The following is a 144,179-nucleotide window of genomic DNA, read 5'->3' on the forward strand; positions in this document are numbered from 1 at the left end:
GACGCTATAGCATCTAAAGTTTAGCGTGTGCCGGGGTGTCTAGTTTAGAAGCCCTGTACGTTAGCGGTGTGCCGGGGTGTCCAGTTTACATGCCCCCGTTGTCAGCGGTGTACAGGACAGTCTATTTCACTGTGGAACTACAAGTACCACACTGACCTGTCAGCGCTGGGCAGCGAGCGCTGCTGCTGCCCAGCGCTACGCTGATAACATAGATTACATATGTAAAGCAGCCACGCACTGCGCTGAGAACAGCTAGAGCGGCACGCGCACAGTTAAACACAGAGTCTGGCAAGCTGCCAAGTTTCAAACACATACTGTGCGCGCGGTGGCGCCGTGAAACTACCCCTCATCCTACACTGTGTGCCCCCCTCACACCTCTCTGTGCCCCCTCGTGCCCAGCTCACCCCTCCCTGTGACAACCATCACCCTATGAAACATCCTCATCCAACCCTGTGCCCACCTCACTCCTCTTTGTGCCTCCCTTACCCTACCCTGTGCTCAGCTCACCTCACCCACAACTCACCCCCCTGTGCCCAGCTCACCCCTCCCTCAACTTACCTTGCCCCATGGGAACCGACAACTCTGTTGGATCCTGATACAAGGAAGGGTATTACAAATGGGGGAGGTTTGGCCAGACATCCTCTTGGTGTTTTTATTTATGGGGAGGGGGGTTTGGCAGGTGGTGCCATAATGTGCAATGGGCATAATGGTGTGTGCCATAATATGTAATGGGCATAACAGTGTGTGCCATACTGTGCATTGGGCATGACTGTTTGTGCCTTACTGTGCAATGGACATGATGGTGTGTACCATATTGTGCAATGGGTATGATGGTGTGTGCCACAATGGGCATAACTATGTGTGCCATAATGTGGAATGGGCATAATGGTGTGTGCCATGAGGTGGAATGGGCATAATGGTGTGTGCCATATTGTGCTATGGACATGACGGTGTGTGCCATAATGTGGAATGGGCATAACGGTGTGTGCCATAATTTATTTATTTATTTGTAGTTTCTTATATAGCGCAGCATAATGGGGAATGGCATAACGGTGTGTGCCATATTGTGGAATGGGCATAATGGTGTGTGCCATAATGTGGAATGGGCATGATGGTGTGTGCTATAATGTGTATTGGGCATAATAGTGTGTGCCATAATGTGTAATGTGGCATAATCCCGGTACAGTGTGCAATTATTTTATATATATGTGTATATATTTTTTTCTAACGTAAATTTCTAATGTAAAACGTGCCTCCCAATTGAAAAATGTGCCCTACTCGATGGTCAGCACCCTGCCCTAAAAATATCCTAGAGTGAACACTGTGTGTGTGTGTACAGTATATGTATGTATGTATGTGTGTATATACATACATACATACATACATACATACATATTGATCGATGGTCAGCACCCTGCCCTAGAAAAAATCCTAGAGTGAACACTGTGTGTGTGTGTATGTATGTATGTGTGTGTGTGTGTGTGTGTGTGTGTGTGTGTGTGTGTGTGTGTGTGTGTGTGTATATATATATATATACATGCATGCATTCATTCAGATAAAAGCTGCTGGGGTTGCCGCGGCACAACAGAAATGAAATATTCAAAATAACATATTTAATGTAAACAATACACAAATCTCATGGTCCAACGTTTCAGGGTCCCATGCGCCCCGATTTCAAGGTGAGAGACGGGGTGCATGGGACCCCGAAACGTCGAACCTGTATAAAAAATTGCTGCCCTGGCGTCCCTGCAGTGCTGGGGCGGTCAGGGGTGTCCGTGCCATAGGGGTACCTGCGGCGCTGTCATGTGTATAAAGCTGGCTGAGGCCGGCGGGGTCCCTGTAGTGAATCGCAAATAACTAGCGCTTTCGGCGCCGCCCTGCGCATAGCGCTAGTTATTTGCTATTCGCTACAGGGACCCCGCCGGCCGCAGCCAGCTTTATACACATGATGGTGCCGCAGGTACCCCTACGGCACGGACACCCCTGACCGCCCCAGCACTGCAGGGACGCAGGGGCAGCAATTTTTTTACACAGTTCGCTGGGGGTGAGGGGCGAACTGCCGCCCTCCAGGTGCCCTGCACGCACTACAATTTTTGTGTATTATACAGTGCAGCATCAAGCAGGGATGAAAAGGGGGGGGGGAGACATTAAATATATTACATAAAGACATTACATGCATTACATTTCTAGCTACGACTATGGTGGTCAGGTCGCCAAGTAGGGACACTTTGGGCCTTATTCTGGTCGATGCGGTCCGTTCCGAATTCTTTCGGAGTGAGCTTTTTAGCCGTCTGCGCATGCGTAGGCAACGCTATGCGCATGTGCCACGCATGGTCTCCGTACTCGTTCTCACTAATACCGTACAGAAATGTCCACCGAATTGAATCGGGAAATATGGGCATTTTTGGGCATCAATCGGACTTACACAAGGGCGTGGTTTCAAAGTGGGAAAAACTGGGCGTAAATATGGGCGTACACGAGGGAGTGCACTAACTGTGGTAGGCGTGCATTCGGACAGCACACCGACTGCAAACGAACCAACACGCATGAAATATGCGGTCTTCATAAGCAAGTTTCACTTTGCGGAGACCACTTGTTCTTGTGCTAGGCATTCGGTTCGCCCAATTAGTACGCCCGCACCTGAAACACTGTCAGCTGAACACAATGCAATCCACTCCTTTACTCATTAATTACACTCTTTTCATTGCTTCAATTGGAAGCATTGCTGCCTAAATGGAGCATTACTAAATACTCAAAGATAACCTAAAACACCACTGCATGTTTGCTATTTTACCCACATTTACACTGCAAGCAATGGTCAGAAATTGCTACCAATAATATAATTTTACATGTCACTTTTACATTCAGCAATAATCACACATTTGGGGGTAAAAATAACATTTATTAAATTGGTGGAAAACATATGAATTTTCGTGCATGTTATTTGGCACATGCCAAAAAAGAAAGGTAACATACAAATAATTAGCAAACAAAAACAAAATGTATAAAATTTTTGCCATTTCATACAATCTTTAGGAACACATCAGGTGGCTTCACAACAAAAGAATATGACCAACACTTCAAGAACAGAAGACAGTAATGGTAGCCGAAAGAGGGCAACAGGGGAACCAACCAAAACATTCCAACCGAAGGAACCACAAATTAGTGTACCCTTTGCACGGGATTGGGTTGCACACATTAGGTTGACACACATAGCAAAATGAAAGATTTGGGACAATTACAAACAATCCATTTTTTATGAGGTTGCCTAATTGCATAAGTGTGTCATGTGTCAGATGTATGACTTTAGATAACAGTCGTGAGTTTTGCGGACATACCCCGCATCGGTGCGTACGGCCAGCTTCTCGTCCGTTCTGACGCTCGTGCAACTCTTTCTGTGGCCACCGCACATGCACGGTTTGGATGTAGTCCGAAAACACACCCTCTTCTTAGAGAGTGAGTCCCTCCGAATGCGGAGGACCTGTGGGCATTTGTTCTTACAATGTCCGCACAGCGTGGCGTTCGGTCAGCTCCGAAAGAATTCGGAACAGACCGCACCAACCAGAATAACCTCCTTTGTTTGGTTGTTGATATTGGGATGCATTCGCTTTGATTGGATGGTTCAGATGATGGACAGCTAATGGAAAGAAGCTTTTTGCTGATCTGGACGTTTTGACGGGGATGGACCTGAAGCGTCTTCCGGATGGTAGGATGTCGAACAGGTTGTGACCGGGATGCAGCTTGTCCTTCGCGATCTTCTCAGCACGTTTCCTTACCCTGGATGAGAACAGATCCCTTATCGGGGGGAGGTCAGTCCCTATGATCCTTTCCGCAGTCTTCACTACCCTCTGCAGTTTTTGTTTGTCGTTCTCGCTTGCGCCACCGTACCAGATTGTGATCGAGAAACATAAGACAGACTCCATGATGGGGTGTATAATACGCACAGCAGCTCCTTTGGGATGTTGAATTTCCTGAGTTGCCTCAGAAGGAACAGGTGCTGTTGGGCCTTTTTGATGTTTGTGGTTATGTTTAATCCCCATCGAAGGTCGCTGGACATGGTTGTTCCTAAGAATTTGAAGGATTCAACCCACGACACCACTGCATTGGCTATTGTTAGTGGGACTAGTGCATTTGTTTTTTTCCTGTAGTCTACTACCATCTCAACTGTTTTGGTGGGGTTTAGATCGAGGTTGTTGCTGCTGCACAGCTGTGTCAGCTTCTCCACTGCACCCCTGTATGAGGTCTTGTCACCATCCTTGATTAGGCCAATGATAGTGGTGTCATCTGCAAATTTGATGATTTTCACTGACTGCTCAGCTGAGGTGCAGTCATTTGTGTAGAGAGAGAAGAGCAGAGGGGAGAGAACGCATACTTGGGGGGTGTAGAAGATGACTAAACTTCTATGTGAACAAAGGCAATGTCCCCTCTTCTGCCTTGCAAAGCAGAATAGATGCTGTTAAACAGATACTTTCACACAGATCTTTTATCTCCTAAATATACTATGACAAGGAAGACAGAGCAGAATCCACTCTGGTGGAAAAGCTTAGACAAAAAAATAGCTGTCATCCTGCTATAGAAGCACTCAGCCCTGGAGGGGTGAAGCCTGGGGGGACCCCTTTATTGAGGGGGTCTCCACTCCCCCAGGTACCCCTTTCAAGGCTGACCAGTCACAGGGCCAGATGCACTAAGCTTCAAAAGTGATAAAATGGAGAGTGATAAACAGCCAGCCAATAAGCTCTTACCTGCCATGTCACAGACTGTGTTTGAAAAATGTCAGGCAGGAGCTGATTGGTTGGTTGTTTATCATTCTCCATTTTATCACTTTTGAAGCTTAGTGCATCTGACCCACAGTGAGCATGGTACAGCCTGGGGACCTTACAGAAAAATTGTCCCCCGGCTGTGGCATTACTCCACGGGCTCTGGGAGCACAGTGCTGGTTCCAAAATATGGGGGAACCACAGTTCCCCACCCCCCATATGATCCTGGCGCTGTTTATGCTCAGCAGGGCGGACTCCATGCCATTTAGAGGACAGCGAGGATTCCCCCAAACAGCGAGGCTTGCAGCTAATACAGGGAGGCTGCTACATTTAGCCATGAGCCTTGCTGTTTTAGAGGCCGCAAATGCCGTTTCCCCATCACTGCGAAAAACCTAGCGAGGTGGAAAAAGCATGTGCTGGAGGGTCAGTTGAATACTGACCCTGCTCGCTGTCACAGTTCACAAAAAGCATTGAATATACCCAATGTCTTCTCTCAGTCCCTTCATGCCATGTCTGAGGCTTGACCAGAGAGTCGCAACCTGTGGCATTACAGCTGATAGTAAAAGACCACTTACCCATAATACTCTGTGCTTCTGAGAAAGCATAGCCAAACCAACAGTGCCTGATACCCCTTTCACATCACGAATGCACCCGGGATTTGGACACAGTTCTGTCCAGGGAGCAACCCCATATTTGCAAGGTGAAGCTACAACAGCAATCTGGCAATAAGTCAAATTGCTGATGACATCGGGAAAGCAGGGCAGAGTGGTGGGGCGGGGCATTCACATTGCTGGACCTGGGATTTCTCAAAGCGCCTTTTCACACCGCACAGATAACCTGGGTCAGTGTGGTATGAAAGGGGTATGAATTGGATCTAAATACTATCTTGATTATTATCATAATAACCACTTTTGATCACATTCTTCCATACTCTTTCAATCCTCTTTCCTTCTGATGTCACAAATCTATGGGCCTTATTCTAGTTCACTCTTTCTGACAAAATCCTTCTTAGATGGACTAAACCATGTGCACAGCAGGTGGGGCAGATGTAACTTGTGCAGAGAGAATTAGATTTGGGTGCAGGGCAAGTTGGGGTGGGGGCGCCCCAGTGCCGGGGGTTACCTGTTGCGCCATCTGGGGAGCGGGCAGGGGGGGTCCATGCTGGCGTCTGACAAGAGCCTGCAGTGGTATCCTTGCCACGCGGGTACCTGCGGCACTGTGTATAAAGCTGGCGGCGGCAGGGGGGTCCCTGCAGTGAATAAGAAATAACTAGTGCTATGCGGCGGCGTGGGAAGCACTTCTGTTTTGAAAACACTGGCCGCCGGCGTGCGGCCAGAGTTTTCAAACCCGGCAACCTTTCCCGTGCCGCCGCATAGCCCGGCGGATAGCGCTAGTTATTTCTGACCCCCCACCACCGCCAGCTTTATACAAAGCGCCGCAGGTACCCGCGCGGCGAAGCCGGCACGGACCCCCCTGCCCACTCCCCAGACGGCGCAGCAGGTACCCTCTTTGCACGGGGGGCGAGGGGCGAACTGCCGCCCTCCAGTGGCCGGCCCTGTTTGGGTGGGGGTTTACTTTAAGTGAGATCTATATTGCAGTGTAAAAATAAAGCAGCCAGTAATTACCCTGCACAGAAACTAAATAACTCACCCAAATCTAATTCTCTCTGCACATTTTACATCTGCCCCCCTGCAGTGCACATGGGGCCTTATTTTGGTTCATTCTTTCTGACAAAATCCTTCTTAGATGGGCAAAACCATGTGCACTGCAGGTGGGGCAGATGTAACATGTGTAGAGAGAATTAGATTTGGGTGGGGTTTTACTTCAAAGTGAGATCTATATTGCAGTGTAAAATAAAGCAGTCAGTATTTTCCCTGCACAGAAACAAAATAACTCACCCAAATCTAATTCTCTCTGCACATGTTACATCTGCCCCCCCTGCAGTGCACATGGTTTTGTCCATCTAAGAAGGATTTTGTCAGAAAGAATGAACCAAAATAAGGCCCATGGTTTTGTCCATCTAAGAAGGATTTTGTTAGAAAGAGTGAACTAGGATACGGCCCTATGTTTGATCATGTCTAGATATTTGGTTCATCTTAATTAGCAGCATATGTTACTAATATGAAATGTTGGTGGCAGTCCCATGCCATTGCCATCTGACACAGTCTGTACACAGATCAGAGCACTGAACATCTCATTATAAAACCTATCTCTCAATTTAACTAAAGTTTTAACTAATACTGTTTCTAAATGCCACCTACTTTTCACTGTCAATCTCTGCAGACTGGTAACAGCTTACTTCACATCACAATAATGAGATCATTTCAGATGCAAAGCTAACCTTTTGTTGTGATAGCACATAACAGTGTGATGATAAATAGTCTTCTGTAGCTTATCAGGGACAGAACAAGTCTGCATCATGAACGTAGACATGTTATTTGAAACATTCCACTGAACTCATATTCACATAAATTATTTCCAGTATATTCCATTTTTGTTGTTATCATCATCATCATCCTTTTTGTATATAGGGCCCTATTCTGGTTGACATGCAAAGCTCTGAAATTCACAGCTCTGTGTGTCATTTCAACTCCACCCGCACAAATCTCCCCGCACGCATGCAAATTGATGTTTTGCATAATCCTCCATTCACAGCTTGCGTGCAGGAAGGAATGATTTCCACAGCGCACGCAGATATAAGACACCTCTTTGGTGTCTTACATCTGCGGGCGCCCTCTGCAGGAAGCACATAGGTAGCTGCATCAGCTGCCCGACCACTGCACCCGTGTCATTGGGGAAAGTACCATGGGAATGCCCAGCGTTTTCATGAGCATGCACATAAAACGCTAGCTGTTCCCATGGGCACAGCCCGTTGCCGCCACCCCTTGGTAACTGGTAGGTGATTTGGCACCTAACAAAAATTAACCCTAGAATGAATGAGTGTGCATGTACATGTGGTAGGGAATATAGATTGTAAGCTCCACTGGGGCAGGGACTGATGTGAATGTTCAAATATTCTCTGTAAAGTACTGCAAATATGGAGGTTATTCAGGTTGATTCGCAAGGCTGCACATTTGCAGCCTTGCGAGTCCACCAAACCTCACCTTGCGACTGGTGGCTGGGTGCCACCCATTCACAAGGCAAATGTGCACGTAGGGCATGCAAATGGATATTACACAGTAACATTCATTTGCAGCCTTCTGGGTCCGCCCCCATCATTCAATGGTCGCCGACCATTGCCTCAGAGCAACCTTACAGATGCGTGTCTGCTTGGGGGCAATGCTCCCCGCCTGTGCCCAATGCCTCATTACCATGGCTGAGTCTACACATTGCGTTTTAGCAGGATACAGTTGAACAGGAGCTGTTTAGTAGAATGCTTACTCAAGAGGATATATATACAAGCCTGCTGTATCCTGCTAAACAGGATGTGTGTATATACAAGAAGCTTGTCATGACCACCATCTCAGCTACCCTGCGATTCGATCGGAATTGAATAGAAAATACAGGTACAACCCCGATTTTCCTGAATCTGTTGGTCCAGAAACTTCTTGGTACTTATGTATTATCTGGGCTCCCATGTTAAATGCACCCCATTTTTTCATACCCCTACTATCCAACTACGCATGGAGTTGATTTTATATAGTGTGGCGAGCGCAGCGAGCCACCGTGCCCGAAGTGTGGCGAGGGGACGTGGTCTCATAAGAAAAACGGGAGCCCAGATATTACATAAGTACCAACTTCTTTAATCCGGACACATCGGGTGCCTGCCGGAAGTAAGTATTGTTTGCCTTTTAGACACACTGGGTACTGTGGGAGGGCTTAGAAGTAGTTGCGAGGGCAGTGGGAGGGTTTAGAGAGGGAGTGGGAGGGTATTGGGATGCAGGGGGGATCAAGTTGCAGGTGGGGGGTTGTGCTGCGAGGACCGATAAACTCTGCGGGAGGTGGAATGCCCTGTGAGCTGGACAGAAGCTGAGGGAGGTGAGAGCTGGGCTGTGAAGGTCACACTGCAGGGGTCACGGTGCTTTAAAATAGTATCACTGATAATCCGGTAAATTCTGTAATCCGGCTCAATCGTTTCGATTATGGCGGATAATCGGTGTTCAACCTGTAAATCATTTCGTTCTTGAGCCTTGTGCTGGTTTTAGAAATTGCGGGGATCCCCCATCTTTTTTAGACCCTGAGGGTGACATTTAATGGGATGCGATTTTGGTAAGGTTCTGAAATCGCACATTATCGCATTTTCCGAAATCGCTATATTTAGTAAAAAATCGACTAACGTAAATATACCGTTATAATGCCCAGTTTGGGGTATGATAGTTACCCTAACGGTAATTCAAGTCCTTCTGAAATGGTCCCTGTGTTAGCAAATGGCACTTTGCAAGGCAAACCAATTGCAGGGTTCTCATCCTCCGTAGTGTTCGCGCTGGTCCCGAACAAGGTGAAAGAGGCGCAGAAAAGCTCAGTGCGTTTTGGTGTCATGGGCTAACACCTTCCTCAGGAGCAATGTTACATATAAGAACTGCCTACTACTTCATTTTTATATAAGCAGCTGGGGTATTAAAAACACTTGATGAAAAACATTTGTCACCCATTCTGTGCTTTAGGCAACCACTAATCCTTGGCGACTTAGGCGATGCCTAGCTGCACCTAGCTGTAGATTATTCAGATGACGATGGTCAAGCTGAGTTATCCAATGGTGCATCTTTAGATGCAACAGTGGATCACGGAAACTTCAGTACATAGTGAATTGCTCGCAATCGCCTGTAGCTCCCTGGAAACGTGTCCCAAAAACGGTTGGTTGCGCAGACCTGCAAAAATCATGATCTGCAAAAATGCTGCGTTGAGTGTGATTTTGGCTATTGATTTTGACTATATAGTTCTAATCGCATTGCAAGTTAGTCAAAATCGCAGTGTTCAGCCACATCCAATACCGATGCGCGGCCCGTGGCATCCTTCTTGCATGGCTAAATAGACTGTTCAGGCAAGTCTATCTTAACTATGCCTCCTGTAGAAATGTATGTGTCCTAGGGTGAAATAGCAAGATAGTGTATATCTAAATTAGATCTTATTGCAGTTAACCAAATTTGAATAGCCGATATCGGATTGTCAAAATTGGTCATTAGCCTGAATCACACCATGTGTACACGCCATAATGGTGTGTGCATGCACATGGTACAATTCAGGCTAATGGCCAATTTTAACTACTGTACAGTATATGATTTTGGCTTTCCGACTAGCCCCACTCCATTAAGAAAACGATCCAATATACTGTCAATTCAGAGTGCATCAGCATAGGAAAATGGTAGGGATCTGAATATGTATCTGTTCTTTCATTCTGTATATGGAGCATTGTTTGTAAACAAAACACTTCAATTAAGCAATATAACTGTGTTTTACCTTTATATACACAGTATAATTTGCCAGCATCATCATAAAAAAAAAATGGTTCTGTATGGGGAACTGAATAAGTAAAATGTTAGCAAAGGCAGTAATTACAGAATGCAGATTTACTAGCTTCATAATAATATAAAACACCTTTAAAAGTATAAATGTTAGGCTAATTGTATCAAAGACACTGACTATTCCACGTCAATACTGACACAAGACCCGTTGTCTTTTTTCTTCTTTCATAGAACAAATATAAATTTCATTCACATAGCTTCCTCTAAGCCAGTCACTCTGGGTGCGTACTTCAAACTATGACGGTAGACAACAGGTTGTCCTGGCAACCCTCATTCATGGCAGAAGAGGAGACTCTAATTGCTATTACGCCATTTATCTGTCCAGAGACAGAATTATCACAAAATCATATGTTGCCATTGCCGTAAATTTTGTTTATGTACATGATAAGATTATATTAAATCTTAAGTGTATTTATATATGGTAATCCTAGGGAATAACTTGTATAATTCATTTTTGCACGTTACAAATGGCTTCTACTAAACAGATTTAACTGATTTATATTTTGATCACCTAAACCTTGTGAGGTTTCAGACATGTGGCAAATATTCTTTATGTGATAATTTGAGGTCTGGTCCCCACGGTGGAAAAAAAAATTATATCCGTTTTGATGATGTTTTCCTGTATTATTGTTTCTTCTTTTTATTCTGTTCCCATGTGAATGAATACCTACTTTACAGGACTGCATAATAAGGGTTGGTACTACCTTAATAATAATTCATTATTATTATTATTAATAATAATAATAATAATAGTAGTAGAATAGAATAGATCTAACTTTATTGGCCATGTATGCTTGCGCACACTAGGAATTTTTTGTGGATATACAGTGCAGCATCAAGAAGGGATGAAGGGGGGGAGGAAGGGAGGCATTACATACATTACATTGAGACATTACATGCGGGGAACACATGCCTGCCCAGCAGCACAGCGCCTAGGTAGCCATCAGTGGCGCCACTGGTCGCTGCAGCAGCCAGGTAGGTAACAGTATAAGCAGGGAGAGTACAGTTATCACAAAGGGAACATATACTCACCAAGCTGCACAACGCCTAGGCAGCCGTCAGCGGCGCCACTGGTCGCTGCAGCAGCCAGGTAGGTGGCAATATAAGCAGGGACAGTATACTGGCACACAGAGAACACATACCCGCCAAGCTGCACAGCGCCTAGGCAGCCATCAGCGGCACCACTGGTCATTGCAGCAGCCAGGTAGGTAACAATATGAGCAAAGACATCGCAGTTATAGCAGAGATAGCAGAGACAGTACAGTTATCACACATGGGACACGAGGTTAAATATGGCTGAGTGCACAGATCCTAGGCAGCCATTTGCGGTGGTGGTGGTGGAGGGAGGGGGCGGGGGGGAGCCACTGAGGCCTGGGGAGAGTCAGTGAGGCTTGGGGCTGGAGTTGGGCCCTCCCTGGGCTGAGTTCCACGCTGCTGCTCCCGATAGTCTTATCATACCTCCTCCCTGGGGGGTGGGGGGGCGCCGCCACAGAATAGAGGGCTCCCGCATCTTCTGGTGCTGGGGGTCAGTGGCTGGGGCCTGCAGCCTGATCACTTCCAATGTGTCCTGGGGCCTTTGTTGGGGGCTGCAACTGAGCAGTAGGCCAGAGTGTGAGACAGGGGGGCCAATGCTGGGCCTGCAGGGAAGGGGATGCCGGTGTCTCGCAGGAGCAGAAGTCTCCTCTCCTACCGTCCTGCGAGGGAGTGGGCCAGGGATCCTCCTCACCTCACCGATGGTCGCCAGGATCCTGGACCTGAGCCTGGATGCCTTCAGATGTTGGCGTGGGGCCTCTGCTAGGCCAGACTGCCGCTGCCTGGGGGGATCCCGACCTTCTCTCCTCCCTTGCCGCTGACGTCTCTCTGGCCGCTGCTGCTCCACCGCTGCTGGGCACACTCTCAGGGCTGCCAGTGGGACCTCCAGACTGACCTGCAGCAGCCGATGCTCCTCAACGCCAGGCCGATGGTGTCTCCGCATCTGGGGGGGCACGGCTGTGGCGCCAGGGACTCTTCATCTCCCCCTGCATCCTCCCCTGACCTCCCACCATCCACGCCATGCTGAGCTCCCCTTCTCCGGGGGCCGGGGCATGGGAGCTCCGAGGATGGAGGACGGAGCTCTCCTGCATGCGACCATCCCCGGCCCAGTAGTAGTAGTATTTAAATTCCTTTCATGCATGTAATTTGGGTTTTAAATATTCCCACAAACATCTGCTTTCCCAATGGTGCCACTTAATCTTATTTATTTTATGTATTCCTAGTTATAGTAATTCCATATATATAGAAACATAGAATTTTATAACAGATAAGAACCACGTGGCCCATCTAGTCTGCCCCTTTATTTATCCTATTGGCAGAACCAAGGATAAGGGAGCATGCCCAATAGACTTGTATCATTAAGTATACCAGTAATTGCATCATATAATTGCCTACTTTTTTGTATCATTAAGCCTCCCCCCCAACCAACACACACACACACATAGACTGCGCTGTGATTACCGTGATTATCTCTCCATCCTCCACGCTTCATTAGAAAGCAGGTAGAATGCGGGAGACCTAGATTTAAACAAGAAAGAAAAGGGAACCAGTTTGGTAGGGTGCACTTGAGGAAGTAAGATTGTACCGAACCACATTGGTTCCCTTTTCTTTTGTTTGAATCTTGACATACCTGTATATTTGAACAAGTGATTACCACCAAATACAATTTATGTGATACTATACTAATACCCCTTTCATATCGCAAAGTCAGGTCACCCATTATACAGAGGATGACCCAGGTTTAACCCTTCTTATAACCTGGGTCAAACTGGCAGGTTGTTCCATACGTCACCAACCCGGCAATAACCCAGGTTTGAGATGCAATGTGAAAGGGCTTTAATACAGATACAGTATTATATTCCTCAGAGTACATGAAAAGTATTTCGTTATCCTGGTGCAGGAATCACCTATTTATGATACGGAATGTGGGATACCTGCCTACCCTTGCAGGGAAATAACCCCCCAAAAAGTGTTAGTCTCCTACAATGTCTGGGAGAGTAGGTAAAGGTCCATACACACTAGGCGACTATGCCCAGCGTGTATAGACAGCGATAATCACTATCAGCGCTGCGAGGAAAGCAGCTCAGTGCATACACACTGAGCGGCTTTCCCCCTGCCTGGCGTCGACGGAGGGGGGGAGGACGGCGTTGCATAGCGGAGCACTATGCAAAGCCGTCCTGAAAGCCGCTCATCTGCTGGTATAACCAGCAGATGAACGGCTTTCCCAGCGATGTTGCGGGAGTGCGCAGCAGCGCTCACCGGTCATCGCTGGGGTATACACACTGGGCGGCTTTGAGCTGAAAGCTGCTCAAACCTCCTGTTTTGAGCGACTTTCAGCTCAAAGTCGCCCAGTGTGTATGGGCCTTAAGTGTTTATAATTGGTGAATTGCATTATCAGTTTATCCACAATAGGAGAATCCTACAAGGTACAAGTTATGACCAAACATACAAATGATTAAATGATTATGTAAGCAGTGCTGGATGCACTTAACATGGGAGCCACTGTTGTCTAAAATTCAGAGAATAGTGTTATTAATGAGACATACTTACTAATGGTTAGAGCCAGTCAAATAATATAAAACAAAACTAATAATATAATAACTAAAAAAGAAATAATTACATTATAAATACATTAAAATCAACTTTAACAGCTTCAGCTTACCAACAACTTGAAGGGTAACTGGCACAGTAGTGTAGCCAGGTGCCACAGTGCCCGGAGCAAGGGCACTGTGGCACCTGGCTACGATTTGTAGTAGACGGGGCTCTTGGGCGGTCTCACATTATACCACACACCGTAATGCCCAATGCACATTTTAGCAAACTTTGTAATACCCATTACACATAAAGCCACATGCTGTAATACCAATTACACATAAGGCCACACATGATGCCCAGTACATACTATATAACAAACCGTAATGCCCATGACACATCTGACACATAAGTGCTACTTACGTACATGCTCATTGCTAGGAACTTCATGCTCGATGCCAGGGGCTTCATGATCAATGCCAAGGGGCTTCATGCTCAATGCCAAGGGGGACAGAAATAGCTTGTTGTCAAGGGGCACTGAAAGAGCTTGTTGCCAAGGGGCACTGAAAGTGCTCGTTGTCAAGGGGGACTAATATTGCTCGTTGCCAAGGGGGACTAATATTGCTCGTTGCCAAGGGGGACTAATCTTGCTCATTGCCAAGGGGGACTGATCTTGCTTGTTGCCAAGTATAAAAGAGAATGTTTTTATACCTGCGCACTGAATCTATCTTTGTGTGTTTCTTATGACTAGCAGTTGCACTTAAACAGATGACTGGGTCCGTTTATTGTTGCAAGATAAAGAAGTGGGTTGTTGTGCCGCGCTCTGTCACTGAAATTCTACAAGTGGTTTGACAAAATATGGTGTTGTTTATTTATTAACACATGTAGCTATACACACAAGATGATTGGCCTTTTCAATATACTGTCTAGTCATTGGTGGCTCGAATAGTAGATTCCTTCAAGGTCAATAATCACTTAAAATATGAATGACATACAAATTAATGAATGAAAGATGTCCCTTCTTCACCCTAGAAGAAGGCATAAGAGCCGAAACGCGTAGGAGGGTCCAGACCATTATCACCCACATTTCCAGCTAACCAGAGAACCAACACCTGTGAAAAATCCTACGAAAAGGCGAGCGGCGGGTGCACACACCACTACGTAACAGAAGCCGGAGAGAGACTGACACGGAGCAAGTGTAACGGCAGTGGTGAGTATCAACAGGAGGGGGAGCAGGGTGAGCCAGCAGGGTCCTGTAAACGAGGCAAGTGGTCACCGCAAAGGACAACAAGGCATCCTGAAACGGTGAGCCGCGACATCTCATACAGACAGGGAGCAGCGTCTCTGACCACTGGAGCCCGGTCAGCCATGCTCTGCACGGAGCTGCCGTTGCTGAACAGGACACAGACGTAGCACCCCTAGTCCGGGACCCGGGGTTCCCCAGCCACCTTAAGCAGAGAAAACCACTCCCGAACACGAAGCACTGCACGCACAGATACCATCATTCTTTTGCAGGACCAATCACCCATAAAGTATTACAAATAGCGGGACGCCGCTTCACCATTGCACACCGCAAGAATTCAGGATTTCTTTTAGAAACCCAGACGTTATTGTGTACACGACATCCAATCTGAGTGTACACACCACACAATTTATTGGATTTACAATTTATGCTCTACTATTTTTGCATCATTTTTCCTATTTTTCTCTTGTATTTTTTTTTTTTTGTTTCATATATAACTGTTTACAGTATGTATTTCAGGCACATCTTTCATTCGTTAAGTTGTATGTCATTCATACTGTATTTTAAGTGATTATTGACCTTGAAGGAATCTACTATTCTAGCCACCAATGACTAGACAGTATATTGAAAAGGCCAATCATCTTGTGTGTATAGCTACATGTGTTAATAAATAAACAACACCATATTTTGTCAAATCACTTGTAGAATTTCAGTGACAGAGCGCGGCACAACAACCCACTTCTTTATCTTGCTCGTTGCCAAGGGGGGCTATCATTGCTCATTGCCAAGGGGGACTAATCTTGCTCATTGCCAAGGGGGACTAATCTTGCTCGTTGCCAAGGGGGACAATTATTGATCATTGCTAAGGGGACTATTATTGCTCGTTGCCAAGGGGGACTAATCTTTCTCGTTGCTAAGGATGAATGGTACTTGTGGAGTATCACGGCTCCCGCGATGGCCATCGCACGGGAAAAAATCACATCGCATCGCATGTGATCGCATCGCATGCGATTTTTAACAGAAAAGCATCCAAATGCATTGAAATTAGTATGAAACATGTTCAATGGCCCCCAAATGTCATTTTTGAGGCTGTACCACCCCCACTATCAACGCAAACCCGAAGCGTGGTGAACGCAGCAAGCCCACGAGGGGCGGCGGTACGCGTCCTACGACCTTTTCATACCCCCACTATCCACGTCGGCGTGGAGTTGAGAATAGAAAGTGTGTCAAGCGCAGCGAGCCACCGAGCCCGAAGCGTGGCGAGGGGACACGGATACCTTCACAGGTATACACGTCCCCTCTCGGGCTTCACAGGTGTCCGCGTCCCCTCGCCACGCTTCGGGCTCGGTGGCTCGCTGCGCTCGCAACACTTTCTATTCTTAACTCTATTTGCGTTGATAGTGGGGGTGGTACAGCCTCAAAAATGACATTTGGGGGCCATTGAACATGTTTCATACTAATTTCAATGCATTTAGATGCTTTTCTGTTAAAATACGCATGCGATTTTGTAAAAAACGGTAAAAACGGCAAAAATCGCATCCAATCGCATGCCACTATATATGGCATGCGATGGGAGCCGTGATAATCCACAAGTACCGGATGAATATTATTGCTTGTTGCTAAGGAGAAATATTATTGCTTGTTGCCAAGGGGGACTATTATTGCTCATTGCCAAGGGGGACTATTATTGCTTGTTGCCAAGGGGGACACCCGCCCACTCCCTGCTCTGCCTGGCTGAGCTGCCCGCCCTGTCCACAGCTATTTTCACTTAAGTCTGTCGCTGGACCGCTAGCCAATAGGTGCTTGCAGTCCAGCAGCCATCAATGCTGCTTCTCATTGTCTGCTGGATCGCAAGCGCCTATTGGCTAGTGGTCCAGCGGCAGAGTTAATAGCGGAGGACAGGGTTCAGCAAAGCCGGGCAGAGCTGGGAGTGGGTGGGGGAGGGAGCGGGCTGCACGGCTCTGGCGCCCTTTGATGTCTCGGCGCCCGGAGCTCATGCTCCGCTGACTCTGCCCTGCCTACACATCTGAACTGGCACTGGGTGGCTACTCTTTGCAGCTTTTAAGGTTCAGCAACCTTCAAAAGGATAGACTGCTATACTTCATTTAGTAGAAAAAAAATCAGCCCCAACACCAGCATTTATCCCTGAATGTCCTTCCAAAATTGCCCCACATGCCACTCTTGACTAGTTACAACAGGGTAGATGGATGATAATGCGGTGATAATGGTGCAGTACACAAGTGATAAACACTAGTACTGGTCCAGTGGACAATACAAACTGTCCTGAGAGTATCTAGTACTATCTTTGGATATTGAGGGAAAAATCTATCAAAAACATTTGTAGCTTGTTCCCGGAAAACACACATTTTTGGAGGTTAGCCACAAATATAGAGTATCTGTCAGACCACACTTTTGCAATAGTACTGATTCATCACTCAACCCATTGCAAGGATGGGCATCTTTTGGCGCCCTTGTCCCTGTGGGTGCTCTATAATACACTGGCAAAACGAAAAGACTGATCTCCAAAAAGCTTTCACCATAAAGCTTGAGAATACAACAGAATATAGAAACATGGTACACCCACTGGCAAAATGTAGTAATTTACACACCAAACAAGCTAAGCAGGTCCAAAAAGTCAGAATGATAATCTGAAACAATATTGACAAAAAACAAGACCATGGTACAGTATTGTAGGCCACTCCAAGCTTTTTTAATTAATACAGTACACAGTGGCGTAACTAAGTTTTGGGCGCCCCCCCACCGCCGCCAAGCTCCCCCAATCCCCCGCCGCCCATGCAAACCCCCCCCCCCCCAATCCCCTGCAGCCTTACCTATCTCGCTGGTCCCGGCGGCTCCGTTCTTCTTCTGCTGAGGACCACCACAAAATGGCCACCCCATACAGCAGACAGTTTCAGAGAACTGTGTGCTATATGGGGGCGGCCATTTTGTGGTGGTCCTCAGCAGAAGAACGAAGCCGCCGGGACCAGCGAGATAGGTAAGTCTGCGGGGGATTGGGGGGGGTTGTAACTATAGCACCGCAGCCCCCGGCGCCCCCACATGCACAGCGCCCCCCGCGGTGGCGGGGGCTGCGGTGCTATAGTTACGCCGCTGACAGTACACTCACATAGAGCGATAAGGAATGCGCATATCACAGGTCCTTTACAATCTTCCTCCACTTTTGTTTGAACCTGTAGGGCTTGTAAAAGAACTTGATAGTGCAATATTGTTTGGTATAAAGATGAACAAAGTTTTATTGATACACTCACAATTTGTAAAAGAATAAAAACAGATCACCCATTTCAGGGTAGAAGTCCCGGAAACCGGCTGGTCCAACTCACGGAAGGGAAATGGAATCTCCTGTCTGGTCCCCACTGCGGTAAACCTGGTCCGGTCCATTCGGTGATGACAAAAAGCTTAAGCGCGCTTTCGGGCCAATGAAGCCCTTCCTCAGAAGCGTAGTGTCACCATCGGACGGGGCGGCTCTTAAATTCCCCATTCCTAATCAACAATAATGCAGGACAGCCGTTGTTTCTGGCCGCTTGATCCGGATATGACGTATCGCCATGTCTTGGAGCCGGAAGCTGTCATATCCAGTCCGGCACTGTTTAACGTCCCGTATGTATTTCCTCCATTTGCGTTCCACTGATTATTTCTCTTCCTTTTGTTTGGAACGCATGACCATATTTGCGGAAATGTCCATATTCTATTGTCCATATACCCAAAATACAATATAAAAAGGAACGCATTAGATAAAAAGAATACTATACTTTGTTTTTCCTTATCAAGGTTTAAGAAAATTATTTTTAAAAAACAATTATTTCTAAAAAAAAACATTTTTAAAAGACAAATATTTTTAAAAGACAAATATTCAAGTAGAAAAGTGAAAAAATATTAAAAATATATAAAAGATCAATGAAAGGGGGCGTGGCCTAGCTGTGTAAGCGACAGGACGCCATTACAGTGAGCTCCTGCAATTATATCCTGAAAAGTGCTCTTTACTGCCCAGCAGACCAGTATACTTTACCACCTGCAGCCCAGAGATACCCCAGGTGACCTCCGTTAGACACCAAGAGGAGCTGCGGAACCGGGGGGGGAGAAATCTCTCCCTGCGGGTTGCGGCCCTCATCTGCACTGAGGCCGCGGCCTCAGGTGGGACTTAGAGCCTGGAGGAGAAGCTCCGCAATCCCAGCGACGCAACTACCGGGCTCCCGGGGCTACCTGTCGAGCGGTCTCTCCTGGGGGCGGTGAGCGGTGGGAGTCCCCGCCGCCTCCTAGCTGCTGTGCCGACAGGGGAGCTCCGTGGACGAGAGGTGCGGGGGCGCCCTTCCTCATCACAAGCAGCGGCGGCCATCTTGGATTTGGCCGTTCGCGCCGATACGGCTCTCCCTCCTTCTGGGGCTCCCCGCCGCCTCTGGGGGCTTCCCCTGGCCACCCCCGTGCCCTCCGGAACGTGGAGAAGAGCGCTGGGGAATCGGGCGCTGCCCGGCGGAGGTCCGGAGGCGGAGGCCTACATCAGAGCTGAAGCCGGGGCCTAGATTAATACCTGCAGCCGCCGCGTGAGCTCCATCATCCCAGGGAGGCTGGGAAGAGATCCCAAGCCTTCATATAACTCCCCAGGCCCAGCGGACACCTGCCCAGACCTATGGAAACCCCTGGCACATACCTAACTTCCAGGGGAAACACACAAGACCTCACCCTAACAGGAGCCCTGCAAGCATCCAGGTACCTCTAATTCAGGTTGCTCTTACAGCCCCCCCAGGTCCCTCCATTAATCTCTGCAGTATCCCAGTGACTTATGCTGGCTCATTTCACCTAGATTTTATCTGGACTCAGTGAGGTACTTGCCTCTAACCAGGTCAGTGTTCCTCACCCCCATTGAATATTCTCTTGTTCAGCAAACCTCCATACTGCCTGCATTGTTACTATTACTATATCACTGACCCAGAGATCCCTTGGGCTGGGGCGCCACCTAGAGGTGCTGGTCATGTCTGCGGCCTATAAACTGAATGCCTTTCTAGAAGCAATGCCCTAGGCGGATACCTATACACCTGGATATGCCCTTTATGTGATCCAACACCTGTCATTTCCATTCTAACCGCCTCTATCTACTAGATCCTGATCTCCCCACAATCCAGCTGGGGAAGCGCTGCCGGCCTCAAGAATGCCTAGCAAACGCTGCAAGACACCCAAACCGGTGCCACAAGTGGCCTTCTTTAAGTCCCCCTCCCTGGGCTCTAAGAAAGAAAGTGAAATGAGGTCACATTCACCTAAACCTCATTCTTCCTCCTCTGCGCAGCCCTCCTCATCATCGATTGACCATTCTCCTTCAGATGCTAATGCCTTGGATGACAACCAAGCCCCCCTTACAGTGGGCACCATGAAGCTTCTTTTATCTCAATTTAAGAAAGACGTATCGGAGGAATTTAAGATCACTCTACAAGAATGCCAGAAATCGATTGATGACTTGGGGGACCGTACAGATCATATGGAATCCAAAATGGGTGAATTTGCCTCTTCACACAACGTTCTGATCTCTTCCCACGAAGCATTGCAGGCCGAGGTCGCTTCCCTGCGAGACAAGCTCTCAGATCTGGAGGACAGGTCTCGTCGAAACAACATCAAACTCCGAGGGGTCCCGGAATCAATTTCCAACAGCAGCCTGAGCGATTTCGCCACAGATATTTTCTGGAAACTCCTTCCAAACACCTCATCCTCAGATCTACTGATTGATCGGATCCATAGACTGCCCAAAAACAAAGGCGCCCCGTCTGAAGCCCCTCGCGACGTCCTCATGAGGATCCATTTCTTTCACATAAAGGAAGCAATTCTCAAGGCAGCACGACCTTCGGAGGAATCGGCCAAAGCCCTAGGTTCCCTACAAATCTTCGGGGATCTCTCCCGAGACACGCTGGCCAAAAGACGTTCCTTTTATCCTATCACTGCTGCTCTCAGAAAAGAAAACATCCTCTACAGATGGGGCTACCCTACCAAACTGCTGATTAATAGAGGCGGCTCCACAGTAGTTCTCTCAACTATTGAAGAAGGGAAGCACTTTCTTTCAACCCTGAACCCTGCTGGATCGTCGCCAGGCCGTCCGTCTGGGAGTGGACTTCAGCTGGACTGGTCTGCCCCGGCTACGGATCACTAGAAATGGTATCTTATACTATGTTTCTTCCTAAGGTCCCCATGGGCTTGTTACCGCTAGATATAGAACTTGAATTTACCTAGTAAAGTTAGTCTTATTAGTTTATTTACATAAAATTGTCGATGGGGCCTCCCTATAGGTCAAGATGTTGCCGCCAGACATACGGTCTGTCGATACCTCGCAGTATTTAGTACTGAAACCTGGGTGGCCCAGAGACTCATTATTCACCATATATCTTCAATGTTGAAAGTATCTTTATTTCAGACAGGTTATTGTTCTTCCATGTCCCCTCTCTCTTCCTTTCCACCCAGCCTCTGGACCCTGATCAAATGTCCAGGTGTGGTGGTTCCCCGCCTGCTCACCCACTACCCCCTCACTAATGTTCCGAGTTGCCATGGTTTGGCACCCTATCATCCCCCCTTCAGGGGGTTTCTATCCCACCCAACCCCTCTACTTTCTCTCCCCCTCACCTCGCTCCCCTGTCATTCTCATCACATACCAGCTACCTTCGCCTTTATATCTGACTATGGTATCCTATATTATGTACCCATATTTTGATTATGGTTAACTGTCTCTCTATTAATGCTAAGGGCCTCAATTCACCAAATAAGAGGAGACTAGCACTGGATTACTTCCACAAACATAGGGCCAATGTTGTGGCAGTACAAGAAACTCATTTTATGGCCTCTGCCCCTCCGAGGTTCTATGATAGACACTTTCCTTACTGTTATACAGCCAATGGCCCAGCCAAGAAGGCAGGGGTTGCAATTTTGATCTCCCAACAGTGTCCTTTCTCCCTCACTTCCCAGTTCTCTGACCCTGAAGGCAGATTTTTTATTTTAACGGGCCTTTTAGAGAATAGGGAAGTGACTTTAGTATCTTGTTATGCCCCCAACACTAAGCAAATTGCATTCTGCAGAAAACTCTTCACCAAGATCCAACAATTAGCTAAAGGAGCCCTACTACTGCTAGGAGACTTTAATTTAGTACCAGACCCATCAATAGATAGTTCACGAACTCATTTCACGCCCCGGAGCCATTCCCTCCCCCCCTCGAAGAGTATCAAGCAGCTACTCATAGAATACGACCTATTCGATTTATGGCGGGTTAAAAATCCAACAGTGAGGGACTACACCTTCTTTTCACACCCCCACAGTACATATTCGAGAATCGACCTTGCTCTCTCGGATAAATGGTCTATTAACTCTTTTCATCAGGTCAAAATACTCCCCAGATCGTGGTCGGACCACTCTCCGCTGTATCTGAAGTGGGACATAGCCAATAGGAAAATCGCCCCAGGCCCTTGGAGGTTGGGTTCTCAAAGCCTCAACCAGCCAGAATCCCACAAAGTAATTCAGGATTCTGTAGAGCATTATCTCTCAGAAAACTCTCCCGGGGACACCTCCATATTTACCCACTGGTGTGCCCTTAAGGCGGTGGTAAGGGGATCCGCGATTCAGATAGCGGCCAAGCTTAAAAAAGCCTATAGAAAGTCCTTAGAACAAGAGGAAGCTACCCTTGCCTCCTTGGAAGCAGCCCATAAGGCCGACCCGACTGACAAATCCCTATATAAGCGGCTAAACGAAACCAGAGACAAGGTTAATGGTCACTATCTAGCCACTGTGCACCGCAATATCGCTAGGCTGAACCAAAAATACTATCTCCTCGGCGACAGAGCGGGTAGGATGTTGGCTAGAAAGTTGAGGGGCAAGAGAGCCAAAGAAAAGATCCACCTGATTTATTCAGAACACGGAATGAAAGTATACGATCCGAACGAGATAGCCAATGTCTTCTCGACATACTACTCTAAACTTTACAATTTGCGGGGGGATCCCTCGACCCCTCAGCCTGATGCTGGGGGAATGGGGGATTTCTTCGACAAAATCACCCTCCCTACTTTGTCCCCGGAGGCTCGTTTATCCCTTAATGCCCCTTGGACTTCGGAGGAGGTCCAGGGCGCCATTGACTCCCTTCCGAATGACAAGGCCCCGGGACCAGACGGCTTCCCATCCCATTTTTATAAGACATTTAAATCCCAACTATCCCCTATACTTGTCAAAGTTTTCAACGAGGCCTCTGAAGCGAAATGTTTCCCCCCAGAAATGCTTGAATCCCGCATAGTCACTATACCTAAACCAGGTAAACCTCCTACATCTGTCCAAAACTATAGACCCATTGCACTTCTCAATTCGGACCTGAAGCTCTATGCTAAACTTGTCGCAAATCGAATAAGCCCTCTCCTCCCTTCCCTCATTAAAAATGACCAGGTGGGATTCGTCTTAAATAGACAGGCCCCAGATAACACGCGCAGAGTAATAGACGTTATTGAACATTGCTCGGCAGGAAAGATCCCCCTATTAGTCCTATCGTTGGACGCCGAGAAGGCATTCGATAGGCTCCACTGGGGCTTTATGCAATCAGCCTTGGAGAGGTTTGGCTTTCAGGGACGTATATTAGATTCCATTTTGGCCCTTTACTCTCAACCCTCCGCTAAAGTATTCACCAATGGCTGCACATCACAAAGCTTCCAAATCACCAATGGCACTCGCCAAGGATGCCCTCTATCCCCCCTAATATTTGCTCTTGCAATTGAGCCACTAGCTGAACGCATTAGATGCGATGACTCCATTCTAGGTCCGATAATTGGCAATCTGTCCCATAAGATCAGTTTATTCGCCGACGATGTTCTATTATGTATCCTAGATCCCATAAATTCCCTTCCCGCTCTACATAAAGTATTGCGAGAATACTCCGAAGTTTCATACTATAAACTCAATACTAGTAAGACGGAGGCCCTCCCGTTAGGCCTCCCGCCTGACCTGGTCATCAAGTTGAAAGAAAAATACAACTACTCTTGGCAGCCTTGCTCTTTAAAATACTTAGGAATTCAATTGGCTCCCGGAAAACATATCATTGATTGTAATTACAACCCCTATTAAGGGTATTCTCGGATTTAACTAGAGACTGGATGATGCACGACGTTTCGTGGCTAGGGAGAATTGCGGCTGCCAAAATGGTTCTTCTACCAAAATTAATGTACCTTTTTAGGTCTATCCCAAGACCTCCCTCTAAGTCCGTTCTTCAAAGATTTAACCAACTTGTAACTAAATATGTCTGGAAGGGGGCTAGACCGAAGATAGCAAAGAAAACTCTAATAAAACCCAAAACAAACGGCGGTGTGGCCTTCCCTGATCTAGAGCGCTACCTTGCCTCATGTACCCTAAATCAAATTAGGGACTGGACATCACCTCTCGACCAAAAACCCTGGGTAGTCCTGGAAAGCTCCTATTCCCACCCGATTCCATTGGTAGACTTGTTGTGGCTTCCCCCTGCGATATCACGTAAACTTGCAGCACAGTGTAAATCTATCCAAGTAACACTTGAAGCTTGGCATAAAGTGGTAGAATCTACAGATAAGGCAACCCTACCAGCCCCTTCTTTGTCACTCAAGACCCTTAAGTCTTTAATCCCTATACCTCAGCTGAATAGATGGATTGTTCAGGGCATATCCTCAGTGGGCGATCTCTACATAGGAGGACACCTCAGGTCGTTCACCGAATTACAGAATAACTTTAATATCCCAAAGCAGGACTTCTTTATATATTTACAGTTAAGAAGCTGGCTCCAAACACACCTACCAGCATCAAGCCAATCCCCCTTCCTCCCTACATATATTAAAAATTTAACGAGTGTCCCTTCCCACAAGGGAGGAATCTCTAAATGGTATACCCAGCTCACCCCAGCCTCAGATGGGCATAAATCACCTCCCCAAACACAGTGGGAAAGGGACCTAAAAGTGTCCCTCTCTGAGGAGGACTGGGACGATATTTTCAAGTCGTGTTTTAAGATCTCGCGGTGCTTGCACCACTCTGAAATGTTTTTTAAACTCATCCACAGAGCCTACTTCACCCCGGAGAGGTTGCACAGGATCTGGCCATCCACCTCGAACCTCTGTTGGAGGGGATGTGGTTTGGTTGGAGACCTGATCCACGTCTTCTGGGAGTGCCCGGCTTTGCGGCCTCTCTGGGCTGAGGTATTTCTCCTGATAAGCATTGTACTTACCCGCCCCATTGCCCCAGACCCAGCATTTGCACTGCTTCACATTTTTCCACCCTATTTCTCTGCTGCGGACAGATATTTAGTTGGACATGTGTTGATAGCCACCAAAGCCTTGATTGCTAAACTATGGAAATCAGATGTCATCCCGACAGTAGACTCCATCCGTAAAAAAATCCACAAACATTATACTTTTGAAACTACTGGAGCAAAATACTCCTCTGCATCAAATTCAATCCTGATGAAATGGTTTGGATGGTCCCTCTACTGTGACAAAGTGGGCGCCACAAACTTGTTAAGCGATGCCTCTGAGGCCTCAACTCTAATTTCAACTTCTGATGGCCCTTAGCCCTAGATCTATATTATATAGTGTTACCTTATATACCTCTAGAGTCAGACTGTACACCAACTGATTTAAACACTGGTATGCTTCCATTTTTCTATATCAGAGATATCCATTTGTGCAATTTTGATTGTTATTAGATAAGCAGTTCGATGCAACTGCTCTCTGTATCGCTCTTTTGTACATGTACCCTTCCCTCCCTTTTTTCTTTCTGTACCCCCCCCCCCCCCCCACATAAAAAATGTCTTTCAGACGAAATTTCTTGCAATAAAAATTTAATGTTCAAAAAAAAAAAGATCAATGAAACCATTTTAATTCGAAGTCACCATTCAGGCCTGTTGGTACCAAAGTTTTTAGTTTATAAATCCATTGCATTTCTGTTTTTGCAAGGCATACTTCTATGTCATTACAGCGCCAGTTCGAATTGACCTGTTGGATCCCCCAAAACGATTTTATTTGACATGGGTCTGAATGGTGACTTTTCTTAAAATGTGCAGATAATATGTGGCTGTCGAGTCCTTTTTTTATATTTTACACATGTTCGGACAGTCGAGTCTTTAGGCTTCTTGTGGTTTTGCCCACATATACCAGACCACATTTACACTCTACGGCATATACTACATTTCGTGTGTTGCACGTAATAAAATCCAGTACTTATGTAATATCTGGGCTCCCGTTTTTCTTATGAGACCGCGTCTGCTCGCCACGCTTCGGGCACGGTGGCTCGCTGCGCTCGCCACACTATATAGAATCAACTCCATGCGTAGTTGGATAGTAGGGGTATGAAAAATGGGGTGCATTTAACATGGGAGCCCAGATAATACATAAGTTCCTAGAATCCTTTATTGGATAATTAGTTCCCTTGACCTGAAACTCTTTAATTTTACTAGGGCCTTTCATCGATCTGCACATCTGGCAGAGGCCACAGCGATGAAAACCCTGTCTACGGATGCTACTTCTTTTAGGAACATCCATAGCGCTCCTAACTATAGCATCTTTGATGGTCTTGGAACGTCTATATATGAAGCGGGGACCAGGGGGAAGTTGTGGACCTATAACTGAGTCCTTTAACAGGATCTTCCAGTTTTTCCTAAAAATATTTTCTACCTCCCTATGCTGGCAATGGTACTGACTAATAAAGGACCATTGTGCTCCTTCTTCATTTTCTTTTACTTTTTTGTCTTGATAAATCAGGGATTCTCTAGTGGTTTTTTTCAACTCTATCTTTTGCCTTGTCTATAACAGTTTGTGGGTATCCTTTTTCTAGGAATCGCACTGCCATTTCTTCCGATTATATTTCCTATACTTCTGGCTCCGTGCAATTCCTTTTGACCCTAAGCAGTTGCCCGTAAGGTATTCCATCGAGCCAATTTGCATGATGTTGGCTTGTTTTTTCAATAAAGCTATTTGAGTCTGTGGTCTTACGGTATTCCTTGGTATTAAGAATACCCCCTTTTTATATAAAGACATAAATCGAGAAAATGCAATTCTTCCTCGCTTTTAGAAAAGTTAATTTTATATTTCGATAATTTATATTTAATGAATTGCAGAAAACTTCCAGCTCTTCAAGGCCTCTGTTCCAAATGAACAGGACGTCGTCGATATAGCGACGCCATAGCACCAGGCCTGCCCCCAGCTCCCCTCCATGCCAAATGGATTGTGACTCCCAATATGACATGAAGAGATTGGCATAGCTGGGGGCAAACCTGGTGCCCATGGCTGTACCGACCTGTTGGACATAGTAATGGCCATTAAAGAAGAAATAATTGTTGCGAAGAATCAACTTGATACCCTCAACAATTAAATTCTTCAGGTCTGCCGAATAATCTGAGGTTTCCAAATAGAATTTTACAGCCTCAATACCTTTATTCTCCTGTATAATGGTGTACAGTGTTGAGACATCTGCACTGGCCATTATATAGCCCTCTCTCCACTGTACATCATTGAGTATTTTTAGAACTTCATTTGAATCTTTTAGGTATGCTCTAGTTTGTTTCACCAGGGGCTGTAAATAATGGTCCAACATGGCGGACAGATTGGCAGTGATGCTATTAGTCCCAGAGACTATAGGTCTTCCGGGGGGTGAAGGGGGTCCTTATGAATTTTCGGGAGGACATATATTGTGGGCGTGGAAGGATGTTTTAGGTTAAGATATTCAAATTCAGACTTTGTTATTACACCCTTTTCCAAAGTCTGATTGGTGAAATCTAAAAGTATTTTTGATATTTTGGGTAATGGATCAGTTTTTAGTTTGACATAAGTATTACCCTCATGTAGTTGTGTATCGATTTCTTTTACATAGTCCTCCCCGTCCATAAGAACAACCCCCCCCCCCCCCTTATCTGCCGGTTTTATTAATACATCTTTCTGTTTTTTTCAAAGACTGTAATGCATTCCACTCTCTTTTTGTTAAATTACATTTTCTGTGTTTTTTCTTTAACACTTCCTCCACTTCTTCTAAGACTACTTTATTAAAGCAGTCAATAAATGCACCTCTTTGGTGAGTCGGATAAAAGGTAAATTTTGGACGAAACTGAGGCCCTGATGGACCTCTGGTTTCCTCAGCTTCTACAGTATTTCCTCTTTATTTAAACAGAATTTTTTAACCGTGAGTTTTCTGATATATCTTTGTAAATCAACAAAAAAATCAAAATCCTCCACCTTACTTGTGGGACAATACTTCAAACCCCGCAATATTTCAGACACTACGCTTCTGAGGAAGGGCTTCATTGGCCCGAAAGCGCACTTAAGCTTTTTGTCATCACCGAACGGACCGGACCAGGTTTACCGCAGTGGGGACCAGACAGGAGATTCCATTTCCCTTCCGTGAGTTGGACCAGCCGGTTTCCGGGACTTCTACCCTGAAATGGGTGATATGTTTTTATTCTTTTATAAATTGTGAGTGTATCAATAAAACTTTGTTCATCTTTATACCAAACAATATTGCACTATCAAGTTCTTTTACAAGCCCTACAGGTTCAAACAAAAGTGGAGGAAGATTGTAAAGGACCTGTGATATGCGCATTCCTTATCGCTCTATGTGAGTGTACTGTATTAATTAAAACAGCTTGGAGTGGCCTACAATACTGTACCATGGTCTTGTTTTTTGTCCATATTGTTTCAGATTATCATTCTGACTTTTTGGACCTGCTTAGCTTGTTTGGTGTGTAAGTTACTACATTTCGCCAGTGGGTGTACCATCTTTCTATAGGGAACTCCATAAACAGGAATCTAGACTTATCTTTCTCATGGGAAGCATGTCCCCTAAAGGCCTCAATGAGGAGAACAATTACACTGTTTTCCTCTGACCCAACATCTTTCACTCAAACACTTTGATAAATTCTTCTCCTTCTCTTTTTCTCGTTTAAAATTAAAATTCTTCATTAAACGGAATATATTCAATTTGTTCTCATTATTCGCAGCAGGATGTTCCATGTGACTCAGCTAAAAGAGACATCCCCTGACTCAATTCTATCCTGGACACCACTATTATTTATTTATTTATTATTTATATGTTATTTCATTTATTTATTTATTTTTCTCACATTTATCAATAAATTTCTTATGTAACATTTTAATTCTTATTAGATTACTTTGCACACCCCATCACCCCTTAGGTCACCTACCTTCTATTTCGAATTAGAAGGATGTCACAATTATTGACCAAATATTGACAAACACCAAGAATATCACTTTTATTTATTTATTACCTCCATTCAGATTCACCATCACATATCCCCTATATTTATCTACCCCAGATTACCATTTTTTTACAAATCTCCACAGCTACTACCATACGTCACAGTTCCTTCACCTTTTTGTATTTTATATATTTTTTGTCACGTTTGCAGTTATGTTTATCACCCTCACTAACACACACCATATGGGTCCTCCACCTTCTTAATCGATTATTTATGGAAGTAATATACCCTTCACCGAGTGGGGTGTCCAGTCTACTAAACAAGAGACATTGAATCTTCCCACCAACAATCATATGTAAGAAGGGTTAAATATCTACCGCATACCTTCCCAATCTCTCTTTTCTCTTCCAACCCTCATGATATACCCCGTTTTCCCAGATCAAGATCGGGGTCACGAACTGGCAGACTCCCTCTGCATCTCCCGACAACAATGTGACACATGGCATAAACCCAGTAACACCATTTCACTTACCCGACCTGTCGGTGTGTGAGTCGCGCTTTAGATCCTTGTGTCGCCCCATTAATAAACATAATGCCTTTGAAATCAATGATATTCCTAAAAGCCATATCTTTGGAGTGATCATGCCTTACTTATTATAAATCAAATACGATAAGTGCTGACAAACAAGCACTCGTAGATAGAGATACCTTTCAGCAGAATGAACCCAATCAATGTATGCCACCCCACCGGACCCGACAGCACCATGAAACCAGCCGGCAGAAGAGCCCACATAACAATAAAGCCTGAGCACCTTGTGCCAACTATTCTCAAGCCGACCCTGATGTGTCATTTAATATAACAGCAATAGGAGCGGAATCAATTGACTGATGTAAACACACTTACCTGTCTTGACGGCCGGGGGGCTTGCGCTCCAGATGCTTATCCACCCTATAATAAACAAACATTATGACTCCTCCAGCATACCAACTAGTATGAGTATTAATCGTCATTCTGAACTCAAAAATGTCACGGTATTAAGAAAACCGAAAGTACTGACAAACAGACATCCGTAGGTAGTGAGATCGTTCAGCAGAATGAACCAAATTAATGCGTGCCACCTCACTGGATCCGACAGCACTACATAACCAACCGACATGAGAGCCCTCACAATAATAAAGCCTGAGCACTATGTGCCAACTTCTTTGAAGCCGATCCTGACATGTCAGTTAACACCACAGCAATAGGAGCAGAATCAATTTACTAATGTAAACACACTTACCTGTCTTGACGGCTAGGGGACTCCATGCTCACCCTATAATAAACCATTTTTATGACCCCACTAGCATACCCACTAGCATGAGAAAAATGAATCAACTCACCGTGTCCCACCAGATTGGACCTGTGTCAGCACGATATTAACACCAATTAAGGTTGGACAGGATACGCTCAATCTATGACACTATCCAACATTATTCCAGAATATGTAGGTGTAATACATACATGTGAAACATGTATCAATCTGATGGAATGTTCAACTTAATGTTCAACTTAATTAATTAATTAATTATCATTATTTTTTCAATGTATTTTTAAGATGACTGCCACATGGTATCATACCTCTGGCTACCTTCTCAAAACTCAGGAAACCACGCACAGTGCATCTAAAGCGTAGAGAGATGATCTCTAAAGTGACACTGTCAAATAGAATAAAACTCTGCGCTCTTAACAAATTTGCACTATACCCTGATAAAAGATTGTACAGGTGAATGCACACACACATGGCAATCTGATCACCAACTCAGACAACTAATAAGCATGCTGATCGTATCAGACGATCTGCCAAAACTATAATATGAACGCCAATAAAAACTGGATAGGACATGCGAAATTACCGCTAAGCCCTTACAAGTAATCATAACGTATGACATGATCAGACATCAATTACAACTGATGGATGTGTTTTAAAACATGTAGGCACTGACAAATAAGCAATCGGCAATCCAAAATACATATGACACATGTATCAATTTGATGGAATGTCTAATAATAAAAATGTCATCACTTTTTCAAGGTACTTTTATCATGATTACCATACAGTACCAAACATCTGGCTGCCTTCTAAAAATTTAGGGAATTAGTCGCAGCATATTAAAATGTGCAGAGAGATGATCGCTACGGCGACACTGCCAAACTAAATAAAACTCAGCGCTCACAACAGGTCTCTAATATACCTTGATGAATTATCGCATAGGCAAATGCGTACACATATGGAAACCTGACCACCAACTCAGGCAATCGATAACACAAAGGAGTTGGTTAATCCACTCCCACCCTAATTTGCATATCATGAATATGCATGGAGGAACCGGTACTTAAGGAGCTTCCGGCTGCTTGCCCAGTGGTCCTGAGGAAGCTTTTTTTGCGAAAGCGTACGCTCGACTAACTACACACCTAGTGTGTCTAATACCCCACTTTCCCCTCCCCACTTACAAACTGTATATATATTTGTTGTTGGCTACATTGGGGTTTCCGTTGGACACGGTCCCCAACCAGTACACTGACACGGTCTCTGGCGCCAGAGCCGTGTGTGTCCCTGCCTGTTCTAGATCCGCATGAGCGAGGGAGTGCACACAGGCACACCTCAGACTTAGCCCTGCGGTTGGAACGCAGGTCGTGGAACTACTGGCTCCAGCAAGCCTAACAGCAGCACTGAAACGGCATCACATCCGTTTTCAAGCGCGTGCTGGTGGCTGCACTAAGTGAGCCTCAGGACTATTGTGATACATTGTATATAATAAAGTTACAAACCTGACTTATCCACATTACATGACTTTGGTAATATAAACAAGTCTTCTGTGCCACACTATATCTATTATAAATAATAGCGGGGATAACGGATAGTGGGGTCCCGCTAGGTGAGGATTCTTATCCTTTTTAAAATCACTATGTGTTGTCCTATATGTTGTCCAGTCCTTTTTATATTTTCGCAACTATTTTAAATGAACTCAATAAAAGTGATGTTTTACTAAGTATTATTTCTCTAGGTGCACCAAGAAAAGGCACTCTTTTCTGTCCTCCTTAAAATGTACCATCTTTCTATATTCTGTTCTATAATACACTGGACCGGAACCCTACAACAGATATTACTTATATCTCCAGCATTCTGGTTCTCTTATTAGATTTGGGTGATATATCAAGTTTTGTGAAACACTGTTTACTGGACCCGATTCAGAGTTGATCAATATTTTGCGAATTTGCAATCCTATTGATTATTGAACAACGTGACAAAATAGTGACCAAAATATCTAATAGTACTCTCCTTGCAATTTGACAGACAGGAAGTTGGCATTTGTGGGTGGTAACCTGTTGTTTACTTGAAGTGTCCAGAAAAATGCAGGTGTGCTCAAGTGATTTCAGGGAGGGTATATGACATCAGTACCAGCCTGGATCAACCTGTCTCTGTCACAGTTGTAGAAGGGTCAGGGTTATGCATACACTGGAAACTTCATTGTATGGTGATTGAATTGTGTATAAATGTGTGACAGGATAGCGAATAGCGACATTTTTGCAATTCACTTGCAGATATGCACAGGGAGGGTTTTCAATCTGGGCCCAATCCAGACCTTATTGCACGTCGTGAATTCGCAGCGGCCAGCTTCCAGTTAAGCCACTGCACCGCTAGAGTGAAATTATTTATTTATTTATTTATTTACAGGTTCTTATATAGCGCAGCAGATTCCGTTGCGCTTTACAATAGTAGACAGTGATAAAACAAACTGGGTAACAACATACAGACTTGGAGGTAGGAGGGCCCTGCTGCAAGCTTACAATCTATAGAAATCGCACCTTGCGAATGAATGTAATCACTGTGCAAATGGATGTTTACGACTACACATCCCCAAAGCAGCTGTGTCCAAAACTCATTGTAACAGGCCTTCCATATAATGATTTTACACTGGCCACAACTCATCGCAGGCGCCGCTTAGCCCTGGACTTACTCGGCGGTGCTATGGTAAAAGGCATATCTGGGCTGGAGCTGATATCGCACACCTCCTCTAAAATGATCAGGCACCCTAGCATTTTCCTGGACACTCCGAGTGTTTTTCTAGCTCAATATCTGAGGAAGCCGCTGAGTCCCTAAGGAGGCGGAGAAACGAGTCATTGTTTATTTCATCATTGAGCAATGGAGTACCGTCCCTCTGTCACCTGCCGAACTCTACAGTTCATAAAGGAACAGTAACTCTGCTGTAAATCAGGAGCCCGGGCTTCCAGAGCTGGACTACTGCTGAATACAGCCACAAACCTACTTAACCCGACGTATCAGTGCAGGTACAGGGAGGTACCTCCCTTTCTTTTTAAATCTCTATTTTTTGTGTCTGGCCAGCCAAGCAAACAGAGAGCCCATGCCTCTGTCTTCTTTATAGTGGACATATCATCATTTATCCACTCCCCAGGGGGACACCATAGAGCTGGGAACAGCAACAGTTCTTGTGGCAAATACCATCTATCCCCGCTGGGGCGCTTAGAATTCACTTGCTGTGTCAGATTATCTGTCTTTATAAACAAATGTTTTTTATATTGTTAATCTAATTTCATTTAATTTTTAATTGTGTATCAGATCACTGGCCAGTGAATATTAGTGTAATAAATATATTTCCTTTTTTATATACAATGTTTCCAGCACGTTTTATGTGATTTTTTTCTTTGTTTTCTGCATCCTTGGAAATAGGCATTTCCATATATAAACGCTGCAGGAACCTGTTGCATACTTGTACATATATTCCATTAGTATTTGTGTGCAGCAGTGTATAGGGTCTATACCTAATAATTGTACGCCAATAAGAACGTAGTGTGGTAGTTGGGTTTAGCGCCAATATTTTTTCTTTTTTTGTTTCTCTAGGCACGCCTGCATTTTATTAGCACTCCCACTAAACAGCTGATTTTCACCCCCCCCTGCCACCTACTTCCTGCCAATCACCTTGCAAACGACATGCATATAGAAATAGTTTCTGAAGTTCATCTCAGGATGGCCTCGCGCATGCATAATCACAGGCTGCACCATACTTACTTACCTGACTCTCCATGAGGGAGAAAATGCTCTGTTCCTGGACTTCCCTGGTAATATGTGATTGCCATCACCTGTGGTGAGCTAGGTAATGGACAAGAAAGGTGTTTCACCACAGGTGATGGTAATCATACATTACCAGGGAGGTCCAGGAACAGAGCATTTTTTCCATGAAGGAGAGGGTCAGGTAGGCAAGTATGGGCTGTACACATGCGCTGCCTGGCAAATTCGCATCTGTGCAATCAGGACTGAATCGAACCCTCTGTCTGGGTGGTGCAGTCATTTGCAAACTGCGATCAGGTCTGAATCCGTTCCACTTGCAAAGCTTAAAATGTAAAAGTAGACAGGCTGCATACTGTAGCTGGCAAACATGGCAGCTACCTCCCCTTACCCATGTCACTGGGTAGGTGGTATATGCAGCAGCACAGGTCGGTGACAGTAGAGATATATCACGCCTCACTTTGCCTACACAGTCGCACGGCGCAATACTGACTACTATACAGCAGCGCTGTGCACCCGTGACTCCGGGTGTATGCAGCAGCGGGCGCCCCCTTCTGTCCACGCTGAGTTTATTACTCCCCGCCCGGTTACCATGGAGACGCGTCCCTGAGCACGTGCGGCCGGCGATGTGCAGCTGCTGTACAGTACATGGGGCGTATGGGAGTTCAAGCAGACAGGTCGCTGTCCGGAAAATGAGTGTGCCGCTTCTATATACATAAGTGCATTTTCCATGGGTTCAAGAGAGTTTTCGGTGACCCCCGTGGCCCTGACTGCTGCTGAGTTACTGGCTAGGTAAAATACTATGGCTGATGCTGGGGGCCATGGCCAGGCTAAAGCGAAGCTGCTGGGGGCTAATGGCAGACAGGGTGCCAAAGCCTCAGTCCAGTCTGCAGAGAGGACCTTAAAGAAGACCAAGAAGAAGGAGAAAAGTGTCCATAAGGCCAGCAACATCAATAACAAGAGGAAGGGGCACAGCTCCAGCACCTCCTCTGCTTCTGATGAGACTGGTAAGATTTGTAGCCTATAAAATAAGCCTTGCTCTGTAATACATCTGTTCTAATAAAAAAAATGGGGAAGACATGTCGGAAGAATAGGGGTAGACACTGAGACACTACAATGTAGCTTACTGTAGGCACAGTGTGGTACAATGCGATGTAGAAAATTCTGGCATGAACAGTTTTAATGCTGCTGGCGAGCTGTGACAGTGAGCAGCGCTGTATGCTTGCTGTCACAGCTCGCAGGGTCAGTATTCAACTGACCCCCTGCATATGCTGATTCCCCCTCACTTCATTTTTGGAGCAAGGGGGAATCGGCATATGCGGCCGCTAAACATCGAGACTCGCAGCAAAATTCCCTGCATTAGCCTCGAGCCTCTCTGTTTGGGGGAATCCTTGCTGTCCTCTGACAGCGAGGATTCCCCCAGAACATTGAATAGGGTGAGCGGCCGGCATGGAGGTTAAACAGTAAGGGCTGTTTCACACAGTACGGTTCCTGCCGCACGGTGAAATCCCGTACGGTCAGGGAGCCGCGCCGCACTCAGAATTTTATAATGGCAGGGATGGCCACAGCCCGGCAGCCGTCCCTTCCAGTGGGGGGATCCGGCTGCAGCCGTGCGGCCGGGCTGTGGCCGTCCCGTGTGAATGGACACAATAGTGTCCATTCACAACTGCTGAGTGCGGCACGGCTCCCTGGCCGTGCGGGATTTCACCGTCCGGCAGGAGCCGGAGTGTGTGAAACCGGCCTAAGGCTGGTTTCACACACTCTGGCTCCTGCCGGACGGTGAAATCCCGCACGGCCAGGGAGCCGTGCCGCACACATTAGTTGTGAATGGACACTATTGTGTCCATTCACACGGGACGGCCACGACCCGGCCGCACGGTTGCAGCCGGATCCCGCCACTGGAAGGGACGGCTGCCGGGCTGTGGCCATCCCTTCCATGATAAACTAGTGTGTGCGGCACGGCTCCCTGGCCGTGCGGGATTTCATCGTCCGGCAGGAGCCGGAGTGTGTGAAACCAGCCTAAGGGCTGTTTCACACAGTACGGTTCCTGCCGCACGGTGAAATCCCGTACGGTCAGGGAGCCGCGCCGCACTCAGAATTTTATAATGGCAGGGATGGCCACAGCCCGGCAGCCGTCCCTTCCAGTGGGGGGATCCGGCTGCAGCCGTGCGGCCGGGCCGTGGCCGTCCCGTGTGAATGGACACAATAGTGTCCATTCACAACTGCTGAGTGCGGCACGGCTCCCTGGCCGTACGGGATTTCACCGTGCGGCAGGAACCGTACTGTGTGAAACAGCCCTAAGGATCACTTGTTTTCTGCGATCCTCGCCGTTTAACCCCCTTGCCAGTCGCAATGATGTCATAAAAGAACAGCCGCAGAGAGAGGTGTCTCTAGAACAGGGATTTGTCTCTAGCATCAGACAAAAATGATTACGGGACACCAGCAATTTACCGCAGAACAGTTGCAAAACTCGTGGACTTAAACCGCACATGTATGGCAGAATTGTGGAGGCACAAAATAATGCAAGCATCTGACTGAGAGATCAGAGAAGTGGGGCTGCTTTAAAATCTAGAAGTGTGGCCCTCAAAGTTCTGGTTGTACACTATTACATTTACCCTCTTAGGGTTTTATTTACTAACATGGGAGTTCTATTAAAGATAGGATGTTGCTATGGACAACCAGACAGATTATATTATCTTCTTGGAGGTGCTAAATAAATAAGTAGAGTCTGATTGGTTACCCATAGCAACATCCCATCTTCAATAGAATTCACATCTTAGTAAATAAACCCCTTAGAATTGGAGCATACCTCTTTGTATTCTCTTAGTTAAATTCCTCCCCCTTTCTGAGTAAACTAACCATACACTAGTTTTACTGCTGTACTGTGTGCCACAATTGTCAGTTTGTCAACTACAGAATGTGAAGGTAGAAAAGAACCTACCAGGAATTTTACTGACCCAATGTCAACAAGGAAACCTTCTTACCTAAGTTTCCATACGGTCTTCCTCCTCTAATTGTAAACTGTGTCCCCTTGATGTACAAATACTTTTTATTTTATTTATTTTTAAATACTGCCTTCCAGAATATTACCTATAATTGGATGTTTCTGTCATGTTAGAACTGTCCTTTCCCTCTTATAAGCCGTACATGTTCCGCACTGCTATGTTGTGTTCTACTATGTACAAATCCCCTGTAGAAAAAAGTGATGGCATTCTAAACCACAAGGTGGCCATACACTACCGCGAGAAGCCCCCTTAAGCCGCCTGAGACCTTCCCGGGCGGCAGGATCACATGTGGTCCTTCTGCATGTGACTTATCTCATGCGATCCTGGTCCCTGCTCCAGGGAAGGGGGCAGAGTCTGAGGTCAGATGTGCAGCAGGTGCATGGGACCACGCATCAGATTTGATCGGAGGTCAAACACATCTGATTTGGCCACTTTACACCCGATTTCTTAGCCCGAACCACCGGAACCAGGTGACAAGTGGCCAAATTGGACTAGTGTATTGGGGCCTTTAATACTGATCCTCCTCTAAAATAGTGGGAAATTTCCTTTTATGTAAATGCCTAGGGGTGGCACTTGTTGGAGGCAGCACTTGAATGCAAGATATTTCCACAGTATAGTACTGTACTGCACTCCATCTTGAATGGAGTGTAAACGGGAAGGACATAAATATACTGCCACTGTTATAGTGTGTACACACGGCAGACATGCCGTGCTATGCGAGTCCCTATACGATCAGATGGTGTCGGGACTCGCATAGCACGGCATGCTGCAGAGGAACAATTTAGACTATATAGTGCAGATCTGCACTATATAGTCTTGCCTGCCCTCACTATATCGCTGCCGATTTGCGCTCACTTGGGAGCGTGCATCGGCAGCGCATCGGGCTCGTTAGCCCTAAAAAGCTGACAATTGATATGCAATATGGCTTCCGATGTTCACTATATCGGGAACATCGGAAGCCATATCGCCCCCGTGTGTACACACCATTAGCTTCCCTGCTTAGTAAATATGTATTCATAATTCAAAATAAAAAAAGGCATAATTACTGGATCTTTTATTATTATATTAAATTGGCTATCCTCAAATGAGGGCTTATAAAAAAAGAATCAATGAAAATAATACATTTCGGTGAGGGGTGGCCATAACTGCTGTGCCTAGGGGCGCCCTTATCCATAAATTTGACCCTGCTCGTAGATACTATATGTTGGCATATAGATGAATAATGCTACATCCCTTTAATCTGAAGGACATTCTTTTCGGATATAGTATTGCCAAATGTCGGTTTTATAATTTAATTGATATCTGTCAACGAGGATCAACATGAATAAACAATACACTTAGGGAGGAATCCACTGAATGGCAAAACTAGACAAGCACAAGTACAGGGATCATCTTTGGCTGTATCCTAGTCTCCAGTACAAGGCCTTTAATTCTCATACCTCTTCACAATAGCCAATTGCAGAAAAAGGTGCAGCAACTGTTTGCCAACATTTGTACAAGAAAGAACAGCCAGGTTGATTGATGGATTATATATGATTACAAAATGACAAAGCTATTCATGTTTGCAGCACTGGCAATAACTAAACAAAAGCGATGTTATTTCAGAAAGTACAAATATGTAAAAATATACTTAATTATCCTCCTACCTGGTGCGTGTGTCTTGTTTACAGCAGGTTCGATGCTGGTATGTATCAAGGCTGTTCACAACCATTATCCATCAGTGCACCTGGAGGCTCTGCCCACAACTGAGTTCCCTGGTTTCACAGCGCATGCATGCCACTCTGACTTTTTGATGCCACGAGAGGATGGCATCACCAGCCTCCACTAAGTTTAAGGGAATCTTCCCTGCATTTAATGCTTGATTATTACTAGTGCTTGTCTGTCTTATATTATTAGAGTCGATCAGATATTAAAAACAGGGATACATACGGATGACCGGCGGTGTGGTTGCCTGAGCCGGCATCCTGATGGAGGGAATCCCGGTAGGGATTAGGTGAGTATATAGCCAGCGCCAACCACTGGAAATGCATCCCATATATACCTGAACCATATGGTAGAATAATATGGCCAATAGAGTTGGATTCTGCTGGAACAAATCTGCAGACTACCAAGGCTGCCCTCATTCATAAAGTATTTGTAAGCACAGCTCATTGCTATGCAGTAGGATCAGGGGTTAAAATGAGATTCAACTGAATTCCACCACCTCTAATGGTGAGGTGGAACATTTTAACCTCCACATTGGCCCTGCACAGTAATTCTCATAGAAAAGCATTCTAGTTTGCAGGCAGATGCCAAACCCTACCACTGGCCCTGTCTAAGGCTAATGGGGGTAGGGGAGAGGGGTAATTAGGTGGTACTGAGAAATTAGTTCCCCTACCTCTGTATGACCACTTTAATCCCTGAGTAGGATAGATGTATTCAGGCAGCACAAGTGGGTGTGGATCAATGGATCAACAATGTACAGTATTGGTTAACAGGTACAAAAATTGATGGTCAACACACTAATGGTCAACCCGTGTTTTGTTTTACAAATATTGTATATTTCATGTTAGATGACCACCATCTTCGGGCAGTAGATGTTCATGTGGATAGGGAAGCAAGCAACTGTTATGCAAACATGTGCAAAACCCAAAACATGGCTCCACCATTTGAAATCATCAACCTTTTGTAACTGTCGCACTTATGCATGTCGACCATATGGGGTTGGTACATTGACTGTTGACTAATACATTGTGAAGCTATCATCTGGATACGGCACAGGCTATTCCTCCTTAAGCACTGATTTGCAGCCAGCTAATGTTCATCTGGCTTCCAAAATGGTTTGTGAGCCTTTGATGAAGTTATCTTAGAGGTTTGATGGAGGACACACTCAGTATACATAATTCCTAGCTCAGTGCCACCTAGATGTTAGTAATGCAGCCTAGAACCTGTTCTAAACCATGTCTTAAATAAAAGGTGAAGAGGTGGCTTAGGCCACACCATATATTGATAAGACAAAATGGTTATTTGGATTTGTTGACATTAAAATGTTTTATGTGTAAGGTCCTGTTTAATACTAGATTATTCCATTGAGTTCAACATTGGTTTGGGGAAGGAAAGGAAAGCAGCTGTTCTATACCATATTTGCCTACTTTAGAAAATTAGTTTCAGGGAGATTATAGATCGCACTGAAAGGCATTGTGCAGAGCACTCTTGAGGGGGCGTGTCACATTCTACCCAAGGGGTGTGTCTATCTCCATATATGGGTGTGTCTACTGTGACCAAGTGGTGTGTCCTGCAGCGGCACATAAAAACGAAAGTACAAAGCGCAGTACTGGCTACACACTGATCTCTCAGCTACATTACACGGAAGGGCTACTCCCTGACATCACAGCTACATTACACAGCATGACTGACATCACATAGCAGGGCTACACATTGACATAACACATGAGGGCTGCATGCTGACATTACACAGCAGAGCATAATACTGACATATACATCATTATATAGAGTATATGTGACATACTATACATTTGGTAGACTTGTGGTAGTTTTTTTTTTTTAAACAGGGCACCTTGGGGGGGTTTAAACTAGACATCTCCTCTGCAGGTCCCACCCTATTAGAATATGAGACAGGGGGAATCAGGGACAAACAGAGAGAAGTGAAAGAGAGAAAGTGTGTGTGTGCGTGCGTGCGCGCGAAAGAGAGACATAGAGAATGTCAGGGGGGGTAGGTAAATGAAGGAAACGTGAGGAGGAGAATGAGAGAGTGTCAGAGTGTGTGAAAGATATGAGATAAATAATTTGGCTGTAAGGAAAAGTGAGGGAATGGCAGAAAGAGTGAGAAAGTGTCAAAGATAAAGAGAGGGTGAGAGAGAGAGAGTTCCCAGGATAGAGAGTTGCTGGAGATGATATAATTGGGGTGAAAGAGAGAGTGAGTGTCACGGACAGAGAAAGGGGCTGAGAGAGAGGGAAGAGAAAAATGGGGTGATAGAGGGTGTCAGAGGGGCATGAGAAGAAGGGGGTGACAGATGATGTCAGGGATATAGAGAAGGGGGATAAGAGAGAAGGTGTCATGGATAGAGAAAGGTGCTGTGAGAGAGGGAAGAAAGAAAGAAAGGGGATGAGAGAATGTCAGGAATAGAGAGGGTGTCACAGATAGAGAGTGGGTGAGAGAAGGTGTAACGGATAGAGGGCTAAGAGAGAGAAGGGGGAGCGAAAGAGAGGGTGTCAAGGATAGAGAGATGGGGGATTGAGAGAGGGAATAGAGAGAGGGTCTCAGGGATAGAGAGAGGGGGGGTGAGAGTGAGAAGGCGAAGGAGATAGAGAGGGGATGAAAAGGAGAGGAGAGTAGGAGGTGAGAGAAGAGACAGAAAGGGCTGAGAGAGGGTGTCCAGGATAGAGAGGGGGAAGAGAGAAAAGGATGTCAGGGATAGAGGGTGAGATGTACTAAGCCTTGAAAAGTGATAAAATGGAGAGTGATAAACCACCAGCCAATCAGCTCCTACCTGTCATTTTTCAAACTGTGGCATGGCATGTAGGAGCTGATTGGCTGGTGGTTTATCACTCTCCATCTTATCACTTTTCAAGCTTAGTACATTTGGCCCAGGGAGGGATGTATTAATATACATCGCCGCCCCTCGCCTGCCAGCCGCCACGATGCTAACACATATGTACTAACATATGCGGCTGGCATCGGATGCGGTGACGGAGACCCCCGCGATACCTGTGATGTGGTCTGCGGGGGTCTCCGTCACATCCCGGCAGCTGTCAGTGTCCCTCTGCATCTCCTCCTCCCCCTGCAGCCGGATGTCCTCCCTGCTGTGACACCTGCTGGGGGAGGAGGAGATTGATGGAGGACGGGAGGGGGGTCGCGGGGACAGCGATAGAAGGGGTATCGCCACCCCTGCCAGTCGGAGATGGGGCAGAAGAGAGCACTAACCAGGCAGCATGGAGGTGACTGTGAGGAACTGCTGATGTCAGACGTCAGCAGCCAAGTTGCGTCCATGCCGGAGTCATGTCCTGGGAAAGGAGACAGCAATGAAGAATGTACATCTAAAATAGACGAACCAGAGGCTCTAACCTAGTGCCGTGGGTAAAGGGGGATGTGATGAGAGTTAGCAGGAGAGGGATACATTTGTGGAGTGGGTAGGTGGTCAGGGGTGCCGTGGATAGGGGGATGTGAGGAGAAAGTTAGGAGAGGGGTACCTGTGAGGGAGGGGTGTCAGGAGTGGGATGTGAGCCTGTAAGCATGGTGACTGACACACTGCTTGGGGCGATGCACTGCTTGGGGAGGGGCCACGTGCTGTGTTCTTCCCACAGGACTACCAGCTATCCTTTCAATCCCCATCCCCATTTATTCTAAACTTGCGCATGCGCAATCCACATTGTAAGAGGGGGCAGCTTTGGGGAATACTGGCACTGCGCTTGGGCTAAAAGCAGGAGCCTTCTGCAAAATGCAGGAGGGAAGGCAAGTCTGCCCCCCATATAACACACCGTAGTACATTATAATACCCAGTACATTATACACCCCCACCCCATATTGGACCTAGTACATTCACATATACAACATAGTATATTATACACAGCCCCCCCCCCCATATGGCACTCAATACACACAGCACATTGCACCCAGTACATTCACATACACAACATAGTACATTATACACAGCTCCCCTCCCCCATATTGCACTCAAAACACACAGCACATAACACAATACTAAATTATACACAGACCCCCCACAACCAGTGAGCACACGTTATATTACACACACACCTGACCCCCCCCCCCCCCCATACACACATTATATACACCCCCCATTACCACAGCACTCACTTGGCTGTGTTCTTCCTTCCAGGCAGTGCAGGAAGTCATCACATTACAGGCAGAAGACGAGGAGCTGTGAGACTAGAGCAGCTGCAGCCTGCAGGACTGACACACACGGAGGAGCCTCAGTGTGGGGGCGGGGCCAGCCTCAGGAAGCCCCGGTTGCTATTTCTCCTTCTCCCAGTGCACAGACAGACAGTCTGGACTTCCTGTCTGTGTGCCCAGCAGCTCGGCCCCCGGCGCTACCAACAACTACCCAGCGGTGCGACTTCCCTATACAGGCCCCACCCCCGGCCAATTCAGGACACGTGCATGCGCAGTCCAAATTCAATGGAGGCTTACAAAAAAACCGGGAGGAAGGAGGGGGATTGCGGGGCAGCGGGAGGCTCATGCAAAAATCGGGAACCTCCCGCTGAATGCGGGGGTAGGCAAGCCTGTTCTATACCACTAGTTAAAATGTGGTCAAAATGAAAATATAAACAGCTTGGGTGAGATTTAATAGGATGAGATATTCAGAAAGTGAGAGATTTGGGAAGAAATCTCCAGTTTTTTAAAGCGGCAATCCTTTACACTGCAAAACCAGTTTGATTTTTAAGTGTAAATGATTGCCGCTTTAAAAAAACTGGAGATTTCTTCCCAAATCTCTCACTTTCTGAATATCTCATCCTATTAAATCTCACCCCTTGAGTCACAGCAAGTGTGCTGGGTCCTATTTGTCCCCAGATTTAGTTGTATTCCGAAATGGTTAGGTAGATGCCTTAAACTAGCAATTTGGTAACTTCCCAGACAAATCATTCACAAGACTTCCTTTGTGCCTCCGAACAAGATCCTACTAAGCATCAGAATCAGCTTTATTGGCCAGGTATACTTGCGTATACTAGGAATTTGTTTTCGGTTTGCTGTGCAGCAGCCAGGTGGGTAAAAAGTAAACGGTATACAATATAAACAATAACAATACAAACAGGTGGGGGAATATGTACAGTCATACAGAAAGTTATTTTGAAGGGACATGGTGTTAGATTATGTGTAAAGGGTTATGGCGTGACTAGACAGTGAGGTGTTCACGTGAACTGCTTGAGGGAAGAAACTTTTTAGGCTTCTGGTGGACCTGGTGGGAATGGCCCTGCCTAAAGGCAGCAGGTTAAACAAGCCATGGCCAGGATTTAAGTGGTCCTTGACTATCCTCGTTGCCCGCTTTTTTGCTCTGAATGGGTACAGGTCCTGGACAGAGGGAAGGTCCATCCTGATGATCTTCTCCGCAGTTCTGACTACCTTTTGGAGTCTGCATTTGTCTCTCTCGCTGGCGGAGCCGTACCAGACCAGTACAGACTCCACAATCGTGGAGTAGAAGATGAGCAGAATCTTCTGTGGGTTGTTGAACTTCCTCAGTTGCCTAAGGAAAAACAGCCTCTGCTGCGCTTTTCCAATAGTATCAGTGTTGGTCCCCCATTTAAGGTCCCTGAAGATTGTGGTTCCTAGGAACTTGAAGTAGTCCACTAGTGACACCACACTGTCAGCAATTGTTAGCGGAGGAACACCAACAGACTTCTTCCTAAAGTCCACAACCATCTCAACAGTTATGAGTGCGTTTAGCTCTAGTAGGTTGCTGCTGCTGCACCACCGGGCCAATCGGTCCACTTATTGTCTGTAGGTCGATTCATCCCTGTCCTTATCATCGGCGAATTTAATTATCTTTACTGATTACACCTCTGAGGTGCAGCCGTTGGTGTACGGCAGGGGTGAGAGTACACAGCCCTGGAGGGCTCCTGTGCTGATGGACTGCACTTGGCATCCGCAAGTTCACAAAGGGTCTTACAACACAATTGCCTGATAATTGTAGTTCCTTAATGTTTCAATTGTTACTAGCTCCTCTTAATAGCAGGGCATCACAGAATCCAAAAAATTATAATAGATTTAGTCCCCATACAGTATGTTTCTGGTGGGCATCATCAATCAAGGGAAGAAAAAGCTTACATTAAGACCTGGTCGGCCTGTGGTTGACAGGTCTTCACGATATTACGTCAGACATCTTTATTTCAGAATCCTACTATCCTATGAGTTAATTGGAATATTAGTTTTTGTAGATCACTTTCCTTCACAGTGCTTAGAGCTACTTCAGTTGCACTAGCGGAACTCACACTATATCAAGCCCTTTTCCAATTACGAATATTATCCACAAACCCAGTGGCATACAGTAGCTACGGCGCCGGAGCCACCAGGGTGCAGGGTCACTCAGGGAATTCCCACAGTTTGCGCCGCAGATGATCGCCCCGCAGTCTGCTGGTCAACCGCAGAGCATTACCTGAAGCAGGAAGGCAGCTGCACCAATCACCTGCGGCGGGAGGCGGGATCCCTTCTTTACCCTCTCTGCTTAGTCTGTGTACAGAGCAGGGCTATGCTGTGGCAGTGTGATTTCCGGCTCCCGCTCCTCTTCCGTGTCCTGGCTACTGCTGCTCTATATCTGCCCAGCTAATCTCTCTCCCCTGTCGCATCCCGCCCGCAGCCCACGATGGCTGAAAACAGATGGATGGGATGCTCAGAATCCTAGGCATGCAGCAATATGTTATTACACCAGCCAAAGCAAGCACCCTTGCACCTGTCTGGCCGCCCACCCACACGCTCTCCCCCAGGCCCCCGTGTACTCTACTGCGCTGCCTGGAGCCCTGGACAGGTAGAGGAAGAGAGAAGACTGCAGCTTCTTCTGTACTCTCCAAGGAGAAAATTCCTAGCACTGGCAGAAACCTGACCAGGCCAGTCCAGTAGTAAGTAAGTTGTAAATGGTTGTTCAACTTATTACTTAGCAGTTTATTGGTTGCATGGCAGCTGGGCAGGCACAGCACACTACCTGAGGAACATTTAGTCTGGAGATTGTATGCTTATATTTAACAGTCAGCACTGCTCGATCACTGTTCTGCAACACAGTATCGGGAGGGGTGCAATCTTTCAGTCATCAGGGGGCCACCACCCACACACCCCTGGCACTATGTACAGTGCCCCCTAGGTATCTAGGTGCCTGTCTCCCTGTCATCAGGGGGCCTAAGTGATGGGGGCCAGCACCCACCCACTAACCCCTATGTACAGTGTCCCCTATATATGCAAGTGGCTGTCTCACTGTCTTCATGTGTGCAATGTAATGGGTGCCCTCACCCACCCACCCATAAGCCCTATATACAGTGACCACTATGTATCTATCTCACTGCCATCATGTCATGGGTGCTATATGATGGGAATCGGGAATCATCTGTCTATAGGTAAGGGTCATTTTTTTGTGTTGTGTAATTGTCATTATAGTGTGTCGTATAGTGTAAAGGGGGGGGGGGGGCAGAAGCTATTTTGGCTGGGGGGAGCAAGCTAATTTTATAGTTAAGCCACTGCAAAAAAAAAAAAAACATTTTCTTCTAAGGTTAAAATGTACTTAAAAATTCCAAATATGTTTAGAAGCACATACTACCGTAATTCATTTCAAAGGAGCTTAAAAAATACATGAATCCAAAGCAGGTGAATATTGTCAAGCTGCTCCACATTTTCCAGAGTGACAGAATTTGGTTAGCAAACAACGTTTCAGAAACTCTGAAGGCCATTACAAAAATTTGCACAGCAGTTGATAGTTCCTTTCCTTGTATTCCATTTCCATATCTGCTACAATGAAATGACATTTAACAAGAAATATGCAGCAAGCACATCTTGTGTTCCATGTTCCCCAGATAAAAGCTGCTCTCTTCGGCTGTCAAGCTCATGCCACCTCTGTCTGTAAAAGAAAAATGTCCTGGTGGGGTGGCTGCTCCTTGGAGTGTCCAGACAAGGGGTTTGATGGGGAGTGTTCGGGTTGTGCGGACAATAGGTGGGTAATCATACAGAAGCAAAAATGTAGGAACATTACGAGCTGAGCAGTGCAGAGATAATGGTAGACATGGATCTCAGAAAAACAGAAGTTAAAAACATAGAACATAGAATTTGATGGTAATGGTCCATTCTTAGAAACATTGGGCCTGATTCACACCAATTTGCTAGGCTGTGTATACTCGCAGCCTAGCTAACAAGTAAGTCCCTCCTCGCCGAAAGCCTACCCCTCCCCAGAATCCACTCACTAGCATGCCTTGTATGTGGCCGCCTGGGAGACAAATCATGGTTGCTGACCATTGAATGATTTCTGCAGCCTTCAGTCTGAAAAGTAAGTCAATACTTACTTTTCAGATGGCTGCTGCAGTCCAAATTTGAGCAGGCACTGACGTCATGTGATGTCAGCCGCCGCCCCACACAGGCATCGACACACCTGCATTCCTAGCAGAATGCCAAAGTTTTTATTGGAACGCCCATAAAACGCTGGATGTTCCCCTGCTCCTGCCTGCCCCCGGCCCTCCCATTACTGTGCGAATGCCTCGGCGAGTGTGATACTCACCGAAGACTTTCGCACAATGGGTTTGCACATACGTAGACCCCCCCCCCAACATCGAAAATGGGTCAAAATACGGAATGCAAGTCTTTCCATTGTTTATCCAAGACCGCAGTTGGGCATGTATGGACCTCTAGAAGAGACCTGTAGCAGATCTTTTTGAAAGTTTGGTAAAATTATTCATTTACTCTTTTTAAATCATAATGACAACAGAAACTACCCAAATTACCCTGATAAAAAGTTTACATACCCCAGTTCTTAATACCATGTATTGCCCCCTTTAACATCAATGACAGCTTGAAGTCTGTTGTGGTAGTTGTGGATGCGGATCTTTATTTTCTCAGATGGTGAAGCTGCCCATTCTTCTTGGCAAAAAGCCTCCAGTTTCTTGGGCTGTTTTGCATGAACTGCACGTTTGAGATCTCCCCAGAGTGACTCAATGATATTGAGGTCAGGAGACTGAGATAGCAACTCTAGAACCTTCACTTTATTCTGCTGTAGCCAATGGCAGGTCGACTTGTCCTTGTGTTTTGGATCATTGTCATGTTGGAATGTCCAAGTCCGTCCCATGCGCAACTTTCGGGCTGTTGAGTGCAAAATTTCCTCCAGTACTTTCTGATAACATGCTGCATTCATCTTGCAGTCATGAGCCATTATTATGGCTCATTACTTTCATGTCAGTTCTGTGGTCTTTCCGGGGTTGAGCCTGTGCCTTTGCAGCTCAATCTTCTGTGAGTTGCTCTATGCACAAGGCTGTGGTATAATGACCTCGTTATACCAGCTTCAGCTGGCAGCATTAGGACTGGGGAGCTGGGCTGGATCTTTCCCAAGGGCATTCTCCCCAGCACTTCCCCACCAGTGATAGTTTCCTGTTTCCTGCTGTTCACCTGTCAGGTTACTGCTCTGTTAGGAGCTCACCTGCCATCTGCTGGTCTTTGGTCAGTTCCTCCCTGTTCTCCCAGTGTCTGGTTATTCCGCCCTGCCTCTTCCATCTGCAGTTCAGTCTTCCTCAGCCATGCTCCGGTGTCCTGTCTGTCTATCCCAGCTTGCTTCTTCATCTCCACTGCTGCTGGTTGATCCCTGGTCCGCCCATGCCAGAGTATGGTCACGTAAGTGCTCCATTGGAGCCTGGTTCTGTTTCTTTATTAATCCCTGTTATCGGGCAAGCTGCCAATTACTTGTGTTGGTTTTTTATTTATTTGTTCCATCCCTGTTCAGTCCTGTGCGGCGATGTGCATTATACTCCTTGGTTGAAGTTGTTTTGGTTGTCGTATTTCTGGCATAGGTTTTACTGGAGGTACCACGGTTCTTTTGTTTGAAGTGTCTGTGACTAGGTCGCCTTCCACGTCCTTGGCCTGGTGCTGTTAGGTAGGTTGTTTCTCCCAGGCAGGCCCTGTAGTTAGATCGCCTCTTGACACTACCTCTGATGAGGCCTGGTTGCACCGGAGTTGGGGCAGACTTAATTCGTCCCTCCAAACGTGGCGACTAAAGGTGAAGCCTAGTTTCTGCAGGTTTCAGCCATCTGTCTGAGGACGTCAACAGAGGTAGTGTAGGGTGCATCGTTGCCGGTCTAAACAGAGGTCCCGACTATGGGTTCAAACCCAAAACCATAACATTTGCAGTACACACATCCCCAAAATATCAGCAATCCACCTCCGTGTTTCACAGTAGGAATGGTGTACCTTTCATCATAGGCCTTGTTGACTCCTCTCAAAACGTAACGTTTATGGTTGTGAACAAAGTTACATTTTTGTCTCATCTCTCCAAATGACTTTTGAGGCTTGTCTCTGTGCTGTTTGGAGTAATGTAAGTGGGATGCTTTGTGGCATTTGCATAGTAATGGTTTGCTTCTAGCGACTTGACCATGCAGCCCAGTTTTCTTCAAATGCCTCCTTATTGTACATCTTGAAACAACCACAACACTTTTTTTTTTCCAGAGAGTACTGTATTTCAGCAGAAGTTATTTGTGGATTTTTCTTTGCATCCCAAACAATTTTCTTGGCAGTTGTGGTGGAAATTTTTGTTGGTCTACCTGAACGTGATTTGGTTTCCACAGAATCACCCATTTTCCACTTCTTAATTAGAGTTTGCACACTGCTGATTGGCATTCTCAATTGCTTGAACATCTTTTTATATCCATTTCCTGTTTTATACAGTTCATTTACCTTTTCCCGCAGATCCTTTGACAATTCTTTTGCTTTCCCCATGAATGAGAATCCAGACGTCAGTGCAGCACTGGATGAAAGATGCAAGGGTCTTTTAGGAGACCAGAAACTCACTATCCTTTTATACATACACACACACTGATTACAAGCAAACAGATCACAGGTGAGGATGGTTACCTTTAGTAGCCATTGAAACCCATTTATGTCAACTTGTGTGCATGTTATCAGGCCAAAATCTCCAGGGTATGTAAACTTTTGATCATGGTCATTTGGGTAGTTTCTGTTGTCATTATGATTTAAAAAGAGTTGTTTGGCAATAAATGGCTTCACCCATCCACTAACCTTGAGTAAAAGAAAAGTCTGTGAGTTATCATTCATATATATATATATCTCATTATAAGCAATACTAATCTTTACAAAGAGGGTAATACTGTACCATGGAGTCACAAACTTGCAGGAATGGATTTCAGTAGCTGAAGGATGAATGGAACACCTGTTAGTGTAAACAGTGACCTAGCCATCATAGTAGTGCCAGGAAGGGGTTAAGCTGTAAAAGCCTCTCCCTGTATTACACTTTGCTCTCTCACCTGCACATTTCCTGTGTACACAGTCTGTGTTTTGTCTTTGCCTGCTGAACCTTTTATATGTTTCAGTGCATCTTGGTGTCGCTGTGTCTTTAAAGAAACAGATTCCAATTACTACCCTGAAAGACATCTTGCCTAGAAGCACGAACACTGATCAGTGCTTTTCAACCTCTGTGCCACGGCACACTTAGGGGTTGATAATTCGCACACAGTTGGAGATTCCCTTTAATTTGGGAATTCTGGGGATCCGCCTTTGTTATTTATTTTGTGGCGGGGGTGCAATCCAGGCAAATGGGGTACAGTTTATAACAAGACAAGAAAGAAAGAAAAAGGTTTTGCACTGTGTACGCACTCCTGGAGAAAGAATTTGAATTTTTCTTAAAACTTGAAACTTACGTGTACTTATATGCTAAACCGACACAGAGAGGTAACCACCACCCCCACCCCCCCCCCCCCTCCCCCTTATCTTTTAAAACGTAATTCAATAAAGTTTCAAGTTTTAAGAAAAATTCTAATTCTTTCTCCAGGAGTGCGTCCACAGTGCAAAACCTTTTTCTTTCTTTCTTGTTATAAGCTCCCTGTCTCACAAGTTTTGGGATAATATCCCAAGGTCTGTACACACTGTATGATTGTGGCCACTGCGGGGATCCGGTGGGCTGCTGGCATCAGCAAGTGCATACATACTTGCTGATGGCAGGGGGGGTGGAATCCATGATGCATTCTCCTCCCTCCTCCGTACAAGCAATAGACAACAGAGGGGGGTCTTTAACAATTCATCTGTGGAGGCATAAACACTGGGTAATATAATAACAAATATCGCATAGAAGTACTAAAATGAGCGACATCACTCATTATATAGCCCAGTGTGTATGGGGCTTTAGAGCTTCCCTGCTCATAATACCGATGTACAGATGCTGTAAAGCCATACTTGCCTACCCTCTCGGAATGTCCGGGAGCATCCTTAAAATTGGATCTGCCTCACGCCCCCTCCACAGAAAGCTAGGCAATTGCCCACATTTTTACTTTGACCCCGGACCTCCCGCCTGCCGTCCTGCATTGCCCAGAGGAAGTGAGTTCAAAGCTAACATTCGCGGCAGTTCGGGAGGGGTTGGGGCTAAAATGATGCAAATTTGCATAATTATGTGTCATTTTAGCCCCGCCCTCTCACTGAACTGCTGCGAATCACGGGATTTGGCTGCAGTGGGGCTCAATGATGTCAGCATTTGCTCCACCCCCTGGACTGCAGGTCAGTGTCTCCTCTTCGGGCTTCTCCCGGAGAGGAGGACAGTAAAGTAGGTAAGCATGTGTAGAGCAGACTGAGAGCTTTGCATTATCGTCACATTGTAATGACATCCAGTCAGTCATTCTGATGCTCTGCGACACTACCTGCCACACATGCAACTGCTGAGAATTCCTTGTGTGTATGGGAAACAGCCAAACACACTCCCCTTCCCCATCACTGGTTGTGTGCTGGTGCCCCATAAATTCTGATGGCAGCCCTGCCAACACCCACAACATCCTAAAAACCTGTCAATAATAACAAATATTAACCTATATTTAATAAAAACAAACTGATGGTGTGCCTGGCCAATTTTTAAATCTTGTTCATTGTGCCACTGCTTGAAAAAGGTTTAAAATCACTTCACAAGTGGTAATGGCCAAGAACAGTGTTACTTTCATTTAACTTGATTAACAGGATTTTGAACCGTAAATGAAATGTTCAATCAATGTTTGCATTTTTATTTTTCCAAAGTATTAATTATTATTTCATTTATATAGTGCTTATCTCCAATGGGACATAATACAGAGGGTTACATTTCATAAAATATAGAAACTATAAATATAATACAAAAGCATGGCATCCATTTTGGGTTTTCATTTTCAACTATTATTCATTCTACCCACAAAGGGTCCAAGGGAAGCAGCCATTTTAGGCTCACTATATATTACACTGATTATAATAGGGCTAGGCAATGCCTGGACGGATGTCACATATTGGGTAAGATAAAAATAATGGGCCTATTTCTGTAATGATCGGTCCCTGGCGTATTCGCTCTGGGTATTGATGTTTTTGCTAAAGGGCCGCTGTCTGGGCGTTCCCCCCAAAATGGTGTGAAGCCTGCACGGGGTAAGCGCCTGATGATCGCCATGTTTTCTGATAATAAAAGTCAGCCTAGACTGACTTTTATTTACGGATGGGTCAAAAATCATTCGATGGACGGTGACCATCAAATGATTTTCGGTCCTTACGCTCCCATCTGAATGGATGTGTATGTAAAGCATCCATTCGCATTGGGACGGGCAGCGTTAAAGGGCTCGCTAAGCAGCCTTATTAGAGACCCACCCAAAAACTGCCTGAGCTTTCCTGCAATATCACAAACGTCCAGAAAACATAACGTTTTTGACCATAGAGGAAGGTTCTTGTTAACAACATGCAGCATGGCTGTCGCCCCAATAAACCCCGCAACCCCCCCCCCCCCCCCACTGGCATCGGCAAGTGTGTGTGCACTTGTCGATGCCGGAACCCTGCCACAGCCAATATCGGCAGATAAAATGAACAGTGACTAACAAGATACAAAGTGCATAAATTGTTTAACAGGGTGTTCATCAAGCCCTTAAAAGTAGCAGGTGAGGCAGCCATCTGGCCTACTCATTTTCTCAGAACATAAGCTCTATGGGAAAACTCTAGTTCAGTTCTCATCAGACCATCTTAATGCATAAACACACTGGGCAGCTGACCAGGGCCCCACAATTCTAGAGATCTCCCCGAGCAGTGACGGGTGGTTGCCACACTTTTAGTGTGCCCAGGCAGAATTCTCTACCTACTCCCAAGCCTGAAGCTGGACAGTGAATGACTTCCAGCATGCTGATTGATGGATGGCTGGAGCTACAGAGTGCTGACAGCCATTCAGTATATGGACACATGTGGAAAGATGGCACAGCACTGCAGGAGAGGCACGTTCAGATATTTTTATAATTGGATCCTGTGAATGGCTGTGTAATGGCCCCAATGCACTGTTCTGGGTGTACTATGCTATTAATAGGGCCCTGTCTCTCATGCCACTCATGTCAAACCACATGCCCATTGGGCCCCACATATCATCTTGTATCCTCAAATCAAACTAAATGCTTATCAGGCCCCGCACATGTCATCAGACCTCATTTCTAACTGTATGACCCTTACATCTACCCCATGCCTATAAGCTTTCCCCCTCTCCTGCCCAAAAGAACCCCACATGTCATCAATGTAAGTGTTACTGTACCTTGGCCAACAATATGTCCGTTCGTTATGTATGTCCTTGTGAACACAGTTGCAGTTTAAAATATCAGCAAACTTATTTGCTGTACACGCTTTCCTGCTCCTCTTGGTTGGCTGCTTCCTCAGCTTTCTGGCCCAGCTTTGCAGCACACAGAGCCTCAAAGATTGTCCATCCCCTACCCCCATACTCTACAAATTTTGATCTCATGCATTCCTCACTTCTATCAATTCTATTGTGTAACCCGCCAATGTAGCTGCTCTGCGATTGGCTGCTGCTCTCAGAATAAATCTTGTGAGTTACTGTATATTCAAAACCTGTCTGATTTTTCATAGGCATCCAATATGCCTATACTGGAATTATTACATTCTCTGGTCATGAGTGATACAAGTCACTGTGATGTCATAACTTAACCAGTGATCATCTGTAATGAATTTAATTTACTGTTCAATTTTTCTGGGAGGAGTAACCAATCTTTTCAGTTTTATAAAGAAATTTAGTACTGCTATTGTGGTGAGGCTTCGTTTTTTTATTATTTGCTTTCTAAATAAAACCATTAAGTTTAGAAATCCAATTGTAAAGCGCAACGGAATATGCGTCGCTATATAAGAAACTGTAAACAAATAAATAAAAAAATGCAGAGTATAATTGCAGAACAAAAAATAACAATCCCCAGATTGCTATGTGAGGCCAGCAGATGGCACTCTAGTCATTTAAAAAAAAAAAAAAGAAAAAACTTGTTATATATGTTTTGCTGTATATCAGGTTATGTTCAGGCAATTGTAATTAATTTTTTTCTATGATGATTGGAATTAAGATTTCTACAGCAAATAAAATGTCTTGTTTTATATTTAAAACATAATTCAATCAACACGTTTTTATTCTATTACACTAGAGTGGAGATCGAAAGTTTGGGCACCCCAGGCAAAAATTAATTTTAATGTGCAAAAAGAAGCCAAGGAAAGATGAAAAAATTGCCAAAAGGCATCAAATTACAGATTAGACATTCTTATAACATATCAAAAAAACAGTTTGATTTTATTTCCATTATTTGCACTTTCAAAATAACAGAAAACAAAAAATGGCGTCTGCAAAAGTTTGGGCATCCTGCAGAGTTTATAGCATGCACCGCCCCCTTTGGACAGCTGAGACCTGGCAGTGTCATGGATTGTTCTCAATCATCGTCTGACATCACCTGGTCTTTCCAATCTCAAAGGTTTTAAAAGCCCAGACTCATCTGACCTTGCCCCAACCAACAATCAGCACCATGGGTTCCTCTAAGCAGTTGTGTAGAACACTGAAACTGAGAATAGTTGACGCTCACAAAGCAGGAGAAAGCTATAAGAAGATAGAAAAGTGTTATCAGATGCCCATATCCTCTGTTCGGAATGTAATTAAAAAATGGCAGTCATCAGGAACAATGATAGTTAAAGCAAGATCTGGAAGACCAAGAAAAATATCAGACAGAACAGCTCGCAGAATTGTGAGAAAAGCAAGTCAAAATCCATGTTTGACTGCACGATCCCTCCAGGAAGATCTGGCAGACACTGGAGTTGTGGTACACTATTCCTCTTTAAAGAAATACTTGTACAAATATGGTCTTCATGGAAGAGTCATCAGAAGAAAACCTCTTCTACGTCCTCACCTCAAAAATCAGCGTTTGAAGTTTGCAAACGAACATATAGACAAGCCTTATGCATTTTGGAATCAAGTTCTGTGGACCGATTAGGTTAAAATCTAACTTTTTGGCTGGAATGAGCAAAGGTACGTTTGGAGAAGGAAGGGCACAGAATTTAATGAGAAGAACCTCTGTCCAACTGTTAAGCATGGGGGTGGATCAATCATGCTTTGGGGTTGTATTGCAGCCAGTGGCAAGGGAACATTTCACGAGTAGAAGGAAAATTGGATTCAATAAGATTCCAGCAAATTTTGATCGCTAACTTGATGCCATCTGTGAAAAAGCTGAAGTTAAAGAGAGGCTGGCTTCTACAAATGGATAATGATCCTAAACACACCTCAAAATCCACGGTGGATTACATCAAAAGGCGTACACTGAAGGTTTGGCCATGGCCTTCACAATCTCCTGACCTCAACATAATTGAAAATCTATGGATAGACCTTAAAAGAGCAGTTCGTCAGCCCAGGAATCTCAAAGAACTGGTCGACTTTTGTAAGGAAGAATGGGCAAAGATACCTCAAACAAGAATTGAAAGACTCTTGGCTTGCTACAAAAGGCGTTTACAAGCTGTGACACTTGCCAAAGGGAGCAGTACAAGGTATTAACTCTGCAGGGTGCCAAAACTTTTGCAGATGCCATTTTTTTGTTTTCTGTTATTTTGAAAGTGTAAATCTTTCAATGGCTTCTTTTTGCACATTAAAATTAATTTTTGCCTGGGGTGCCCAAACTTTTGATCCCCACTGTATAAATATAGCCACCTTTTTAGTGACTACTGTTATTATCACTATTATTGTTATTGTTATATTTTACTAAAACCACAGAACCTACTGATATGTGATTTTCACTATTGGGTATGTAATTTTCCCAAGCAGGTCCTAGGCTAAGAGGGGTATACAATTCCGTGATGGATTTAAAAAAAAATTTTTGATGCTTTTAGGTCAAATTTACTTTCAACCTATTCAATTAAAGTGCCAATTTTTCAACCGTGGAAATATCCGGCCTGGTTGAAAAATACGCGGATCGACAAATTTTTCGCTGATCTACATCTAGTTAGGCTGGGTACACACTAGAGTGATGTGGACTCATGGGAACATACTTCCATCATGCTCTTGATCAGGGGTTCTCAGACTCTGGCCAGTATTCAATGCCTCAGATTCGCCGTTTTTTTCAGTGAATCTGGCAATTCCCTGGTTGAATGGCGAATTTTCTGTTAGAAAAAACAATTCGCCATATTCTATGGAGGCAATTCGCCATAAATGAACCACGAATGTCTGCCGATTCGCCGAAAATGATTCTCCACAATTCGCCTGTGATTTTCAATGGGGTTTTCAGTGGAATTCGCCGACAGTGTATTCAATGCTCAATTCGAGTGCTGCATTCTCCATTGAAATTCGCCATGAGTCTCCGTTTAGCATTCGTCATCTTTTTTAGGTGAACTGTAATGTGTTCTTTTAAATTAAAGCGTTTTTATTTATTTTTTTGGTGTTAAAAAATCAGAATATTTTTTCTATGAAAGGGCATGCTATTTTTATTCATATACTTGCAGCACATGAATATATTTTCAATATTTTTTTTTTTTTTAAACAATATATATATATATTTTTTTTTTTACACATTCGCCAGCAGGGGGCCGGGAGCCGGAGCCGCTCATTAATATTCATATATTCACTGCACACTGGTCCCGATCATTACATAGGCACGATCGGGACCAGTGAGTGCAGCGGCTCCGACCCCAGCAGCACCCTGCCCTTCTGCTGGGGGTGAGGTGAGGGGAGGGAGGAGAGGGGACGGGAGGGGGGAGAGATATGCGGCTCCAGCAGTAGCAGACCTCTTGATGTCAGCGCTGGGGCTGCCGGAGGACTGCTGCTGCAGGCTGTGCGGGGGGGGGGGAGGAAAGGGGGATTCGCCTCAGGGATTCGTCCGCCTGCCGTCTGCCCCCCTCACTCATGCCGGGAGCCCCCACAGGGACGCAGCAGCAGCAGGCCTTTGGCTCCGGCAGCCACAGCACGGTGATGTCAGCGCTGGGGCTGCCGGAGCTGGAGGACTGCTGCTGCGGGCTGTGCGCGCTGGGGGGGGCATTCCCCACTACCATTCGCCTGTATTCGAAGTCAGGGGCAGCGAGCCCCTGACGCATTGAATAGTGTGGGCCGGGGGAGCCACACGAATTCAAGATCAGCGATATTTGCTGGCGAGCGCACAGCGAATCCAAAACAGGATTCGCTACCTTGCGCTCGCCAGAGCATTGAATACCTGTCTCTGACCCCACACAGTTCACATTTTTCAAGATCACCCTGCAGATGCACTGGTGCATTAATTATTCATTGACACATTTTCAAAGATCCACTGGTCGACCTATTTATTTCACTTGTGATTCTGTGAGGAGACCTGCAAAACATGCACTGTGTGGGGTCCTGAGGACTGACTTTGAGAAGCTGTGTTCTAGAGACACAGAAATCAATGGTTCAATGGTATCAATTAGCTAACTCCAATTTCATAAACCATAGCTGGCCTTGTCTAGAAAATTCATGCATTACAGTTCAACAGTAAACTCAATGTTTACTATTGCCTTTTCACTAAATGATACATGTCATGGACAGTTGAACAATCTAATCTTTATAGTACACCCTGAGTTAATAAATAATTTCTTTATTATGCAATGTTCAAATAGATATACAAATCATTGGTTAGACCTCACCTCGAATACGCAGTGCAGTTCTGGGCCCCACACTATAAAAAGGACATCATAGAATTAGAAAAAATCCAAAGAAGAGCAACAAAGCTTATTAGGGGAATGGAGAATTTAAGCTATGAGGAAAGATTAAACAATTTGGGACTATTTACACTAGAGAAAAGACGTTTAAGGGGGGATATGCTCAACATGTATAAATATATTAGGGGCCAATATAAGGAACTGTCAAATACCCTTTTTTCTACTAGAAAGGAATGTAGGACGCGAGGGCGCGAGTTTAGATTAGAAGAAAAAATATTTTGTTCATCTAAAAGAAAAAATTTCTTTACAGTCAGAGCAGTCAAACTTTGGAACTCTGTTCCTGGAGAAGTGGTGTCGGCAGACACTATAAATACGTTTAAAATAAGGGTGGATAAACATTTATTGGTTAAAAACATCCATGGGTACGAATAAGTAACATAATCTGTCTTTAAAATATCAGAACATACTATACAACAAGGGATAAGCTAATATAAACATATGTTGAACTAGATGGACGCAAGTCTTTATTCAGCCTCACCTACTATGTAACTATGTAAGATATTATATTGCACTCAGATAGGTATATGATTGGCAGCTGTGGCGTATTTATAATGGGTGCAGTGTTTGTGGTGCACATGGGCCCCTGAGTCCCAGGGTACACACGCTGCACCCATTTTTAAATTACTTACCACCCAGAGTCCAGGGATGGAGGAAGCAGCACTTCAGAAATTACTGGAAAAATGTCCACCATGCCATTTTTCCAGCGATCTGTGCATGCGTAGTAGGGTCTGCTCTAGTGCTCAGACACTGCTACTCACGGAAGAGAGCAGAGGACCCAGCTGGAGGAGACTGCACACATAAATCACCAGGGTAATCATTCAGCCACCTAGCAAAACAATGCATGGTGGGCAGTGTGGGGTACCCCCAATTCATGTGCTCATTACATCCTCTGCCGATTTATTGATTCCATATTGCTGTATAGGGACTGATGCAGAGTTGGACTGGTCCACCTTCTACCCCCACCAGTAAGTGGCCACATGTGCTCCCGTTGCCTCCGCTATGAGCGCTTTTGGACTGTGTGGTGGTTATTGCATCTGCTTCCTGGTCATGGCTGCTACTTATAGCCAACTCCTGGGATGGCAGGTAACCTGGGATTGCAGCACAGTATGTAAAGGAGGGGGTACAGAGTATGTAGTATATATGGTGAAAGGAAGCAGTATATGGAGGTGCCCTGTATGTAGGGAGCACTATATGGAGGGGTATGGTGATACGTAGGGGTAGTATATAATGGGGGGTGGAGAAGTACCGTGTATATAGGGGTGGTATTTGGTGGGGGGGGGCGGGTGCAGTGTACATGGGGTCTGTGTGTATGTGCCTGGAACACAGACCCGTTCACCACCCTCCACTGTCCACCAGAAGCACCACAGTGGTGAGGAGCAGCATTAGACATATAATAGAGATAGATATAGAAATATATAGATATGATACTATAATGCCTTTAAATTCATATTTAATTACATGGTGTGTGTGTGGTCAGAAGGTTGACCCTCACAATGCCCCAGTGAGTATGAAGAACTCACTACAGTATACCGGCATCAGGATTCTGGCATAATTAAAAGCATGCTCTAACACCTGCACAAATAAAATACTCTAAATAGCTTTATACCTGTGGCGGGATTCCTCCTCCCCAACCACCATCACTAGAAATTACACTATCCCATACAGGGATTTGGTCATGATTAAGCACCATTTTGCCTTGATAATTCTAATTTTTATTACTGGATGTTGCACCAATAGAAAAAATTGTTTAGTAAGTAAGTTTATTTTATATAGCGCACTTTCTCCAACAGGACTCAAGGCATAAGTTTATCAATAGTTCACCTGCTTCCAGGTACCAGGCCACCTGCTTAAGTAATCACCGCTTACACAATTGTATATGTTTAATAGGTTAATTATCAGAGATTATTTTGTGCTTACTAAACCGGCCCCTAACCCATTATTTCTGCACAGCAAAGTTCTCAGTGTGTTCCATGAAGCATTAACCCCTTGAGTGGTGGGTTTTCCTGGGGCAGGACAAACCTACCAGGGCAGATTTGACCTACCACACAAGGTACACTGGTGCAGCCACTGACTTCTGTGGCAGCCCCTGCTCCCCTGGGGCCGCTCAAGGGGGGGTGGTCGGTTGTGAGGTGTTAGTGTGTTCAGGCACCCGAATGCTCGAGGGCTCCTGAACAGCTCCGAACTTCTCAAACAGGGCCTGGTGGGGGGCAGCTGCAGGTCCCGACGCACGATTTTGACAGGTCGTGTGGTGCATTGTGTGTGTTTTGATTGTACATTGTCTGGTGTTTCGTTACGATGTGCTGTTCCGCAGGTCGAGAGTACGATCCTCAGATCTTATATGCTGCATGTAAGATCTGAACAAGCTGCTAACAACCAGTATGCTGGGAGTTGCAGATCTTACGACAGATCTTATGTGAAATTACAAATAAGATATATCAGGTGTCTGCAGGGCCGCCAAGAGGCATGCGGGGCCCTGGTAAAATGTTGGGGACGTGGCCTAATCGCGGGAGGCATGGCGATTAGTCCATGCTCCAAAATGTTACGTGGGGGTTAAAAAAAACACTCTAAAGTCAAGGGAGGAGTGTTATTGTCATTCCCCCTCAGCAACAGCACACACGCTGTCAGTGAGACGCTCATGCTGAGCCTGCTGTCAGCACAGCACATGCTGTAAGTGTGTGCTGCTGCTGCCCGAGAGGGACAGAGGGGGAGGGGGGGTCCGGGCCTTGGTTATTAGTACCCCCCCCCCCCCCTCTCGGCGGCCCTGGGTGTCCTGGGGAAATCATTAGACAACTTGGATATGATGCTGGTTGTCCTGATGTAATGGCGAGCTTAACAGTACAAGTTTTCATGTAAACATTTATTTTACAGAAAAGGGGATCAGAAAGAACATAAAGAATCAATCAACAATCCCCCCATCTTCAGAGCTACAGATAACTGTCATAAGGGACTCCAATGTCCAGTTAAATGAGCTGGAAAGCAAGAAAGAGAATGAATCTGCTGACAGTGACTGTTTATCCACCATACCACAAGAACATCCCATTAATGAGAGCTTGCGGTGGGATGGAGTTCTCAATGACCCAACAGCAGAAGAAGAGAGAATTTGCCAATATAAAATCAACAGGCGGAAACGTTATCTGCTCGCTGCTCAGAAAATATCCCCTAATGCTTTGCCTTCAACCCAAGTGCATAGGGAACCACCTCATGTAGACTGGAAGCAAGATCCATGTGCAGCTGCGGACAGCGGCACAAAATTCTCAACCGACACTAATTCAGAACAAGATGTACAAAGCTGAGCTCTGATGTGCCACGGACAGCACTGCTAAGTAAAAGTGCTTAGAACTGGTTTCTAAATAGTATTGTATCCTTGTTAAAGCTGAAGAGTAAAACTATTATACATGTAATAAACAAAATTGATACATGTGATCATGTTGTCCCCCTCCAAGAGAAGCATTTGTTTCTGATCTTGGGATTTCAAATCATACATGTGTGAAACGAATGTTTAGTTCACTTTATACAGAAAGCACAATTGATGTTTATTTGCCAATGGTGTGATGTTATGCCTATGGTCAGTTTATCTGTTTATATTATGTGTGTTGAGCAGAAATCTGAAAATGATACTGAGTTTGTTTCACATGAATGACTTTCATATAGGTAACTATACAAAAAAAATGTAAACGATTTACTTATTGCCTCCTACACTTACTATTGCAATTCGATTTTATTGGTCTTTCATACCGGATTGTCATCCAATCTATTTGAATGGAGAGTTGCTTTACAAAAAAAAAAAAAAACATATAACTCACTATTAAAATTAAGATATGGAATAATCCTAGGTGTGATGGTCCAGGAAGGAGGTGTTAGAAGGGGTAGGGGAGCACAATGCGGATTCACTCTATCGTGGTCCATACCCTGCTATGCACTATATTAGCATTATACACGGAGGGGGTTGGCCACAATTAGGAGATTTCCTGGAAATTGTATCAACTGCCAGTTCCCAAGGGATCTGGGATACAAGATCTCACTCCTAGATGCAGGAGTCTTACAGACAGTTTGGGTAGGAGGCAAATATGATACTTCTACCATACAAGAGGACTGTTATTAAAGAATATTTGCTGGATACCTGTTTTTCCAGGTAAACTCACAAATATTCAGGTTTCCCAAGAATTAAGAATAAGGGACTGTCTATTTCCACCCACAAAAGTAGCCCCCATTTGGGTGGTGCTTAATTGTCAAATTTACAAACACTAAGTATTCTAGGCTTGTCCAAGGGCGCTATCTCCAGCTGAAGATAATGTAATCACATAGTAGCCTATGGGCTACTCTATTGATGACCCCCATGCTTGTACAGTATGTAGCTCTATTTAGAACGACTCAGTTAGTTGCCGTAAATTGTGGTGATATCAAAATTTCTATTTTCTGAGGCACACACCACAAATATTAATATGCCCCAAAGTATTTACAATAGTGTGCCAACATATACTGTATATGTTACCCTGTCTCCAAACTTGACCCCTCTACTCACATGCCGAAGATCTATGCCTCTTTCACATGTTTTATCTTCTAACGTTACACATTTTCTCTCTTGAAACTTCTTTTGTACTTTTCCCCAGCCTTTACATATTAAAGAGTAACTTTGAAAACAAGACAAACTTGTTTGATATTATTGTTAACCTTCTCAAATATTCTACCGAATTGTATTCTGTTCCTGTACTAAAAATACTACTTCCAAATTATTTTTCCTGTCTGGACACTTCCTTTACATATCTTATTTTCTCTTACACCTCATTGTTTGACCACAAGGTGGTATTATTGGTGTCTGTGTGACTTTTATTGCCAAGCTGTGTGTACGTTTTTTTTCTCTGCATGAATATTTTTATAATTTTTTATATTCTGAGAAATTAGAGTTGTTTTTTAAATACATAATAACTTCAAGCCAAATGTATTACAGGCTATTTGTTGAATAATAAAGGAAACATTTTATCGCATTGCTTTCTATTACACTTGTCAACTTTTTATAATTTCACAGATGTTTATACATTAACATTACGGGTTAGTCATTCAGCATTAGTAATTAGGATGAACTATGTTATTTAAAATGTGTGTTCTATAGTGCATAAACCTTTTAAACATGATCTTTCCGTCTACCCACTTTGGTTTATAATTAGTTATGTGTACTGTTGTTTGATGGTTCAATAAATGTATATGGTTTCTGTCCTAGAGAAAAGTGAGATGATACATTAAATTCTCAAATGTACTTAATGTACGTCAGTTTTGAGCAAATTATTAGAGTGGTCTTCAAAACCATCCTCTTCGTTATTCCCAATAGTCCATGTATTAAAGATTTCACAGATTATAAATTTCAAACTCCAGGAGCTGTCTCAGTAGGCTAGTATGATGTAAGGTAAGTAGCTGCTGCACACCTGCTGAGGGTATTGGCACTTTATGGTACCAATACCAATACCATGGGAAACTATTTGGGTTCTCACCCATATGACAATGTCTCACTGTGATGTAAGTTGTGGTGCAAATAGAGTGTATTCAATAGCATCCAAATCCAAGCAGAAATCTAATGTTTCAGTCAATCCTGGTATATAATGAACTGATGGTGAAAAAATGAACAGACCCAGTGGTTATGAATGCCATTGAGACACCTCAGTGTCAATGCAGTGGGAAAGCTGCTCCTGTTAGTTCACAGGTGCATCTGCAGCTATTAAACTCACCACTGGTGAACTCTTCTGGTCTCTGCTGGTGGTTTGCAGATAAAGTGTCAAGATCCATATCAATCTTATGCTGGCCACACATCAGACCAACTTTCCTCCAACCACCGAACTAGTTGGTTGGATGGAATAAAACCCTGGTACTGGATTGGAGCAAATGTAATTTGTAATTAAGTCATTTGTTTCCCAAATCGGAAAATGGACAACAACTGTCACTCAGACAATGCGCTGTAGTGGGACCTATTTGATTTAAACAATTTCACTGAATGTTTTTGTCCATTCTCCTGAGTTTCTGAGCAAATTGCTTATTGACATTTGCCCCCATACAGTGCCAGATTTTCAGTCCAACCAACTAACTAGTTGGATGGTTGGAGGAAAGTTGGTCTGATGTGTGGCCAGCATTAGTCGGAAGCAAGGACTTAACAGCAAGAGTGCAATATAAATAGTCCTGTACCCGGGAGAGCTCTAGTGGTGCAGTCAGGCTGTGTTATTGCTCTGAGCTCCCATCCCTATCCATGGCAGTGGCCTTTAGCAAGATGAATTGTCATGTCTATGAGTGTTTACTTACACAAAGATGGTAATAGAAGGCACAAAGATGTGGTAAAAGTCCAGTGACTGGTGCTTTTTCAAGAGGCAGAATTACATCAAAACATCTATTAAAAGTTGATGTCAGGATAAAGTAGAAAGTCACCAGATAGGCTACCATGAGGCCAACAGCAAGACCCAGAGTGGCAGGACTTTCTGTCAGGAACTGGTCACTTCAAGTGACAACAATCTACTATCTTCTGAATTAATCTGGTCTACTATGTAGGGTCGTAAGACGGAAGTGAGTTCTCACAAGAAAAATACATTCCAGCCCATCTACATTTTGTATTCAAATTAATTTAATTGCCTCAAAAACATGCAGGAACACTTCCTCTGATATAATGAGACCAAGGTTAAACATTTGGGCATTAAGGGGTAAATTTACTAAGATGGGAGTTCTATTGAAGATGGGATGCTGGTCATAGCAACCATGTCTGGGCTGGGGCAGTGTCTCTATTCATAATACTGTCCAGCTAATTATTTCCAAAAAACAGCGATATACAAATGTCCATGTTGGGCTTAAATGACTTCAACCTTGCAAGGGAACATGTTGCTGCTACTATATTAGACCTTCCAACACAACCCCATCAATGGTCTGAACTCAGGAAGTGGGAAGCAATGAGAGGGCAGGGAGTGAAGAGATGCTAGATTGAATGTGAGCACAGCATAGAGCAGGGGTGGCCAAACCGGTCCTCGAGATCTACCAAAGGTCCACGTTTTCAAGGTTACCTAGCTGGTGCACAGCTGTAGTCATTACTAACAATTTAAAACCTGCTGCATTCATTCCTACTATAGATTCACAGGTTGCCTGGAAAACATGCACCGTTGGTAGACCTTGAGGACAAGTTTGGCCACCCCTGGCATAGAGGAAGCTGTTCGAGAGCTGTGAGAAAGAATCTGGAATTTACAAGAGTGTGCTCACTAACATATGAGCAGTGTACTCAGGAAAGCACCAGTAATGAGTATCGCAGAGGAGAAAGGCACAGGAGTATCCTAGATGTAGGAAGTGTTTTTATCTGCAGTCCAAAAGGACCAGTGTGCCTATTAAGCTAGTCCTAATATTAGTAAACGAATGTGAAATAACAACAAAATAGCATAAATGGGTAACTTAACAATGAATAAAATACATTTTGAAACAGAGTGTATATACATGTATGTAAATGCCTACACACGCCATATTGAATCAAGTGCACAAACTCACATCAGCAATTAGGAAAAGACAACTCAAGGAAGTGACTAAATAATGAACTCTTACTATAAACTCACCTCTCATTATATCTCACACAAGTCCCTTAATTTTACAGATGTCCTGAGGTCACAATCAAGATATCTAAAGGTATTCAATTACAGACCTGTAATCAATCTATGAGCAGTCTTGAGGGAGCCACAGTTAAGGTGTTATTCAATGTCAGGCTTGTACCCTGTTATTCAATAACTCTGGGCTTTCAGACCACCCTGAGCGCTATCAATTTATTAATTTTTGGGTATCCTTTAGAATATTTATAAGACTATTTGGCCGCAGCTGGGAGTAGTTTCATATTTAGCGACATATAGTATTTTACTGTAGTTATGGTTTCCAAAAATGTTTAGTTATAGAATTTGTACCAAGTACCAGTGGCGTAACAATAGCCCCGTAGACCCCGTGGTGGGGGGAAGGAGCTGTATAGGTGTGGGCGCCGGGGTCTGTGGGACTATTGTAATGCCACTGCCGAGAGCTCACCTGTGGTCGGAGCCTGGGACCAACAGAAGATTTTTTTTTTTTTTTGCAAATAGTTTTTATTAAGATTTTCAAACAGGAACATATCGCATCAGAAACAGAGTAAGCAAATATTGAGCGATGCAGAACGCTTCGTACTCTCTGTTACAAAATAAACCAAAGAACAAGGATATCTTTAATATTCAAATGTTGTTAGATACTAAGGTGAGAATCTCCTTGTTTCTCATTTCAGAGAGAAGAAGAAGGAAAGTTTTAGAGTTGTATAAGGGAAGAAAGAAGAAGTGGGGGAAAGAAGGTTGGGTGTCGGTGCGACTCTCATGCCTTGTGCTGTGTAATTCGGAAGATACTTTGGTATTAAGATTTTTATTTTTTATATTTATTTATTTATTTTAAATAAAAAGACCCCAGAGGATATCATTTTAATGTTTTGTAGTGATCTGATTCTTTGTATGTTAACCATGGGAGCCAAGTCGCATTGAAAGTTTGGTCTTTGGAGGTTATGGAATGTACCAGGTCGTCCATTGCCATATATTGATCGATTCGGTTGCACCAGTCTGCCATTGAGGGGATAGTGGTGGATTTCCAATGTACTGGAATCACCGCTTTTGATGCGCTAAGAATATGTCTAACTAGGGATTTTTTATAGTTGGATTGGGGTCTGTGTATAAGATTGAGTAGCCAGAAGCTGGGGGTGGCGGGGAAATCATCTTGCAGGACAACGTTTGCAGTTTCAATTACCTTTTTCCAATATGGCTGAATGAGCGGACAATCCCACCATATGTGCAACATTGTACCCGGATGTGCCTTACATCTCCAGCAAAGATTGGAGACTCCAGGGTATATTTTTGCTAGCAAGGTCGGGCACCGGTACCATCTAGTAAGGACTTTATAGTGGGTTTCGGTCGTCAAGACGTTTAGTGACGAGGAGAAGGTGTTTCTAAGAATTTCTGGCCAATCATCATCTCCTTTGAGGTCGTGAAGATCTCTTTCCCAATCCTCCATAAATTTCGGTTTAGATGGAAAGATATCCTCAATGACCAGTTTGTAGATGTATGAAAGGAGGTGTCTGGGGTATGTTTCAGCACTGCATAGTTTTTCAAATAGGGTAATGGACCTCAGCTTTTTTGCTGGTGGGCCTAAGCTTAGGAGAAAATGTTTGATCTGTAGATATCTCCAGATCTCCCCACCCGGTAAGTCCCATTTCTCTTGAATTTCCGGGAATGGCAGGACCCCCATCGTGGTTATTAATTGATCTATTCGGGATATCCCTCTAGATCTCCACGCGGCGAATGAATTTTCAACCATACCCGGAGGGAATTCCGGATTCCCAAATAGAGGCATTAGAGGGGACCCGGGAGGGGAAATCACGGGGGAAGAGCGGAGTCGAGTCCAACAGTCAAACATGGGGGATGCTAGTGGATGTGTGATTTTCGGGGGTTTTTTGCACCAGGGGAGGTCGGGGTGGGCTTTTGGAATGGTGGCTAATTCTAGGTCTACCCACTGTTTTTTACCCGATTGAGAGGACCACTCCATTATTCTGGTCAGCATGACTGCATTGTAATATGAAGAGAAGTGAGGGAGTTGGAGACCCCCCGCGTGTTTCCTTTTAAAAAGGATCTCATGCTTGAACCTCGGCTTTCGACCCGCCCAGATATAATCCCGTAATTTACGTTGTAAAGATAGAAACCATGAGTTAGGAATACTGACCGGCAGTGTCTGTAATAAATACAAGATCCTGGGTAGGATATTCATCTTTATTACATTGATTCGTCCTAGCCAAGAGATCCTTTTTGCTCCCCAAGAGGATAGGTCGGCCTGTAACTTATTTAATAGCGGGGGGAAATTAATGGCGTATATATCAGAGGTGTTTCTAGTGAGGTTTACCCCTAAGTATTTAAGTTGTGTAGGGTGCCACGTGAATGGGGACACCTGTTTCAAGGTTTGCAAACTTGTCTGGTCCAGTGTTAGGTTCAATGCAACTGATTTGGATAGGTTCACTTTGAAATTAGAGAGCTCGCCGTAACGACGAAATTCGTCTAATAAATTGGGGATCGAGGTTAAGGGGTTTGAGATTATCGCCAGTAAATCATCTGCGAATAAGGCCAGCTTGTATTCTCTACTCGCTATCTTGAGTCCCTGTATATTGTTGTTTTTTCTAATTGCCCTCGCCAATGCCTCCATACAGAGAACGAAAATCACAGGAGACAGAGGACAACCTTGTCGAGTGCCGTTAGCTATCTGAAACGTATCGGAGAGATCTCCATTGACTCTGACCTGTGCAGCAGGGGCTGAGTATAGGGCTTTAATTCTCTGGTATCCCCGGGGGCCTACGCCTATATGTGTCATTATCCCTAGAAGAAAGTCCCAGTCTACCCTGTTGAATGCTTTCTCCGCATCCGTTGAAAGCATGATAGCTGGGGTGGAGCCGCATTTAGCGGCGTGAATTAAATCCAGGACTTTTGCTGTGTTGTCTCTGGCCTCACGGCCAGGTACAAAGCCAACCTGGTCAGAGTGGATCAAACCTGGAAGAAGCAGTTTGAAGCGGTTAGCCATCAGCTTTGCATACAATTTCAGATCAACATTCAACAGGGAGATCGGTCTATAGCTAGCACATTGTGTTGGGTCCTTCCCCTCCTTGGGGATAACGGAGATATGGGCAAGCAAAGATTGCTTTGGGAATGGGGTATCATCAGCGATCTGATTAAAGGAGGCGAGCATCAGGGGGGATAGGGCATCGCCAAATGTCTTGTAGTACTCTATGGGGAAGCCGTCTGGGCCGGGACTTTTACCATTCGGGGTGGTTTTTATAGCTATTTCTAATTCCTCAAGGGAAAAAGGGAGGTCAAGGGCTTCAACTTCCTTGGTTGACAGTTTCGGAAACTCAATTTCTATCAAATAGCTCTCTATAGCTGCTTTCTTAAGTGCCTCTGAGTCTAGTCCCTGCTTCTTAGTGAGGTTATATAATTGAGAGTAGAAGGCATTAAAGGCTGCGGCAATGTCCCTAGTTGAAGTAAGTGTATGGCCGTCTTGGGATTTGACATTGGGGATAAATGTTGTGGAGCGTTGTGCACGTAATGCTCTTGCTAGTAGTTTACCAGGTTTATTTCCAAACAGGAAAAAGCGATTACGGCATTTGCGTGCTTCCATTTTAAGTTTCTCGGACATAAAGGAGTTTAATTCCTTCCGGGCTTCTGCTAGTTCATTTAAGATATTGGCAGAGAGAGAGGATTTATGCAAGAGTTCCAGTGAGTTTATTTTTTGGACTAGCATCTCTCGTCTTGCCTGTCTTTGTCTTTTTAATTGGGCCCCTAGTTGAATTAGCTTACCTCTAATTACGCATTTGTGCGCTTCCCATATCACGGCTTTAGAAGTCTCTGGAATGTCATTAGTCATTATATAGTCTTGTATAGTTGTTCTAATTTGCTGTTGGAATAGTGGGTTTTGTATAAGTGACGTGTTTAATTTCCAAGTGTATTTCTTAGGAGATGGAGATGGGTAATTAACGGTTAGAGATACTGGTGCATGGTCCGACCATGAAATCTGGCCAATGTTGGATTTGTGGATGAGGTGTAAGAATCTATGTGATATCAGGATGTAGTCTATTCTGGTGTATACATTATGGGGGTGCGAATAGAAGGAATAGTCTTTTGACAAGGGATGCTGGATACGCCATGGGTCTGCTAGTTGATAGGAGTGGAGGGTCCTACGTACTCTACGGTGGAGTTTGTCTGAGTAGCGCATGGAAGCCTGTGATGAATCAATTCTAGGATCTATCATCCAATTAAAGTCTCCCCCACACATAAAGACCCCCTGTAGGTGAGGTTGAGCTAGAGATAACGCTTTTTCCAGGAAAGCCGGTTGGTTCTTATTGGGAGCATAAATATTAAGCAGAGAGAATTCGTTGTTAGAGATTTTACAGGTTATTAGAAGGGCTCTTCCTGGAACCAGATGGTGGGGGACTACATCAGTTACATTTATGTGGCGAGAGAATAGGATAGCTACCCCTAGCGTTTTGCCCAGTGGGTTGTTGGAGAAGAAACCCACCGGGAAGTCTCTATTTCCAAGAGGAGGGGAAGCCCCCTCTTTAAAGTGTGTTTCTTGTAAGAACACTATGTCCGCTTTTTCTATTTTCAATTCTCTTAGCACTCTGGACCTTTTCTCAGGGACATTGAGACCTCTGGCATTAACAGTTAGGAGTTTAAAATCAGTCATACTGGTTGTACTACCAGGCATATGTTTTTTAGTGTGCTCTGAGAGTCGCGGCGTGGGGGATATAGAGGTGGATTTGGGGAAGAGAGTGAGAAAAGGACAGGAAGAAAGTCAGGAATACATGATACATATCTATAGAACATTAAGTGAGTTAGAGATAGGCATAACAAAAATAACAACACTGCTCTCAGTCCACCAGGCGGGAGCAAAAGCGCTCCCTTCCCTGTGTCTGAGACTGTAGGTTGCAGTGTATCGGGGGGCAACAGGGGGTTGGGCTAGGGCCCATCCCAAATACATCAGAAACATAAATGCTAACTGAAACATGCAAAATTACATTTATAACATATGAGTTTAGGGGATAACTGATCCCCGAGGCACTCAGGAGAGTGGGCTAAACTTCGGTTAAATGGGACCAATAAGACCAAGTATACTTGCCTCTATAAGGCTGCTTAACTAAAACACTGTAACATGACTGTAGAAATGTTTAACTAAGGTCTCTGACCTCTGCGGGGTTTTCTGATAATTGAAGACCTAGCGGCATGACAGTTATAAGTCAGGTTATTGGTTGTGCAAAGGAGGGGGAGTTTGGAGATCTCGAGGACTGTGACCTGTTGTGGGGCTTCGATGACTTTTCGACGGTCTGAAATGGAGGGTTCCTCGCGGGAGGCAAAGGAGGAGATATCTGGGAACGAAGAGAGCGCCATTCAGGGGCTTTCACTGGAGGTATGCCGAGGGTAGCACAAAAAGAGTCCAGGTCTTCAGGGTTGCGGAGTGTCGCGGTTTTCCCTCCATGGGATGCTGTAATACTGAAAGGGTATCCCCATCTGTATTTGATGTTTAATTTCCTCATAGTGTCTGTCAGAGGCTTAATCTGACGCCTGGACTGAAGTGTGAGCCAGGAGAGATCTTGGAATATCTGGATTGGGTGCCCATCGAGTTCTAGGCCCGTTGAGGAGCGTGTTTTCCTAAGGATTTCATCCTTCTGGGAAAAATAATGGAGCCTGCAGATTACATCTCTGGGACGGTCAGACTGTAGGCCTCTGGGGCGGAGCGCTCTGTGGGCTCTGTCGAAGATTATAGAGTCATTGGGATCATTTTCCAGTATTCCATTAAAGATTTTTGTAAGGACATCACTGAGGCCTTGCGAGGGAATGTCTTCTGGGATACCTCTTACTCTCAGATTGTTTCTCCGCCCTCTGTTATCGATATCATCCAGATGATCGCGGAGTGACTGTATTTCCTCTGCCTGTGATCTAACTGCATCCGCCAGAGATTTATTGAAGGCATCAGATTCTTCTCCTGCAGCTTCCAGAGATTCCACTCGTGAGCCGAGTTGGAGCAGCTCTTGTTTAAGGCTGGATACTTCCGTATGGACTACTTCTCGCAGCTTGGTCTCTAAGGAGGTAAAGTCCTCCTTCGTGGGTACTTCTGCTTTGGTGGGCAGAGTTTGTAGAAGTTTGAAAATTTTTTGCAGATCTCGGTTGTCTGTTTGTGGGGTTGTATCGCTTGGGTTAGACGAGCCCTCTGATGCCTCTGAGTGGGTTGGGGAGGCAGGGTTCGATGGGGTCGCCATCACTTTGTCTGTCTGGGACCTCAAGTATTTTCGGAGGTCAACGGTGGGCTGAGTTTGTGAAGAGCGAGTGCTTCCCCCTTTTCCCCTACGTCTCTTGGAACTCATGTATGTCCACTCATTAAGTTAAGTAGCTGTGTAGGGTACATTGCAGTGATTAGGTTCAGAGTCAGCAGGTATGGGAGGGAAGAAACAGTAGCACAGGCAGAAGTTGGTTGAAGTTTTATTGCTGAGGTTCACAGTCCATCTTAGAGTATATCTCTTATCTCATGGCCTTTGTTGCATATATAGGTCTGATGCAGTGGGACTTCGCCGCCATCCCCCCTGAGTGGGATCACTCAGCCATCATGGGGTTTGTAGGGCCATCGCGAATATTCATGCACTCAAACGCCAAATCAGTGGTCTGGTCGGGGGAATGAGGGCGGATGTGCCAGTAGCTTGTACTTGCTGGAGAAAGTTATTGTGGGCGAGTTTAGGTGCAGAAGGTCACTGCCCGAAAACGTTGTCTAGTTGGAGAGGCTTATTGCACTGTAAGAGAGCCAGTGCTAGTTTTTGAAACTTGAGGTCCCCAGTACGAAACTGGGGGAGGGGTCTCCCTTTCCAGCAGGTATGGGACAGGCTGTTATTACAGGGTTAAAGCTGTAGTTATAGTCAGATTCAGTCCAGGCTGGGTTGAGAAGAGTCTTATGTGGCACCTAGTGTTGGGCAGGCAGTGAGGGATTAGTCACTACCAGACCTGATTTTCTTGGTGTATAGTTCAGGTATGCAGGGGGGGTCTCTAGGTCTGCCAGTCCACCTCAGATACAGGGAGAGGCAGAGGGGGGTGTTCCGCTCGCTGAGAGCCACTCGTTCCTGGGCTAGTATGTTTTTATTTGTGGCCCCAAGATGGAGGGCACGGGTCCCGCCAGGCACTCCCTTGGGGCAGCCAAGGGATGGGAAGCCTCCCCAGGTGTTTGACAGAATCTTAAATCAGGCTCCAGGGATATTTCTAGCTGCTGGGGGAGAGAGGGAGGTGTCTGCAAGATGGCCGCCGTCACCCCAGGCAGCAGGGTCTGACAGGGTGTGCGGCGTTGGTGTGCTGTCTCTCTCTTACCTCAGCCCCCGGTGTCCTGAGGTCACTGTCATCCAGCCTGCTAGTAGCGGGGGGGGACCGGAGGCAGCAGAAGAAGACGCCGCTGCTCCGACCGCCGCTGCGTCCGTCCAGCACGCCACGGAGCTCAGCCGGCGGCTGTGTGTTAAAATCTAGGTCCCGGCGCCTGGGGAAGGCTAGGCCGCGTCCCGCAGCACAGCTTCCCTGCGTCTCCCGGACTCGTGGAGCGTCGCGTTCTGTGTCCCTCTTCGGCGGCAGTCAGGCAGAGTCCGTAAGGGGGGTAAAGGGTGTCTGCTAACAGGGTAAAGTGGCCCCGATTCTGGATGGGTAGGGGAGCCTCAACAAAAAGCAGCCTCACCGCGTCTTGGCCAGGCCACGCCCCCCCAACAGAAGATTTTTATGCGGTCCCCGCTCCCCTATCCCCTCCTGGCTTCTGCTTCCAATCTAAACGGACTATCACAAAATGTAATCCCCCATACAGTAGAAATCTGTCTGCTGTATGGGGGCGGAGATTTTGTGATGGTCCGTTTTCATTAGACGCTGGAATCATGACGGAGCGGACAAGGGAGAAAGAAAAATCTTCTGCGGGTCCTGGGCTCCGACCACAGGTGAGCTCCCGGCAGCGGCAAGACAACTTTAATGTGCAGGCGGCGGGTTAGTTACGCCACTGCCCAGTACATTCCAATGTGGAATTACACAGACTGAATTGTCAAAAAAGGGTAGTTGTGTCTAAATAGCATTACTTTACCATATTAATTTAACCCTGGTTAAATATAGGTAATTTTATTATATATTCACCCTCCTGGGGTATTAAAGTATTCTGTGTGTGGTTATTCATTGTGCTTCATGTTTGAACTGGGCTTTTGTATAGATGTACATTTTCTATGCGTTTCATGCAATATAATACTACACCCTGCACAGTACATCAGAAAAGCAGGAAAACACACACCAACATTTCTATTAGAACAATTTTTATGGTGTGGGCTTCTTTTATAGAACTGAATAAAGTGCTGCACATGCCAATCTCCACATGTCTTAATTTGACACAAATTTTGTTGCACTCAGAGGTGCAGAACACATTTCTAACAGCTCTTTGACAGCTAACTTATTGTGCTTGAGTTTAAATATAGATGAACACAAGGCAGTTTACCAGGGCATACTTTTTATTACATCCTGTCCTATAACATGTGTGTCCAAAAACTTTCCCAGGATGCTGGCCATCACGGATACTGCTTTATATGGATTATTAAAATATCAAATTGCCCACATGGTAGTAATGTTTTGAAAACACTACACAATAAATAGGTCTGTTTGTTGAAAACAGACAGCTCGATATTACATCTAACAATGCTGACTTTCCTGTTTGTCTCGGCAAACCTTGATGTACCTGCTGCAAAAACAGTTAGGCAGCATCTTCAGTACTGCGCTGTTCATTTCTCCCCTGGGTCTTCTTGAGTAAATACTGTATCAGACACAATGTGCTCATTGGGAAAAGAAAAGGGAAGAAAAGACAGAGAGAATATGTAGAGATCTGTTTAAAATATAATTCTGGATTTCTCATTTAGTTGCCTACTACTGACTACTGAGACACAAATGGCATAATGCTTTGTTACACACTTTTACACATGTACACAGGAAACAAAACATGGCGCTGTGTTTTCAGAAGGGACTAAAGGAATTTTTAACAATCCTACTGAGGCAAAAAACTGCCATCTTGAGAGTGGGGCAATGGAATGCAAGGTACTAGGAACCTACAGTGTATGCTATAACTACTCACAGGTCATGTGACAGTTAGGGGCAATTCAAGTCGCTGTTGCAATCGAGATTCACGGTATCAGAAAAGTTGTGGAAAAGTCATGGGCTTTTCTGGTCAGTTGCAGGGAAATAGTCCATTTAATGGGTGTATTATGAAAGTGTTGCGTTGTAAACAGGCCGCTCACATACTCTCAGACTGAGAAATTGCAATGCCATAGTGCTGGCACAGGTTGCAATAGCGCATCTTACAACGCATCATACAGTATTTTGGCTCCTTTGGATGGTGACAGTGGCATCATAGCACATTCTGTTGCACGTATGTATACAAGCTTTATTGCAGTATTTGAATAAAGTCAGACATGTGACTGCCAATAGACGTATCCATGTCACAGAGGACCGAATGAATAAGAATAACCCACTATGAATGAAAGCCAGAAAACTAAACTTGCATGCGACATACCAGAAAATCTGGACTAGTGTTGTCAGAAATTGCAGCGCATGATCGCATCTACGAACGCGTCCATGTTCCTTACCCATGCGCTGGTGTGTCCTGTGGCACAAGTCCCTGTACTGCGCTGTCCTCAAGTGTTCTCCATGGCAAGATCTGCATGGTGCTTCCCTGGGGCCTAGTCAGCTTCCCACATTGATCCCAAGCCAGTCCCACGTTGCATGGGCGCTGCCATGACACTTGCAGTCACATGACTGAATCTCCCAAGGGTTTTCCTGTGACCTTGACACTCTGACCTGTGCATTGGCCCATGTGATCAAGGTGTGCACAGTTACTTCCTGGAGTTGATTGATGCTGCGACTTGCAGTCAATCACAGACAGGCAGCAGGGAAATAGGTGAGGCCTCTGGCCTTACTTCTTGCCATGAACAACTAGTCTGATCCCTGAGTACCTCCAGAAGCCAGCATGCAAGGCTCCAGGTTTTCTGTTCCAGAGGTCCTGTGTTATATCAGTGTGATCCGCTGCTGCTATTCTAAGCTCCCTGACTAACCATCCACATGCCAGGTAACCTTCCATGCTGATTAACATCTACAGCTCCCAAAGGAAAGAGGTCAGAGCATTCCAGCAGAGATTGCTATTGGCTCTCAAAGCCATTACCATCATCGACTCCCAAGTTGACTCAGGCATCGACTCTAAAGTCCTCACTGTCTGTCCATGGCTCCCAGGCCATCAACATTCCTTGTTGGCTCCCAGGCCATCAACATCCTGTTCAGCTCCCAGACCGTCGACAACCCTCTCGGCTTGGCCAGTTAGATGTGGGAACTCAGTCAGAGGGCTGCAACCTCACCACTGAACACAGCAGAGTCCAAACCTCCTTCCGGGGGTCCCTGGTGAAAACAGTCAGTGGTGCCCGCAGTGCCCAGTGCTATATGAACTACCCTTACCTGAGCTCACTGGCTCACTGCTGCCACAGCCGGGCACACCAGAAACCCAAGCCCTGACAAAGTTGCCATGTGCCATCTTACTGACACATTCTTGGCTCTTAAATGAACTACAGGTACATCTTTTTTTTTTACGATATGCTTGTTCCAATATATCCAGTGTATCGGATGTTAGATTTTGGACTTTTTGCTGAAGGTCCTAGCACATTGTACCATATAGTCGGCTGTAAATTATTAATGTCTGAAATATGCCAATGCCTGTGTATCAATCAGTGTTTTTAGCCCATATTGGCTGATTCAAAGTTTTAATTATGTATATGTTGCTCTGAAGAAATGTGTGGGGAAAATACATGTATTGCCATTCTGAGAAACAGCAGCTCCTGCTGTACATGTACCCATGGCTTTCTTCTAGTCATCATCATCATCATCAGTACATAATTGCATCTATTCTATGCAAAGCGCAACTCTGTATAGCCTGCCTGCAGCCCTCACTAAAGTTTGACTGTGAGAGATCATTCTCATATGCCTCTTCAGTCAGTAATGCAGATGAGATTGACACTGTTGCTCTGCACTTGGCACACATTTCAAAACATGTCTAGTGGTAAAACATGCAAGATGTGCTCTGCAAACAGGCATATATTGAACATCATTTGCTAGCTGCACTACATAAGCAACTTCTTTCTTACCATTCTGAATGAGCCAGGGCATATATCCCAGAGGCAATGGCGATGACAAGCTCTGAAGGGGCACCTGCATGTACAGCTGCACAGGTGTTGTTCACAGCAGGATCCAATTGTGAGCGCTGATCTTCCAATGAAGTTCTTTTATGCACCCACTGCTGCTGCATACAGTACTTAGTTGACTCTAACCCAGGAGTCTGCACTGCAGCAAGAGATGGTGCATCTATCACCGCTGAACTGAGAGATGGGACCCACCGTTGAAGGCTGATTCTGTATGCTGCAGGTGGCTGATTCACAGTATAGCTGAAGGATGACAAATGTGGGCTCTGGTCCCTGTAGACTGGCTGAGAGCACTATTTATACATTTATGCATCCACTACGCAGACATATCTGAAGCTATAAATCTCTTCAGGTTTTCCGCTCAGTTATCTTACATGGGATATTTCACTCAGATACATCTGATCAGATCTATGATAGACCCCTTACGGCTTCAGATCGGGTGGATCTTTGGTGCAGCACCAATGATTTTTTTGTCAGCCGCACATCTGATCAGAGGGAGCTCAGATTTGGCTTTTTTTCTTCAGATCGGTCTGTCAGATCCATCTTAAACTGTGTACACACGCCTCGGTTTTCAGTTTTTGATTAGATTTTGCTTATAGAAGCAAAATTGAATCTACATCGAATGGTTTTTAGGACACTTTCGATCTGCATTCGATTCGATGCACGCTGCCGTTTTCTCAAAATCGAAAAGAAAAATAGACTGTGCAGCCAAGGAAATATCGAATTCGATCCAGTAAATCAAATGTGTACAATGTACCATGAATGTAAATCGACTTCAATATCGAAATCGATATCTAATGCAAAAGTACAGATCTAATGCCAAATTGAATGGGAAGATATAATGCCAGATGTAATATAAAATCAAATCTAACATCGATCTAAAGCATAACGAAGTGTGTGTACATAGCTTAAATCTGAAGAAAACAGGCCAAATCTGACTAGTGGATGGGTGCCTAAATCTTGTGTGTATATATAAGGGGCACTGAACTCCAATTTGTCTCAGGTAACTAAAATAAACTTACAGTAACAGACACTCCCCTATCACACTTTCAAAAAGACTGACAGTCAAAACCATTTGGTGGGAGAGTGTCTCTACTTGTGGACCCCACTGGTAATCACCTGGGGGTTGGATCCGGTCCTGTGCGTCTGGTAATATATTCAATCCTGAGGGCAAATGTCTAGGCCAGAGGATCCAAACTCAGTTCTCAAGGCACATTAATGGTCCAGATATTAAGTATATCCATGCTTCTCCAAAGGTGACTTAATTATTATATCGGTTTGCTTTAACCATCTGTGCTGAGCCATGGATATCTTTAAATCCTGCACCAAAAGGGGGATGTGGTCAATATACCGGCAGTCAGAATCCTGACGGACTCCCAACTGCCACAATGCCGGCATTTTGTCCCACTATGGGTGTCCACGACACCCATACAGGGAGAATAAATTAGTGTGCCGAGCGTCGGCATTTCAGCGGTCAGGATTCCGGTATCTGTGTTTCGACCGTCAGGATTACGACCGCCGACATTTCATGCCGAATCCCAACAGGGTGCTTTGACAACCGAGAGACAGATGTATTAAGCCTGATGAAGAGATAACTCATCAGCCCCATACTTACATTTTTCAAACCTAGCCTGCAACTTGACAGTTATGAGCTGATTTGCTGGTGTGTTATCACTGGACACTTTATCGCTTCGCCAGGCTTAATAAATCTGATAAAGTGATTTCAGGAACCACTGTACTAGGATTATTTAACATTATTTTTCCAGTTGGAGCCCAGTGTGTGGCTATATATTGTTAACGGTTTAAGGGAGGGTATTGAGTCCCCGACGCTATTTCCGACAGTAGAGATAGTGGCATTGCCAACAGCATTGAAGAGGCAGCTCGACAGAACGAACCCGACTGTAAAAGCAGTTGGGCCCGTTATGATGAAAACGGCCGTGGATTGATGAGATCATGGGAGGATCACGACAATCCATGGCCGTTTTCACAGACACACTCTCGTTTCGACAATCGGCAGACGGGACACCGGCCGATAAACTGGCGAGCAAGATGAAAATGGGCCAGGGTGCTGACTGTTGAGACGTACTGACAGTCGGGATCTGGGATTGAGTACCCCCTAAATGTTAATGCTAGTCTTTTATGAAAAATAAGAGAGATAATTTGCATTACCAGTTGTCTTTTATTTATTTTGTGAGGCATACAAAGGTCTTTGGAGGAGGTTTAACAGGAAAAGAAATCTGAGATATGCCTGCACACATTTTTTTCTTGTAAGAAGAGATTTTGCATGGCACACATCCCTTTTGACACAGATCTATTATTCCCTGCATAGCCACATGGGTTACTAAGGTCATTTTGATCATACTACACCATATTACTTCCTTTTTTCTTTTCTTCTCATACCATATGGAAGAAGTAATTTTATATGAGAAGAAAGTAAGGAAATGAAAAAGAAGGCTTCTTTACAGGGACTTGAGGTGCCCACACACTAGAAAGATCAGCAATCTTAAAATGTGCGCATAAATTTGCCTTGAAATGTTTTGTCCGTCCTGGACAAAAGATTTCTGGCAAACGCACATTTTCACCAACGATTTTTCCAAAGATCTGATGTGCTTTCCTATTGCTCTTTTTCTTAATCTTCCGATCTTTCATGTAGCATTTAAGATCAGAAGACATCAAAATATCCGCAGGAGCGCGTATCTGACCGATTTGCACTAAAAATGTGGTCGGGCGATCAGTCGGAAATCAGCCAATCTGCAAATAATCATTCAAGTGTGTGGGCACCTTTATTTTGATCTATTTGATTGGACCATGGGTCTTCAAACTGTGACCCTCCAGATGTTGTGAAACTACATGTTTCAACATGCATTGCCACATTTTTTCCTATAAGAGCATGGCAAAACTGTCAGGGCATGCTGGGACATGTAGTTCCACAACATCTGGAGGGCCACAGTTTGAAAACCCATGGATTGGACTATCAGGACTGGAGAGTGTAGATCTCACAACATTTAGAAGCGCCAGTGGAAAGGAGCTCCACGTTATTTATTTTCTATTTCTGCTTAGTATAGAAGTGTGGTGTTATTTCCCAGGCTTTTCTTTATGCGTTTTCATGTATTCATGTATTGTTTAATCAAGTGGGATCTGTATGGTGTGTGATTCAATTTAAATGCCTTTATTTGCAAATTATATGAACATATTTATTAGCATGGCAAACACAAGTGTATTTCTTTATATTATTGTTGTTTATATTCTGCTGGCTGTGTCTAGCCCATAGCAGCATCAGTATATTAACCTTTTGAGTGCCAACATTGCTGAGCGAGATCCTCAAAATATCTGCTAGAAATGCCTGTGACGCTCAAAGCGACTTTTTTTTTTTTGGGGGGGGGGGGGGGTGCAATATTGAACTAAACTTCTCACAGCAATGTTGACACTCAAAAGGGTTAAAAGACTGAGCCTTCTTCCAAAGTCTAAATATAGTGTCATTTTTTTTGGCTTTTGTGCATGATCTAGAATTTTAGATCCTTTATGATGAATGGCATTCACAATAACATTGACAGTACCAAGAAAGTGCTAAAGTTGAACAGCATTAAGCAGATTGTGTTGTTTTCAGAGATAAGAAAAAACTATTTTGGGGATAGACAACTGTAATCACACCTACATTGTTGAAGCAAATGTCTTATGCATGGTTAATGTATTGTGGCAATTCATAAAGGGGCTGACTTGTATGTAAGTGCAGCCGCATTGTGTGCATGGGAATAAATGTGTGTCTTCACCTGTATAGAGTTGCATGCATCTATACAGCAGCTGCACCCCTATACCTTGGCGTGTGGATGAAGTCGGCATCAATGTCAGTACATATCTGCAACAGCCTTATCACTGGTGCAAGTTATCACTCTGAAATCAGATGGACCTCTGCATAAGCTCAAATCACCGTGACCCGCCATACAGGCCCTTGGGCTACGACACAACCCTTCAGAACACAAAGTGGAACACTGATGTTTCTGCATTGCTAATGAGAACTAGAAGCCTTTATAAACTATTGACATATAGCTTATATAAATGGGACCCAGAAGTCATCTTGATAAAATTAGTCATTACAATAGGATAGGCCCAGCATCCATCTCTAAAGGTGCATACCCACTGTACCATTTCTTTTTGACCAATTTCATTCATTTTGTCCCTTCTGAACGATATTGTTCAAAATATCTTTCAGTGTCTACACTGAAAGACAATGATGATCAATTTCCCTTGAACCCAGTGTCCTGGATGAAAGATGTTGATGAAAGATGAAAGATATCCAAATTGAGCAGCATGCACAGTTGACGAACCTTGATGAATAACTGGTGGGTATGCGCATATCAGTCGTCATTCGTCGCATAAACTCTGAAAGATATTTTGACCAATATTGTTCAGAAGGGCCAAAATGAACGAAATTGGTCAAAAAAATTGTACAGTGTGTATGCACCTTAAGGCCTTGGTCTATTTCATATATATCTTGTGTTTCCTCCTTAAAACTAAGTATTAATCTAATTCGAGATGTATTTGAAGACAAATGTGTATTCTGGTTCCCTCCCCCCAGAAGTCATGCTATATATTTTGTATACTCGATCCTGCTCATTAAAGTCCTTTGCCACCACTGTTTGTCACCCAATGTTTATGGCTGATTGAGGTGAATAACAGCACTGCATGTACTAAGGCAGAGTAAGTTCTTGCTACAGTGCACACAGCCACCTGTCTCTAAAAATCTGGTCTTTGGCTTCATTCACTTACATGGTCCTGTCTTCTCACAAAAAGATTCTCTACTGACCTTGTACTTCCTTTTACACTTGCTAATTATCTTCCCTCTATATTTTAGTTGTTTGCATTCTCAGTGCTGCAGCATACAGTATAACCATCATTACTAAAAATGGATTTAGCAAGGATGGCATTAAGACAGTTTAATATTTGATCATTGCATTTTAAATTGTTCAGTTAATCAGCTTAAAGCCAAGTGCTTTATTCTCTGTACAAAGCTGATGGGTATCAAAAAAGTCTTCCGTACCCAACAAACGAAGGTATCTTATCATTTAATGAAATGTCCATAAATGGTGTCGATGATGGCATTTGATATATACGTGGAGTATTGAATAATGAACTGTCCACTGTTGAAGGGCACCTACATGTGACAGATACAGTACTGTATATGCAAGTTTGTTGTACAATAGAGCCAACAGCGGTTATGGACATCTACATCCAGTACCTGGGCCAGCAGCTGGATAAATCCCGACTCTAATATTGTCCATATTAACATGTTCTTTTGGACAAGCTTTACAATATTTCCTTTCTAATTTTAGTCTAGTGTCCAATATGCTTTGTACGATGCAAATGACATGTGAAATAGTATTTTAGTGGCTTGTAAAATACCCGTCGGTTTTTGGAGAAGTTCAGAAAATAGACTTTCACAGTCCTGTAAATATTCAAAGCAAATACTTCTCTGACTGGTTACAGTGTTGTATGGGCATGAAGAGCCATCACCAGTCAATTTGCAGATACATGGCTTGCCTTGGATTGAATCTAAGATCCCGCTGGTCTATTACTCCAGATCAATCTGAGATAAAAGGCTACATATTCTTTATAGTCCTCTAAAGCATAGAGGTAGGTACACAAGCAATCAGAACTCATCCACAAAGCACTCGCTGCCCATGTGTTCAGCTGACTCCAGCTCTACACTGGACAGAAAACGCCTCAAACATTTCTTGCAGTTATAATCCAGTGTGGTGGTGTAGACTGTTTTTGTGTGCTTAGGATACACAATGGTGGTGCTGGTGAATCTCTGGGCCTTGTTCTTGGGTTCAAAGTAAACTTCAGCTCTGTAGTTGCGCCATGTACAGTTAGGAACGCAGATCACCGTCTGGCTGCACGAGGAGACACCCAGGCCCACTGGCATGTAGATGTTGTCGATGAAATGCTTTTCAGAGTCATATTTCACGGATGAGGTATACCTGGTGGATACATGACAAAAAGTCCAGCATTAGTTGGCTGTTATCATAGAACTACTGGCAGAGGAATACACATGGAGTTAAAAAATAAAATGTTCTCAAAATGCTTTCCATACAACATAATACTGTATGTATAGCTATAGTGTGTGTGTTTGGACATCCTAAACACTAATAATGGACAAAACGTGTAGAGGTTGTCCCTTAGTTGGCCGCTTTTATGCACTCTGCAGCACTGATCATGATGTACAGATAAATGCCTTATCCTGCACTAAAAAAGTTATTACAAACAGCTGCTCCTCCCAGTAAATCCCATTAGCAGAATTTCCCAAAAATATGAACAATAAAAACACCAGGAGAGCACTACCAATAAATTCAAGATAAAATTTCACTGATTTAAACCATTAACTGTGTAAAGTCTGTAAAGTATTAGTGTCTATTGCAGCTAAAGGACAGCTTCATATAGCTTCCAGTTTTGCACACTCTGGAACATACTAATAACCAGCGGCTGATTCTGGAAAGATACATTTAGCCAGCCCTGGTGTTGGGTGCTGGATTCATATACAGTTGATAAAGTCACTGTCTGTGAGCTATCACCCAAGGATGCAGACTGGAAAGTAGAAACATCTCTTCCAAAGTGATGAGAAATATGGCACCAGTGTATGGGAATAAATGTGCGTCTTTAGTGCAGTGTAAGCCTTTTTTGGATTGCAAATAATAATTATTTTTTTACAAAAAAAATAGATATATTTAGAATGTACTAATAAGTGGCCATTGGCATTTTTTTATTACTATTTTGGTGTGAGGGTATAATTCCAGGATCCAATAGACTAACAACTCTATAAAGAAATACTATAAGGACATCCTTGGGTGCTCAAGAAGAAGGAATTGTTGCTCCAAGCTGGAGTTTATATCTTCTTTCAGAAATCCATACTTCAATGAAAATTTTACAGACTTTAAATGGTTATTGGTTTAAATCAGTGAAAGTGTATCTTGATTTTAGCAGAAGGGCACTGTTTGTGTATTATTGAAATATATATATATATATAGATAGATTTTTTTTTTTCATTCATTCATTTAAATGGGGGAGGTTAGGGTCCTGGGCTGACCTTGGTTTGTGCTATGCAGGGCAGAACTCACCCACGGAGCCTATTCTGAGCCTTCCACTAGATGTATTTGGACAAAAACTTCAGCGAGTGGTAACATCCCAGAAGACATACAGTACTAGAGGGCTGAGGTGTATGCTAGGAAGAAATTTGACATTGTGAGAATGGGCCTTCCACTGGATTGATTTGGAGAATAACTTTAATGAACTGTGATAATTGACACGGTCATAATTCACTGACCTGAAATAACTGACTGAAATAACCATAAATCAATTAACTAAAATGGCTGTCAGAAAATGAGGTGGGAAAACACTGCCATCAGCTTAGCACTGGCAGAAATCAGTGGTACCAGGTATCTACTGTTCAGAGAAGTCAACTTCATTATACATGAAAACATAGGAACTGGGGTGCAGAAAGTTGTAGCAAGTGCTCTGGACTGAGGAGTCAAAATGTGAACAATTTGGCTGTAACAGAAGGCGGTTTGTTTGCTGAAGGACTGGGGAGCAGTACAATGAGTGTATGTAGGTAACAGTGAAGTATGGTGGAGGTTCCTTGCAAATGAAAGGTTGCATTTCAGCAAATGGAGTTAGGATTTCGGTCAAGGTTAATGGGGTATTCAATGCTTAACACAGGAGGGTACTTATCCATCATGCAGTACCAACAGGGAGGCCTGGAAGTGATGATATGGCCCCACAGAGCCCTGATCTCAACATCGAGTCTGTCTGGGATAACACTAAGAGACAGATGTATTTAGACAAGCTTTCATACACAGAAGATCGACGATTAGTTCTCCAAGATGTTATGTCCATCAAAAACAGTGTGTAAGTGTACCTAGAAGAACTGATGCTGATTTGAAGGCAAATATTGATTTGATTTAGATTTCTCTTCTATTCATTGACTTGCATGTTGTTAATTAAGAGTTAGGGCGGGGGGGGCCCAAGGGCCAAGGAGTTCATAGGAGACGCACACCGAGAAAGATATAGCAATTAACAATCCCAATCAAACACTGATGCAGTAAATAATTAAAAAGATATGTGCTCCATCTATCTTTATTAAATCTTTAATTGAATAAGGAGACAAATATCTTCAGCGAAATGAGGTTAAAATCACAGACAAGACATATATTGTGTGGACCAAAAAGTAAGAAAATGGGTGAGAAAGATTTAAAAGATAGGTCGTAGCGGCCTGCAGCAGAGGTATTTATTTTATGGTACCAGTAATAATTTTACAGTACTGTTCCCCAATTTTTGGGGGATTATTGATCTTTAGAATACACACTGTTGTTTCCCCACAGACTAATAAATCAGAAAATATCTAGGATTAATTTCCTTAATATTCATATGGAGCAACAGTGTATAGGTATGGATACAATGTGGCCTTTATTTAAAACTTGGCAGGATTCCCAGGCAGGATATAAGTCAGTGTGATTATTCTTGAGACAATGCTGACATCTACTGGAGATTCATAGTATTGTTGCCTCCTGAAGTCAGCAACAAACCTATGTTACTTTGATAGATCAATCATAATAATGATGAGATACTAGGAGGCATCCAAGAGTAACATACATAGTCAATAGTAAAAATTGTATGTCACCATTGCTCTGGTGCCTGCACTATCAGTTGCCACCGTCTAATCCTTCATATGATCCTAATATAAACAGTAACTGACTGGAATTCAATATATTATATTAACATGCTGCAGGTCCCTAACTCACACTATCATAAACAAACACAGAACACGTGTTTCGCTGGAACGCTTCTTCTAGCTGACCACCAGATCGTTTCCAGTGTTCTCATTATATTGGGGAAGGTGTCCTATCGGGAGCAGATGGGGTGTCAGGTGACCTGTGTCTACCAATGATGAGTGCCTGTACTAAGGGCTCATTTCCGCCCTCTCAATGCGTGTAATCGGGCGTCCGCCCTTACTCACGTCATCACGCATGTCACGTGGTCTCGCGCGATGACGCGCGCGAGGTCACGTGACTCCTATGAACCAATCACGCTTCTGAATTGAGAAATCCGGAACTAATGTCTACCTAGCCCTAACCCCATGACAAATCTAAAATTAAAAAACGTTCCACGTTTATACCAGATGCTAAGATTTGCCCGCAGGTCCAAGTTTTTCAAGCATTAGTATCCAAAGATTTAGATACCCTGCTAACACAAAGACATTTTTCTCCCTCAAATCTGAGTAAGGTAGAAAAACAAACCATCAGAGAAATAGCATCTTGGGAAGATACCATCGTTAAACCCTCTGATAAGGGGGGGAACGTGGTACTATGGCCACGGGATTTGTATGTTCAAGAATTGAAGAGACAGCTAAATGACCACAAATGCTATACCAAACTCATTTTTAGCCCAAGCAGGGATTTTCTGAAACAATATCAGAAATTAATCTCTTCAGCATATGATATCAAAATCATATCTGACAGTGATTATAAATTTTTGCAAATTGAAAATCCGACCACTCCTACACTATACTTGTTACCAAAAATTCACAAGAACGCACGAACTCCACCGGGCAGGCCTATTGTTTCCGGGAAAAATAGTTTGACAGAACACCTGAGCATATATGTGGACCAATTCTTGAGAAAGCATGTTACAGCACTGCCATCATACTTACGTGACTCCATGGATGTCCTCAAAAAACTTGAAAATCTAAGTGTCAATGTAGGAACATGGCTGGTATCTCTAGACGTCGAGAGTCTTTATACCAGCATAAATCACCAAAAAGGACTAACAGCTGTCGCATATTTTTTGAACATGGATACCAACTACCAGTTCAATAAATTCCTGATTGAATCCCTCGAATTTATTCTGACCAAGAACTTCTTCACATGCCTGGGCTCCCACTACCTCCAGGTACGGGGCACGGCTATGGGGACGGCTTGTGCCCCCACATATGCCAACCTGTACCTGGGGTGGTGGGAGAGGGAGATTGTCTTCCATGAGAATAACAGCAAATATACGGACCATATCATCTTATTCCTCAGATATATAGATGACATCTTGATGCTGTGGGATGGGGAGTTGGATGATCTCAATACATTTGTTAATATGCTGAACATCAATGACCTAAATCTCAAACTCTCATCGGAAATAAGTCAGGAAAAGATACACTTCCTAGACCTGACAATCAGTATAGATACCCTGGGCAACCTGTGCACAGACATGTTCCGAAAGGAGACAGCAAGCAATAGCATTTTGCACGCGTCGAGTGCACATCTTCCGAGTACCATACGAGGTATCCCGAAGGGGGAATTGATCAGGACCAAGAGAAATTGTTCTAACCCCGAAGTTTTTGAAAAAAGACAACAAGAACTATCATCCAGATTGCAAGAAAGGGGATACAGCAGGACAGTAATCAATAAATCTCAACAGCAAGTCCGTAAAATACCAAGGGAATCCCTGTTGATACCCAAAGTCCGTACTCCTAATAAGGAAGAACCTATTAGGTTTATTGGTACGCTTAATAATAGATGGCGAGATGTCTATCAAATTCAGCAAAATCTGGAAAATCAAAGAACATATCACATGTACCACCATTGGGGTGGTTTACCACCTCCAATGTCCCTGTGGTAAAAGATATGTGGGGAAAACCAAGAGACCCCTTAAGGTGAGAGCATTGGAACATGTGGGATCCATACGAAATTCCCAAAGAGACATGAATAACTTCAAAAAGTTGAGCCCGGTAGCCAGACACTTCTTTCAGAAGCATAACAGTGATCCCACTGGCCTTGAAATCTTTGGGATAAAACATATCCGACTTGGGATTAGAGGAGGAGACCTTGACAGGGAGCTCCTAAAAATGGAAACCAAAATGATTTTTCTACTGAATTCTATCCAACCACATGGCCTCAACGAATACAATAGCTACTTACCCTATTTATGAGACCATGGTTCATACGCTTCCCTCCTTCCTCCCCTCTTTTCCCCCCCCTTTTTTTCTTTTCTTTTTGAAAAATTTCCCTAAAGAAAGAATCTCCTTTGAAACAAATCTTCATATTCATATGCTCATCTTCGATTTTCTGGTAATATGAATAGCAGTACCATCTCCATACATTTTTGTACCTTACCAATCACGGCTACCGAGGATTCCTAACCCTCTTTCTAAATCCCCCCTTTGTAATAGAATGTAGGATTGATGGCTCTGGACCCATAAACTGGTCCTGCTTATTGGACCACTTATCGTCCTCTTTTTGACTGGGTACTATTAATATGAAGAAGAGATCCTAGTCCAAGCGATTCCCCTAACCTGGTTATTACTCATTTTACCCCTTTTTTTATGATTTCATATACTTACCTGCATTTACTTACCTGTATTTACTATTTACGTTATAATAATTTTTTTAATTTTTTTGATTTTTTTGATTGTTTTGACTTTACATACTTACCTGCATGTAGAAATTAATTACTGGATCAAGATGCCAACCTCCCCAAGAGGATTGAAGGAGTATATAGACATCGGATTTCTTTCTCTTTGTACCTTTGGTCCTACACATATCTGGACCACGATACATATCTGTTTAATCACTCTGGTATTTTTCATCCTGTGTCATGACAAGCGGTTTTCCCATGATAATATAGAAGGAAATACCCATCCATTATTCACTCTTCCTCCAAATATTATTAGAACAGGAGGAATTATTGTTATTCATTATACTTCACACCTCAACACCTTATCAGGGACACCTCATTCAACCAATCCAATTCACTCCACTCCATTTTATTATCACTTTATCTGCTTTGTAGTGCTCACCAACACAAATGAAATATTTTTGCACCAGTTTTATCTCACGCACTGAATGGTCTGGAGTCTCTATACTCCTTCCCCATCATAACAATTTATTTTATTGTCTCATCATTATATCTTTGTTATTTTTTCTTCTCAGTCGTCCTACTGGACGAATCTGCACCTGTTTTTATTCTTTGATAGCAGCATATCACGTTGTTTTCTCAGCACCTTCAATAATGAATTTAACACATATCAATGCACAAACAGCTGTACAGTAACACAAATACATGCACCCAATAGGCATACCACGGAATCCTTTTTCTATAAAAAAATTTTTTTTCTTTTTTCACCATCTATCACCAATCACATAGCTGTCTCATTAACTGATGTTACTTAAGTTAATTCTTTTTACAGTATGAAATTCTCTACAATAATCTTATTAAGATTCGATATGAATCTTTAAATCTTTAATCAATACTCATCAATCTACCTATACCCCTATACTCGTCTAACAGATCTGGACCATTGATGAGAAGGTCCATTTACATCATACAGAGGCCGGGGCGATCAATAATAAATTGACATCATGAGACTTTTTATTCCCTATATATAGATACCTGAATCCAACTTCTTATATCCATAATAGCTCCCATATCCGGGAGCAACATACATTATTGCCACTGAGCAGAAGCATCATGTATATGATAAATTAATTGCGAGTTGTAAGAGCAGGTAGACATTACCCCGGAAAATTTAGGGGCATTTTGTAATATCAAATAATCATATGTCAGCTTAAATCCACAGGACATAAAATGATAATATGCGGGGAACAAACCTCAATATTGCGTCAATCCTCTAAAGAGCTTAGCGCTCTTATTACATATCTCAATATGGTTTAAATTATGTTTTTTCTTTGCACGGTTATAAACCATCCAGATTAAGGGGTTAGGGCTAGGTAGACATTAGTTCCGGATTTCTCAATTCAGAAGCGTGATTGGTTCATAGGAGTCACGTGACCTCGCGCGCGTCATCGCGCGAGACCACGTGACATGCGTGATGACGTGAGTAAGGGCGGACGCCCGATTACACGCATTGAGAGGGCGGAAATGAGCCCTTAGTACAGGCACTCATCATTGGTAGACACAGGTCACCTGACACCCCATCTGCTCCCGATAGGACACCTTCCCCAATATAATGAGAACACTGGAAACGATCTGGTGGTCAGCTAGAAGAAGCGTTCCAGCGAAACACGTGTTCTGTGTTTGTTTATGATAGTGTGAGTTAGGGACCTGCAGCATGTTAATATAATATATTGAATTCCAGTCAGTTACTGTTTATATTAGGATCATATGAAGGATTAGACGGTGGCAACTGATAGTGCAGGCACCAGAGCAATGGTGACATACAATTTTTACTATTGACTATGTATGTTACTCTTGGATGCCTCCTAGTATCTCATCATTATTATGATTGATCTATCAAAGTAACATAGGTTTGTTGCTGACTTCAGGAGGCAACAATACTATGAATCTCCAGTAGATGTCAGCATTGTCTCAAGAATAATCACACTGACTTATATCCTGCCTGGGAATCCTGCCAAGTTTTAAATAAAGGCCACATTGTATCCATACCTATACACTGTTGCTCCATATGAATATTAAGGAAATTAATCCTAGATATTTTCTGATTTATTAGTCTGTGGGGAAACAACAGTGTGTATTCTAAAGATCAATAATCCCCCAAAAATTGGGGAACAGTACTGTAAAATTATTACTGGTACCATAAAATAAATACCTCTGCTGCAGGCCGCTACGACCTATCTTTTAAATCTTTCTCACCCATTTTCTTACTTTTTGGTCCACACAATATATGTCTTGTCTGTGATTTTAACCTCATTTCGCTGAAGATATTTGTCTCCTTATTCAATTAAAGATTTAATAAAGATAGATGGAGCACATATCTTTTTAATTATTTACTGCATCAGTGTTTGATTGGGATTGTTAATTGCTATATCTTTCTCGGTGTGCGTCTCCTATGAACTCCTTGGCCCTTGGGCCCCCCCCCGCCCTAACTCTACATTTTTGAGTTCATGACAGCACCCCCACTGGTATAAACTCGAAACCAGTGGCTCTCTGTTGAAGAGACTTGTGTATAGAGTGTGTGCAGACTTCCACCCACCTTTTCTACATGTTGTTAATTAATAAAAAAAAATTAAACTATTAACTTCTAAAAGATGGAAAGAATTCACCAAAACTTTGACGTGTTTGGTATGGATATAATTTAATTAATTGAACCATATAACAGCTATACTGCAGCAATAATACATACATATAAACACAGATCCATAGACATTGGTAGATGGGGTCAACATGAAAAAGGTAGACATATGACTAGGTCAACATGAGTTTTTCATTTTTATTTATTTTTTAAACCGACTTGTTCTTACTTCACCATCCATGTCGGCATAGAGGGAGAATACAATAGTGTGGCGAAGCATGCCGAATGAGATTATGCGTTACACTAATTGGGGGGTTCATGTCAACAGTTGTTGACATTGACACCAAACAAATGTGAAAACATCATGTCCATCTTTTCGTGTGTCTACCTTTTTTATATCGATATTTCCACCCTTTCAATCTTTTGACCCGGTCGATCTATTGCATGTCCACCTTTTTTGGTCGACATATTGAATGTCTGTCTAGACCAGGGTTGCCGACTTGCATATAATCCTCTCCGGGAGAAGCCCGGAGAGGAATCTTTCATTACGAGTTCGGGGGCGGGGCTTACCGGTGACATCATTAAGCCCCGCCCCCATTATGACAAATAGCCGAAATAACTGATCTCAATGGAGGGGGCGGGGCTAAAATTACACAATTGTGCCATTTTAGCTCCGCCCCCTCCTCTGAGACCCGCGGATTGCGGCATTTAAATGCCGCGATCGGGGTTCCCCTGATTCCGGGAGGGTTGCCCACCCTTCCAGGGCCGGGAGGGGGGACCCGATTTTAGGGAGACTCCCACAAATTCCGGGAGGGTCGGCAACCCTGGTCTAGACACTGTCTAATAACCCACACCATTCCAGCAGCTGGATGCAATGGCACACTTTCAATGGCCAGTTTAAACCTTTCATAATAAAGTTATACCATGTAATGAAAACATGCTGTGGGTGTATATCTCTTTATAATAGCCTGGATAAAAGTACTAACAACCTTTTTTTTTTTAAAGATTTTTTTTTATGTAGCTTATACTAACTGACATGACAAAATATCTATCTTGTATTAATGTTTAAAAATATACATTTTTTTCCCCCTGCATATATAAGAATGAGTCAATCAAGATAATGGGCAACAATTTGTGTATCACTGAGCACTGTAAATGCACTAAGCTTTAAGGAAGTAATTATTCACATACTGAACCTGTAATAACATGCCATATAATACATTCTTTGTGAGATGTTATCTGCAGACTTTTTCCTTTAAATCAGCAAGTGGAATTGGTAGACTGATATGTATTAGGAACATTTTATATATCTAAATATGTACAGCAGTTGTATTTTTATTTCCATTATAATAAAAATAATGCAGATAAACTGTATTCAGTTATGTATATACAGTTCAAAGCAAAAAGGAGAACAAAACAATATGAAAAACAATTCCCGTTTCAAAGAACACGATACCTTAGTTTTAGCTGGATGTTACAAATGTGATATTCAGGGGAATTTCCATTGCCAAGATTATGCTTTGAACATTCAGTGCTTAAATTTACCATCCGGTTTTACAATCATCTGGAAGGCATTCAGTTTAACCGTGAAATCTGAAATGTCTGGTAGCTTTCTGCAGAAAGCAGTTCTCAGGTGGAAAAGCTATACTAGTGTTTCACACTGTGACTGCGTATCCCAGTGTCCACTATTGGTATTTATCTAAGGATAATCGGTTCAATAAAATCATTTAACCGAAACATGTTTTGGGACATGTTAGAAAATAAATGTGTTTACTTCTCAATTACATCTTCATCAAAATGCAAAAAAGGTCCAATGGTGGTTAATAGGAGGAGAAAGCATGAGACCAAGGAGGCAATAAAATGAGCTTTGATAAGTCTAGAGATTGGGATGTATTTCCATATAACCAGACGACCGCCAAGAAATATTGGAGCGGTATCTGGTAGAACAGAAGTTGAAAGTTTAATAGGGTATCGGTAAAGTTATTTAGCTCCCAGGTAATGCATGCTGGATTATTATACTGCAATGAAAGCCAGCCATTGAATATAGATATGTTTACATATACGTACTGCATTTACTATTCAGTATACAGATAGGAAGGATTCTAATAAATTTATACTGAAACACAGCCCATTAACAAAATACAAGAGATTTCACAATTCAAAAGTTATTATTGTAAGTTATTTGCTTTGGAAGTCATTAACAGTGAGTATTCACAGGCGTTATTGTCTCCTATGCCATTTAAACACAGATAAAGTGCTGCTTCTTACATTCTTTAACTCTCTGGAAAGTGTTATCGTGGCCTCTCTCTTCCTTCTGAGGTAAGTTTATAGAATGTGTCAGTTGCTGCTTTCCTCATGTGATCATTCAGGGGGTATTAAGACAGGAAAGAATCTCCTTGGATCCTCTTCCTCCTTGGGAAAAAACAGCAGTTGCACGGTCTCATTGTAATCTGCACATGCGCATACTTACGGCACAGTCTTCAGAAATATTGTGCCGGCGAGCACTATGGAGCCTATTCTGAATGACACACTCCCCTGCTTGTACTCGCAGGGGAGCGGTTTTTGCATGCGCATAGTTATTTATGCGCAGGTGCAGCCACTGTGTGCGAACGGCCACTGTGAATAAAGTATTCATCGGGCGCTCGCACACAACAGTGCAGGCGAGGGGGGGGGGGGCGTGCTGGGGATGAACCCATGGGAACTCCAGCATTTCATGGGCATTCCCATGAAAATGATGGGCGTTCTCATGGTAAGTCCCCAATGACACGTGTGCAGGGGCGGGCAGCTGCCGCCTACTTCCTGCACAGGGCAGCCACAGATCTCAGACACCACAGAGGTGTCTCAGATCTGCGAGCGCCGGAGAAATCATTCAATGTTGGCTGACCATTAAATGATTTCTCCCCAGCACCCAAGGCTGCAAATGGATGTTTATGCTAAACACCCATTCACAGCCACACGTGGGATTGCAGCGTGAGAGGGGGCAGGCGGCCGTGCAGGTGGCATTTGGTGGACCTGCAAGGCTGCGAAATTTGCAGCCTTGTGAGTCAACCAGAAAAAAAAAAAAAAAAAAAAAGGGCCTAGGTTTCCAAAGCTAGTTCCAGAGACCTTCACATTCTGCACAAGAAAGTAAATAATGCAATGGTGCAAGGTGTATGGTATGGGCCCCTTTGAACCTAGGAGCCTTTGGGCACCCCACCCATTATAGATATGCCACTGTGATAACTGTATGAACATACATGTGTGACCAGAAACACCCTATGCTTCAGTAGAACCTGACTGACTAAGTAACAAGAGCAAATGCGCTGGGTAAAGCCCTGTCTGTCTCTAGTCTCCCCATTAGGCACTGACTAGAAAATAAAAATACACAGTGAAATGTACAGTATGTGTACTTTCTCTTGAAGTCACTAGATAAAGAAAGTAGGGAGCGTTTGAAAAGATACAAAAAGTATTAAAAGAAATGGGAGGCTAGGTTAGAATGTCATCGGGGATGACAGGAAAAGCGCTCGATGTGTGCCAGCTAAAATGCAGTTCTCAGTTGGCATCATTGTAGGAACAGCCATGCAAGACGGTACCGACTAAGGTTTTCTTGCAATATAATTCCGCTTTTGTCTACATTGATTTACAGAAAAGGAGGCGCAATCAACAATGCACATCAAGCTATTGTTTGCTACGCATGTTGAATTAGTCATAGTTTAGGATGATTTTTGAAGCAAGAAGTACAACAATATATAAAATGAGGAACATTTAATTAAAAGTTATTTACTTTGCTTAACAAACAGACTACACTACATATAAAAGAACAGGTAATATAAGGACTGATTTTCAGATAGGAAGTAAGAGCAAGTGTACTCTGTGGCGAAGTATTAACACAAATCAGCTGTTAGCAGAAGTTCATACTTCAGCAACTAACATATTTGTGTGGGTCAGATGTTTGGAGTGCAAATACCAGAACTATAAAGCTTACACACCCTTTGTATTATAGCATTGCTGATTGCTTGCTCCGCTCCTGTAAATCTATTCCTGTACTAAAGTTGTAGATGTACTGTGAGAATGCTATTCTCTGAAAGCAGCAACCACACGTTTATTTACCCAGTACGTTAAGTACATTTAAAGCAGACATTTTATAATCATTTTTCTAAGCAGCCCTCTAACAAATCATTATCTCCATTTAAAAATCTCTGGATGTTGCAAAAATATAGTAGGAACAGGATTGCAGCTCCTAGGGAAAGAGGGAAGGTTTTATGTTATGCAGAGTGGATGACGTTCAGAGGAGCATTCCAAAGACTCTCACCATTACATGTGACTGTTATGGTCATGGGAATTTATTTTATTTTTTTTGGGGGGGGGGGGGGGTTTGTCATTTTTCATTTTGCCCTGGGCAGCAAAGGCCCTAGTAACGCCTCTGTCTTATACCACATAGAATATATATTAAAAAACCTCCCAAAGAAACAAGCCCCCTTATTTAACAGGACTGCAGTTCCTAAAGGGCTACCAAACCTAAATTACAAGATACATTATAAAAAATAAATTCTAATAACATTCACAACAAAAATTCCATACCTTGACATGGGCTTGATTCATATGTGAATGCAATGCAGATGTTTGTGCAGTTGATGATTTTTTTTGTGCACACATCTGAGTTGCCTTGCGCATGAGCCATGGTGTTCTTGTAATGGTAGTCAGAGAGTGAAAGACAAACAGTGACTGTTTGTGGGTGGTAATTGGGGGTTGCTACTAAAACGCTGGCATGTACAACCATTTCAAGGGCAAGTCGAAGACATTAACTGCGTCTTCAGACACATATCCACTGGCCCCAGCAACTGACCTGCAACGGATATCCTGAGCAACAAAAGGGGTGTTCAAAGGTCCGATGGTGTGATCGATGTGCATCTTTGTAGGCAAGCAACAGAGAAGCTAGCAGTGAGTGTCAGAATACAAATCCCAGTGGCTGCAGCATTGGCATATCTTTTAGCATTTGCTGTGCACAAAGACAGGTATTGCATCCACCAATGAATGAGGCTTCAAGATTACCTCTTTACTGAATATGTTATGTCTGCTCAGGTGAACAATTCATACGGCATAGTGTAGAGAGCAATAGTTATAGTAGCTTGATTCTTTCTTTGACTAGCAGTTTACTAGTATCCATTTGGATAAGGATGAGCCCGACAAGGGAGGAGATTACTAACCAATTGTCCTACAAGGGGATTACTGATGATTTGCCATAGGAAAACTATGTCCATCACAGTCAGAATTTTGTCTTACATATCTTCAGTCCCAATAAGTTGATGAATCCATTACTTGTAAATCTGTAATTGTTATCAGTAGTTCTGATGTGCAACACAACATTCAATATACAATATTTCAAAGAACATTTGATTTCGCTACTGTATATGGTTATCAAATGATTTTATGTTGGGAAGTCATAGTGTTAAGGTTAACCTACATAAGGTTACTGTGTTACCTTATCTCCTTTGGTGGCAGTGGATCAAACTCCACACCTTCTCCAAATGACAAAGGACATAGCCGTGGGGTGTAGCTGCTTGACAAACTTAATGAGGGTGAAGTACTCTAAAAATGAAAGAAAACATAACAAAAAGTTGTTACCAACTACCCAAAATATCAAGATTGAGGAAAGTCAGTGGCTATGATGGCATTTAAATAATTTCTCATTAGAAAACCTAAAAAATGGGTATCATAAAACAGTTTTAACTGAAATGATAAATGACCACTTAAATCCACTTGTTTTGTTATTGTTAATTTTATTACATTACAAATGTAAAATGCAAGTTAATATAAATAACTAATAAAACATCTTTTTGGTTTAGAAGCCCAACTAAAAAGAACAGTATATATATATATATATCAATAAATGTCAATAATAATAATACTTGTAGCCCTTTAAAGCTATGCTGTTTACTGGTATTAAATAAATAAGGGGTGAAAGTCCTGCACAACGTGCCAAATTCATGTTTTTACGCAAATTAAAATTGCATTTACGATTTTCTAGGCTATGGAGCCGCTATTGTGAGCAAGTGCAGCTGCCAATCAGAAATGGAAAGACAGCCACTGGCCACTTAATAAATGTTAGTGGCCACTAAATTAATCTGCAATGGTGTACACATTTGCATTTTATAAGCAAAAACATTGAGTTTAAGGGTAGGCCCATGGATACGCAGACTGGACACAGCACTTGCAATGCAGACACCATGTTTTTGAATGTACAAGATGACAGATACAATCCCAGAAAATGGCCATGACCTGCCTGCGTTTCCCAAATCAAGCCCTGTTAACATCTCCAAATGGTCACTTTTTCTCAATCATTAAATCATGAATCCACATTGCGAATGAGATCACAGCAGCACCATGACGCATGCGCATTGCAATTACAGCACATATGTACCCTGCAGATAATCGCTCTTTTGCGTGAACATTAGCAATTGCATACAAACGTGAATTAGGCCAAATGTTATGGTTTTGTTTTGTTTTTTCACAGGGGAACTTTCTAAGTAGCTGATTAAAAACAAACTTCACGTTCACACAAGACTGACAGGCTTATTTCACAAAATAATTTTTCCACATTTTTTTTTTTTAAATGTAGGTCTTTCACACCCAATCCACATTATTTTAGTGTCACAGAAATGTACGATGGGGCAATTAAAAAAGAAGTCACAACATTCTCCTCCAACAGTGGTGTAGCTACATATGTGGCGGCTTGGGGGAGTGACGTCTGTGGTGGGCGCCACTGGCTGAACTGACAGGCGACTCAGGCAGCAATGAGCGCTGAGAGATCTAATTAGCGGGGACCCAGTTCAATACATTGCTGCCTGGGTCGCCTGTCAGTTATGCCAACAGGGTCCACCACAGACTTCTGGTGCTGCTCCCCCAAGCAGCCACGGGGTCTGAAAATTACTTGAGTGAGCCCTGCAACAATAACACTATATTCCAGAGACTTTCTCCCCATTTCACATACTCTCTGGCTCTGATTAGCGGTGTGTGTCTGATGGGCACCAATTGGCTATCCCTGGCTGTAGGTAAGTATTTTAGCTGAGCAAGGAGAAACATAGTAGCGGGGTATTTATTGAAAAGTTCAGGGAGTGGATTCACAGGTACAGAACTTTCTCGCAAGCTTTGACCCTGCATGCAATATTTGATACATCCTTGCAATGAGTTAAAATACCGCATTGCGAAATTGGGCAATTTGTTTGAAACTTTTTATTGTGAGGGTCCTAAAAAGGTCAGGGAAAATATCCACTAAGCATTGGAGACCTCAGCAGCTTCCTGATCGGTGTACTGTAGAAGAAGCTTGTTATCGTCCCTTCTTACAGTGTTTGGCATTAGTAGGAGTAACTCATGCATGTAAAGCAGGCACAGCCCTTTTTGTTAAATAACTAGAAGTAAAAGCATAGTTAAATTTTTTTTTTCCCCTTAGCTCAGTCAGTGTTTTTCTTACACTGTCTTTACCAAGCTAACAAGCATGGGCATGATGGTGGATCATGGGTATTTTGAAGTGCTTGACGCCTGTTAAAGTTAAACTAAACATAACTGAAATCAAAAATTCTAATTGTTTTTTTAAAACACTCAACTGAAAACAAAGAAGCTATGATTGCAGAAGTATTTTAGCTAATAAAATACATGAAAGTATGACTGTTACCAATAAAAATTAAAAAAAAAAGAGTCTTTCTTTATTAAAGTAAATGTGTTCCAAAAGAATACAATTATGTACACTGACATTTATTAGGTTAGCATAAAGTGTAGGGATTTCTCAGATTATTATTGTTGATGTGGAAGGTGCTCTGGAAAGTGGGGGACAGTAGAGGATACAAGAGATACCCAAGACAGGGACAGAACAATAGGCAAAATACATGTATGTAGAGAAACAAAAGGTAGAAAGGGGTCTTGCTCATGAGGGAGGTAACTTTCTTCTAAAGTAATAGAAGCTTGTGTGATTAAGGGAAGAGATTGTTACAGTTATGGTGGGCAGAGCCGGTTCAAGGTTTCTCGGCACCCTAGGCAAATTGTCAGCTCAACACACACACTCCCACCCCCGCCAAAATACTGAGCCCCTCAGATGAAAAAGTGTGAACACAGTGTGTTCCGCAGTCTGATAATTTAGTAGATTGGGTTACTTTAATGGTTCGGGTAAGATAATTAGGTATTGTTTACTGTATTACAGTTAGGGGTTAGGATTATGATCTCAAAAATATATGCCCTGGTGAATGGGCCATCTCTGGTCTCCTTACACGGTTTGTGGTCCCAGCGAAGAGAGCTGAGGGGTGGCGGGTAACTTTTGACGTGAATCGTGGGAATACGCTGAGCGCTGGGGGGGGGGGGGGGCATTCTGACGGCTGTTGACATGTATGGGCAGGGCCATCAACCAAAATATGGGGCCTGCTACATATATATATATATATATATATATATATATATCACACAAATATACAAAAATACAGTTATATAAATAAATACATACTTGATGGGCTTGATTGTCCACCAAGTGCAATATACATACAGCGTGACCAAGGTGTCTGGTCGGGTCATGCTGCAGTCAGCTACAGAATCTGTTACCCAATTGTACCCAGCACTGGCAGGAGGCTGCTGTCGGCTTCTGCTGCAGGGCTGGTCGGGGCTGCTGCTTCTCTTCGGCGGCGGCACCAACAGGAAGGAGCTGCCCACCACCTTGACCAATTAAAAGTCACAGGGTAAGGGATGGGGGAGACGGTTGGTGTAGCCAGTGATTTCCAGTGAATTGCGGCAATAAGCCGGGTGATGGGGGCGGCAGAAAGAAGGAAGTGAGTGGACATATTTAGGGGTGAGTTGCGGGAATATGCCAGGGGAGGGGGGCGTGGCGGTGGGGACGGCTTATTTCAGTGTTGTTAATCATGGAGTAGAGCATACGGAGCAATATATATGGAGCACTGGTCAAAAAGCCATCTGTTAACATTTAGGCGGCCGCTGCATCTCTGCTCCACTCCCTTAAGGAAAAGAAGGAGCTGATCTGATTTTAGGGAACAACAAATGTTCTTCGGCAGCGTGCGGTGCCGCCCTCCACTGGCCGGTGCCCTAGGCAAATGCCTAAAGCTGCCTAGTGGTGGCGCCGGCCCAGATGGTGGGGGCAGTAGCTTGGGTAGTATCTTTATAGGAGTACGATAAAAGCACGGGGGGGGGGCAGTAGGGTTCTCAGAGAGCTTTAGTAAATAAATAAATCTTCCTGGCTTTATATACTTTATCATCCTGCCGAAATATGGTTGTTGATGCAAAGAAAATTACATCATTGTGACCATGCCCAGCTGCACAATGACTAGATAGTGATCAGGATTCAGGAGTCTATAGGCTGTGCTCCTACTCCTAGATGTAGTTTTCAAACTTGCAAAGATTCTAGCTACCAGCTCACTCTGATTATTCCCTCATTCGGCTCATGTTGGCTTTATTCGTGGTCTGTAAGCCTCAGGCAACATCATAAATTCAATTACATCACACACACACCACATTTGCCGGCATTCTCCGGGCTGGACTATCCGCCGCCAGCCCTCCCTCTCCCTCTCGTATGCCGCATGGAGCCAGGAAGATGGCGGAAGGCAGGGAGATGGCCGCCTCCCTGCCTGCGTCACACACAGCAGCATGGGGAGAAGAAGGGATGGTGGGGACACAGGCAGCAGAAGCTGTGGCCCCAGGAGACTGGGCACGGGGGGGGGGGGGGGAGGTGCAGGGAGCGCTGCTTGGTCCCGCTCATGCATATGTAATGAGTGGGACCCAGCACCATAGATATTAATGAGCGGGTTCCCGCCCCCCTGCTGATGTCATCTGTAAAAAAACTAAAAATTAAATATATATTTACATGCTGCAAGTTTATAAATCCATATAGCAAGACCCTTTAAATAATAAATCTACTGATTTTTTGACACCAAAAAAATAAAAAATAAAAAGAAGAGTCAACACTGAATACAGCGAATATCATTTTCACAGTGTCACTGAAAAACAGCCCAGTTCACCGAAAAAAATAGGCCATAATTGAATGTTACCCATTCTATCTTCTGTAATAAGCTCTACCAAATGATATATCCTTAAAATAATTACATATGTTTCACATCTAAGAAGAATGCAAAATATACCATTATTTCTAGAAAATCAGGTAAAGAGCATGAGTATAAATGTAGGTCATGAAAAGTAAAATATGAAATGAAATGCATACCTGCTTTTCGATTACCAATACAATCTTCTGAGGATAAAATATATTTGCTTTATGACAAGGCACATTTTCTAATAAATCTGTTTGCCTTTCACACCTTCAGAAAAAGCTAAATTAAGCACCAAATATAAAAGTGCCTAACATATTACTCATACTCACAGGCCACACTAATGTGTGCCTGCAGGGGAGGGCACAGAACTTCCCCACCTGGAACTTCCCAGCTAATAAACAGCACATGTTCATAAATTAAAATCCCTTGGTAAATATATGCATGAAGCCGCCTCATTTTCTTTATTTATTAACCGGTACTCTTTACCTAGAACGGCGCCCGCGATCAGAATCGCGGGCGTCGGGGGTAAAAAATCGCGGTCATCGCGGGCATCGCGGGTACATCAAAATCGGGTACCCGCGATCACCGCGATTTTCCCATAGGGAACAATGTTAAAAAGCCTAATTGACCGCGATTTTGCATTCAATGCCTCAATGCCCGCGATTTTCCCATAGGAATCAATGTTAAATGGGCTACAGAGCCCAAATAGCCCCAATTAACCCTTAAATGTCCCCCCAATTTTTGTACGCCACCCCACGATCCACGCCAACCCGAAGCGTGGCGAGCGCAGCGAGCCCGCGAGGGGCGGCGGTACGCGTCCTCCGACCTTTTCATGCCCTACTATCCACGTCGGCGTGGAGTTGAGAATAGAATAGTGTGGCGAGCGCAGCGAGCCACCGAGCCCGAAGCGTGGCGAGCGCAGCGAGCCCCGCGAGGGGACGCGGATACCTTCACAGGTAAACGCGTCCCTTCGCGGGCTTCACAGGTGTCCGCGTCGCCACGGACACCTGTGAAGTCCGCGAGGGGACGCGTATAACTGTGAAGGTATCCGCGTCCGCTCGCCACGCTTCGGGCTCGGTGGCTCGCTGCGCTCGCCACACTATTCTATTTTCAACTCCACGCCGACGTGGATAGTAGGGCATGAAAAGGTCGGAGGACGCGTACCGCCGCCCCTCGCGGGCTCGCTGCGCTCGCCACGCTTCGGGTTGGCGTGGATCGTGGGGTGGCGTACAAAAATTGGGGGGACATTTAAGGGTTAATTGTGCCTATTTGGGCTCTGTAGCCCATTTAACATTGATTCCTATGGGAAAATCGCGGGCATTGAGGCATTGAATGCAAAATCGCGGTCAATTAGGCTTTTTAACATTGTTCCCTATAGGAAAATCGCGGTGATCGCGGGCATCGCGTCGCGGCCGTTTATGTACTGCCCGCGATGTCGCGATCACCGCCATGGGCGCCGTTCTAGGTAAAGAGTACCTATTAACCTTTAACATATCACCTACATATTCCACAGTACTTAAAACAGAACATTTAGGGCCTGATTCAGCATGGATCTCAAAGAATTTTTTTTCTCTATTGGACAAAACTATGTGCACTGCAGGTGGGGCAAATGTAACACGTGCAGAGAGTTCGATCAGGCTTGCCTACCCTCCCGGAATGGCCTGGTGCCTCCCGGAAATCGTGTCCGCCTCCCGGGAAGGTGGGCAAGTCTCCCTCATTCTGGTAATTTCCCCCGCTCCCCCCTTGCCCGCTGGTTTAATTTAGGGATAGCCATCGATGATTCGGAATAATCGATGGTTCACGGCCGATGTTAAATACTTTTCCCATCGATGGGGGAGAACCAGATGGTTTCCCTCAATCGATGGAATAGCAAAACAATGTTTTGCTATTTTTTTTTTTAAGGTGCCGGGACAATGAGCGTAGCCCCACCCCCTCTGTTTTGATTGGCCCACAGGCCAATCAATCAAATACAATGGATGACCATCGATATGTAAAAATATTGATGGTCATGCATTGCATAGTTAAGCACTATCGATGGCCAGTTGCAGAATTGCAATCGATGGCAATGGCAACGATGGCCATCCCTAGTTTAATTACCTGAAATCGCGGGTCCGTGGAGAGGGGGCGGGGCTAAATGTATCCGCGTCATTTAAGCCCCGCCTCTCTCCGCGCCCCACAAATCACGGTTTTGTGGCCAAGTGATGTTAAGCCCCTACACAAGGAGCGAAGTGGGGCAATTCTCAGCAATCTACTGAGATTGTTTAGAAAATGCCTGTATATCGCTACGTGTAGGCCCCTTTAGTCAACCACATCCACCCAAACTCAGCTGGGTTCACAATCATACAGATTAATGTTGGCTGTGGGGGATGCAGTCGAAACACCGACAGTCTAAATACCAACTCAGGAATCCCGACCGCTGCAATGCCGGCACTTTGTCCCTCTATGGGTGTCCACGACACCCATAGAGGGTGAATAAAATAGTGTGCCGAGTGTAGCGAGGGACCGGGCCCGCTGCGTGGCAGTCGGGATTCCGGTGTCGGTATTTCGACCACCGGTATTTCATATCAATCCCGGCTGTGGAGTGTAGGAAAAAAGCCATACAAAAATGTGGAGAACATATACTAGCTCCATATAAAAATGTAACGGAATAAGAGACGGAGGAGGGACAGATGGATGTGCGCCTCGGGCACGCTGTAAATTTCGGGTGCATGGTCCAAGTAAAGGGGTGTGGTCTATACTCTCCCGTGAGGCCACGCCCCGTTTTGCCGCTATGGGGGCATGACCCAGAGGCTCTTTGAGCCTCTAGCCATGCCCCCAGCCCCCTGGCTGCGGTAATAGACGCTGTGCACATGAGTTTATTCCCCGCTGCTCAGCAGCCGACAGGGGAACTCCCAACCGCCCCCCCCCCCCTTGCCGCGGGACAATGCTGGCCGTGGGAGGGACACAGGAATGTCCCTGAAAACCGGGACATTTCCGAGGTAATCAGGGCTGTTGGGAGGTATGCATAAACCCTGCTCTGTGAGGCAGTTATACTAGCCACTATGGACCCAATTCTGCCACACATATTCACATGCTTTACTTCATGTAGATTCAGATTTAGTGTACTTCAGAAATGCAGATTATATTTAACAGGAAAAATCCCATCTGAAAATAACTTAAGGTGTTATAATTAACTGCTACTACTCCACCAGGTTAAGCAGGAGGCAGATATACTAATTTTTAAACAATAATTAAGTAATTCTCAGTGTACAAATTCAAGCAGTAACATACCTCACGGTCATAGAAGTGACTCTCCCCAACAGACTCATGAAGAATATCCTTCATCTTCAGCTCAGCACACAAGTCTGATTGCCTTTGAATTTGTACAGCACTTTCATACACAGTAAAAAGCAAACTCTGTCCTCTATATCAGCAGTGTGGGCAGAGATTAGATAAGGAATTGCTCTCACCCAGGAAGACAGACCTAGGGCTACACCTGTAGTTTGTGAAAAGTAAAGTGGTGCAGCACTACACTTCTGATAAAGGGCGGTATTCTATCTTGGGCACTATTTCTGACAGGGAAAATAGCGCCCGCCACCTATTCAACGCTGCCATTTCCAACAGAATTGAAGGCAGATTTCGACAAAACAGATCCAACTTTAAAACCAGTCAGATCCGTTTTGTTCGAATCGGCCGTTTCTCGACAATCCACAGATGTTTACACCGGCACAACACCCTTTTCACCATTCGACAGGCGGAACATTGAACACCAGCTGTCGAGTTGCAGGCGAGCTGCCCGAAAACGGTCCCAGATTCCGACTGTCAGGGCATTCAGACAGTTGGATTCACGCATTGATAACACATGATCGTCTTTACTGTCTCAGATGTATGATATGGCTGGTGTGAATGTGTTCCTAAAACACCCCCACTATCCACGCCACCCGAAGCGTGACGAGCGGCGGTGGAACGCGTCCTCCGACCTTTTCATACCCCCACTATCCATGTCGGCGTGGAGTTGATTTTTTATAGTGTGGCGAGCGCAGCGAGCCCCACGCATTACTTTACATGTATTCTGTGTCCGCTCGCCACACTTCGGGCTCGGTGGCTCGCCACACTATATAAAATCATCTCAACGCCGATATGGATAGTTGGGGGGGGGGGGGTTATGAAAAGGTCGGAGGACGCGTTCCGCTGCGCTCGACACGCTTTGGGGTGGCATGGATACTGGGGGTGACGCAATGGCATAGTAAGCACCATCACATCACATGGCATGGGTGCTTATACAATGAAATATCGTATTGCATCGCATTTGGTGCCATGCGATATTTCATTTGTATAAGCACTCCTGTGCACTTAATATGGACATCGCAGAATAGCCCACTAAGCTATTTGCATAGTGGGCGCCATGCTAGGAAACAAGTACCGCAGATTTTATGTTGCCCAGCTATATTGTCACCATTACTATGTGCACTTCCACCATTCCTATGCTAACAGGCCTCCCTTCCCTGCATACATTAGCCAGATATGCCCAGAGCTTTTCATACATGCCCACAACAATCGCACAAGTCAGGGTGGTTATGTGCCATTGCATTGTAACTGCCCAGTCCCAGACCAAAAACACCCTATTTCATGGAATGACAGACCCAGTCACTTCTCAACTAACAAAGTAGAACAATGTTATTGTATACCAATAATCACAGTCTTTAGTGTAGAGATGCAAGGTTTTACGGTGTTCACTAAGATTTATGTTAAAACCTGCACATACCACAACTTCTATAAAAGTGAAATAAACTATGATATCCCTCATTGAAAGCTCTTAAATTTGTTAATTGGTTCACCAAGACTTCAGGATGATATTCATTAACATCCCGACATTTCACCTTTGTACTAATCTTTTTTAAATTTTACTAGTTACCAGACCATAAAAATTACAGAACATAACATTCATGTCAGCGCCAGCGTCTGTGCCCGCCCCAATGAGCTCTCAGAGACTTGTACTGACATGGAATTTCCTTCCAAGATGTCCTTTGCTGGTGGTGATCAGTGTACCGTAGGATTTGCCAGTAAACACAGGGAGAACTATAAAGAGTATCTCTGAAACAATTATACCCCTTTCACACCACACACTGGTTGGACCCAGGATGTGCACAGCGTCTATTCAGTGAGACAGAAAGGCTAGGGCCATGCATCCCGCAGCAGGGGGAAACAAGGGTGTGACCTTGCTGCAGTACCGCAACCATAGGCCCCACCTCCGTACCACAAGGCCATGGCCCCTATTTTCAGGTGCATTCCTTCTCTATGCGCAAGTATCCCACCTCCACTGCTACCAATTTTGGGAGGTATGCAAATATGAAAATGCTCCTATGCAGAGGACACTTACATACTTCCCAATAGTTACTGTTGTGGTATCAATACAAGCATGGGCAATACCACGTGTCATGGGAGACGGCTATGAAGGTCAGCAGCAAGTGTACCATACATCCGAATCTGTGCCAACCTAAACTGGGAGGTTTCAATCTACTTGGCATCACTTCAAATCAATGCATTACCTACCTGGGTTTTACAGTTATGTTTTCTTCTTTCTACAGAAAATTTTGCAATTCCCATAAATTGTGAGCCCTTTTTCCTCAGGCCTTTCTGAAGATCATAAAATGCTATAGAGACAGTTTTATTACTCAAGAAATGATACGTAGCAGCGCTATTTACACTACAGAAATGATGAATAGCGTTCTTACTGCATCACAAAAATAATGACTGCTCCGTATCCGCACTCTGCTAATAACGAGCAGCATTCTGTCTGCACCTCAGGAATAATGAATAGCATTGTATTATCACCTCTCTAGTAATGCTGGGAACAGCTCTATAGTTCTGGAATGGAAATATAGTATTTCCACTACAGCACATTATATTATACTGAATGAAGTAAATATACAGATCTACTCAATATAGCAATATGTAATTTGAATCCTAAAATAAAGGTCATTTATTGTCTGGGAGTACTTGACAGAGGTTGGGAACCACTGATCCGATGCAATGCACAGCCATAACCCACAGTATATGCTGCACTTTTAACATTGCATCTACATGCTGTGGGAAGGGGAACTTCACCTGTATTGACCAAGGGGCCCATTTCTCATTAAATATTTTCATCAACTTCCCCAAAAATGTAGCAGAACATATTTAGTATTATTTAAATGAAGGACTCAGAGGCATCAACTAGGGTTGGTGTCACCCACTGCATACCTCCCAACTTTAAGGAAGAAGGAGGAGGGACAGACTGTTGCGTGCCGGAGGGGCGCCGGAAATTACGGGGCGTGGCCTAATTTTGGGGGCATGGCCTATACTCGCGGCTCTCCCGCAAGGCCACGCCCCCGTTTTGACGCTATGGGGGCATGACCCAGAGGCTCTGTGAGCCTCTAGCCATGCCCCCAGCCCCCTGGCTGCGGGAATAGACGCTGTGCGCACAGTGTTTATTCCCCGCTGCTCAGCAGCCGACAGGGGAACTCCCAACCGCCCCCCCCCCCCCCTCGCCGCGGGACACTGCCAGCCGCAGGAGGGACGCGGGAATGTCCCTGAAAACCGCGACATTCCCACGGTTTTCGGGACTGCTGGGAGGTATGCCACTGTATTGCCTGGGGGGGGGGGGGGCTTATACGAAATGCCCCTGCAGTGCCACTTAAACAGAATTCCCCCTGTAGTGCTGTTCTGTTGTATGTCCTTTGTATGGTGCTGCAAAACACTTGTGGTGCCTTATAAATAAAATGTAATAATAATAATTGCCACTTATCCAGATAATTTGCCCTTTAGTGTCCCTTACACATATTCACCCCTTAGTGCCGCTTACACATATTACCCCCTGCAGTGACACTTATACAGAATGCTCCCTAGGCAGGGAAGGAAACAAAAGAAGATTAAAAAAGGGGCAGCCATACAGGAGAGGTCCTCTTACCTCTTTGCCACATCAAGGATGTAGTGCTCAGTCTCCTTCCTGGTCCACATAGACACCCAAAAAAACAATGTCAACCTTTTTCAATGTTGGCCTTCTCCATGTCAACCTTTTGCTTGTGTCAATTGTGCCTTCTCTAACTCTGTTTTAGGGATCAGAGCACTTACAACTACCAAATATAGGTATATAAGGATCTAACACCAGCAGGGGGAGACAAATAATAAATGGATGAGTGCCTATTTCTGAGAGCTGTCTTAGTTTTTAATAGTTCCAAGTAACTACTGTATTGACTGCTGATCCCACTTGAACCAACGTTTATGGTTGCACTATGTAAGATGTTACAGGAATAGACTATACTATATGTACCATCTGCATGAGGTCACTTTGTAGTGTTAGAGGAGTAGTAACAACTTTGGGTCTGATTCGGAGTTGTACGTAAACTTGATGGTTTGTGCACAACTCAGATGATTACCGATTGGACAAGTGTGCAGGATCTGTACTGCGCATGTGCCAGTCTGTCGGGAACAGTTCTACAAAACCGGGGAACACCGAGGCAGTTCTGTTAAATAAAATATATAGAAAAATCATTCAAATCCCATAAGCGCTTTGAATGATTTTTCTTTACACAAATATTTCTTGTGGTGATTGACAAACACCATCTTCATTTGTTACCCTAGCTGCACATCCTCTTAGCGCTGGTTTCTAGAAATACTTCTTGAAATTATATATATATATATATATATATATATATATATATATATATATATATATATATATATATATATATATATATATATATATATATATATACACACACACATACATACATATATATATATACACACAAAAGGAAAAAGTTTAGAAATTGCATTCATGTTATTTAGAACACTACTGCACAGAGGGAATATGAGCAGTTGTGTAAAGTTGTGTAAAGGAAGGATTAGCCAATGCGTCAATGCCAGTAACTGACACAGGAATGTCAGAATTGCCTAACTAATAGGTAGGATAGGACGTGCCTAAGACATTTCAGAAGTCATCTTTGCACTACAGTACATCATTGTTACAATAAAATTAAGAAAACAATTAATATCAAGTTGTAGTAAATGTAGTATTCACATAAAATGAGACGTATGTAACCACTATTTCTAGGCGCTCCCTTCCAATATTTTAAACACTGATGATTTATATTGAATTTTGTAACAGTTCTTAAAATATGGCAACTTAGCACCTGATTCAAGCTGGCTCGCTAAGCAGCGTACATTCTCTGCCTAGCAAGCACCTTAACGCCACCCTGCCGAACGGCCACCCCCAGCCATCTGAATCCCCTCATTAGCATGCGAGGGGATGTGTTCACCAACATATCTCCTCGCACATGGCTGCTACCAGGAGAAGTCATTCAATGCTCGCTCACCATCGAATGATTTCTCCTACCGTCGGTAATAAAAGTCAGTCTATACCGACTTTATTTTTTATTTATTTTTTTACAGCCGCTGTTCGCCAAAGACGGGACGGACACGGACGTCATGTGATGTAAGCCACCCTCCCCGAACAGGGTACACAATGCCTGCGTTCCCAGAGGAACACCCAAAGTTTTCAGGTGGACTCCCCTAAAACACTGGGCGTTCCCCTGATGCCTGGCTGCATGCCTCCCTCCTAAACAGTGGTGACACACCTCCATTCTCACAAACAGATGCCATCATCGCCCATTCACAACCCCAAAAATGGTATCATACTGACAAGTCTGATGCCGGCCTGCTTCCTACATTGCAGAAATATTGGTACTGCTGCATTCACCGCAGCAACAACAACCGGCCCTGAATAATGTCCATTGTGACAGAGACTGCTCAAATACAATGGGTAAACTTTGAGCACTCCGGACACTTAGGGCCTGATTTTGAGTTGGGCATAAAGCAAAAAGGAACAAATAAAATATCTCAGCCGTTTTTCGACTAACCGCGTGGCGTGCACACTTTCCAACACTCGACAGCCGGAACATTGAATTACAGTCAAGCTGTGCGAAAACGGCCCAGGATTCTGACTGTCCGGATGTTCCAACATTCGGAATACAGTATTGAACACCTTCCATTGTCTCATGTAATCAAGGTATGTTCAACTTGAGCCATGCTCATTAACACATGCACACAACAGCACTTTTAATCAGCCCCATACACTCACCCATATAATACAGGTCTCACAAGTCTGTTGAAAAAAGGTAATGCCAAGAAGTGCCATCACACAGGGAATCAGCTGTCATTGTGGTAGCCATCTTAGTTCCTAATCTGATGATTTCAGCAGACTCCTTGGAGACAGCGTAACATGAAGAACAACTGTCCTGGCTCCGTTTCCAGCAGCAAGCATGATAGCTACTTCAAGGTAGTGGATACCCACAAGAGTACCAGATCAGCACAAGAGCAAATTCATTCCTCAAAATAAATAAATAAATACATATTGTAGGACATTTGTGGTAAACCACAGATGAAGGCTTAGGTATTTCATAGTGACTGGCTCATATTTTGGGGCAGGGCCGGACTGGCCATATGGCAGATCTGGCAAATGCTAGAAGGGCAGATTTTGTTCAGAAACTTCGACCTGAGCCTGCTGCCTCCCTGTCCATCACTGTAAAGCACCTAGCTCCAGAGCCCGCTGCCTCCAGTCCTGGCTGCCTGTCACTCTGCAATGCCCGTTCGTCATTAGACTCATCAAATGTATAATTTCCCCGGCGGGAGAATCTGCAGAAGGGGCTACGGTGGTGGGGTGCTATTTAAGCAGAGGGCCGGGCAGAGCCAGCCACGTGGTGACTGTAGTCGGATCCATCCTGCAGTGCCACAGTGCAAGCCATTTTGTGTAATGCCATTTTGTGATGCCCATTACACAAGGCATTTTGTGTAATGGGCATCACGTTGTGCAGCATAATGTGGAATGGGCATTATTGTGTGTTCCATAATGTGTAATGGGCATAATGGTGTGTTTCATAATGTGTAATGGGAAGTGCAATGCCTTCTTTTTGTGATGCCACATCTCCTATCCATGAGGCCTCGCCCCAGTTTCACAGGGCGGCTTCACCGCGCAAAGGTCCCGCCTAGTGCGGTGGGCCTGTGTGCTCAAAATGCCAGGCCAGATTTCTGGTCCCAGTCCGCCCCTGTTTTGGGGTTATTTTATCAAGCATTGAAAAGAGTAAAGGTCCTCATACACGGTCCATTTAATGGATCCATTCGGGACTTAAATATCACACATTGCATCGCATGCCTTGTGCATGCACTGCGATCCAATGTGTAGCTAGTACAAAAAGTATGTGCAGCATATACTTTTGTACTGTACTATGTGATGCGCGGGAGCGCTCATCGCATAGTACAGAACGGAGCCGGTCCACAACGGACCGTGTATAGGCTCCTTAAGAAGTGTAGCAGTGGAAAAGTTGACCATAGCAACTAATAAGCTTCAAGATTTAATTTATCAAATTGTTCCTCTGAAATGATTGGTTGAAGCTGATTGATTGCTATAAGCAACTTTATTGACTGTGGCATTCCGACTGTTTGAATCCTGACTCATTCCACCATTAAGTATTAGGGTTAGGCCGCAGGGTGGGGAGGTTAGAGTCAGGCTTCAGGGTGGGGGAGGTTAGAGTAAAGGTCCATACACACTGGACGACTCTGCCCAGCGTGTATGGACAGCAATGATAGCATTCATCGCTGCAGGGAAAGCTGCTCAGTGCATACACACTGAGCGGCTTTCCCCCTGCCCGGCCCTGACAGAGGGTGGGGGGGGGGGGGGAGGCTATGCTATGGCTTTGAGCGCTATGCAAAGCCATCCTGAAAGTCGCTCATCTGCTGATGAACAGCTTTCCTGGCGATGTTGCGGGAGCGCACACCGCTCATCGCCAGGCCAAACACACTGGGCGGCTTTGAGCGACTTTCACCTCAGTCGCCCAGTGTGTATGGGCCTTTAGGCTGCGGAGTGGGTTAGGTAGCAGTATTTACCAAAATGTGTTGGGATTATGACCAATGTCTGCATTTTGACCTATTTACAGTGCCCCCCTCCCCCCCTTCTTGGTCTATGCAGCATTTATTATAGCAGATCAGCAAGGATCTCATATCCCATTGGGGCCGATTCAGATCTGATTACTCATTGACGTGATATGTCCCTGTCCCCGATGGTCGGGGCTTGCGCATGTTCATATCCCCGGATGTAAACACCTTCTGCGAGTTTCAGGGAATTTGCTCAAGGAGGGGGGGGGGGTGCGGGCATGTGGCTGGAGCAGGGGCATGCCCATAAATATGGTGGGCATACCCTTGAAGACACAGGCGTATTGATGCCTGCTCTGAATTCGGAGGACAGCGTTGAAATGAAAAGTAGGTCCTGGCTTTCTTGTTATTACGAATGGACGAAAAAATAATTCGAAGGGGAGCAACCATTGAATGATTTTTCCTTAGTTCGGCCGCATGCAGGTGGATGTGTAAATTTGCAAATGTGGGGAGTGTGCGGGGGCGGTCCAGCGGGGCAGTGTTCATCTGTTCGCTAGGCTGCAAGTACATGCAGCCTAGCGAACAGGGCTGAATCAGGTCTATTGTGTGTACTGTATACAACAGTTTATCAGCAGTGCTGGCGATTGCTAAGATTGTTATTTTCTGGCAGCCTGTTTCACAGTAGAACTACATAAAATACTGGTATTTAGGTTACCTTTATTAGAAAGTAATGCAGTTACAATCCCGACACGTTCTCCCTCTGTGGGTGTCCACGACACCCATAGAGGGAGAATAAATTAGTGTTCCGAGCGTAGCTAGACACCGGGTCCGCTGCGTGGTGAGCGCAGCGAGCCTGCAAGGGGGGGGGGGGGGGCATCCACGCACACCCCACCCCCCTTGTCGGGATACCGCGTCGGGATTCCGACCACCAGGATTCATAACTAATCCCATTATAAAGTATCCAAAACATTAAAATACAATAAAGATTGCTGGTGATTGAACAAGAAAGCAAATGGTATGCTATGAATGACTATGTGCACAAATCATGATATCAGAGCACACCATCCACTGCCCCCAGATCATTCATTCATACTGACTGCCTGTCATGCTGCAGGAGCCGGGAGGGACTATATATACTGTATCTGCTCATAGACATACTTGCTTACCTGACCCACTCCATGCGGGAGAAAATGCTCTGGTCCTGGACTTCCCTGGTAATGTATGATAGGTTTTTCACCACAGGTGCTGGCAATCATACATTACCAGGGAAGTCCAGGAACAGAGCATTTTCTCCCTGAAGGAGAGGGTCAGGTAGGAAAGTATGCTCTTAGACAGGGGATATGCAAGGCTTGGTTACAGTTTGTATGACTTTGCTAGGCATGTGTATATACAGGCAAAGCTGTGTCTCTTAATATAAAATTCGAATTAACTGACACAAGAGTTAATCTTATTCAAGTGATGCTTCCCAAAGTGCAAAACCTGGGAATAACAATATTTCTGTAAATATGAGTTTTTAGTCTTCCCACAAGTCCCCACCAGTTTTAATACACATAAGATTAAAATATGTGAAAGCTGGATAGATTAAATTCTTAAATGAATAAAGAGAGCTAGAGAAAGGAGGACGCAGACAGATGTAATGTGTTATTTCACATTTTTAAGACACGTTGACAAATGAATACATTGTTACAATGTACCAGATGAGACAGATGGATTATATAGTGCTCTATTCTGAAAGCTGCAGCTGCAGAGCTGAAACACTACCTACACAGTGTGTGCTGCACTTGCAACAACAAGTAACTGCTGAGTGCTCTCCTTCCTGCCTAGTATTGGGAGTTAGGGGAGTCTGAGGACATTTAGGGTCAGCTGTCTGGTTTAAGGAAAACCTTGTTTCTCCTTGTATGAATCTGTTACATAACTACACATCTCATCTGTAAGGAAGTACTACAGTTACAGCTCACAGCTCATGCTATTTATAGTGCAAACAGTAACTATTTATAGTGACAAATACACATTTCAACTTCAAATACAAACGGAATCCATCCAGCTGCAACTCGATGATGTTCTGTATGCTCATTGAGCAACAGAGGTGATCCCATGGGGTAAATTTACTAAAGCGCAGTTGTTGCCCATAGCAACCAATCAGATTCTACTTATTTCTCTAAAGGCGGCCATCCACTAGTGCGATATGGCCACTTTTTATGCGATTCCAACGCAATGCGATGGATCGCATGAAAAGTGACACATTGCATGTCATTTTCCTGCGATGGTGATGCAAGGCGCACTTTGCACCTTTCAGAGAACAGAATGTGGGTGATGCTATAGGCAACATCTTTCACTTCTTAAAAACTCAGTTTACTAAATTGACCCCAAATGTATGACACTAACTGTACTACAAGCTCGTACAAATGCTTTTCCTCCAGTGTGTTTTTCCCCATGTGACACGTAGCATTTGCAACTAAATTAGTAACATGTATTCCTCTAAGCACTGGCTGCTGCCCCTGTGCTCGGTGCCCAGCAGCACTGTACTCACCACCGGCATGGTTTGCCCGGGGACATCGTGATACGATGACTTCTCTGCTGCTGCTGGAGTCACGAGCCAGTTACTGGGGCAGGGGCTAGGAGGGAGCCCAGAATCCGGGCTGTCCAGCACCCTCTCACCCTTCTTCTTCATATCCAGTAGATCGGGGACATCCTGCAGGTTTAGCCTCCCAACCATTGCTACTTAGTGCTCGGCTAGATGTGTGGATGGCTGTGTCCCCTTGTAAGATGCTGCTAGCCACGTCCAAGTCCAAGTGTATACAGCTATAAACAAACAGGACACTCTAAAGCAGACCAGTAAAATTCCCTATGCTGACACCACAAGCACTACAGATTGAGAAGGTGAGTATCAATCCTTGCAGAGATACCCCAAGTATCAGGGGAGCCCCCAAGGCTGCTGCCTGCTGGTGAATGTGAGAGACAGAGTAACAGCAGCAGCAGAATTTAGGGAACTTGTCCCTGCAATAGTAGCAGCACAGTGTGGGATAGACCCGCCTTAAAATGCCTCCCCCCCCAAGCTTTTGCTTTACAGCTGGGCTGGCAGGGTTTATTATTAAGCTTTAGTTAATTGTTAATATGCAGGCATGGGATTTCTCACGCCTAAGGTCACTGTTTCACTAAAATTATATATATATATATATATATATATATATATATATATATATATATATCTGTAAGTACAGGATCTGGTACCACAACTGTAGCAGTTCTGGCTTTAACAGATTTGTCATGTAGAAATATTCTGCACTGTTAAAATAATTATATAGTACATAATGCTGGGTTTATTTATTAACAGTTTCTTGTATAGTGAAGCATATTCAGAGATATGGCGCTGTGCCGCTGGGGGCCCGGACTGTAGGTCAGTCCCGGGCCCCAACATTTCTAGTGGCAGCCCTGCCTGATATAATGTATGCATGTATGTCTGCATAACTCCCAACATGACCCTCTCCAGGAGGGACACATTTCTCTGCTTCTGCGCCTTCCTCTTATTGTATGATTGCCATCACCTGTGTTGAAGCACCTTTCTTTTCAATTAACCTGTTTAACACAGGTGATGGCAGTCATACAATAAGAGGAATGTCCAGGAGCAGTATTGTGTCCCTCCTGGAGAGGATCATGTTGGGAAGTATGGACTGTCTTTATGTATGCATGGTGTCAATTCATGTATGAACAGCTACTGTATTAGAAAATATACCCTTATAATATACAACAAAAATATATTTTTATGAGGAGTGTGCAATGAGGTGCCAGGGGCGGTATGCAAGAAACTTAAAAATTCATCCAAAACTCCAAAAATGCAGTTTTTGGAGGTTTGGCCACCCCAGAATGCAATGGATTCCAGGGCTTGGATGCAGTGGGTAACACCATCTTTAGCCAATGGGCTTCTATTGCACTGCAACTCTAAAGGCCCCCATACACTATGCGATTTGGTCCCGATTTCACCCGATTCAGATGGATCGGGCAGTGAAATCGGGCCAAATCTCAAGTCCAGACACCCGGTCCGACCCTATGCGCGGTCCCGTGCGCATCGGATCAGAGTCGGGAGGTCGGACTGGCTGCACATAAGATTTGCTAAATCTTATGTGCAGCTGGGCAGGGGACGCCGGAGCACGGAGCTGTGCTCCGGGAAGGTGGAGGGAGCAGGGTGGCTGGGACACTGCGGGGTGGATGGCGGGGGACGCTGCTAGTAGGGCAGAGGCAGCGGATGCTCCGGGGACAGAGGCGGCAGTAACAGAGAGCATGGCAGGGGGAGCCGGGAGCTGTCAGTGCTGGGAACAAAAAAAAGCCCATACAATAAATGGGCAGCCTGTGATTGGCTGAGCGCTCTCTTAGCCAGTCAGAAATTGGCTGAGAGAGCGCTCGGCCAATCATTTGTATGGGATTTTTTTTCTCCGCACTGACAGCTCCCGCCTCCCCCTGCCCGGCTCTCCGTCACGGTCACTGTCCCCCACAACATCCCCTGCACGCTGCCTCTGCCCTTCTAGCAGCGCACCCCACCAGCAGCCCAGCAGTGTCTCCACAGCTCAGCGTTTTAAACAGGATCCCCCCCCCCCCGCTCGCCACTACACCGGACCCTGCGGCGAGCGGGAGAATAGAAAAAATAGAAAAAATCCTATTCGAAAGACTGGGCGGCCGCTGAACACCTCCCAACCAGAGCCAGATTAAGGTCTAAATGGGCCTGGAGCTGAAAATGATCAAGGGCCTATTATGCGCAATAATAGTGGTTGTGGCCAGCACCTAATAATGTGGGGGGCGTGACCAGTGTTCTGGTTGGGTGGTCTTCTCATGGTTGTGTTTCATTTTGTGTAAATGCTTTGAACTAATTATATATGGCTGGAAAAGGTAGGGGGCTGGCATAAGAAAAATGTAGGGATATATATTGGTGGGTGCACTCCAAAGGAGCACCCACAGGATGCCGATGTCCTAAAATACTTGCAGGGTGAGGCAGCACTCCAGTCATATAAAAAATACTGAAAGCCAAAACTTGGTAGACAACATTTCAGCCCCTTTTATGTGGTCACCTAAGTTTACCATATACCCCTTATACAAATCATGCAACACAATAGTAACCCCCTTATACTGTACTTGCCCAGTGCCGGTGTAAGGCACCGGAGCGCCCCAGGCAGGGGGTACGGGGGATGCTCCGGTGCTCACTCGCCCCCAGCCTCTGTACAGGGGGGGGGGGTGTGCGCCGGTGATTGCGGCAGCGTTCTGGTGCGGGCTGGGGGGGGGGGGGGGTTGGCAGGGGATTTCGGGTGATGCGGCCCTCATGGGGAGGGGTGTGTTGAGGGGGCAGGATCCCTTCTCATATGAACTAATTCTGAGTTTGGACACCACTGTGTGTGTCTTTTCCTGCATTGGTGACTTATGGTTATTCCACTACATTGCCATTCCCAGGTGTCATATGTGGATTGGGAATTTAAAGTGGTCCTGGAAAAAATCTCAAAAAGTGTCCGCTTTACAAGTCCACATTGCCAGTCTGCCACCTTCTTACACCAAAATGTTTTCAAAAAGTGTCCGCTTGACAAGCCCACACCACCAGCCTGTTACCCTGTTAAAAAAAAAAAAAAAACCTTAATTCTCTCAGGCAATAATTATGTATTCACATGTAACTGGTTAATAAATTGTACATTCATTCATAATAAACAAAATTCTAAGGAGCAGTTATTTTCAAGTAAAGTAAAAAAATTGTGTCCATTTTTAAATACCGCAACAATGTGAGTACACAATAGGTGCAGAGGCCCAGTGCTCAGCCACTGTTGTGAATCTCGGACTCAGCAAGCATTAGGAATAGCTCTCTTAAAGGAAAGTGAAAGATCAGATATCTGGGAGAGTTCAAGGTAAATGTGAAGAGATTTATAGCTTCAGATATGTCTGCGTAGGGGATTGGGGGCTTAGCCTACCCCCAGACTCTCATTGGCTTGTTTCACAGGAGTCTGTGGGTGAGTTTAGGAGTATGAAGCCTAACGAGTCCCAGGTCTGCACGGTGGCTGTGATACATAGGTAATGTTAATAGATAAATTAGGGGTGCCGGACGGGGTTCTGACAGTTGGGATCCAGACAGACATTCACCTGACGTCGGGACCCCAACTGTCAAAACACCGACAGCTGGGTACCCGACGGCCACTTGCTATTTTCCCTTGTGGGGGTCCATGACCCCCATAGAGGGAGAACAGAATAGGTGGCTCGCGTAGCGAGCCACCGTTCCCGCAGTGATGCGAGTGCAGCGAGCCCGCAAGGGGCTTAGTTGCGCTCACCATGCTGTCTGGGTCTGGGCAGTCAGGATCCCGACATCGGGATAATGACTGTCGGGAGATGCCGACTGTCTGACCCCTATACCACACCCATAAATTAGAGCCTGCAAGAATTAACTATGAGATTTTAACACTAGAGGGTCTATGGCTTGGGGGTAAAAAGGTGCCATTGCTGAGATATTGGTGATTCCTGATGCCATACATTCAGGATGTCATGAGAATTATAGATAGAACTGTCATATAAGCATGAAATAATCTACACAATCAGTAGCACAGAGACAAATATAAACATTTAAAAAAAGGGGAGGTGCGGGTCCTGGAGCAGGCACTGCCTGGCCAACCAGGGGCTATCCAGCTATAGTAAAACTACCACAGTTTTGCTATTAGTGATTGCTAACACTGTATAAGTGGATCATTGGATGTGTTGTTTCATAACAACTGTTGTCCAGGCTTGTCCTATAGAGTATAGAGAGAACACAAAAACATAGGAGCATCACGGAGCAATCTTAACCTGGGTTAAAGACATCTGACGGTGACCAGGTAGTCATAGTTAAAAAGAAATCCCATCTGTAGAGATTATGTTGGCATGAAGCACTTTACAGTGTATTAGTGTATATCAAGAGAGATCTTAAAAATTGGTAGCCAGTGTACATTAAATGTCCCTACATGCCATCCAAATGTTGCAGTTTCTGGAGTATTGCAGGACTTCCTTTTGCAAGACGTAATGGACAGATAAAATCTCCAGACTGACTTTTTGACATTAATAACCTATGAGCCCAAAATATGTTATTTTTGTTGCTGGGATACAACTTCAGGATTTTGCCACATTTAAAAAAAAAAAGCAACAATAAGTGTGGAAACATCTTCAGGGAGACTTCAGATATAAACATTGTTTCATACCCCTATTATCAAAGAGCTTTTACCTTGATGGTGTGGTGGATCCCCATCTCACAAAGTTACATAAGAAGCCAATCTGAGTTGTCCATATCAGCCTACAGAATAGCAACCTTCAAACTCAGAAGAAGCCAATCTGAGTTGTCCATATCAGCCTACAGAATAGCAACCTTCAAACTCAGATGGACAATGTCAATTCAGACCTGGCTTTTTTTTGGAAGACAGCTGAAATTTAAGTAACTTTATATCTTGTTTTGAAGGAAGGACTTGATGTGGGCCAGGATTTGGACAATGTCTCTACTCGGTTGGAGGACCTGTGAAAGTAAATCTCCCCCATGGGGGACTGCATCAGGAAAGAACAGAGCCATTACTTTAGAGGAAACCTAGCTAGATAGCAGTGTATTTACTTAGACAGCAGTATAGTTTTGGATGCTTAGAAAGTAGTATCCCAAACACCCCAGCCTGGCTCCTCTACCAGCTTAACCCCTGGAAGACTAATGGCATTCCTTTCACATAGCACAGTGCACACTGTCTTTCCCTTCCACAAAATCAAAAGTTCAGCAACTGCAGAATCTGAATCACCATGTACAGTTAGCTGAGCGATCTGTCACACAGCCATGATTCTGACAATCCTGTACACTAGTCAGGCTGCCCTGCCATCTCCCTTGAGATAAGATACCTTTTGCTCCCTGCAACTCTCACTGTAAATGTATATAAAATGTAGATGTGGGAATATACTAGTGTACTTACCTTTCATACTTCTCCTTTACTCCTTTCTTTAGAGAGATTGTCATCGCTATATAGTTTAAAAAAAGCCATAAAACTCATTTGCACTGTGTTACTACATCATATTTACTTTAATTTTCCATGGCTATAGCTGCTAAAAAAAAACAGAATTACAGAAGAAATGCTTTTTTTTTTAACTTAATGAGCCCTATATTACATGCTTATATAAGATAATATAATCTTTCTGTTTAGATATTTTATGCTCCTGTAGTGGCCTTTGACAGATGTACTTAATCAGGGTATACACCTAAATGTAACCAGCGATTTTACGATGGGCCAACGTGATCTTGTGGCCTGCGGACACACTGCATGATCCGCCGTACAATGGCACAATATTTTGTGTTGGGTGATCGCATCCAATTAATTACAATGCATTTTTTATGTCTACATTTTCGACATGAAAATTTAACGTTTCATATAAAGATTTTTCAAAATCAACCTCTTGCAAGGACACAAGCTCAGAAGATTTAGTTTGGCATCTTATTGCGTGGGTCTCCTTCAGTGCATGCTTCAGCAGGGGGCCAGAGAATCCTCCATATAGTAGCCCATGGGCTACTAAAGACTAGCACCATCTTCCAGTGTCAAGTTCTTACCAGCTACTACATACATACATATATACATACATACATATATATAGATGGATCTTTTACAGAAGCTATTTGTCTCCCTTTTAATGCCAAGCTATAACTTGATAGGAGTAAATTGTGCAACTATAGAATCCTCTTTAGATCATTGACTGAAATGGATGTACTAGGCATGGTGTGTTGCTCATATTGCACACTCTTGGTATTAGGTATGCCTATTACTGAAATAACTAAACTAACATCTGGCAGCAAAATAATTCTCATTCTGTCCACAGCCATGAAGAAATGTATTTAGCAACATTGGACCCTTTTCTTCACTTCCTTCCCTGACCCAGAATTCACCCTTTGTACACCTCCTTTCCTGTTGCTGTTTAAAGAAAACTTGTTCTTTGCTTTTATAGTAGAAGGATACAAGTAATTTTTGTATAAACCACTCTGAAATGCATGTTAGACTGTTGAATAGATTATCCCAGGCATGTCCAAAGTCCAGCCCGGGGGCCAATTGCGGCCCATGCCGTCATTTCAAGTGGCCCGCAGTCTCCAGCCAGAAGCGGGTGGAGCATCAGATGCACAGCACAGGACACTAAAGGTGGGGTCCTGGCGAGCACGCCCTTACCTTGCTGTCTGCAGCAGTGAGGAGGTGCCGGCAGCCACAGTGAGATGTGTTTGGCGGCTTTCAAATGAGTGTGTGTCCAACCCCTGGACATTCAGAGAAGGGGGGGCAAGCTCTGGGACATAGTGAATGGGGGGCATACAGTGAAGGAGGGGCAGGCTGGGGGACATACAGAGAAGGATGGTCAGGCAGGGGAATATAATGTGAAGGGGGCAGAGTGGAGGACATACCGTGAAGGGGCAGGCTGGGGGACATACAGTGAATGGGGGCACGCTGGAGGACATACAGTGAATGAAGGATCGCTGGGGGACATAAAGTGAATGGGGGCAGAGTGGGGGACCATTCTGATGTGATTAATGATTCAAAGAATGTCAGGCTGAATGGCCGGCCCCCACACATTTACACCTCAACAAATCTGGCCCTTGTCGCAAAAAGTTTGGACACCCCTGGCTTATACCTTACATACCTTCTCGCTGTCATGCTCTAAATTGTTTAGGGTTACTGTGGTGAAGTGGGCCCCATACCCCAGGTGTTGGATGTGACACCCATAAGTGCATGCCGGGGGAAGATGGAGCGGAGCCAATAACTGCCTTGCACCAGGTGATGAAAATCCTACTTTCAGCCTTGGTCAGTCACCCTTGCAGTTGTTTTTTCCTGTTCCATTTATTTTCTTGTGACTCCAGGTGGCCCTTGGGTTCAAATTTACAATTTGAGGTTTTTTTTGTTAAACTGGATCTACTCCCACCCAGCGAACCTCCCAGATACAATTGACTCACCTGCATCAAGGCATGTGCATACCAAAATGTTATGCTGTTTGATTGAGAAACACTGTAGCAGACTCCATTGTAGATACAGTCACAATTACAGAATATAGGGAAGCTGTATATCATTTTAGTCAACAGAAGCTGCTTGTGCATTTGATTAGCATCCCCAATGCGTTTAAGATGTGCTTAATGTGGAAAAAAAATGACATGTACAGTACATGAGCTATTTTGACAGATCAAAGTATATTTAGCATTTATAAGGTTAGAAATGTTTGTATACATTTTTTTGATGCTACAAATATGCTCTAATTTTTCACTTGTAAGTGCAAACACATAAAACATACAACTCACCCCCCAAAAAAGTTTAATAATGTCCTACTTTAAAGAGCCATTTTGTGTGAGACTTGCTAATTTGGCTACCATTATATCCTGGTCTGCAACTGTTATACTATAACACACATTACGGTTAGTCTTAAAAAAAATCAGACACTCCCATGTCTAATAAAACACTATGAGAAGTCTGATTCGATTTTCACCCAGAGCATTAAAGACGCAAACCATTACAATTACTGAGTTCCTGTAAAAAGTCAGGCATTCTAACGTCTAACTTCCATTACATCACCGCTCGTATGTTTTCCTTTTTTTTTTTTTAAGGGGGCACCAAATTCCAACTTGCCTCTGGGTGACTGGGATGAACTTACACCTCTGAGCTTGGGTAATACGTTACTGGTGGTTTAAGTATTCACTTGTTGTTAAACCACTTTACTTACATTATATGTACATATGTTTGAATAACATATCCTATTATAAAATTGGTATTTATTATAGTGAAACAGTAAACATATTTATTTATTTAAAAAAGTACAGAAAACCATTTATATTTGTTATAACTAGAAGTTACTTATGTGCAGCACATGACACTAGGGCCTTCCACTGGGTGAAAATAAGCAGTTGTCTAGTGCTCCATGTTGTGTGTGTGTATGGAGGTGGGGGCTGTGTGTCACACATTTAGGGCGGTATTCAATGAGCCTGATTCGCCATGTTTTTATGGCGAATTTGTGCTGTTTGGCGAATTTCTGACTAAAACGGTGAATCACCCTATTCAATGACCACATGGCGAATACATTTGAAGGTTTTTTTCGCCATGATTCACCGAGTAGCAATCGCTATCTTTTTATGGTGAAGTGGAATGTGAACTTTTAAAAAAAAGTGTTTTGTTTTTTACATTTGGTGTAAAAAAATCAGGAATTTTATTCTGAGGAGGGGCATGCTATTTTTATTCATGTGCTGTAAGCACATGAATATATATTTAATTTGTAAAAAAATTTTTTTTTTTTTTTTTTTTTTTTTACACAGCAGCCAGCAGGGGGCGCCGGAGCCGAGCCGCTCATTACATATTCATATATTCACTGCACCCGATCGTTACGATCGGGTATAGTGAATATACGGTCCCCTGCTGGCACCCCCGGGGGGGCAGCCTGTGCTGCCTGGCACCCGGGGAGCCCACCTCCCCCCCACAAAGTTCTGGGGCAGGCAGAGAGACTTCCATCTCTCTGCCTGCCACCGTCCTCAGGCTCCCTGCGGCAATCGCCGCAGGAGCTCATATTCGCCAGTCAGGGGCAGCGAGCCCCTGACACGTTGAATACCGGAGCCCGCCGGCTCCGGAACGTGGCGAATGTGCAGCGAATCCTAAAAAGGATTCGCTGCACCTCGCAGGTATTCTCATTGAATACCGCCCTTAGTGTTTAAGTGTCATTGATTGCGGTGCCATCAAACTAAAAACCACCTACTTGCCCTATAAAAATTAGAAGTGCATGAAATTTAAGAGCAAAAAATGGTGCCATCTTTTTAATGAAAAACAAAGTACACAACAAAAAACAGACTTAATTAAAAACAATCTACAGTAAATGGCAAAAACATTGTCAAGTGATCAATTATATATTTATTTATTAGCGAAGACATAAATGTGAGATAGTGAACGATGGAAGATAAAATCTAACTTTTAGATGTAAAAAAAGAAAACAGAGTGAACTTTTAGGCCTTTTACGTAATTTAAGATAAACCAAAACAGGTTTTATTTCAAAACGAAACCTTGTGTATTTGATTAGTCTTACCCCTCTAAACAGTTCCACATCACAACCAATTACCCATAATAACTTCTGTATACAGCACATTCTTACCTTCTAGATAAGGCCAAGTCCTACAGATGCATCACCAAAGATATTTGTCACATTATATTTCAATATTGCCACATTTACTACACAACTACCAGCACCTTCACCAGTTCCATCAATCCCTTCAATAGTCCCACCAATACCTTGCCAACATACACATTTCCATCCTGAAAACTAACCTACATACTGTATCTCCATTATTTACACATTACCCATCATTACAAGATGTAGAGACCTTTATTCAAATTAGTACATTTCCTATTCAATAATAATCTCAAGGATTGTGATTGTACAATTGTTCGCACTGGTCTCTAAAGCAATGTATTCAGTTTACCTTTCATAGGGCCAGTTGTACTAAGCTTGAAAAGTGATAAAATGGAGAGTGATAAACCACCAGCCAATCAGATCCTGTCATGTCACAAGCTGGGTTTGAAAAATGACAGGTAGGAGCTAATTGGTGTTTTATCACTCTCCATGATATCACATTTCAAGGCTTAGTATATCTCACCCATAGAGTGATGAGCCCAGGCTATGAGTGCTTGGTACTTGGATCACATAAAGCAGTGGTTCCCAACCCTGGTCCTCAAGTACCCCCAACAGTGCACGTTTTCCAGGTCACCCAGCAGGTGTACTCATTATTCAGACACATTTGAAAAGATCCTCAGGTGGAGCTAATTATAGCACTTGTGATTCTGTGTGGAGACCTGGAAAACGTGCACTGTTGGGGGTACTTGAGGACCAGGGTTGGGAACCACTGACATAAAGGGATGTACACACTGGGTGATTCTTCTAAACAATTTTGACTACATCGTCAGAATCGCTTAGTAGATTTGCCTGAATCGCCCCGTGTGTACACAGTGGGCGATAGCAATGTGCGGCCCCGCAGCATCACTATCGCCCAGCCAAATCTTTCTGATGGCTTAACTACATCTTGATACACACGGGGCTCAGCCAAAATTGCCGGGGCTGAGTCCCATGTGTACACAGCGTTAGACATATTTGCTGCTTTGATACCCTTAACTGGGAAACTATTTCATGCACACATCTTGTCTATAATGGAGGGTGCTGGTAAAAACTGGTGACAGTGAAAATGCTGACAGGTTAAAAATGTCAATAATCAAATGTTGACAATCAGCATATCGACATGGTGCAAAGTATAAACAATCTACATGTCATCAGTCAAAAAGGTGTCCGCAATGTGTTACACCTGGGGTAGCCAACCCTAGTCCTCGAGAGCTACCAACAGTGCATGTTTTGCAGGTCTCCTCACAGAATCACAAGTGAGCTAATTAGCTCCATCTGTGTATCTTTTAAAAATGTGTCAGTGATTAATGAGTGCAGCTGTGCAGCAGCTAGGTTGTCTGGAAAATGAGAACTGTTGGTAGCTCTCGAGGGCTAGGGTTGGCTACCACTGTGTTACACCCACTAGTGGAGGATGCTTTATGGTGGTTATTTGTGGTCTGGCTAGCACATTTTGGGTTCTAAGGGCACTAAGGGTGGTCTGGTTGTTAAAGTTTGGGTGCTAGGGTGTAGGGCCAGATTATAGCTGGGGCAGACAGGGCAGTCATCCACAAAGTGGGATTCCCCATAATGTGGAAACCATTTCTCCATTTGCCTGACCTGTCCATTTCTGCACCAGTATCACAGTCTGCACAGTCATTTCTACACCAGTATCACAGTCAGTGATGATATTTATCTTTTGATATTAACAGCTTTGTCTTCAACTCTACAGTAAGTGGGCATGTCTGATTATTGAAGGCACACCTCTTTGTGCACATAACACACTCTCTCTCTTTCTCACTCCCCCTTCTTCTCTCCCTGACATCTTCTTTCATGCCCTTTCTTTTTCCATCCCTGATACTCTCCCTCTCTTTGGGGGAGATTCTCTAAGCAAAAAGGGGGAGATTCTATATGCAAGAAATGCGGTAAAAACCCCGTTATCAGGGTTTTTACCGCATTTTGGGATGCTGTAAGCATCCCCCGCCGGGTTAACGTGGCAGGGGGCATCGCCAGAAAAATCTGGCGATGCCCCATAGAAGCCAATGGGCTTCTACCGCATCCCACCGCCGACCCGCAACGACCCGCCGCCGCCCCGCACGGACCCCCGCCGCCCCGCATCGCCCCCTCCTCCTTCACCTGTGTCTGGGCAGCACAGCGCAGTGCTGCCCGGACCTTTGACCTCCTCCCTGCACTGATCCTCTTCCGGGTGCAGGGAGGAGGAGAGCCCAGCGCAGCAGCAGCAGCGCCGGGTGTGTGAGGGAGGGGGGAGCCGCCGGGACCTGCTGGGACCCGGCGACTCTCACCGCAAAGGACAGCTCTTAACGCAAGAGCTGTCCTTTGCTATAATTATCGCATATAAATGCTATGGGCGGCGAAGGGAATCTCCCCCTTTGTCTTTGACACACTCTCTCCCTCTCTTGCTCCTCTCTCTCTTTCTTTGTCTCTCTTCACGACACCCACTCTCTCCCATTCTTTCTCACCTGACACCCTCTCTTATTTATTATTTATTAGGTTTCTTATATAGCGCATACATATTTAGGTTTCTTATATAGCGCATACATATTCCACAGCGCTTTACAGAGTATAGTTCATACACATCAGTCCCTGCCCCAGTGGAGCTTATAATCTATGTTCATGTACATGCACACACAGACATTCTAGGGTTAATTTTGTTGGAAGCCAATTGACCTACCAGTATATTTTTGGATTGTGGGAGGAAACTGGAGTACCCATAGTAAACCCACGCAATCATGGGGAGAATATACAAACTCTGCACAGTTAGAGCCATGGTGGGTATTGAACCTATGACCTCAGCGCTGTGAGGCAGGAATGCTAACCATTACACCATCCATGCTGCCTCTCTTGTGCCCATCTCTCTGTCTCTCTCCACTCTCTCTCCCCTCTCTCTGTTACTCTCTCTCCACCTGACACTCACTCTATATCTCGTGTAAATTTTTCCCACTCACTGTCACTGTCCCTCTCTTTTACTATCCCTTCTTTCTTTCCCCTTCACTCTCTATCTTGCTCACCCTGACATCCTTTCTGTCTCTGTTTCTCTTTCTCATCTCACTCTCTCCTGATCTCCTAAGGGCAAAGTAGTGTCACTGGTGGGGGGAAATAATGTTTGATGTATTTGGGGCCCTACAACTTATTTGCACTGGACTTAATTTAGCCTTGCGGAGGTGACAAGAGTGTCTTGGGTTGAAAATGATGAATACTAGGCCTACAAGGGGTGGTTGTTAAGGTGATGAATGGTGGAACAGAGCATAAGTGCTGGGTGCTGGAGTCTTTAGGAGTATTCAAGGTAGAAAGGGGTGGGTGCTAAACAATAGTTGTGGGTACTTTAGTGGTGAGGGGTGATCTGGCTATCAAGTGGTTGGTGATGCACAGTAGTATCTAACTTAAATGGTTATTGCCCAATTGTTCTTATATAATTACTTATAAAGTGTTTTGGAACAGCTTAAGGGTGGCATTCTGGTGGGTTTTGGTGCTGGTGCTGCTCTTACAATTCTTCATTGGGTTCTTCATTTAGAAAACCCTATGATAGATTGTTGTTTGTGCCAAAGTGTAATTGTTTTTTGTAATTTTTAACTGATAGTTAGGATGGGCTCTAATAAACTGATCAAAATTACACGTGTTACTCAAGGATGAGTCCTGAGTGCTTTTTTATATTCATTGTATACTTTGGATTGTCTTTCAAGTCCAAATCAATGTAAAATTTGCGGAAGATACCACGCTAGGTGGGTTTGAGTGGTTATGGAAATTAGGACAGAAACAGAGAAGAGGTGCCGTTGGGATCCCGAGTTTCAGGGTTTTAACAGTCGGGATTCCGACGTCGGTGTAATGATTGTCGGAATCCCGACTGCCTTTCAGTCATCCGGCACCAGATTTTAAAAGACCTAGGACAGGCATGTCCAAACTGTGGCCCTCCAGCTGTTGTGAAACTACACATCCTAGCATGCCTTGCTATAGTTTTTTGTATTCCCTAACAGCAAAACTGTGGCAAGGCATGATGGGACTTGTAGTTTCACAACAGCTGGGGGGGGGGGGGCATAATTTGGACATGCTTGATCTAAGAAATCCACAAATGTTTTAAAATGGTGAGGAGGTTGAAAGGGTCAGTAGCATCAAGTTTTTAGGGATTCATTTTACTGAGGATCTGATGGATCTGACTTAGTCCTCTCACATATCAGTTGGGGTTAGTAAGGCTCAGAAACGTATTTTCTTACTAAGGTGATGCAAATTCAGTTTAGTGATATTACTTATAGTGTGTACACATGGTTAGATTCGGCTTCCGATGTTCCCGATATAGGGAACATCGGAAGCCAAATCGCATGCTTTTTTAGGGCTTCCGAGCCTGATGTGCTGCCGATGCGCGCTACCGTGTGAGCGCATATCGGCAGCCAGATAGAGAGGGCATGCCGTGTGACGTGAGTCAAATTACTACTGGGACATATGTAACTGGCACTAACCGAGGACATGATTTGTCACTAGCACTTAATATGTGCAAGAAAATGATTGCTTGGCATTTAAATTCAGTATCTCAGATTGTACACAAATTGTGTTTCATGTCCTTGTTTTATGCACAAATAAAATATATTTGTGTGTATTTCATGTGTTTGATGTGCTTATACAACATACATGCAAGATACCTCAAGATACATCACTGAAATATAAAAATATTCTGAAATACGGAATAATCCGTAATCCAAAATTCTTCTGGTCCCGAGCATTTTGGATAATGGATACTCAACCTGTATCACTAAATTGATTGAGCGTCTGTCAATACATATTTCTGTTATGAGAGGCATAACGGAGCTAGCATTAAGAGGAAGTGCTGGTCCTGACATACCATATGGAGCACTGTGGGTTGCTCTAGGTAGGGTGCTCTTTGTTTATGTATATTTAAGTATGAGCTATTATCATGTGGATAAATACTAGTTATTTACATGCCCCACATTGGGGTTAACAAGGGTTTGGGGTGTGGTGGCCCTGAATGGGTGTCATTTTATTTCTGCATTTGGCGACCATCAAATGATTTCTCTCCCCTTTGGCCGCATGCGAGCGGGTGTGTTTGCGTACAAAATCAGGACGTTCCCGCAATAAGCGGGACAGTTGGGAGGTATGGTGTAGGGGCCATAGCGATGCGGAGAACACTGGCCCTGACAGATCGCTCAGCACACAGCACTGACACATCGCTGTGTGTTGAGCGATCTTACCGAAGTGTTCCAAGCGATGTAGCCCCTTAAGTTTTAGCCACCAGAAAGAAAGAATTATTGAATAAATAAATAGCATATGATGGTGTGACCTTTGTTATTTCCCCAATATATAAATAAACTGGTGTTTTTTATTTCAATGTAAACATGTGTCCTTTTAACAAAGGAAGAACCGCAAAAGGTAAATCACCTTTGCAATGGGTGCAGCCTATTCAGATATTTCAGTCTGATTATGCCTCCGTATCCTTTGTAAAAATAGGATTGTGAGCCAAAACAAACATTCAGCTGATCTGTAACACACGCACAGAACGCCTTGATATGTCCAGCTCAAGTGAACTGAAAATCCTGAGAAAAAAGAAATTCTTCTGCAACCAAAATTAAAAGCAGACTAGAGCCTCGGGCGTCTGTGGTCTGCAGTTATGTTCTGACAGTAACTGCTGATACTTCCTAAAGGAATTTACATTCTTTGTAGAAATACTGACAGGCGGACGGTTGTAGACTGCACATCCTGAGCACTGAAAAACTAAAGTCGCTCATATAGAAGTATCAATCTTATTCAAGGTTTGTAGGACTTTATCCCCAAAACCTCCTCGGGAGGGCTGTAAAGTAGGCATGGTGCTGAAAATCCCAGAAGGGGCTTTAATACCTGCAGACGCTGAAGGCTTAAGTTTCCCTTTTAGTTCTGTACTCGTTAGAGGAAGACAAATGTATAGCTAATGTTCTATCACGTTATCTCATGTCTTGTAATATATTTTTACAACACAGAAGTACCTTGAACAAAGATTACTGTACATACTCTAGCATGTGTGTAAATCAAGCACAATTCATGTGGTCATACAACAGCAGATAAGTGTACCGCTTATCCACAGGCACAAATGCTTTACTATCTTATAGCTTCAAAATAAAAGATCATTTCCAGTTGCAGATGGAAGCACGTTGGGCTGTACACTTGTTGTAAAGGTCTGCCAGGAGCTATTCAATGTGGAGCTTCAGTGGTCAACTCAATGACCCATACCCCTGGGGACAACAAATCTCCCACACAGCCAGGAACGTGAATTCCTTGGTGCCACGTGCGTAACTATTCCTTTAGATGAGGTATTATAACTCCTTACAGTATAGTCTTTAAAAAAAACAGTAAAAATATATGTGCAAGCAATCCTATTTTCTATATAAGGTGACAGAAGTCCCCTAAATAGTAAGCCCTGGTAAAGGACTAAGATTAGGAATATTTAAAAAAGGAATTGGGGTTCAGCGACCAATATGCCAGACACTAGAGTCTATTTTATATTGGAAAACAAAACAAACAATTTTATTTATGACAATGGAGATACTGTAGTAAAAAGCAGTCTAAAAAGGCAGAAAATAATATAGCTAAAATATATATATATATATATATATATATATATATGTATATATATATATAACAATTGCGTATAAAAGAGGAGATAAAAACAGTTTATCTTTTTCAAGAGGAGGTTTACAGGCACCACCCAACACGTTTTGTCGATAGAGTTTTTCAAGGGGTGAAGAGGAGACTTTGTCAATTACTAGTGACATCACATCCTGTATGGATGCGTGTATCCATTATATGTTATCATATTAATGTTTTGCCAAAATCACAATAACATTGCCGGAAGTTGGTGTGCAGCCATCATGTGCATGGTCTCTTGGCTGTGTGTCTGCGGGAATAGAGCCAAACTGTGTTAGCTTCATAACCATCGGTGGTGTGATTCTTTAGCATAGTCTTAAATTAGCGGCAGACATTTTTTTCGTTGATGTAATGGATCGACAACTTTCGGAGGCAGCTGTTCACCATCCTGTAGAAGTAGTTTGGAAGCAAATTTCATTACTAGGCAACAAGATTTCTCACAGAGTCCAAAATATAGATTGTAGTCTCCAATATAACATACAGGGATATAGAATAACAATGATTAAATGTGTGAATCTGTTTAGACATTTATATCAATATTTGTGTTTATTTGTAATTATCAGCTTATACTATATGTGGGGGCGTGTTTATTAAGAAAGAGGTGAAACCTTATTATGATCTATTTGCATGAAGGGCTTAGTTATAACATAAATAGAAGATAAATATATAATATTAATTAATAATAAATATAATAATATAAGTAATATAAGTGTAATAGTTTAGAGTGAATAGTTTTATTTATTTATATACCTATGGAAATTATACAAGGAAGTGAGAATTATCTTTGGGTAGTGATTGTACCCATATTGCAGGGTTCAGGTATTTATCTGCTGAGTTTGAATCTGAACTATCCAGTACATATCTCTTTTAGACAGCTTGTTCAATACATCTCCTCTCTCTCCCAACATGTTCTATAGCTTTTTTTTTGTTGTAAACAATTTTTATTGTATTTTGCAATAATAAACAGCGTACAATATACATTCAGATATATATGATCAGATATATCAAAAATGTGGTAGAAAAAAAAATCGCTGAACAATCAAATAAACAACAATCATCCAGATTTATTCCAGAATATATAACTTGTACCGCATAAGAGTCAGTGTTATAATTATCAATATCTAATGTCATCCTAACATCGCTATGTCTCCGACTTTATTCATCTAAAACACTATATCAAAAATGGTTATTGAGAACAAATCAACATAACAAATCACATTCCGATATATCTAAAGAAAATACAAATCTATTCAATTAGGCTAAGAGTGTACAGCTCCCACTTTCTATAAAAGCCAGGAGCACCTTTTTCCAAATATGACCACAAGGCCCGTCTTTCATAGAACAATGTATTCAGGACTGCTTTCTTCAGCTCCATAATAGAAGGGAAACCCCTATGGATCCAGTGCGTAATAATTAGCTTTTTGGCAATTGTTAGGATAATCGTCAACACTGGTATAATCTGTGACTTTTTAGGGCGAAGGTCCCATCCCTGAAATTATAAAAATGGACATGCAGCCGCGTGCTTCCGAAGTCTCAGAGCGTAAATGCCATTAATATAATTAATCAACTTATCCCAAAAGAATCTGATCCTCCCGCACTCCCAGAAATTGTGGTAGTAAGAGGCATTAGATTTCTGCCATTTGTAACAACATCCAGTGTTGCTGAGGACAAAATGTGCCCTCTGCACTGGTGTTATGTATGCCCTGTTCAAAAACTTGATAGGAGTCTCCTGCAAAGCAGCCGACTGCAAATATTTCATAGTAAATGGCAATTTATTAAATAGACCAGGTAGTGCGGGAAGATCAGGAATATCCAGCAGCCATCGAGTATGGAGCTTATGGTGATGAAACTTTGTCCCCGTTGCAATGAGAGTCGAGTACAAATATCTAATTTGATATCCCAATACATATTCAGGTCTCAACAGAGACTCTACTGGGTCTGTCTCAGTATCTTTTTCTATAGGGGTGTCAATGCCTAATTTTTCCCAGCATATAATTTCCATAATTATATTTTTAACCATGCCCATAACATTAATATAGTCTGAGATAAATAATCTTTATCACATAAACCAGGAAAATATTGCATATCAAGTTACACATTTTAGCCCATAATGCCATGTTTAGTCTCTAAATGAGTGGAATCATATTGGCTGTCAGATGACAGTTATTAGTAGAGACAGGATTATATGCACCTTAAAAAGCTTGAAATATGCATGCAAATATGCAAGACAAATACTTAAAATATGCATGAAAAGTGTTAAAATATGCTACATTAAATAATATAAAAAAGTAATTTTTTACTTATTTAAAAATCAGCATAAAATTAGTTGCAAGTAAACCTCAAAAATAGGCACACAGCATCTTCAGATGTCTAGTGCTATAAACAGGATTTTTTTTCTTCCTGGCTGCTACAGCATACTGCAGCGTCCAAAGCTCTTCTTGCATCAACTACATGGACCCTCATCTCCAGAGCCGATGGATCAAATGTCAGCAAAGCGTGTGAGGGCGGCGCAGTGAAAGGCTTCCTCCCTGCGCCGCATACTCACTGTGACACAGCATTTACTCTGCGCCGCGTGATGTCACAACCGTTCTGCCCGCCTCCTCTGCTGCAGAAGTTTATCTCTTGGTGTAAAGTCCCAGGCCAGGGGCAGGCAAAGGTTCAGGAGCTTCGTAATGGCATCTGCCCCGTCTGACTTTTATCAACATGGATTGGCAGCCCAAAGCAGTGTCAGACATAGCGTAATTCCAATTGCCCCAGCCTGTACACTCTACCACTACCTGGCCAGCAGCAGCAGGACAAAGCAGTGCTGTGACTCGCGGGTGGAAAGGGGGCAGGGCCTAAAATATGCACCATCACTAGATTTTAGGTAAAATATGCAATAACCAGTGAGAATGGGCAAAATATGCAAATGCATATGCAAATATGCAAATGCATATAATCCTGTCTCTAGTTATTAGAATTTCATATCAAGTTGCACTCACATGTTATACAAGTTATAAGTTCACACTATAGATTAAGATACAGTAACAAGGGGCGTGTCTGCAGGCTATTGATAGAATGTGATGAATGGTTCCTGGAAAGACAAAAGGACCCACCTGAACCAGTCACAGGATACCGTAAACAAAGGGGTGGGCCAGTGATGAATGGAGCCCACCAAAGGGAGTTTTCTTGTAAAGGGAATTTAATCAACTAAGGCAGTGTGTTTTTAGCAGCAGACGGAAGGAGATATGGGAATGTGCCGGCGCTGTCTGCTTCAATAAAGGATACCCAACGGTTTTAAAAATGTAGAAATTTATTAATCAAATTAAACTAGACATTTCATGTATAAAAACACATAATAATGTATGCATACATATACACTATAGGGGGAAAGATAAAATCAAGAGATTCACTTGAAGCTGCGGAATAGCACTGCTGTAGGTTTTAGGGTGTTAAGCAGTATGCACAGTACAAAGTCTATAACTCCAAATTAGGAAATAAAGTTACCATCCTTATGGTGTTTTGTCTGGATATGAATTGATCCCAGGAGAGTGACTCCAGAGTGTCCTTGCCTTGATGATGAAAGGCTCCCTATTTGGCGATGTCCTCTTATTTAGGCTGGAATTAGGGATATGGCGTGTATCCCAGGTGAAGGTCCAGTTGGAGATGAGGCACTTTGTCGTCGTCGGGACTAGGACTGGTCACTTGTGAAATGGATGGAAGGTCCAAATGAGAATAATATCAGGCTCAACGCGTTTCCCCGGCTGTATCAGTGGCCGGCTTCCTCAGGAGCAAGTGTGGACTGGTATTCCCAGTCTAGTTTAAATAGCAGTTGGATTACTCTCTTGATTGGTGTTTGATTGTTACACCTGTGTTCTATTAGGCACCTGTTGTGGTGCACTGACATTTACTCACATCTAGGTATGCATATAAAATGAAATATACAAAATAAAATAACCGTTGAGTATCAGTATTGATAACTATCAGTCCTGGAGGCAGATAGGACTGATAGAGGAACATTTTGAGCATAATAAACACAATTTCAATAAATAATACACATTTGTTTTGGTCACGTGACCCGGAGCTTACGATCAAAATAAATGATCCTTATGCGGTAAACCTTTCTTTCATATCTTTTTGTCCCGACTCTTCTCAGTGCGGCGCGGGGTGCCCAAGGGTGCCCCCGCCCACCTCCGATTGCCGGTATCGGTGGTATGAGCGGAGAAAAACCCGTAGGCAGCCCGCGCCGCGTCCGCCGCGTTGCTTAGGAACGGGCGCGTCAGAGTGACGTGTCACACAATGTGACGACGCACAGTGTGACGCTGCTCCGTCCCGTGAACGAGGGGACGCCGGTACTGCCTCCAGCTCCACAGGGAAGCGTGCGCCCAACGTGCATTAGCTTACTGCACGTGAACACACGCCCCCTGCGTTGCCGGGCAACAGGGACAGCGTCTCCTGTGACATTTGTATGCCACTCGGCGGAGAATCCCTAGGGATAACTGGATAATCGGGAATAATAGACATAGTATATCCCATCGAAAAGAGGCAGATATTATTCTAAACATATAAATTAGATGTTATCTATATATTTTCACTATGTGGGTAAACATTGAATTGTTATAGAGAAAACGTATATGTACTTCAACATTCTTATTTGGTTTTGGGCGATCAATTATAGTCAAAGACATATAATGTACATATTTATGTATATATTTTAAACTCGATATTTCTCAAACTTGCTAAAGATATTATTATGACAGAGTTTTGGCAGAGATTAGTGATATACAAGGCAATAAAATTATTAAATAAAAACAAATACAAGAAATAAATATAAATAATTAAGAAATTTTGTTATACATAGAAAAGACCAGAGAAAAAACCAGAATAAACACAGTAAGGATATTCCAATAAAGAAAGTCTCTCATAACCACATAGTGGTCATTAGAAGCATAATACAGATATAGATATTTCTTCCTATGTCAAACATAGATCGTGTTCATCAATATATATTATTATTTCTTATCCGTCTTTGGTTTTTTATTATTTTTTATCCCTTATCTTTGTTATTTATAGAATAAACTCCTATAACACTGTATTTAGTTCAATTGTTTCATTTAGTCCATCTGGATGAAGAGAATTGAACTTGAGAGTCCAGAATATTTCTCTTTTGCACAGTAGATTGTAGCGATCCCCTCCACGTGAAGTACCCGCTATGTATTCCAGACCTATTATTCTAAGACATGATGGATCTGATCCATGTTCCAATTTGTAGTGTCTGGAGACACTGTGTTTGATGAAACCTTTTAAAATGTTTCTCCTGTGCTCCATAAAACGAGTACGGAGTGTTCTGGTTGTTCTTCCAATATATGGAAGATTACAGCTACATTTTAGTAGGTATATTATATGAGTGGAATCACAGTTGATAAATGATTTAAATTGATGAGGCATATCAAGATAAATTGTTAAATGATTGGTTATATCTTTAGGAATATGCAAACATGTAGTGCATTTATTTTTACCACATTTAAAGAAACCTCTGGGTTTTTCTGGAAGCCAACTTAAATGTGTGTCAATTTTATCTGATTGTTTGGCAATATTTTGTTTTTGTAGATGGCTGGGGGCTAATATAGTTTTTAAAGTTCTGTTCTTTTTATAAATAATCATAGGTTTTTGGGGGATAATGTTGGATAAGATCTTGTCCTGGTGTAGGACTCTATAGTTTCGCAGTATGATATTTCTTATCTCAGGGGTACGATTATTATATTTACTGATAAATGAGATTTCTCTATCAGTTTCTTGTCTTTTATTTTTTGTTTTATTTTTATTTTTATTATTGTTTTTAAGTAACGTGTCTCTATCCATCAGCAACACTTCAGACAATGCAGTCTGGAGTAAAGCTTCAGGATATTCTCTCTCTCTAAAAGAATCCATCATTGTGTGAGCTTGTTCTAAAAACTGTTTTGTGTCACTGCAATTTCTACGGAGTCGCATTATTTGTCCTTTGGGAATATTTGTCTTCCAAGGAGTGTGGTGTGCGCTCCTAAAATGTATATATGAATTTGTATTGACTGGTTTTACATAATTGGAAGATATGATTTTATTTTCCCTGATCTCGAGGGTCACGTCCAGGAAGTCTACAGAAGTGAGACTATAGGTGTGTGTAAAGGATAAATTATATTTGTTTGAATTTAAATTCTGAACAAAAAGTGATGCCGAAGTGAGATCCCCTTCCCAAATTATAATAAGGTCATCTATATAACGGCCATAGAAAACCAGGTTCGCCGCCCAGCCGCTCCCCCACACATGGGTCTCCTCCACCTCCCCCATGTATAGGTTTGCATAGCTGGGGGCGAACCTGGTCCCCATGGCCGTCCCCATTACCTGTAAATAATAATCACCGTGAAAAATAAAATAATTGTGAGTTAGGATAAAAAGTATACTTTTCAAAATAAAATCCCTATGTTCCAAATCCAACTGTTCGTCTAGAAGGAGTCTCCTCTGTATCACATCACATCCCAATTGATGTGGGATGTGTGTGTACAGGGAGTTTACATCAAGAGTTAGGAAATCATAATTTTCTTTCCAGGTTATAGTTTGAATTTTATTTAAAAGGTCCGTAGTGTCCTTTATATAAGATTTGAGAAATGGAACATAGGGTTGTAAATGAAAATCAACAAACTGTGACAGATTAGCAGTGAGGGAACTAATGCCAGAAACTATAGGGCGCCCAGGAGGTGCTGTGAGGGACTTGTGAATTTTGGGGAGAAAATAAAAAGTAGGTGTGATGGGGTGTGTGGGTAATAAAAATCTGTATTCGTCCTTTGACGTGACCCCCGAGGCCAGGGCTTCCTTTAGCAGTTCACTAAGCTCACACAAGAAATCGTTAGTGGGATCTTTAGTTAATTTTATGTAGAATTCCTGATCCAGAAGTTGCCTGTAGGCTTCAGACATGTAATATTCTCTTTTAAGGAGGACAACCCCCCCCCCCCTTGTCGGCCTCCTTAATTATGAGGTGTTCATCCTTTTGTAAATCCTTGAGAGCCTCTTTCTCCTTTCTAGTTAAATTGGATGGTCTGAAGGGTTTATTTTTTTGTTCTTTCCTACAAAGATCTTTGAAGTCTTCTAATGTAATTTTGTAAAAAGACTCTATGCTTGAGCTTTTCGCTCAAGCATAGAGTCTTTTTACAAAATTACATTAGAAGACTTCAAAGATCTTTGTAGGAAAGAACAAAAAAATAAACCCTTCAGACCATCCAATTTAACTAGAAAGGAGAAAGAGGCTCTCAAGGATTTACAAAAGGATGAACACCTCATAATTAAGGAGGCCGACAAGGGGGGGGGGGGTTGTCCTCCTTAAAAGAGAATATTACATGTCTGAAGCCTACAGGCAACTTCTGGATCAGGAATTCTACATAAAATTAACTAAAGATCCCACTAACGATTTCTTGTGTGAGCTTAGTGAACTGCTAAAGGAAGCCCTGGCCTCGGGGGTCACGTCAAAGGACGAATACAGATTTTTATTACCCACACACCCCATCACACCTACTTTTTATTTTCTCCCCAAAATTCACAAGTCCCTCACAGCACCTCCTGGGCGCCCTATAGTTTCTGGCATTAGTTCCCTCACTGCTAATCTGTCACAGTTTGTTGATTTTCATTTACAACCCTATGTTCCATTTCTCAAATCTTATATAAAGGACACTACGGACCTTTTAAATAAAATTCAAACTATAACCTGGAAAGAAAATTATGCTTTCCTAACTCTTGATGTAAACTCCCTGTACACACACATCCCACATCAATTGGGATGTGATGTGATACAGAGGAGACTCCTTCTAGACGAACAGTTGGATTTGGAACATAGGGATTTTATTTTGAAAAGTATACTTTTTATCCTAACTCACAATTATTTTATTTTTCACGGTGATTATTATTTACAGGTAATGGGGACGGCCATGGGGACCAGGTTCGCCCCCAGCTATGCAAACCTATACATGGGGGAGGTGGAGGAGACCCATGTGTGGGGGAGCGGCTGGGCGGCGAACCTGGTTTTCTATGGCCGTTATATAGATGACCTTATTATAATTTGGGAAGGGGATCTCACTTCGGCATCACTTTTTGTTCAGAATTTAAATTCAAACAAATATAATTTATCCTTTACACACACCTATAGTCTCACTTCTGTAGACTTCCTGGACGTGACCCTCGAGATCAGGGAAAATAAAATCATATCTTCCAATTATGTAAAACCAGTCAATACAAATTCATATATACATTTTAGGAGCGCACACCACACTCCTTGGAAGACAAATATTCCCAAAGGACAAATAATGCGACTCCGTAGAAATTGCAGTGACACAAAACAGTTTTTAGAACAAGCTCACACAATGATGGATTCTTTTAGAGAGAGAGAATATCCTGAAGCTTTACTCCAGACTGCATTGTCTGAAGTGTTGCTGATGGATAGAGACACGTTACTTAAAAACAATAATAAAAATAAAAATAAAACAAAAAATAAAAGACAAGAAACTGATAGAGAAATCTCATTTATCAGTAAATATAATAATCGTACCCCTGAGATAAGAAATATCATACTGCGAAACTATAGAGTCCTACACCAGGACAAGATCTTATCCAACATTATCCCCCAAAAACCTATGATTATTTATAAAAAGAACAGAACTTTAAAAACTATATTAGCCCCCAGCCATCTACAAAAACAAAATATTGCCAAACAATCAGATAAAATTGACACACATTTAAGTTGGCTTCCAGAAAAACCCAGAGGTTTCTTTAAATGTGGTAAAAATAAATGCACTACATGTTTGCATATTCCTAAAGATATAACCAATCATTTAACAATTTATCTTGATATGCCTCATCAATTTAAATCATTTATCAACTGTGATTCCACTCATATAATATACCTACTAAAATGTAGCTGTAATCTTCCATATATTGGAAGAACAACCAGAACACTCCGTACTCGTTTTATGGAGCACAGGAGAAACATTTTAAAAGGTTTCATCAAACACAGTGTCTCCAGACACTACAAATTGGAACATGGATCAGATCCATCATGTCTTAGAATAATAGGTCTGGAATACATAGCGGGTACTTCACGTGGAGGGGATCGCTACAATCTACTGTGCAAAAGAGAAATATTCTGGACTCTCAAGTTCAATTCTCTTCATCCAGATGGACTAAATGAAACAATTGAACTAAATACAGTGTTATAGGAGTTTATTCTATAAATAACAAAGATAAGGGATAAAAAATAATAAAAAACCAAAGACGGATAAGAAATAATAATATATATTGATGAACACGATCTATGTTTGACATAGGAAGAAATATCTATATCTGTATTATGCTTCTAATGACCACTATGTGGTTATGAGAGACTTTCTTTATTGGAATATCCTTACTGTGTTTATTCTGGTTTTTTCTCTGGTCTTTTCTATGTATAACAAAATTTCTTAATTATTTATATTTATTTCTTGTATTTGTTTTTATTTAATAATTTTATTGCCTTGTATATCACTAATCTCTGCCAAAACTCTGTCATAATAATATCTTTAGCAAGTTTGAGAAATATCGAGTTTAAAATATATACATAAATATGTACATTATATGTCTTTGACTATAATTGATCGCCCAAAACCAAATAAGAATGTTGAAGTACATATACGTTTTCTCTATAACAATTCAATGTTTACCCACATAGTGAAAATATATAGATAACATCTAATTTATATGTTTAGAATAATATCTGCCTCTTTTCGATGGGATATACTATGTCTATTATTCCCGATTATCCAGTTATCCCTAGGGATTCTCCGCCGAGTGGCATACAAATGTCACAGGAGACGCTGTCCCTGTTGCCCGGCAACGCAGGGGGCGTGTGTTCACGTGCAGTAAGCTAATGCACGTTGGGCGCACGCTTCCCTGTGGAGCTGGAGGCAGTACCGGCGTCCCCTCGTTCACGGGACGGAGCAGCGTCACACTGTGCGTCGTCACATTGTGTGACACGTCACTCTGACGCGCCCGTTCCTAAGCAACGCGGCGGACGCGGCGCGGGCTGCCTATGGGTTTTTCTCCGCTCATACCACCGATACCGGCAATCGGAGGTGGGCGGGGGCACCCTTGGGCACCCCGCGCCGCACTGAGAAGAGTCGGGACAAAAAGATATGAAAGAAAGGTTTACCGCATAAGGATCATTTATTTTGATCGTAAGCTCCGGGTCACGTGACCAAAACAAATGTGTATTATTTATTGAAATTGTGTTTATTATGCTCAAAATGTTCCTCTATCAGTCCTATCTGCCTCCAGGACTGATAGTTATCAATACTGATACTCAACGGTTATTTTATTTTGTATATTTCATTTTATATGCATACCTAGATGTGAGTAAATGTCAGTGCACCACAACAGGTGCCTAATAGAACACAGGTGTAACAATCAAACACCAATCAAGAGAGTAATCCAACTGCTATTTAAACTGGACTGGGAATACCAGTCCACACTTGCTCCTGAGGAAGCCGGCCACTGATACAGCCGGGGAAACGCGTTGAGCCTGATATTATTCTCATTTGGACCTTCCATCCATTTCACAAGTGACCTGTTAGCAGGGAGCTAGCTGGTTTGACAGATACAGTACTGTAACCTGCATGGATGAGACATGGTTGTTTACTCACAACTGGCCACACGTAACAATACGTAAAAGATGACACACAAATGATGTACCTAGAGTATGGTACAGAGATGTAGGTAATATTACTGATCTCGTAACAATACGAAGGATGGTATAAGTAGTGAATCTGATACTCCACCAGAGATGACAAAGATGAAATAATCACCCTGATGTATACAGATCCCTAATAAATAAATGTGTGGTGTTTTACACAGTATATAATCTGAAACACACCAGATGGAGTAGTGTGTTACCAGGTTTTGATGAGACCGACTGGAGGTACCAGAACCGACTGTGTCGGCAGAACCACCAGCTCGACTGAATCGCTCAGCTGCAGGTTTACCTGTACTGACACTAAGGAGTAATGGCAGGGAGAACACACCACTCCAAAGCTCACATACAGGTAAAGGCTGGAACTCTCTGCAGCTGTTACAATTCAGTGTTCTAGTCTCAGGCTGAAAATCCCTCTCAGAGAACAGACTAGCAGGATTAGTCTAACAATTTGTACACAGATAAACTGGCTGACTAGCTGACTAAAGTCTCACAAATTGCTTCTCTAATACTGCTAACTGACTGACTAGACAAGATTTCAACTAAGTACAGGCTGACTAATTAATCACACAGGAATAATCACACAGGATAAGGCTGACTGACTACAGACAAGTCTGACACCTAAGTGAAAGCAGGAAATATCAGCAGCACCTGTTTGCAGCAAAAGCCTCCCTGAAATACCCTGCCACCGCCCACACATTTCCTGGTCTGATGTCAGAGCAGGATGGTGGCCTGACCAGACCAAAGTTAGCTCCAGCATTGTGGTCGCATCTGGGTTGCCATAGCAACCTGATGTGACTGCCGACGGCAGCTAACAGTACCCCCCCCTTGACGAGGGGCCAAGGAGCCCCTAAATCCTGGTTTTTCTGGAAATTTAAGGAAGAAGAGGCGCTTAAGCTTTGGCGCATTGAGATCACCATCCGACACCCAAGATCTCTCCTCAGGGCCGTAACCTTTCCAGTGTACCAAAAAATACAAGCGACCCCGCGTAACCCTGGAATTCAAGATTTTTTCCACCACAAACTCCCTTCTGCCCTGCACCATGACTGGAGACGGTTTCCGGAAAATGGTGCTATGCTGTATGGCAGGCTTGAGGAGTGAACAGTGAAAAGTGTTGTTAATCTTCAAAGTTCGTGGTAACAGAAGACGGAATGCGACAGGGTTGACCACCTTGATAATGCGGAATGGACCAATAAAACGAGGACCCAATTTAAATGAAGGTTGTTTCAATTTGATATTTTTAGTCGATAGCCATACCAGATCTCCCAATTTAAAGGAACAAGGTCTCTTATTTCTGTCAAATATCTGCTTAGATTTTACTGATGCAGATGACAATGCCTGACCCACCCTTCTCCAAACATTCCTGAGATGAGTTGCAAAAGTCGAGCCACTGGGCTTAGACTCCGCAGCTTCAAAGGAACTGGCCTTCGGGTGACATCCATATAGGCAGAAAAAGGGTGAAACTCCCGTAGCTGAATGTGTGGCATTATTGTAGGCAAATTCAGCAAGAGGCAATTGGTCCACCCAATCATTTTGGCACTTAGCCACATAACATCTCAAGAACTGTTCCAGTGACTGGTTGACCCGCTCTGTCTGTCCATTTGACTGAGGATGATAACCCGAGGACAGACTGAGATTGATACGAAACACTGCACAGAAAGCTCTCCAGAATCGTGCTACAAACTGGGAACCCCGATCTGATACAATATCAACGGGGACCCCATGCAGACGAACCACATGCTGGAGAAAAATTTTCGCCAAAGTCTTGGCCGATGGAAGACTCGGTAAGGGGACAAAGTGAGCCATCTTACTGAACCTGTCCACTACCACCCAAATGACCGTCATACCTGCAGACCTGGGCAACTCCACAATAAAATCCATGGACAAGTGGGACCACGGTCTACTGGGAATGGACAGAGGATGCAGGGGACCCACCGAACGTCCTCTGAGAGTTTTATTTCTGGCGCAAACCTCACAAGCCTGAACCAGATTCTTCACATCTTTAGGCATAGATGGCCACCAAACAGACCTAGACATGAGTTCTAGAGTTCTGGCCACTCCGGGATGACCTGCCACTCTATGCTCATGGAATTCTGAAAAAACCCGTTTACGGAGCCGTAATGGAATAAAAAGTAATCCATCAGGATTGTCACTAGGAGCCTGATCCTGCGACCTTAAAACAAGTGATAATAAATCTTGTGTGATGCCAACTTTGATCTTGGTAATGGGAATTATAGGTTTTTCATGTTCCCTAGAGTCCTGAATTGGAGCAAAACTACGGGACAATGCATCCGCTTTGACATTCTTTGATCCCGGTCGAAAGGTGATTACAAAATTGAACCGGGTAAAAAATAAGGCCCACCGTGCCTGCCTGGCACTCAGGCGTCTGGCTGCCTGCAAATATGCCAGGTTCTTATGGTCGGTAAGAATCGTCACCTGAAACTTGGCTCCCTCCAACCAGTGTCTCCATTCCTCCAGAGCACACTTTATAGCCAACAACTCCCTGTTACCGACATCGTAATTGACCTCGGCTGGCAAAAATTTCTTCGAAAAGAAGGCACACGGGTGTAATTTTTTATCCAGAGTGTCTTCCTGAGACAACACTGCCCCAACACCAACCTCCGAAGCATCCACCTCAACCACAAAGGGAAGATCTGGGTTAGGATGTCGAAGGACTTTAGCAGAGATAAATGCCTTTTTAAGATTAGCAAAAGCATCCTTAGCTTCCTTGGACCAATTCGTGACTTCAACCCCCTTTTTGGTCAGCGCCACTATGGGAGCCACGATGGTAGAAAACCCTGGGATAAAACGCCTGTAGAAATTTGCGAAACCAAGAAATCTTTGAATCGCTTTAAGGCTAGAGGGCTGCACCCAATCCACGACAGCCTGCACTTTAGAATTCTCCATGCTAAATCCTTTAGGGGAGATGACATACCCCAAAAAGGATATTTGCTGTACCTCAAACTGACATTTTTCCAATTTGGCAAACAGATTATGTTCTCTTAGCTTCTGAAGAACTGCCTTAACATGGGTTCTATGTTCTGAAATAGAACTAGAATAA

The 144,179-nt window shown here is 43.8% G+C and overlaps 2 protein-coding genes across 2 annotated transcripts; one reads left to right on the forward strand and one right to left on the reverse strand.

Moving 5' to 3' along the window:
• Positions 1 to 34,786: 34,786 nt before the first annotated feature.
• Positions 34,787 to 61,356, forward strand: LIAT1 (ligand of ATE1). The gene is made up of 2 exons (XM_083173986.1): positions 34,787 to 35,284; positions 60,807 to 61,356. Exons 1-2 carry the CDS (start codon positions 35,080 to 35,082, stop codon positions 61,229 to 61,231), a joined length of 630 nt encoding a protein of 209 aa, XP_083030112.1. The 5' UTR covers positions 34,787 to 35,079; the 3' UTR covers positions 61,232 to 61,356.
• A 17,513-nt stretch (positions 61,357 to 78,869) lies between these two features.
• On the reverse strand, positions 78,870 to 114,688 carry RFLNB (refilin B). Its single transcript, XM_083173987.1, has 3 exons — positions 114,173 to 114,688; positions 96,201 to 96,307; positions 78,870 to 82,688 (listed from the first exon to the last, which is right to left on the reverse strand). Exons 1-3 carry the CDS (start codon positions 114,356 to 114,358, stop codon positions 82,358 to 82,360), a joined length of 624 nt encoding a protein of 207 aa, XP_083030113.1. The 5' UTR covers positions 114,359 to 114,688; the 3' UTR covers positions 78,870 to 82,357.
• Positions 114,689 to 144,179: the final 29,491 nt, after the last annotated feature.

The sequence above is a fragment of the Crinia signifera genome, chromosome 2 (genome assembly GCF_055691185.1).
Source record: "Crinia signifera chromosome 2, ASM5569118v1, whole genome shotgun sequence".
Taxonomy (NCBI): domain Eukaryota; kingdom Metazoa; phylum Chordata; class Amphibia; order Anura; family Myobatrachidae; genus Crinia; species Crinia signifera.

Coding starts and splice junctions, on each gene's coding strand:
- RFLNB (XM_083173987.1), bottom strand. CDS start 114,358: ATGGTTGGGAGGCTAAACCTGCAGGATGTCCCCGATCTACTGGATATG. Junction 96,308..114,172: donor CCGGGCAAACCATGCCGGTG/GTGAGTACAGTG, acceptor TTTCATTTTTAG/AGTACTTCACCCTCATTAAG. Junction 82,689..96,200: donor CTGCCACCAAAGGAGATAAG/GTAACACAGTAA, acceptor TGTATCCACCAG/GTATACCTCATCCGTGAAAT.
- LIAT1 (XM_083173986.1), top strand. CDS start 35,080: ATGGCTGATGCTGGGGGCCATGGCCAGGCTAAAGCGAAGCTGCTGGGG. Junction 35,285..60,806: donor CTCTGCTTCTGATGAGACTG/GTAAGATTTGTA, acceptor TTTATTTTACAG/AAAAGGGGATCAGAAAGAAC.